Genomic DNA, 131181 nt, shown 5'->3' with positions numbered 1-131181 from the left:
AAAACTCAGCAGGTCTGGCAGCATCGGCAGAGAAGAAAAGAGTTGACGTTTCGAGTCCTCATGACCCTTCGACAGAACTTGAGTTCGAGTCCAAGAAAGAGCTGAAATATAAGCTGGTTTAAGGTGTGTGTGGGGGGGGGTGGAGAGATAGAGAGACAGAGAGGTGGAGGGGGGGGGGTGTGGTTGTAGGGACAAACAAGCTGTGATAGAAGCAGATCATCAAAAGATGTCAACGACAATAGAACACATAGGTGTTAACCCCCACCCCCTTTCTGTTTCCCCCTTCCTTTTTTTTCCAATAAATTATAAAGATTTTCCTTTTCCCACCTATTCCCATTATAAAAAAAACCCCACTAGAGCTATACCTTGAGTGCCCTACCATCCATACTTAATTAGCACATTCGTTTAGATAATATCACCAACTTTAACTTTAACACCTATGTGTTCTATTGTCGTTGACATCTTTTGATGATCTGCTTCTATCACAGCTTGTTTGTCCCTACAACCACACCCCCCCCCTCCACCTCTCTGTCTCGCTATCTCTCCGCCCCCCACACACACACCTTAAACCAGCTTATATTTCAGCTCTTTCTTGGACTCAAACTCAAGTTCTGTCGAAGGGTCATGAGGACTCGAAACGTCAACTCTTTTCTTCTCCGCCGATGCTGCCAGACCTGCTGAGTTTTTCCAGGTAATTCTGTTTTTGTTTTTCTTTTGGATTTCCAGCATCCGCAGTTTTTTTGTTTTTATCTACTGTTTAAAGGGGGTGGGACAGGTGAAGGCCTGCAATAGGTGGAGGCAAAGGAGAGATTACAAAATGTGTCATAAACAACAGGTCGAAGGGGTGTTGATGGTGGTGATACTGGCTAAAGGAGGTGCTACTGGTGACATTAAGAGTAGAAAGCAGGATGAGCAAGTGACAGATGGCCCGGGGGGGGGGGGAATGGTGTGGGAAAAAGATCAAAATAGGCTAAAAGGTGGGGATAAAACAATTAATGGAAATAAATTTTTTAAATGATAATATAAATAGATGAGAAAAAATATGTAAAAAATAAAAAAATAAGTATTGAGAAAAGGGGATCAAAAAGGGGTGAAGATGGAGGAGAGAGTTCATGATCTGAAGTTGTTGAACTCAATGTTAAGTCCAGAAGGCTGTAAAGTGCCTAATCGGAAGATGAGGTGCTGTTCCTCCAGTTTGCTTTGAGCTTCACTGGAACATTGCAGCAAGCCAAAGACAGACATGTAGGCATGAGAGCAGGGTGGTGTGTTGAAATGGCAAGCGACAGGAAGGCCTGGGTCATGCTTGTGGACAGACCAAAGGTGTTCCACAAAGCGGTCACCCAGTCTGCGTTTGGTCTCTCCAATGTAGAGGAGGCCGCATTGGGAGCAGCAAATGCAGTAGAGCAAATTGAGGGAAGTGCAAGTGAAGTGCTGCTTCATTTGAAAGGAGTGTTTGGGCCCTTGGACGGTGAGGAGAGGGGAAGTAAAGGGGCAGGTATTGCACCTTCTACAATTGCATGGTGAGGTGCCATGGGATGGAGTTGAGGTGTAGACGGTGACGGAGGAGTGGACCAGGGTGTCCCAGAGGGAATAGTCCCTACGGAATGCTGACGGGGGTGAAGGGAAGATGTGTTTGGTGGTGTCATCATGCTGGAGTTGGTGGAAATGGCGGAGGATGATCCTTTGAATGTGGAGGCTGGTGGGGTGAAAAGTGAGGACAAGGAGTTCTGGGAGGGAGAGGAAGGTGTGAGGGCATAGGCATGGGAGATGGGTCAGACATGGTTGAGGGCCCTGTCAACCACCATGGGTGGGAAACCTTGGTTAAGGAAGAAGGAAGACATGTCAGAAGCACTGTTTTGGAAAGTGGCATCATCATAACAGATGCGACGGAGGCGAAGGAACTGAGAGAATGGGATGGAGTCCTTACAGGAAGCAGGGTGTGGGGAGCTGTAATCGAGATAGCTGTGGGAGTCGGTGGGCTTGTAATGAATATTGGTGGACAGTCTATCACCAGAAATTGAGACAGAGAGGTCAAGGAAGGGAAGGGAAGTGTCAGTGATGGACCATGTGAAAATGAAATTGGAAGCAAAAGTAATAAATTTTTCCAGGTCCAGACGAAAGCATGAAGTGGCACCGAAACAGTCATCGATGTACAGGAGAAAGAGTTGTGGGAGGGGGCCTAAGTAGGACTGGAACAAGGAATGTTCCCCATACCCCATTAAGAGTCAGACATAACTGGGGCCCATGCAGATACCCATAGCCACAACTTTTGACTCTTCCTCCACCACCCTCTCAGGCTGGCATTCCTAATCATTTAAATAAAAACAAAATGCTGTGGAAGCTGGAAATCTAAAATAAAAACAAGGTACTGGAAAAACTCCGCAGGTTTGGCAGTATTGGCAGAGAGAGAAACAGATTCAACGTTTCCAGTGAAAAATGACTCCAGACTGGAAAATGATCCCGGAGAAGAGTCATATTTGACTCGAAATGTTAACTCTGTTTCTCTCTCCACAGATGATGCCAGACCTGCTGAGTTTTTCCAGCACCTTTTGTTTTTACTCCTAATCACTTGCTGCATAAAAAAGAGCTTTTCCTCATGTTGGTTTTGCTTCTTTTGCCAATCACCTTGTTCCCCGGTTCTCTACCCTTCTTTCAATGGGAACAATTTCTCTCTCTCTCTCTACTTTGTTAGACCCTTGGTGATTTTGAAACTCTTTACCAAATTTTCTCTCAACCTTCACTTCCCTAAAGTGTTAAACTTCAGCTTCTCCAATCTATCCACATATCTGATGTTCCTCATCCCCAGAACCATTTTTGTACTTTTCTGCACGCACTCTAAAGCCTTCACATCCTTCTAAAATGTGGTGCCCAGAATTGGACACGATAATCCAGTTGAGGCTGAATTAGTGTCTCCTGAAGAATTATTATAACCTCCCTGGTTTTGTGTTCCCTCTATTCATAAAAACCCAGGATCCCCTATGCCTTGCTGACTACTTTCTCAATTTATCCTGCCACATTCAATAATTTTTCATATACCCTCATGTTTCACTGTTCCCACAACCCTTTTAATTTATATTGCCTCTCCTATCAAGAAAAGCAGTGGTCACAGACATGAGACCTGGGGAACCCCACTGCATACTTTCTCTCAATCCAAAAAAGTAAACATTAAACAAAAAATTTGCCACTACTTTTTGCTTCCTGTCAATCATCTGATAGGCTTCAACTTTGCTGATAAGGCTATTATATGGCACTTTATCAAACACCTTTTGGAAGGCTCTAGAAACCACATCACCTACCCCCTTCTGTTAGCTCATCAAAAAACTCAATCAAGTTAGTTAAACATAATTTGACTTTAACAAATCCATGCTGGCTTTCCTTAATTAAACCAGACTTGTGGAAGAGAGTTCCAGAATTCCAATACCATGAGTATGCTCTGATTATACTCCTGAATAACCTAGATCTAATTTTAAGATGCTCTCTTGTTCTTGATCCTCTACCAGAGGAAAGTTTCTCTGTATCTACCCTTTTGAATCCCTTTATCATTTAAAGCACCTAGATTAGCTCATCCCCCAACAATGTGAAGTCAAGAGAATACAAGTTTATGTGGCATGCCCTCATTATTTAACCATTTAACCCCTGGTATCACGCCAGTGAAACTATACCCCTTCACAGGACAATATATCTTTCCTGAGGTTTACTGCCCAAAACTGAACATAATACTTCAGATGGGGCTGACTAAGGCTCTGCACAATTTAATCATTATTTCCTCACTTCCACATCCCAACAACCCACAGATAAAAACCAAAATTCCTGAACATTTTTGATTACATTGCACTAAAGTCAAGTCAGTAATCCAACATTAACAGGCAACAGTTTTGAAAATCCATCAATAATTCTGAAACTCCATTAGTAACCAAGCAAACTTATTAATAATACTGCAAAATCTCAACTAACATGTCGGTGCAGTAGTGAGGGAAGTGCTAAAGTATTGGCGATACCATTTTTGGACAAAACATTAAACAAAGGCCCTGCTGACTGCCTGTTTTGGTGGACATGAAAGATTCTATCACACGGTTTGAAAAAGAGCAACAAAAATTCTACATGTTCCTCAAGGATCTGTATCTCAGCTTTTCACTATTTATTTTAATGGCTTGGATAAAATAATAGAGAATTGTATATCCAAGTATTCAGATGGTATTATGTAAGGAAACACAGTAAATTGCATGGATGGGAGCAGGAAGATGCAAAGGGACGTGGACAGACCAAGAATGGGCCAAACTAATAACAAGTGGAGTTCAATGTGGAGAAACGTGAAGCTGATTTGGACCTGAGAAATATAAATGAGAATATTATCTTAATGTTGAGAGATTAGGAGCTGTGAAGGAGCAAGTAGGATTAGGTGCCTGTGTACACAAATTGCTAAAAGATTGTTCACAGGTGCAATAAGTAATCAACAAGGCTAATGGAATGTTAGCCTTTATCTTTTCTTATCTTCATAACTTCATCTAACCCTACAACTCACTGAGATATCTATGGTTCTCCAATTCTAGCCTCTTGCACATCCCTGATTTTAATCACTCCACCATTGCTGTCCATGTCTTCAGCTGCCAAGACTCTACATTCTGGAATTCTCTCCCTGATCTTCTCTGGTTCTCTACCTCTCTTTCCTTCTTTAAGATGCTCTTTAAAGCCCACCTCTTCAACTAAGCTTTTGAACATCAGCTCTAATATCTCCTTATGTGGCTTGATGTCAAATTTTGTTAGGCAACACTGCTATGAAGTACCTTGGGAAACTTTATGGCATTAAAAGTGCTATATAAATGCAAGCTGTCGTTCAAGGGACTGGAATTCAAAATTCATCAAAAATGACTAAGGGGTTCACAAGGACATGTGCTGAAAAACTATTTCCTCTGTTGGGAGAATCCAGAACAAAAAGGCATAAACTTACAATTAGTGCCTGGCCATTGAGGAGTGAAATCTGGATCCATCTTTACAGCACTGGGGAGTAGAAATCTGGAATGATGCCCCAAAAGGCTGAGGTTGTTAATTCAATTGAAATATATGTTTCCTATGCAAAATAAGGGATATCAAACAAAGATTGGGTAAAAGAAGTTGGGTGCAGATCAGCTGCAATCTAAATGAATGACAAAACAATCTTGATGGGCTGAAAGGTTGAGCCCTGTTCTTATATTCCTAGTTTTCCAATGTTCTTACCTTCTAGTAGCATGGCCAACATTTGCCTAATAACCAATACTACCAAAAAAGACTAACTGATCATTAACTTATTGCTGTTTGTGAAACAATGTTATGCATAAGTTAATTACCACATTTGCCTCCAAATCACAATTGACTATACAGCAAAAAAAATACCATTGACTCAGGGGCTCCTTACTTTCCAATTTCTAAGTTTCTATGCTTCCCTCCAGCTCCTCATTCCTATACACATGCTCAGACTGCAGAATCCAAATTCAGCTCAGAGGTGTCATAGTTCTGGGTAAAAATATCAAGTACAAGCTCAAACTTTTAAAAAAGGCTAAGGGCTTCAAGTAAAGATGCTCATTTAAGTATTAAAAGGCAGAACATTCATTTTATCATGTTATTATAAATATATATAATTTCTGAAGACTATTTTATTTAAGTTCTTAGATTGAGCTGTAGGAATTTTACCTCATGGGAAAAAATGTCCAGTCAAAATTTTTCAAATGGAAGCAATTTGAGTGATTTGCGGGAATCCAGTTGTCAGAGTACATGATCAGAGTGGCACATTTATAAAGGCAAAAGCCATTGTAAAGGTGAAGATAGGAAATTACACAAAAAGTGTGACAAAAGCATGACAACAAGGAATCAACTTTTGCAGATAGGAAACACAAAGTACTCTCTGGAGGCATTCTCCAGTACATATTCAACTCATAATGTTAACTCTGTTTCTCTCTACACAGATGCTGCGAAACCTGAGTGCAACAGTTTTTATTTCATATATCCAGCATCTGTAGTATTTTTCTTTTATATTGAAATAACTGAACCATCTGAAATATTAACAAATGTAGATCGACAAACAGTTGAATAGATTGACTGGAGTTCTATGAGTATTTCCTTACGTACCTTTATAATGGAGGTAGACAGGAGGAGAATGGCACCCCATCCACCACATTAAAATTAACTCCCTTTACCACCAACACTCAGTGGTAGCAGTGTACACCATCTACAAGGTGCATTGCAGCAACTCACCAAGGAAGTACGTTCCAAACCTGTAACTTCTGCCACCAAAAAAGACAAGGGCAACAGATGTATGGGAACACCATCCCCTACAGGTTCCCCTCCAAGTCACACACCATCCTGACTTGGAAATATATTGCCGTTCCTTCACTGTTGCTGGGTTAAAGTTTTGGAACTCCCTTCCTAAGAGCACCATGGTTGTACCTACATCACATGGATTGCAGCAGTTCAAGAAGGCAGCTCACCACCAGCTTCTGAAGGGCAATTAGGGATTGGCAATAAATGCTGGCCAGGCCAGTGATGCCCACATGCCATGAAAGAATTTTAAAAATTAACATAATTTCTCTGTTTGCTGAACCATCAAAAATAAAAAAATACTTGATGGGGATTGCTAATAATTAGTCCAGAATACCCCACTTTCCCAAATGTGTGAGCTGCTGTACTCACAGTTTTGCTTGTTAACTGAGAAGGAACAGCCGTAGCACGGAAGAAATCACACCACGTAAATCAAAGTGCAAGCTATTCATAACTTTAGCTCTGACTGGATATCTGAACATTGAGTGTCCTGCAAATGTGTACTACATAGATGCAACATCACACCATGAAATTCAAAAACAGAAGGCCATTTCATCTAAAACTCATGTCCCTTGTAACTGCATTATGATTTTTTCTAATTTATTCAGGGGATGTGGGCTTCGCTGGCTGGGCCAGCATTTATTGTAGGTACACACACAGTGCTGTTAGGAAGGGAGTTCCAGGAATTTGACCCAGCGTCAGTGAAAGAACAGTGATCTATTTCCAAGTCAGATGGTGAATGACTTGGAGGGGAACTTCCAGTTGGTGGTGTTCTCATCTATCTGCTGCCCTTGTCCTTCTAGATGGTAGTGGTCGTGGGTTTGGAAGGTGCTGTCTAAGGAGCCTTGGTGAATTCCTGCAGTACATCTTATAGATGGTACACACTGCTGCTATTGTGCATCAGTGGTGGAGGGAGTGAATGTTTGTGGTGCCAATCAAGCGGGCTGCTTTGTCCTGGGCGGTGCCAAGCCTCTTGAGTGTTGTAGGAGCCGCAAACGTCCAGGGAAGCGGGGAGTATTCCATCACACTCCTGACTTGTGCCTGGTAGGTGGTGGACAGGCTTTTGAGAGTCAGGCGGTGAGTTACTCACTGCAGAATTCCTGGCCTTTGACCTGCTCTTGTAGCCACAGTATTTATATGGCTAGTCCAATTCAGTTTCTGGTCAGTGGTAACCCCCAGGATATTGATAGTGGAGGATTCAGTATCTGAGGAGTCGTGAGTGGTATTGAAAATTGTGCAATCATCAACGAACATACCCACTTCTGACCATATGATAGAAGGAAGGTCATTGATGAAGCAGCTGGAGATTGTTGGACCTAGGACACTACCCTGAGGAACTCCTGCAATGTTGTCCTGGAGCTGAGATGATTAACTTCCAACAACCACAACCATCTTCCCTTGCTCTAGGTATGACTCCAACCAGTGGAGAGTTTTCCCCCAATCCCTGTTGACTGCAGTTTTGCTCGGGCTCCATGATGCCACACTGGCTCAAATGTAGCCTTGATGTCAAGGGCAGTCACCCCCACCTCACCTCGGGAGTTCAGCTCTTATGTCCATTTTTGAACCAAGACTGTAATGAGGCCAGGAGCTGAGTGCCCTTGGCAGAACCCAAACTGGGTGTTAGTGAGCAGGTTATTGCTAAGCAAGCGCCACTTGGTAGCACTATTGATGACCCCTTCCATTACTTTACTGATGACCGAGAGTATACTGAAGGTGCGGTGAATGGCCGGGTTGGATTTGTCCTGCTTTTTGTGTACAGGACATCCCTGGGCAATTTTCCACATAGCCAGGTAGATGCCAGTGTTGTAGCTGTAATGGAACAGTTTGGCTAGGGGTGCAGCAAGTTCTGGAGCACAAGTCTTCAGTACTATTGCTGGAATATTGTCAGAGCCCATTGTATATGCACTATCCAGTGCCTTCAGCCAATTCTTGATATCACATGGAGTGAATTGAACTGGCTGAAGACTGGTATCTGTGATGCTGGATACCTCCGAAGGAGACTGATTTGGATCATCCATTCGGCACTTCTGGCTGAAGATTGGAGCAAATGCTTTATCCTTATCTTTTATTCTGATGTGTTGGGCTCCCCCATCAGTGAGGATGGGGATATTTGTGGAGCCTCCTCCTCCAGTGAGTTGTTTAATTGTCCACCACCATTTATGACTGGATGTACCAGAACTGTAGAGCTTAGATCTAATCTGTTGGTTGTGGGATTGCTTAGCTCTGTCTAGCACTTGCTGCTTATGCTTTTTGACATGCAAGTAGTCCTGTTTTGTAGTTTCATGAGGTTGACACCTCATTTTTAGTTATGCCTGATGCTGCTCCTGGCATACCCTCCTGCACTTTTCATTGAACCAGAATAGATTCCCTGGCTGATGGTAATGGTAGAGTGGGGGATAGGCCAGGCCACGAGGTTACAGATTGTGTTTGAGCACAGTTCTGCTGCTGCTGATGGCCCACAGCTCCTCATGGATGCCCAGTCTTAAGTCGTTAGATCTGTTCGAAATCTATCTGATTTAGCATAGTGATAGTGCCACACAACATGATGGAAGGTATCCTCAATGTGAAGAAGGGACTTCAATCCTATTGATACTGTCATGGACTGATGCATCTGTGGCAGAAGTACAAATACTAATACACTCTAAAAACAACCAAACAATCAGTGAGAACACTTTAGAGTGGAATACCTAGCAATCAGCCAGGATATGTAGAGAGAAAAGGCAGGTTAACATTTCAGGCAGAACCCTCCATGAGAACTGAAAGAAAAACTAGCATGTTTATAGAATCAGTAACCAAAGACAAAATGGTCAGGGTATGACTACCAAACTTGAAGCATTTCCCCCAGTAGCTATATATCTGTCATATTAAAGATAGTCAATACAACTAGATGCATCAGTTTTCAGTTCTTGAATTACAAGAAACTCGAATCTCCAACTGTCTGTGGACAAGCCAAGGACTGCCACTTAACAAGGTTCAGCAGTGAGCCCGCCCTGATCACATTTGCCTTAGCAGGCTCTTTGCTGGAACTTGCCAGCTGGATGGCCTGCTGGTCTGCATTTGAAGACAATTGAATTCATTCAAACCTTTCACATTGCCATAGCCTACATGACAGCACCCTGGTGCAAAGGAACTAACAAATAATTGATTTAAAAGCAAAATATTGCGGATGTTGGAAATCAGAAATAAAAACAGAAAGTTTGGAAAAATCCAGCGTGTCTGGCAGCATCTGTGGAGAAACAGAGTTAACGCTTTAAATCCAATATGACCCTTCTTTGGAACTCAAGTAATTGATTTAACTGTCAGGACAGAAAAATCATGTCAGCAAGTTCCAGTATTGAGCCCATCTTGACCAAAACTAATGAGTTCAGATTGGGGGTACAACACACCTAATATTATCGGGAAGCAGTTGTTCCCAACATTTGCCAGAGAATAAATTATAAATGAAATTAGAAATTCCACAAACAGACGGGATTGAATTAGGCAGTATGTAGAAACAAGAGAGTTCTGTCATCCTATAAAGACTAGTAAATTATGGCATCAGTGGGGGTGCATCACCCTTATATGGTGAGCCTCTGGATATGATATCATGATGAATGTCATCACCCATTGGAAATTTGCTTATCTCTCATGTTTGCAACACTTCCACGAAAAGGCTCAGTTGTAAAAGGCTGACTGTCCATAAACTTATGTGTGTCATATTTAGTGTTGAATGGAGTGTTTTGATTTTTCTTGTGTAATGCTGTTGACAGAAGAGTCTGCTAGCTGCTTTGCAGTAATTAACAGCAGACAACTTTTTCCCCACTTTTGATTAACTGCGCCTTTGCTAGAGTTCTATGGGCACTCCCTTATGTATTCTTATAATGGAGACAGAAGAAGTAGAATGAAAAGGAAATGAGAGAGGCAGGCACGATAAGGTGGCACAAAAGAGAATTCCAGCTAAGAAGTACCCTTTCATCAGAGCTTACAGATCACGTTGCTCCTTTCAAATATATCAGAAGGGATCTTCTTAAAGAGGCTGTGGTTCAGTAAGGTGGGCTTTCCAATAATCCTGGGGTTGATTTTCAAATTGACGCCTAAGGCTGATGTTATGGATTGGTTGCTTGATATGAAAACCACCAGCTTGTTTTTCAAGTGTTAAAGATAAATAGGTAAAGAGATGGCCATTATACTGATGAACTTAATAGTTAATGGTGACTCAACAACTCACCTTTTCCCTTCTATTATTTGCCACTTAAAGGATCTGAATTCTCCTTTCATTTGCCTCCAAGTGTAACCCTCCAAGTACATTGAAACACAAAACCCAATCAACATACTTCTGAAAACTAAACTTGATACACCAAATGTTCTTACTGTGCACATTTATATTTACAAGTGCTTCCAGTTTCCTCATACCTCTCTGTGCTATTCTTAAATCTATCCAATGACTCCTGTTTGGGAGTGTGAGTGTGTAAATGTTGAGTGAGGACTGGATCAAGATGGGGATCCTTGTGATACCCCACACCATCTCACTCATTTGGAGTAGGACTCAAACATTTTGGTTTAAAAACATAACGTCACTCCAAAAATAAAATCTTCTTTGTGTGTTTAAGTGGATTTTTAATCAGTCTTGCTCTTGATAATAAATCAAATCAGCACTTCACCTGTACCTGTATGAATTTAACTCACTTATACAAAAGAAAACACTCCTATTTGGAAGCTAGAATGAAGCCAATATACCAAAATAAATGCAGATTCTAGAATCATGCAGTATGAATATTCAAAGCTTAAACCATAATTTATTCAGTGGTGACTTAAAGTAATTGCATGAGCCCCATGAATGTTATGGGTGAATGGAACTGTGTTGCATAGTCAAACAAACCAGAAGCTGCCACATTTGATTCCTGGTCAGTGCTGAATTAGCTTTCTCAATCATCAGGGTCTTACAATTAGTTCCAGTGTCCCAGAGAAGAACCTTGTCCATTAAAAGCATATTTTGCAAGTTGGGGAAAAATAAAGTTCCCTGGTCTAAGTCACAGAGATTGCAGTTTGATTGGTTAGGGCTATTATGTTGCTGTAGAATCGGTGGAAATCTGAAGGGAGAAAATCTACAGATAGTTGTAGGACAGATAAGCATCAATTTGGACGGTGTCAGCAGATTCAAGGACAGTGGAGAGGGAAGGGTAGAGATGGGGCAGTTATTGCAATGATAGAGGTGTTGAATGTGTACAGTACAGCGCCAGGTGTGTATGATGGCATAGGGAACCTGTTTACAGTGCAACAGGGAATGTGTGTGTAATGGAACAGGAAGGATATTTACAGAGATAAAAACAAAAAATTGCGGATGCTGGAAATCCAAAACAAAAACGGAATTACTTGGAAAATCTCAGCAGGTCTGGCAGCATCAGCGGAGAAGAAAAGAGTTGACGTTTCGAGTCCTCATGACCCTTCAACAGAACTAGGTGAATCCAGGGAAGGGGTGAAATATAAGCTGGTTTAAGGTGAGGGGGGGGTGCGGTGGGGTGGTGTTGGTGGTTGTGGTTGGGGGAGAGAAGTGGAGGGGGGTGGTGTGGTTGTAGGGACAAGCAAGCAGTGATAGAAGCAGATCATCAAAAGATGTCACAGACAAAAGAACAAAAGAACACATAGGTGTTGAAGTTGGTGATATTATCTAAACGAATGTGCTAATTAAGAATGGATGGTAGGGCACTCAAGGTATAGCTCTAATGGGGGTGGGGGGAGCATAAAAGATTTTAAAATATTTAAAAATAATGGAAATAGGTGGGAAAAGAAAAATCTATATAATTTATTGGAAAAAACAAAAGGAAGGGGGAAGAAACAGAAAGGGGGTGGGGATGGAGGAGGGAGTGCAAGACCTAAAGTTGTTGAATTCAATATTCAGTCTGGAAGGCTGTAAAGTGCTTAGTCGGAAGATGAGGTGCTGTTCCTCCAGTTTGCGTTGGGCTTCACTGGAACAATGCAGCAAGCCAAAGACAGACATGTGGGCAAGAGAGCAGGGTGGAGTGTTAAAATGGCAAGCGACAGGGACGTTTGGGTCATTCTTGCGGACAGACCACAGGTGTTCTGCAAAGTGGTCGCCCAGTTTACGCTTGGTCTCTTCAATGTAGAGGAGACCGCATTGGGAGCAACGAATACAATAGACTAAGTTGGGGGAAATGCAAGTGAAATGCTGCTTCACTTGAAAGGAGTGTTTGGGCCCTTAGACGGTGAGGAGAGAGGAAGTGAAGGGACAGGTGTTACATCTTTTGCGTGGGCATGGGGAGGTGCCATAGGTGGGGGTTGAGGAGTAGGGGGTGATGGAGGAGTGGACCAGGGTGTCCCGGAGGGAACGATCCCTATGGAATGCCGACAGGGGGGGTGAAGGGAAGATGTGTTTGGTGGTGGCATCATGCTGGAGTTGGCGGAAATGGCAGAGGATGATCCTTTGAATGAGGAGGCTGGTGGGGTGATAAGTGAAGACAAGGGGGACCCTATCATGTTTCTGGGAAGGAGGAGAAGGCGTGAGGGCTGATGTGTGGGAGATGGGCCGGACACAGTTGAGGGCCCTGTCAACGACCGTGGGTGGAAAACCTCGGTTAAGGAAGAAGGAGGACATGTCAGAGGAACTGTTCTTGAAGGTAGCATCATCGGAACAGATGCGACAGAGGCGAAGGAACTGAGAAAATGGGATGGAGTCCTTACAGGAAGTGGGGTGTGAGGAACTGTAGTCGAGGTAGCTGTGGGAGTTGGTAGGCTTGTAATGGATATTGGTGGACAGTCTATCACCAGAGATTGAGACAGAGAGGTCAAGGAAGGGAAGGGAAGTGTCAGAGATGGACCACGTGAAAATGATGGAGGGGTGGAGATTGGAAGCAAAATTAATAAATTTTTCCAAGTCCCGACGAGTGCATGAAGCAGCACTGAAGTAATCATCGATGTACCGGAGAGAGAGTTGTGGAAGGGGGCTGGAGTAGGACTGGAACAAGGAATGTTCCACATACCCCATAAAGAGACAGGCATAGCTGGGGCCCATGCGGGTACCCATAGCCATACCTTTTATTTGGAGGAAGTGAGAGGAGTTGAAGGAGAAATTGTTCAATGTGAGAACCAGTTCAGCCAGACAGAGGAGAGTAGTGGTGGATGGGGATTGTTCGGGCCTCTGTTCGAGGAATAAGCTAAGGGCCCTCAGACCATCCTGGTGGGGGATGGAGGTGTAGAGGGATTGGACGTCCATGGTGAAGAGGAAGCAGTTCGGGCCAGGGAACTGGAAATTGTTGATGTGACGTAAGGTGTCAGAGGAATCACGGATGTAGGTGGGAAGGGACTGGACAAGGGGAGAGAGAAGGGAGTCAAGATAACGAGAAATGAGTTCTGTGGGGCAGGAGCAAGCTGACACGATCGGTCTACTGGGACAGTTCTGTTTGTGGATTTTGGGTAGGAGGTAGAAGCGGGCCGTCCGAGGTTGGGCGACTATCAGGTTGGAAGCCATGGGAGGAAGATCCCCAGAGGAGATGAGGTCAGTGACAGTCCTAGAAACAATGGCTTGATGTTCAGTGGTGAGGTCATGGTCCAGGGAGAGGTAGGAGGAAGTGTCTGCGAGTTGACACTCAGCCTCCACGAGGTAGAGGTCAGTGCACCAGATAACAACAGCACCACCCTTGTCAGCAGTTTTGATGACAATGTCAGGGTTGGACCTGAGAGAACGGAGTGCAGTAAGTTCAGAGAGAGAGAGATTAGAATGGGTGAAAGGAGCAGAGAAATTGAGACGACTAATGTCGCGCCGACAGTTCTCAATGAAAAGATCAAGAGAAGGTAAGAATCCAGAGGGAGGGGTCCAGGTGGAGGGAGAATATTGGAGGTGGGTAAAAGGATCTGTTGAATGGGGAGAGGACTCCTGCCCAAAGAAGTGAGTCCGGAGACGAAGACGGCGGAAGAAGAGTTCAGCATTGTGCCGAGCCCGAAATTCACTTAGGTGAGGGCGCAAGGGTATGAAACTAAGTCCTTTGCTGAGCACTGAACGTTCAGCATCGGAGAGGGGAAGGTCAGGGGGTATAGTGAATACATGGTGGGGCTGGGGTTGGAAGATGGGGTGGGGACGGAGGGACAGGCAGGGGCGGAGGGTCCTAGATGGGTGTTGGTGTCGATGAGTTGTTGGACCAGATATTTACAGTGCAACAGGAAGTGTGTGTGGTGGAATAGGGAGGATATTTACAGTGTGACAGGAACAATATGGTGGAATAGGGAGGATATTTACAGTGTGACAGGGAGAATTTGTTGGAACAGGGAGGATACTTACAGTGCAACAGAGCAAATATGGTGGAATAGGGAGGACATTTACAGTGCAATAGGGAGTGTATGTTGGAATAGAGAGGATATTTACAGAGCAATGTGGAGTGTATGGTAGCATAGGGAGGATATTTACAGTGCATCAGAGTATGTGTGTGTGGTGGAATAGGGAGGATATTTACACTACAATCAGGAGTGTATGGTGGAATAAGGAGGATATTTACCCTGCAGCAGGGTGTGTATAGTGGAATAGGGAGGATAGTTTCAGTGCAACAGGTTGTGTGTGGTGGAATAGGGAGGATACTTACAGTGCAGTGAGGAGTGTATGGTGAGATAGGGAGGATATTTACAGTGCAACAGAGAGCCTATGGTGGAATACGGAGGATATTTACAGTGCAGTAGGGAGTTTGGTGGAATAGGAAGGATATTTATAGTGCAACAGGGAGTTTGTTTGGTGGAATAGGGATTATATTTACAATGAGGCAGGGAGTATATGGTGGAATAGGGAGGATATTTTAGTGCAAAAAGGAGTGTATTGTTCAATAGGGAGGATATTTACAGTGCAACCGGGAGAATATGGTAGAATAGGGAGGATAGTTACAGTGTGACAGGGAGTATATGGTGGAATAGGGAGGATATTTACAGTGCAATAGGTTGTGCATGGTGGAATAGGGAGGATATTTACAGTGCAGTAGGGAGTGTGGTGGAAGAGGGAGGATATTTACAGTGTATCAGGGCGTGTATGGTGGAATAGGGAGGATATTTACAGTGTAGTAGGGAGTGTATGGTGACATAGGGAGGGTGTTTACAGTGCAGTCGGGAATATATGGTGGGATAAGGAGGATATTTACAGTGCAGTAAGGAGTGTATGGTGGAATTGGGAGGATATTTACAGTGCAGTCGGGAGTGTATACTCGAATCGGGAGGATATTTACAGTTGAAAAAATGTATGGTGGAATTGGGAGGATATTTACAGTACAGTCGGGAGTGTATGGTGGAATCGGGAGGATATTTACAGTGCAGTAAGGAGTGTAGCTGCTGTACAGCCACTTCCGCATTGCTTTCCCCATACTTGGGCAAGCTGGAGTCTCGGTCGGTGATTGGCTGAGTGCGGGGTTGTCTGCGTGACCCGGATGATCACTCGGGCCCGAGGAAGGAACCGTCCGCGAGACAGCAGCCACCAACCGTTACCGCCGCCATGGTGAGTACTGGCCCGGGGCGGAAGCACCCTCTCCATTCACCACAGAGAAAACCGTCTCTTCGGCTGTCCTATACCCAGGACATCGTTTGTACTAGAAACCGCCTCTTGGCTGTGTGGAGAAGTGCGGAAACCGGGGTGGGAAAACTGGCCGGCCCGGCCTGGCCTGGTCTCCATGCCGCCGCTCTCCTCTCCTCCGGACCCCTCCCGGTAACGGCTCCTGAGCCTAGCCGCAGTTGAGAGACGCTTGTAAATGCCGTGGAACTGCCATAAACACTCCCTCTCCTCCTCCCTCTCCACATTGCGCCTCCCTGTAAAAGTGGAGGTAAACTTCCTGCCAAATACTGTTCCTCATTCACACCATATCTGAGTGAGGAGTATGTGAGCTGTGACTGCCTTTGGTCTCTGGGACTGTCACAATCTCAATCTGTGCCAGAAGCCTAGTTTTGATTGTTCAAGTATTTTGTCGCAAGTATATGGTTTGGCAGCGTGATCTTCTAACCATTCAGTGGAAGCTCACTTAAAGGCAGTTGGCTTTCTTTCTGATGTCAGGTTATTGTGTTCTCAAACTTTCCAATTGTGCATCTTAAAGGAAATGTGGTCAACATAGGACAACGCTTTTCAGCATCCTTTCAGGGGAATTGTAAGCTACTAGATGGGGTTTAGGCAGATGACACTCTACAATGGTGAAGCTTGAGTAATTAAAGAAATGATTATCTAAACCCATTAGTTTACAACCTGTGGACAATCAGATTTTGTTGCATGATGTTCACAATAAGACGCACTGTTTTGGGGGTTTATAAGCCTGGCTAAACCAGTGGATATTTGTTATTGTTGAATGAATGACACTAAAACTTTCAAACTATCAATGTTTACACCCTTGCATATAGGATGATTGGTCAGAGAGTTAGATGTGTATATCTTCTGACCGCTTAAATATTTGCATTTTGCCTATCTGTATATATTAAAAAATCTTAGCCTCCATCACCCTTCCTTCATTTCTGACTTTGGCACATCAGAGACACTTGACTGTGCAAATGAGGAAGTTATCTGGATGACAAATCGGGTTCATGTTTCTTGGATTTAGATTTACCAATGCGTACCTTTATAATGTGGGCGGTTCTTTTTGCAGGATCTGTTTTCTGAAATGTTTGAATGGGCTTGCATTGGGAAAAATCGCATTTTTGTTCATCTACTTTCATCAATAAAATTTTCAAGATATCATTTTGCGTCTGCAATTCCTGGTCTCAAAAAGATCCTTTTGTTAATCAAATGACTGGCTGCTGGTTTATAGTTGCTGATGAGTCTTTTTGTCAGGAAGTGGATGAAGTCGTAGTATCCAGGGCATAGCTCAAACTAAGCTATGGCAGCGTTTTCATCTTTGCATGACTTGAATGCATGTCAGATTATTTGATAACAGACTCCCATTCCACTTCTACCGAGATATTTGCCATACTCAAGTTCTTATTACTTGATGGTTCGAAATTAAAGGATTGCTGCAACCTTTGAGTTCAAATAGTCCCTTGCTTTTTTTTAAAACAGCTTTTGTATAGGCTGATTGAAGCTTCTACTGTTCTTGTGATGCTCTTAATATTTCTGTTATTAACAGGATTTCAGTTAAATGTAATGGGTTGTGAATTTTTATACTGTTTGCAGTTGAATTACAAAAGACAGAGCTGTGAGAATACAGATTTTGTTTTCGATAAACTTGGATTGCATTGGAAGAGTTTTGTAGATTATGACACTTGGTTGCAGTACTGTTGGTTGTAAATCTCAATTTGTGCTGGGAGCAGTTTTGCATGCTGAATGGTGACTCACAGCATTGAAGGCTAGTGTTTCCTCTATTGTAAGTAAGCCTTGTGGCAACACCTCTTCAAGATCAACTTATTGATCTTGTAGCATGTGAGCGATACTTCTTGGTGTTTTTTCATCACCTGATTGTTAATCTTCCTCTATCAAATGCTATGTATGGGTGAGCAGCTTGCTTTTTGGCCTTATAAAGTACTACCCTAAACCCCTTCGCCAGGTGTGTGTGTGGGGCCAGGAATTACTCTCACTCCAGTTGACTCAACCCTTGCTGTACAGAACCAGGGATGTTGCATCTCTTGTAGACTAAAATCAGTAACTTGGAAGATGGGGGAAGAACAGATTGGAAGAGGAACTTGCATTTAAAAGTACCTAGCGTGATTGTTGGATGTCCCAAAGTGTTTTATGGCCATTGAAGAACTTGTGAAGAGCAGTAATTGTTACAATGCAGGAAATATGACAACCAACATGCACGCAGGCCCCACAAATAGTAGTGTGATAATGACCAGATAATGTGTTAGCTGTTTAAGTGATGATTTGGTCTCGGTACCAAGTGAACTCCCTGCTTTTTGAAAATGTTGCATAGGATCTTTTACATCCATGTGAGAGAGTAAATATGGGCTTATTGGAATATTGCATGCAATTCTGGTCACCACATTACCAGAAGGATATGGAGGAGTTGGAGAGAGTGCAGAGGAGGTTTACCAGGATGCTGCCTGGTCTGGAGGTTATTAGCTATGAGAAGAGGTTGGAGAAACTCAGATTGTTCTCACTGGAGCGATGGAGATTGAGGGGCGACTTGATAGAAGTTTACAAAATTGAGTGGCATGGACAGAGTAGATAGTCAGAAGCTTTTTCCCAGGGTGGAAGAGTCAATTACTAGGGGACATAGATTTAAGGTGAGAGGAGAAAACTATAGAGGAGATGTGCGGGGCAAGTTTTTTACACATAGGGTAGTGTGTGTTTGGAATTTGCTGCCTGAGGAGGTGGTGGAAGCATATATGATGGTGGTGTTTAAGAGGCAGCTTGACAAATACATGAATATGATGGGAATAGAGGGATACGGAGCCTGGAAGTGCAAAATGTTTTAGTTGATGGGCAATATGATTGGCGCAGGCTTGGAGAGCCAAAGGGCCTGTTCCTGTGCTGTACTTCTCTTTGTTCTTTGTTCTTTTGTGTTTAACATCTCACCTGAAACTACCTGACAATGCAGCACTGCCTCAATATTGCAGTAGAGTGTCAGCCTAGATTGTGTTGTCAAATCTTTGGAAAGGGACTTGGACTCACAGCCTTCTGACTCGGACATGAGTGTTGTCACATGTGACGTTAGTCCTGTTTGTTTCTATGGTTTTTTGAAAAGAATAGGATGCATACGCTTTTTAAGGGTGCATGTCCTTCCTGCCCTCGGATTTCTCCTTGGTTTGTTCTCCCTGGCCCGCTCATTTTCTGTGTGGCTAGTAATATTTATGGTTTGGATGAGAGACTGTTCCATGTTTTTGTTGTGTGTGAGGTTGCAGTTCATCTTTCACCATTAGGAGGCTGCTCTGCAACTTCTGGCTTCACATAATCCCACACTCGTGATATTTGACCACTTGGTGTGGAGGGCGATGGGCTAGTCAGAGGATAACCTTGTGGATTTCCTCCTGGACCTAGCCATGGTGTCTATCTACATGTCCAGATTAGATGTGGCTCTTGCGGCGGGAGAGTGTTTGCTGTGGCTGCCCACTTCTTTCCTGCAGTCTTGTGTGCATGGGTGGACCTGGAGGAGTATTTGGTCTCAGCTTGAGGTCTTTGTGAGCAGTGGACATCTCGGGAATCGCAGAGTGTGGTAGATAACAGATGTATTATTTAATATTATAGGTTTCCTTTGTTTTGTCGTTTAATTCTCTATCAATTCTACCCCTCTAAAAGGGGGACACTTTTCATTCAGTTTTTTTTTGTTTCATGGCACTGGGAAAATTCGGTGTCTCCTTATCATTTTATTAATAAAAGGGGTGTGAGGTGTAAGTGCTACTTCCAATTCATTGTTGCTGCCACTATTGGCTGACTGTCAGGAGAAGCAGTAGGTTGCTGTAGACTTGTTCATTTTCTCTCCCACCTGTTTGACTCTGTTCTGAAATGTATGTTACTTATAGTTTGAAAGAAGAAGGGAGACGGTAGAATAATATACTGTTGGTGGCTGTTTCTGAGCCTCAAAGTTCCCATTGCTTTACCTTTTCTCAATGACGGAAAATAATTTCAGATGTGCCAGTAACTTTACTGCAAAGACACTGGAACCTCCATTATCTACACTCAAAAATTACTTGTTTTCTCAAATAATCTGCAGTGATTTTCATAACCAAAGCCTTGTGCAAGTTGTCTCACTTCACAGCTTGACAATGTAAACTCGCTATCTCATTTAAGACAACCTCCCAGACCAAGAAAAATGACACTCATTTTATTTTGTACTCTACTGCTCTTCAATTTTATTATCCAGCTGGATAATGGCAATTCCATTATGCTCGCAGCACTTTTATCTGGACAATTGTGACAAAGCAGACATCTTTGGATAGATGTAAGTTAAGAAATTCAATTAACCAACTCTTACATTGAAACTGCACCTTGATGCTGTGAGAATGCATTATTTCATCCTAGTCCTGGGGCAACAAAATGTTATAGTTATAGAACTCAGATTTAAATTATTACTTATTACTTTTATCTTTAATTTTATTTTGCCTATACAATGTTTTAATTCTAAATGAAACATTGAAAATTAATTACTGAAATTGGGCTCTGTAATGTCATTTTTGGCCTTATTAATGAGGCTTCCAATCATATGGGGTGGAGGGTGTGGAAATTCTGGTGGAAGCTTTGTTTTTGTCTAAATGTCAATCTCAGGTTTGAACTAATTTTCTTTGCAGCTGTAAACTTGCACCTATTGTATCTTTGCACTTTAGTTGTATTAAAAATCCCTGTTACATACCCTTGCCATAATTCAGTCAATGCTGGAAAGGTTTTAAGTGTGTAACAATAATAATTCTTTACCACACTTGGACCTCATGGAATGTAAGATTGTGTAGTTTTTCACACGCTAAGTTCCTGGTTTTGCCTGTGTCGTTGAAGGAGGCATGAGAAAGGAATGGTAGTTTGAGGGTGAGTCAGCCTAGTTAGTTGTTATAGCATACTCCAAATATGTTTGGATTATTGTTTAATGTTTGTTTAAGACCTGAATAATGCATTCGAACTTCTTACACCCCTTATCTCAGTTAAGAAATTTCGTTCTTTTTTCACAGAACATAATTATTTTTCTGAAATACTTCATTTCCTGGCTTGATCCTTAAACAGCATGTTTGCTTCGGACTGCAGACTGAATATTTGGTGTTAAAACAAATGCATTTCCTGAATTTATCTTTGGCGTAGCCAAATTTAGTCCAAAGAATTAATTATTTGCAGAACTGAGAGCATCGCTAAATGGTGCTTTTTTTTGTACTGTATTGTTCTATTGAAATTATTTTATGCATAAAAGCTTAATAGACATATAATTGTGCGGTTAATAGACATATAATTGTGCATGCTTGGGAGAAACAGGTTTGGACTAATGGTTTCCAAAGCTTTATACCACTGGAAGTTTCCTCACCTTGTATCAGGTTCTTTTGTAGACCAATTGATAGAGATTGATTCCCATGATTAGTTATTATTGTTGTTTTATTCAACCACCAGGTTGGTTAAGGACAAACTAGATGGATCTTAGTAGTCTTAGATTAGCAATTCCTATGTTCTTATTGTGTCCAGGGCTTGAGCACAAAAATCAAGGCTGACACACCAGGTGGAGTGCTGCATTGTCAGGGGTGCCATCTTTCAGATGGGACTTTAAACTCCATCTGCCTGCTTTGGATGGATGTAAAAGATCCCATGGCACCATTTCAACGACGAGCAGGGGAGTATCTCTGGTGTCGTGGCCAATAGTTATCCCTCAATCAACATCATAGAAGTAAATTATCTGGTCATCATCATAGTACTATTTGTAGGAGTTTGCTGTGCACAAACTGGCTGCTGTGTTTCCAACATTAAACAATGACTATAATTGTGAAAGTACAACATTGTCTGTAAAGCACTTTGAAATGTGAAGAGCACTGTATAAATGCAAGTCTGTCATTTCTTTTTCATTTTTTTCTGGGGGAGGAAATGGGGCACAGGAGTGTTAAGTTAACTTCTGTGCTCATACTCTTTGACTGATCTTGCTACTTAATACCATAGCAGTATTACAGTTGAGTCCATGTGTAAAGTTGTATATAACCAGCTGTTCAGACCTACTGGCATGAGGCTAATATAATTGGCCTCTCCTTGGTGAATCTGCTTATGTGGATGTAATGCTAGGAGCTAGCACTTGCTCTGGCACTGTAAGTAGAACATGCAGATCTGGAGGTAGAATATGTTCTTAAGTGTTAACTGTTTTCATCTCACTTTGCTTCCTCCTATTCAATGCTGTATATTGTTCCAGCACCATCACCAATACCATTTTAGTTTGTGGGTGGTGTTTTTGTTTTCCTTGAACTTATTACACATTAATTAATTATTCTTTGAAAACAGAGGGGATTTAGTGATTCAGTCAGGATAGTATATGTAGTAACTCAATTAAAAACTACTGTGGAATACAAAACAACTGAGGCATACAGAACAGGTAGCTATTGTATGCTGCAATGAAACCTCAGGAAAAGGCACAACGTTTGGTTTATTTCTTTTTTCTCTAATATTATGCAATCTTCAGCTGCTAGTTATCCTAGTGTACCCACATTTAACATTGAGAAAAGATTTTTCAAAAGCTTGTGACTTTTGGCAATCTACCTTGCATGAATAATAAACCCTTTTCACTGCCTACACGTAAATTTGTGTTATGCCATAAATTGAATTAGTTGGCCTGAGGCTCATCGGGAATTTGGTATTATACGTATTGTATAGATGTCAAGTACACCAAAAACAACGGTCATAATTTAAAATTGAAACCCAGCTTGATTAGCATGTTTCTTCAGATAAAATTTACAGAAATTATTAAACCAAGAACCTTTCAAGACAACTACCTCGTTGCTTTCCACCTCCCTTAAAGCCCCTGGCAACAGGATAATTTACTTTTGTGATGTTGATTTGAGGGATAAATATTGGCCAGGACACCACAGATACCCCCCAGCTCATATTGCAGATGTTGTAGGGATTTTTTTTTGTAACATTATAGGTTCCTGTGTATATTATTCAGTATGTATTTTAATCAGTTGCTGCATCTTGTTGAGATCCACACAGTTCACCTTTCGTACCACCTTCTGGCTTTGGTTGCTTAACCAATCAACTCTGGCTGCAGATAATATGTGGTAAAAGCCTACATTGCAGTAACTGGCAAAGCTCTGTAGTTGCATTAATCAACTAGCTAATGGTTGTAATGAAGGTTCCTGGCCTGTGTATTTTTGCTGGAATACAGGATCTCAAACCGATGAAAACATTTAATGCCTCATGATTCTATCTGCACTCTGTGACAATTCTAGTATAAAACTTCAGGAACATCTCCAGCAGCTAAAATTATATTACCAGAAATTTTGTAAGCATTGTGCAATTTTGAGGAAGCTGCTGTGTAAGATTTTTAAAAAGACTTGAGCACTCTACCCTCCTGAATCATAAGTATCATGGCTGACATTTCAGAACAATACCAAGGGAGTGCTGTACTCTGAGGTGGCATCTTTTGGCTGAGATGTTAAACTGAGTTCCTTACAGGTGGACATAAAAGATCATCACTCTGCTGTTTTATAGAGAACAGGGAAGTTCCCCTGGTGTCCTGGCCAGCATTTATCCCTCAACCTACATAATTAAAACAGATGTTTTATTTCATTGCTGTTTGTGAGACCCTATGCACAAATTGATGGTGCACTTCAAATTTATTACATCAGTGCTTTAATTTAAAATGAATTAATTTAGTCCCTTGGAATGTGCTGAGGGAGTGAAAGGTGCTATGTGGATGCAAGTTCTTTATTTCTATTGTCTGTAATTAAGTCTTTGAAAGACAATTGGGTTTGAATTTTGTGTTTGTCAGCCAGGAGATGCCTTGTGAAATGCAACTGAAAAACATCACCAAATGCACGCTAAACAAAAACAGAATTACCTGGAAAAACTCAGCAGGTCTGGCAACTAGAATCTAGTTCTGTCGAAGGGTCATGAGGACTCGAAACATCAACTCTTTTCTTCTCCGCCGATGCTGCCAGACCTGCTGAGTTTTTCCAGGTAATTCTGTTTTTGTTTTGGATTTCCAGCATCCGCAGTTTTTTGTTTTTACCAAATGCATGCTGTCTATTTCTTGTTCTCCATGTTAATCTGTTTGTTTCACTTTCTTTTCCTGATTTGATTTTGCTAGTGAAAAGTGTAAGCTTAGATAATGCCAATGGATCTTCAATGTTCAATGCAAGTGTTCCCAGTAAGTTTAATTGGTTGCCTGCACATGTGCAATGGAGAGGGAAGCAGGAGGACAGACAGTGGTAAATGGACAAAATTGAGAATCAACAGTGAGGGAGTACATCATATTGTTGCCAGGGGCTTTAAGGGAGGTGGAAAGCAACGAGGCAATTGCCTGGAAAGGTTTTTGGTTTAATATTTTCTGTAAAATTTTATCTGAAGAAACGTGCTAATCAAGCTGGGTTTCAATTTTAAATTATGACCGTTTTTTGTGTACTTGACATCTATTTTGTATTTACATTCTGACCTAAGTCAAACTATATAGCCCACATTTATTGGTAGGACCTGTGGTAGGGAATGAAAGCATAAATAACCTTTCGATAGGTGCTGTACAAAATCTAGAATGCATAGTCTATTCCTGATCTGTGTTGGTCCACAAATGTGTAACATTTATTAGGTATTATTGTAGTCAGAAAAGTAACTTTTCCTCACGCATGTAGTCAACACATACAAAATGATAGTGTGCCGTGAAATGGGAAAGAAAGGCTTGGCTTTTAATATTGTGGTGTGCCATGGCAGACGTGGCCTTCTTTGCACTTTGTACTGTAAAATGGGAAATTTTCAGTAAGCCTTATATGGTTAATTTTGGACTTGCCCTTTAGTCATAACAAATCATCATGTAACATACTGAAAATCTGAAATAATAATAGAAAATGCTGGAGAAACACTGTATCCAGTTCACGTTTTGATGTGCTAATCTTCAGAACACAAATACAAAAACTTGTATGTTATTTGCACAGGTGCTGACTGACCTGTGTTCCAGCATTATCTGTTTTTTTTAATGAATATTTCTATCAGGTCAGCAGTGAAAGTAAAGTCACACCAACTTATGTTTTTACTTCAGGAGAAATGATCTAATTTACTGTATAAAGATCTTGTTAGAAGTTGCACTTCAGTTTATTTTTCTTTTTGATTCTTTGTCATGGCAGTACAAATTTTAGTCTTTCAGCCCATCAATTTGCATATTGTTTTGTGTTACTGAAGCCTGGTCTTTGGGAATATTTCCCACAAGTTTACCACAGCTTTATCATTTGTTTTACTGAATTTTCAACGTAGTAAGTGTTGAACTTTCTGTTGGAGTTCATGCTTGGTAATGCAGCTGATTTTCTAAGTTGGTTGATAAGATCTTATGAATATGCGATTTCACATTGTGATCTGAGAATCCCACAGGAAGTGCTTGAGCTTCTGTGCTTTGGTTGTCAACTGCCAATATGCAATTTCCCCTTATGAGTTGAGAAGTGTAAACAAAATAGTTGCCTTTAGTGGGAGCATTTCTTAGATCCATAACTGGTTTGTTGGCATCCCCTTTCAGATAACTGGTGGGTTAGCTGGGGATTAGGTGCCTTGTTAATCAAGAAGCTGCAGCAGCAGCTAACTGAGGACCTGCCCTCATAGGTAGTCTTCAGAGAAAATGCTTCTACCTCTTGATAAGAAGAAGGGTTCTGCCAGTGGTAATATGCTGGACAAAAACAGAACAGAAATACCTGGAAAAACTCAGCAGGTCTGGTGGTGTTGGTGGTGGTTGAGGAGGAGGAGTGGAAGGCGGGGGAGAGAGAAGTGGAGGGGGGTGTTGTTGTAGGGACAAGCAAGCAGTGATAGGAGCAGATCATCAAAAGATGTCACAGACAAAAGAACAGAAGAACACAGGTGTTGAAGTTGGTGATATTATCTAAACGAAAGTGCTAATTAAGAATGGATAGTAGGGCACTCAAGGTATAGCTCTAGTGGGGGTGGGGGGGCATAAAACGTTTAAAAATAATGGAAATAGGTGGGAAAAGAAAAATCTATATAAATTATTGGAAAAAACAAAAGGAAGGGGGAAGAAACAGAAAGGAGGTGGGGATGGAGGAGGGAGCTCAAGACCTAAAGTTGTTGAATTCAATATTCAGTCCGGAAGGCTGTGAAGTGCCTGGTCGGAAGATGAGGTGCTGTTCCTCCAGTTTGCATTAGGCTTCACTGGAACAATGCAGCAGGCCATAGACAGACATGTGGGCAAGAGAGCAGGGTGGAGTGTTAAAATGGCAAGCGACAGGGAGATTTGGGTCATTCTTGCGGACAGACCGCAGGTGTTCTGCAAAGCGGTCGCCCAGTTTATGTTTGGTCTCTCCAATGTAGAGGAGACCGCATTGGGAGCAACGAATACAGTAGACTAAGTTGGGGGAAATGCAAGTGAAATGCTGCTTCACTTGAAAGGAGTGTTTGGGCCCTTGGACAGTGAGGAGAGAGGAAGTGAAGGGGCAGGTGTTACATCTTTTGCGTGGGCATGGGGAGGTGCCATAGGTGGGGGTTGAGGAGTAGGGGGTGATGGAGGAGTGGACCAGGGTGTCCCGTAGGGAACGATCCCTACGGAATGCCGACGGAGGGGTGAAGGGAAGATGTGTTTGGTGGTGGCATCATGCTGGAGTTGGCGGAAATGGCAGAGGATGATCCTTTGAATGCGGAGGCTGTTGGGGTGATAAGTGAAGACAAGGGGGACCCTATCATGTTTCTGGGAGGGAGGAGAAGGCATGAGTGCAGATGCGCGGGAGATGGGCTGGACACGGTTGAGGGCCCTGTCAACGACCGTGGGTGGAAAACCTCGGTTAAGGAAGAAGGAGGACATGTCAGAGGAACTGTTTTTGAAGGTAGCATCATTGGAACAGATGCGACGGAGGTGAAGGAACTGAGAGAATGGGATGGAGTCCTTACAGGAAGCGGGGTGTGAGTAGCTGTAGTCGAGGTAGCTGTGGGAGTCGGTAGGCTTGTAATGGATATTGGTGGGCAGTCTATCACCAGAGATTGAGACAGAGAGGTCAAGGAAGGGAAGGGAAGTGTCAGAGATGGACCACGTGAAAATGATGGAGGGGTGGAGATTGGAAGCAAAATTAATAAATTTTTCCAAGTCCCGATGTAATCATCGATGTACCGGAGAAAGAGTTGTGGAAGGGGGCTGGAGTAGGACTGGAACAAGGAATGTTCCACATACCCCATAAAGAGACAGGCATAGTTTGGGTCCATGCGGGTACCCATAGCCACACCTTTTATTTGGAGGAAGTGAGAGGAGTTAAAGGAGAAATTGTTCAGTGTGAGAACCAGTTCAGCCAGACGGAGGAGAGCAGTGGTGGATGGGGATTGTTCAGGCCTCTGTTCGAGGGCTTCCCACCAGGATGGTCTGAGGGCCCTTAGCTTCTACCTCGAACAGAGGCCTGAACAATCCCCATCCACCACTATTCTCCTCAGTCTGGCTGAACTGGTTCTCACACTGAACAATTTCTCCTTCAACTCCTCTCACTTCCTCCAAATAAAAGGTGTGGCTATGGGTACCCGCATGGGCCCCAGCTGTGCCTGTCTCTTTCTGGGGTATGTGGAACATTCCTTGTTGCAGTCCTACTCCGGCCCCCTTCCACAACTCGCTCTCCGGTACGTTGATGATTACTTCAGTGCTGCTTCATGCTCTCGTCGGGACTTAGAAAAATTTATTAATTTTGCTTCCAATCTCCACCCCTCCATTTTCATGTGGTCCATCTCTGACACTTCCCTTCCCTTCCCTTTCTTGACCCCTCTGTCTCAATCTCTGGTGATAGACTGTCCACCAATATCCATTACAAGCCTACCGACTCCCACAGCTACCTCGACTACAGCTCCTCACACCCCGCTTCCTGTAAGGACTCCATCCCATTCTCTCAGTTCCTTCACCTCTGTCGCATCTGTTCTGATGATGCTACCTTCAAAAACAGTTCCTCTGACATGTCCTCCTCCTTCCTTAATCGAGATTTTCCACCCACGGTCGTTGACAGGACCCTCAACCGTGTCCGGCCCATCTCCCGCACATCCGCCCTCATGCCTTCTCCTCCCTCCCAGAAACATGATAGGGTCCCTCTTGTCCTCACTTATCACCCCACCAGCCTCCACATTCAAAGGATCATCCTCTGCCATTTCCGCCAACTCCAGCATGATGCCACCACCAAACACATCTTCCCTTCACCCCCCCCGTCGGCATTCCATAGGGATCGTTCCCTCCGGGACACCCTGGTCCACTCCTCCATCACCCCCTACTCCTCAACCCCCATCTATGGCACCTCCCCATGCCCACGCAAAAGATGTAATACCTGCCCCTTCACTTCCTCTCTCCTCACTGTCCAAGGGCCCAAACGCTCCTTTCAAGTGAAGCAGCATTTCACTTGCATTTCCCCCAACTTAGTCTACTGTATTCGTTGCTCCCAATGCGGTCTCCTCTACATTGGAGAGACCAAGCGTAAACTGGGTGACCACTTTGCAGAACACCTGTGGTCTGTCCGCAAGAATGACCCAAACCTCCCTGTCGCTTGCCATTTTAACACTCCACTCTGCTCTCTTGCCCACTTGTCTGTCCTTGGCCTGCTGCATTGTTCCAGTGAAGCCCAATGCAAACTGGAGGAACAGCACCTCATCTTCCGACCAGGCACTTCACAGCCTTCCGGACTGAATATTGAATTCAACAACTTTAGGTCTTGAACTCCCTCCTCCATCCCCACCCCCTTTCTGTTTCTTCCCCCTTCCTTTTGTTTTTTCCAATAATTTATATAGATTTTTCTTTTCCCACCTATTTCCATTATTTTAAAATCTTTTATGCCCCCCCACCCCCACTAGAGCTATACCTTGAGTGCCGTACCATCCATTCTTAATTAGCACATTCGTTTAGATAATATCATCACCTTCAATGCCTCTGTGTTCTTTTGTTCTTTTGTCTGTGACATCTTTTGATGATCTGCTCCTATCACTGCTTGCTTGTCCCTACAACAACTCCGCGGCACCCCCCCGCCCCACAACCTTAAACCAGCTTATATTTCACCCTTCTCCTTGTAAAGAAAAATCAGTTCTTCTGAAGGGTCATGAGGACTCGAAACGTCAACTCTTTTCTTCTCCGCCGATGCTGCCAGACCTGCTGAGTTTAAAGAGGTGATGATATCTAAATTAAGAGTGGAAGACAGGACAGATAAGGTACAGATATCTCTAGTGAGGATGGGGGAATGCTGAAAGGTAGAAATAAACAATGGGTGGAAATACATTTAAAAATAATGGAAATAAGTGGGAAAAGAAAAATCAATATAAGTTATTGGAAAAAACAAAAATGAGGGGGAAGAAATGTGAAGGGGGTGGGGATGGAGGGGAGAGTTCAAGATCTAAAATTGTTGAACTCAGTATTCAGTCTGGAAGGCTGTAAAGTGCCTAGTCGGAAGATGAGGTGCTGTTCCTCCAGTTTGCGTTGAGCTTCACTGGAACAATGCAGCAAACCAAGGACAGACATGTGGGCAAGAGAGCAGGGTGGAGTGTTGAAATGAGAAATGACAGGGAGGTCTGGGTCATACTTGCGGACAGACTGAAGGTGTTCTGCAAAGCAGTCACCCAGTCTGCGTTTGGCCTCTCCAATGTAGAGGAAACCATGTTGGGAATAACGAATGCAGTAGACTAAGTTGAGGGAAGTGCAAGTGAAATGCTGCTTCACTTGAAAGGAGTGTTTGGGCCGTTGGACAGTGAGGAGAGAGGAAGTGAAAGGGCGGGTGTGGCATCTTCTGTGTTTGAATGGGGAGGTGCCGCGGGAGGGGATTGAGGAGTATGGGGTGATGAAGGAGTGGACCAGGGTGTCATGGTGGTGGCATCATGCTGGAGTTGGCGGAAATGGCGGAGGATGATCCTTTGAATGCGGAGGCTGCTGGGGTGATAAGTGAGGACAAGGGGGACCCTATCATGTTTCTGGGAGGGAGGAGAAGGCGTGGGGGCGGATGCGCGGGAGGTGGGCCGGACACGGTTGAGGGCCCTGTCAACAACCATGGGTGGAAAACCTCGATTAAGGAAGAAGGAGGACATGTCAGAGGAACTGTTTTTGAAAGTGGCATCATCAGAACAGATGCAACAGAGGTGAAGGAACTGAGAGAATGGGATGGAGTCCTTACAGGAAGCGGGGTGTGAGTAGCTGTAGTCGAGGTAGCTGTGGGAGTCGTTAGGCTTATAATGGATATTGGTGGACAGTCTATCACCAGAGATTGAGACAGAGAGGTCAAGGAAGGGAAGGGAAGTGTCAGAGATGGACCATCTGAAAATGATGGAGGGGTGGAGATTGGAAGCAAAATTAATTAAAAAATTTTCAGGTCCCGACGAGAGCATGAAGCAGCACCCAGGTAATCATCGATGTACCGGAGAAAGAGTTGTGGGAGGGGGCCGGAGTACGACTGGAACAAGGAATGTTCCACATATCCCATAAAGAGACAGGCATAGCTGGGGCCCATGGGGGTACCCATAGCTACACCTTTTATTTGGAGGAAGTGAGAGGAGTTAAAGGAGAAATTGTTCAGTGTGAGAACAAGTTCAGCCAGACGGAGGAGAGTAGTGGTGGATGGAGATTGTTAGGGCTTCTGTTCGAGGAAGAAGCAGAGAGCCCTCAGACCATCCCAGTGGGGGATGGAGGTGTCTAGGGATTGGACGTCCGATATGCTGATCTTGGGGCTGGTCATCTCCAAGACATGCATGCTGATCCCAGAGATTTGGTTTAATCAGAGGCTAAAATGGTGTGGTTTCCAGAGTTGTGCAGGCTATATACTATGTCATTGGTTCACCTGACTGCGTCCTTTATAAAACTTATGAAATGTGCCATGTGATTGCCATCTACTCTATGAAACATTTGCAAAACTTGCAAGTAATGTGAGTTCCAGCAATTCAAACTGGTAAGAAAATAAGGAAGAAAAGCTGGTTGAATGAGTTAGTTTTGTTTAGCTCTCCAAAATAAATATGGGGTAAGAATTTTTGCTTTGAGCACAATTAGCAATCCAGGCACAGATTTTGAGACTTGAGTTTCTGCTCAAACTCATTTGAATTGATTTCTTGGTAAAGTTTGATACATCTGAAAGTGGGTTTATCACAAAAATGAGTTTTAAGTAATATACAGAGCCACTTGCAGGTTATGTTGGGGTACAGTCTTCAGTTTCTTGGTAAATTAAAATAATCATATTCAAAAGTTTCTAGGCCATGCCTAAACATGTTCTGCTGCCAAGACATGTTCTTGTGCCTAAAGGAACTAGTTTAAATTCTTAGACCTTCTTCGAAGGCCTCACAAGCACAATCAGTGGAAGCTCCCAGTGGTGATAGATATGGGGTCTGGCCAGTTTTGTGGGTGGGGCCAGCTTCTAGCACAATATTTTTTAAATTAGCGCAAAAGATTGTAATGTGTGCTTAAAATTCAGCAATCTTTTGTGAGTTTTGCCGAATTTGTGAGATGTGCAGAAAGAAACAGCATAACGGAGTGGAATCTGCACCATAATTTTAAACTTAAAGCGGTCTGGCTTTGAGAGGTGTTAATGTTAGATAAAATCATGACTTGTATCTTAATTTTTTAAAGCTTTCAAGAAGGATGCTTGAATGCCTTGATTAACTGTTTTATTCATGTTTTTACTATTTAATTTAAATAATTTCTCTATTTTGCTCCACCTACATTTCCAGTCCATCCATTATTTAAACCAAGATAATAAAATGATGGAACATGCATACTGTGATTTGTATCTCTGTAACTAATGAAGAATTTTCCAGCCCCACAAATCTGGTACTTGTGTTAGTGGTGTTGTATGATTGTTAGCAGGATGTTTAATCATTCTAGCCTTTGTGATTCAAACAGCAGGAGTGAACAAAGTGGTGTTCCAGTGAGCTACTTCATAGTGTTCTACTCTGAAGTTATAAATTAATGACTATAGTATCCACCAGTGTGTTTACAAAAGAGGTGCTATTGCAGTGTGTGGTTTTATATTTTAATTACTGAGTACTAGTTTGGAATAAGATTTCCAAACATAGCAGCTGGAAACTGTTCCCAAAAGTTGTTCAGCAAAATTGTTAGATTAATTGAACACCTTCAGACAATGCTCACAGCAATTAAGGAATATAGAAGTTAAATCAAGGAAGATCATATTTTCCTTGTGATTGGGTGAATTTTCTTCCCTTCACCTTGTGTCCCTTTACTCTGCTGCAAGGGATATCTGTGGAACAGGTTTTTTTTTCATATTTAGATTTAAGGGTATCCTATTAATGGTTTTTTTTAATTGACGTGGGTTCATAATTGTATGCTACCAACATATAAGCATCAAAACTAAAGTAAAATTGTGCAAAATATTTAAATGAGCTAATGACAGAAAACCCTGTTTGTGTTTCACATCTTTGTGCTTATGTGAGGTTTGATTGAGATACAGTGGAAAGCTTGTCTAATGCAGGCCTAGAAAAGTTGAAGTATATACGAAACAGAATTGTAATTATTTGCCTCTTGTATAAATTGCTTTTCCTCTGGATTTAAAATATACATATGTCTTTATACATTTTATCATTTGGTACACATGGGCAGTCAAGAAATACATGCACTCGTTCTGTGCTGGAACCTTGCTCTGTATCTTTACGTAAGCCGCCACCTTCAAGAAAGACAGGATAATATTTGTAAAAAAAAAACAGAAAATGCTGGTAAAACTTAGGTCTGATGGCATCTGTGGAGAGAGAAAAACAAAGTTAACGTTTTGAGTCTGTAATATTTGTAATGTCTGCTGCTGCGAATCTGACCCTTATTTCATTTAATGATCCTTTAAGATATTGTTTCACCTTAAAACAGGTGGGGCTATAGATCGTTAAGCCAGGAATTATAAAGTCCAGAACAAGAGAAACCATTCAACTTAAGTCCATTCAGTGCCGGTCGATGATTATTCTACCTTGGACTATCTCTTTCTCTGCCCTTCTTTGCAACAACTTTTGATCCCTACTTGAGAGTAAGGACTGGATTCTCCATGAAAGACACAGAATTTATATCCATAGATATTTTCCCCCTCTGATTAGCATGATACACAATAATTAAGCCTCATATTTCTGTTTACAGACACTGCTGTCTGTATAAGTTCAACTGAGAACATAAGAACTAGGAGCAGGAGTAGGCAATTCAGCCCCTCGAGCCTGCCCTGCCATTCAATACGATCATGGCTGATCTCATTTCAGCCTTTCAACCCATTGCTAATTAAAAATCTGCCTATCTCCTCAGATTTATTCAGCGTCCCAGCATCCACTGCAATTCCACAGATTCATGACCCTTTGAGAAAAGTAATTCCTCCTCATCTCTGATTTAAATCTACCACCCCTTAGCCTAAAACTATGGGGGAAATCTTTATGCAGTGAAAAAGTTCAGAAATCATTTAATATGTGATTACAACGTTGGATTTCAGAACGAAAAATAAGGGAAACAAAGTTGATTGGATTAAAAGTGTACTCTTGCCTTTCTCCTTCCCCACGGTAGCCTCTCACCAATGGCCACCTTCTATGCCCTATGATTCTTTGCTTATGTTGCACTTAATCTATCCTCCATAAACTTGAGCTCATCCAAAGCTCTGCTGCCCATATCCTAACTCACACCAAGTCCCATTCGCCTATTATTCCAATTTGTAAAGCCTCAGTTTTAAAATTTTCAATTTTTTCAAATTCTTCCATGGCCTCGCCCCTCCCTATATCTGTAATCTCTTCCAGCCTTATGATCCTTTGGGCACTCTTGTGCTCCTCAAATTCTGGACTCTGAAGCATCATCAATTTTAATTTTTACCATTGGTGGCTGTGCTTTCATCTGCCTAATCCCTAAATTTTTGGAATTCCCTCCCTAAACCCTCTACCTCTCACTTCTCATTTATGATGCTGCTGAAAACTCATCTCTTTGACTAGGCTTTTGGACATCTGTCCTAATATCCCCTTATGTGACTCGGTTTGACGAGGTCCTTGTGGCCCTTGGGGCATTTTACTGCATTAAAGGTGCTATATAAACGCAGGTTGTTGTTCATAGTGCACCCATTCCTTGGCGATAGTGACTAAATCTTGTGAACATGGTTTTGGTTCTTTATCTGGAATGTTATGCTCTGAGATTTGAGGCATGCAGAATCAGCAGATCAATTAAATTAAATATTTTAATATCCAACTGTTTTCAAAACATCTTGCAAATAATATGAACATACTTTTTGCCATAAGTTGTGCTGATGATCTCATCTGAGGAAGTGCTGCTGAGTATACAGTAGAAACTTGAGCATCATGGATCATTGATTTTTATCAAGGCTATTTTGTTTTTAATCATTACTGTGCTCCATAGGAACACCAGTTTGGTGCAACTGAGATTATCAGCAGTTCCTGTTCAAACATTACCAAGGAAAGAATGTACTTTTTCTGAATGTTATAATGATGAAGATAGCAGTTCCCTTGGGGTAGAACTTGATGAAACATCTCTAAAATAGATGACTGCATCTATGTCTTAAATGTTCAGTATTTGGGCTCCTTCCTTTATATTGAGTTAGAAGCAGTCTCTAATAATTTCAGACAGTGTATCTGATAGATTTCAATTGAAGTGAATTTGATCTTTGACCAGTTAGAATTTTGGCTGACATGGGTTCTGGAGCTCCAACTGGAATTTGGGATGTTTTCACTCAATATTTTTGAAATATAAAATCACCTAAGTGCAGAATAATTCGAAGATCAAAGTTTAGAGCACTTAAAAAAGATCCATTTGCCATTGCCTTCCCTTAGAGGATAGGTATATTTGCGTGATTTGATACAAAGCTTTATAGATAAGGATGGTGTAAATTCAAGTCTTTGTTTGCACTGGAGGAATGGTGTTAGGCAGGAGTAAAGACAATTTCTGTATTTGTGTACTCATTATGTCACAAAGACTGTCATGTGCTGTTTTTTCCCCCTGTGGTGAAGTCAATCTGTTGGTGTGATGTCAGTATTTCACTTCAGGCTAAAAAATATTACTATGCTGCATTTGTGGGACAGGTGCTCTGGAATCAAACACCAGTTAAGTGTATGTTCCAAGGATCTTTGCATGATGACTTCTGATTTCGTAGAATTTGTGTTTGAGCAGGGGAGTTGTGACAATTTGATTTAATTAAAAAATTGTAGGCTGGCTAAGAAAACACACCAGTCAATTGGAACATTTCATAGTTTTACTGCTGAGAAGTTAGTGTAATTACTTGTTTAATAAAGATTTGTAATTTCTGCCAACTTCATAAATTCTGTAAAGGTGCAGTGTTTGCATGAAAGATAGTAGTTTGTGAAATCTTAGGATTGAGGCAAAAAATTACAAGTGTTATCAATCTTTTTCATAGATTTGGCTTCATTACTGGTAGGAAATATGGCTGTAACCTTTTCTGCTCCCTTCCCCAGACCTTCTAAAAGGGATGCCAATCTCAGTAAGAAGTAAGCAAAACACTTCACTACTCAAGTTTCACATTTATTATTATTCCTGCACTGACAATTTGGTTATTAAATGCAAATATGCTGTGTGACAAAAGTATGGATTTAGCCACAAGTCTGTTACAATTTATGGTGGAAATTTGCAGCCCTATTCCAGGATACCCAGCAACCCAAGAAGCTGTTAAAACACTGCTCGGATCTTTCAGTGGGTAATTAGACTGTCAGAACAGGGTGGGTCTCAACTTGCATTTATATAGCTTCAATTTAGTAGAAAATTTTGAGGCTCTTACCAGGAGCATTCAATTTGACATAGGGCTGCATGAGGAAGCATTAGCAGGTGACCAACTGCTTGGTCAGAGGTTTTTAGGAGCCAAAGAAGGAGAGCAATTTGGAGAGGCGGTGTTGTTTATGGAGGGAATTCCAGAGCTTGGGGCCTAGGCATCTAAAAGTATGGTCACAATGTTGGGGCGAAGGAAATGTTAGAGAACCACACAAGAGGTTGGAGGAATGCAGTGTTCTTTGATGATTGTAGAGCTAGAGGAAGTTATACAGATAGGGAAGGGGTGAGGCCAAAGAGCCATTTGGGCATAAGGATGAAAATTTTAAATTTGAGCATAGGTGGATTGGCAGCCAACGTTTGTTGCCAATCACATGGATAATGGCTGAGCAGGAATTTGTTACGAATTAGGATACGTCAGCAAAGTTGGATGAGCTCAATTTTTATGGAGGGTAGAAGCTGGGGGGCTAGCAAGGAACACATTGGAGAATAACAAAAGCATGGATGAAGGTTTCAGCAGCAGATGGACTAAAGGAAGGTTGAAAATGGATGCTTCGATATTATGGTAAACTTGTTCAATAAGTGCATGCTTTGGGTTGTTCCTTCTCAGTTTACTTTGTTCCCTCTCCAGGTCATGCCCGCTTAGGTTGGGATACAGTTTCTTAACTGATAGTGACCCTTGCTATTTTACCCAAGTTGTCTATCTTTGTCTGTTCTTAAGTGTTATGATAAGTTCTGGAGTGATTGTGATATTGCAGTTGAAGTACATGAAGTGTTCATCATTTTGTGTGTACTTTCCAGCATGTTCAGTGGTGAACCCACTCTTGATAAAGAACCTTTTTGGTCAAGAATCCCAACAGGTGTAAATCTTTGCCTTTGAAGGGAGCGGTGCAATGTTTTAGAGGTAATGTTTCCATATCTGAGCCATACAAACAAGGAAGATCCAGTTTCAATATAGTCTTGCAAAATTAGTGAGTCTCAGTTTGGGTAGAAGCAGAAGTGATATAGTTGTCACCAGCAATTTTTCTTATGTCTGTCTGTTCATTATATGTATTTTTATATTGTAATAAATGTGTACAGATGTGATGTCACTGGGATTGTGGCAGTTTATCTAGATTTGCTAGGTTTTGGCACAGTACAATGTCTGGTCTCAGATAATGGGAATATCGGGTCTCAATCTATTTACTAAAATGCTTTATTAACATATAAGGAGTTTGAAGCTGACAATTTTTAATTGTAACATGTATTTACATCCTTTGAAGAATTTCAGATTACAGCGAGGAGTGTTACCAGGTCAATTTCTTTCTGGATGAAACATCCTTCATTCCAGTATTGATTGCAGATGTCTTGCAGTCCATGTCTCTAATTCTGGATTTAGTACTTCTGCATTTTGCTAATCTATCAATTCCAACAGCTTTATTCACAACTCTTTCTGCTGGTTCTATGCATCTAAATAGGCCTCTGGATTACTTGTCTAATAACATAATTGCCATGTTACCACTTGCTTGTAAAGACGGTAATGAACATACAGATAGGTTCAGATTCTTGGCTTGTGCTGAGCTACTTGCTCTCAGCCTTGGCAGCAATTAGAATGTTAGAACTTACTGCAGTAACCCTGGGTTAGGGCTTAGCTCCACTTGGGTGGGGTATGGCACAGAACTCTCAAGAGTAGCTGACCTACAGGAAAAAGAGGGGGAGAAGAGAACTTCCAAGAAAGAAAAGAAAGAAAAAGTGAGTGACCAGTAGTTTGTTTTAGGGTAGGACAGAAAGTAATTTTGTAATCTGAAAGTAAACAGGAAGGCAGCTTTGCTTCTATTGTTTTCGCTAAGGAGAATTATGAAAATCCTGCTATAGGGCAGCAAATGTTAAACTGTGCTCGATGAATATCAAGAAATTAAAAGTTCATTATTGATCACCTTGGCCTTAAGGTGCAGCTAAATACCATTCAAAAACTACACCTGGACTTTTCAAATAACGCAGTAAAAACAATGCAGGAGGTATATGAGAATCTGGACATGAAAAAGAGATTTTGGTGATGGCAGATGAAACTGCATGTGAGATATTGAGCTCTGCAATGTGAACAATGCCACCTAAGCTGAGAGCCGTTGGCAATGTTCCCTTTAGAATGTGCAGCTGTGTAACAACCCAAAAGTTCCTGAGTAGGTCATGTAAAGATGGGCCTCTTTAAGTTACCACCATGCGCAGCCACACAGAAGAATTTGATGGAGCTGCACATTTAAACAAATTGCCCACGTACTCCAAGAAAAGATTAGAGGGTATGTTGGCCATTGGCGCTTGTACATGGTTTATTCAGCTGGCATAGACATGATGGGTTGACTGGCCTCCTCCTGTGCCATATATTTTCAGTTTCTATGTTAACTGGACCCCCAAAATACTATGGCTACAAGAGCAGGCCAGAGGCTAGGTATTTTGCAGTGAGCAACTTGCCTCCTGACTCCCCAGAGCCTTTCTACCATTTACAAGACATAAGTCAGCAGTGTGGTGGAATGCTCCCCTTGCCTGGCTTTGTGCAGCTCTGACAAGATGCTCAATGCCATCTGGGACAAGGCAGCCCGCGTGATTGGCACCCCACATTCACTCCCTCCACCACTGACACACCCTGGCTGCATTGTATGCCATCTATAAGATGCACTGCAGCAACTTGCAAGGCTTCTTTGACAGCACCATCAAAACCCATGACCTTTACAATCTAGAAGGAAAAGGTCAGCAGGCACATGGTAACACCACCACTTGGAAGTTGCCCTCCGAGTCAAACATCATCCTGACTTGAAAGTATGTTGTCGTTCATTCTTTGTTGCTGGATCAAAATCCTAGAACTCCCTCCCGAATAGCATTGTGAGAGTACATTCACTCTGGTTCAAGAAGGTGGCTCACCACCACCAACACCTCAAGGGAATTAGGGATGCACAATAGCGACGCCCACATCCTGTGCATGAATAAAAGATTTTATATTTTCATTTGTATGCACTCCATTATGTCTTGAAGCACTTAATTTTTCCTCGTCTCCCTGCTTAATACAACAAATGGCTTCATTGTCCCTTCATGAAGCTTCCCCATAATTTCCACCTGCAGAAAGTCAATAGGTGAATCACTTTGTCTGCTTTAGTGCTGTTATGTTAGGATTTGTACTTGTACTGATGCAGTCCTCCCAATTCCCACATTATTGCTAGTTTTACTGAGTTTTATCAAAACTGCCCTGCTAGAGTTAAAATTTTTAATAATTTTCATGGTTGCATTTTGCTACAGCTAAATTGTGCTGGCTAAAATTCAACTGGAAAAATGTTTTTAATTCAGCTACTATATGTTGACTCAAATGTATGTAGTTTGCTATTAAATTCTTATGGTAACACTTTACCTGAAGTGCGTATTTGGTTTCTGAGAAGGTAGTAAGGATTTAAAGGTGGAGGCTGAGATGTTGCTGATACAATTATAGATTTCATGGCTGTGTGGCATTGTGCTGTGATCTTTTCAGAAGAGCAGATTAATGAATGCATTTTATTCCTTGGTTGGCTGGGGATCATGCTTCAATTGTTTTGTTGGTTTGTTTAAAATGCTCTTTATGCTTTGTTCAAGCTTGGCTAATATGGTTTTCTGCAGGCCTACTTAAATCATACTAGAAGTTTGATCTGGCATTGTGATTGGCTTTATGACAAACACTAGTTAGCAATCAAAACTTGGTTGCTTTTACAATCCACACATTATCTGAATCTCTAGAAAAGTAGCAAATGTCTACATATTTAAAATCTAGGTTATAACTTTCAGACCTAATAATGGAATGAGTGATTGTTCCAATGCTGTTTTTGCTTGTGCTCATTTAGATTTGTTCTGTAGAAAATACCACCTGCTACAAATTGTGAAGAGGATGTGACTGCTACTTGTGACGCACAACAGGTCGTTCAGCAAGTCAAAGTCTCTAAATTGTTTTGCAAATTTGTGAAAATAGTTTTCAGCAAAATTTAATTGGTAGTGCTGTGATACAGCTAGTGAGTCCTGCATATAAAATAGGGTAAGGAAAATTAACAGAATTAAACTTGAGAAGCTGCACATTGTTTTGCATGTGTAAGCAAGTCTTGACTATATTTTTTTGCCTTGGGCACAAATCTAGGTTTAGGATTTCCTTTCAGATGTCTTGTGGTTGATGCTGCTTTTTAGCTGCAACAATGGCAACAGTCGTGTAGGCTATTGTAGTTTCTGGAGTCGGATCTTAAATAGTTTATTTAAATTGACTATTTCAGAGTTTGTACGTGGCGGTTTAGTACTTGTAGACAAAGCAGTTTCACACAAGGTTTCCTGATGTTAGTATTCACAACGATGTCACAATACACTCAGATTTTATTCTGTGATGACCAATTCCACTGATTTATAATGTTTGTTGTGAGCTGATACTGCAGCTGGAATTTGTATGTTTAATTGGGAGACAGGCTAATAATTTTGCTTTTGGTTAACTACATTTATCTCCTCAGGTATCCAGCAGTGACTTCCTCCTGCTCCCACCTAGCTCTCATGTAGAAGAGCTGCCGGAAATGTTTGCTTCCTACTTTGCCATTCTGATGTTAAAAAAATCAGATTATTGGGAAGCATATTGTTTGGATTTTGATTCATCCTCAGTCCATGGGCATGGTTTAGTCAGCATTGGCACTTTTACTGATGAAGGATTCTTCTGAAGTTTGTTTGTAAAGAGAATATAATGGGATTTATGGATGAAATTACTTTGTAGGACAGGAAATGAATTAGATAACTACAGCTATGCCTCAGGACAGTTATTATCCATTACATTTTTCAATTTGGTTCAATCCAGGGCTCAACTTAAAGAGCACAGAATGTCCTAAATAATTATGTTTATCTAAATGATCCACTTTTTCTGTTGGGATCAAGGTTCAGTTGCACACCTGGAACAGATCATGTGTGCGTCATGCTGTAGTACAGGCCTTGGCACGTTAGCATTCCAGAGATTGTGTTCACTGCTCAATCGGTTTTTAAGTTTGTTTTGAGGCCTCAAATGCAAAGGTTTTTGACAGACACCTTATTGCCACTTATTGCCACTTAATGTAGTCTGAACCATTAGATGCATAACTCCATGATGTTCCAGCCCATTCTTGTGGCGCCCTGTTAGCCAATTGTTTTATGGCAGGCACTGGGAGCAGGAGTAGCCATTCTGTGGCGAATGTGCATAGAATATACCATATTCTTATAAATTGCAGTGAAATAATAGTTATTTCAGGTCATGTGATTCTGTACAAGAATCTTGTATCATTGCCTATTTCCTCAGTCTCCTACCATAGTAAAAATAATTGAAAATTAAATAACTTCTCATAAAAGAACTCTGTTTGTTTTCCTTCCAAAATGCATTACATGACAATTCTTTGTTTTAAATTGGATTTGTAATCCATCTGCCCATTCTGCTAACCTGTTCTTAGCCTCCTGAAGTCTTTACAGTCCTCTTCAGTTTCCCAGATATTTTCTGTCTTTATTATCAACATATTCTGATATTGTGCTTCCTATGTCCAATGCCAAATCATCTATTTATATTTTAAACAAAATGGACCCAGCACTTATTCCAAAGGTATACCATTTCAGACTCTTCAATTGAAGCAACACCCAGTAATAGTAACTTTGTTTTCCATAAGTTAATCAACTTTATCCATGCTGTTGCAGTTTTTATAGACTTCCTGTATGATATTACAATCCTTGTAGAGACCGAGAGCTTTTAAAAAGAGATATGAATTTCCAGTGGCCAATTTGAAGGATCACATAAATCACATTTTAAGACTTTTACAATGACAAACTCGCTAAAATCAACACAGACTAAACATTATTTAGTTGACCACTGATGCACTAAACTACAGAAAAGGTATTTCCTAGTAACTTCCTAACACAACCGAAACCCCCCACAGTGTTTATATATTATACCGTACTCTCTGCAGAGATGTAGTCCTGTGATTAAGGTCCAAAACTTGACTTGCCTCTAACTGGAACTCTTCTCCAGGTTTCACCAGGGTGTATCTTCCAATGTCCTTTTAAACAGAGTCCTTTTCATTCAACCCTATGAGCATAATCAAATGGATTTCCCTTTGCATGGTACGCTCTGATGATTCAGTGGTCTTTAACTCTTCACAATCCTTGTTTCCTCAAACAGGGGTTCTGTCCTCATCAGCCTTTTGTATTTTGGTTAACCAAAAAGCAGTCCTTCTGCCTGACAGAACAGCTCCTGTTGTGGGTCATCTTCCACAAAACTCATAGTCTGACAGCCTCTCAGAGTCAGGGCAGCAATAAGGCCACTGCTGCCTCCTTTGTGCCCAGGTATTAAAACTTGTACCTTGCTTTCAATAGGTTTCGACCTGGGCCCTGTCCCCATGGGTTTGTCTCTGGGCAGACTCAGTACGAGATCACATGGACTTGTTCGGGGCAGATCCCTGGGAGGTCCTATCCCCACCAACAGCTCTATTTTATCTTAAGTTAGAGAAGAGAGTTTAAAACATAACTGTCTTATAAAGTCCAGCATTTGTAACAATGACATCTTATTGAGCTCCCTCTGAAAATATATGCACATGTTTTAAAATTCATTCTTGAGATATAGGAGTGGCTAGCAAGGCCAGCATTTATTGCCCTTCCCTAGTTGCCTTTTGAGTAGGTGGTGGTGAGCTGCATTCTGGAGTCCCTGTGATGAAGGTACTCGTGCAGTTATATTGGGTAGGGGGTTCTAGGATTTTGACCTGGCATTGATATAGGGAGCAGTAACATATGTCCAAGCCTGGATGCCTTTTCCAAGAAATCACCTGACCAGCATGTAACTCTTTCAAGTACAAACCCGTTTCCATCTGTTTCAGATGAAGTTACATTGTTTCATAGTTTGCCATTGTGAGATTTGAACTCTTGATCTTGGGGTTACAAACCCAGTACCATAACCACTTGGCTATTTAGGCGAAGCCTTCCAAGCCTGGATGGTGTGTGATTTGGAGGGAGACTTGTGCATGCACCTGTTGCCCTTGTCCTTCTAGGCAGTAGAGGCTGTAAGTTTGGGAGGTGCTGTGGAAGAAGATTTGGTGAACTGTTCCAGTATATGCTGTATGAAGTACCCACTGCAGCCATGGTGCACCGTTGGTGGAGAAGGTGGGCTTGGACCTTTATGTTGTACACGGGTTATCGATTAAGTGGACTGTTTTGTTGTTGATGCTGTTAACATTCTTGTGTTCAGCCAGTGCACCCATCCAGGCAAATAAGTGGAAGATGTTCCACTGCACTCTGGATTGTGCCTTGTAGTTCGTGGAGTGGCTTTGGGAGCCAGAAAGTGGGTCACTCATCCATAGTATTTAGTATATTGAATTTCCTTTATCTGTATAACATACTGACTCCTTTTTAAAAAAAAACATGTCTGGCAAACACTTTGCCTAAGACAAATTCATGGGGACTGACTTTGATCATCATATGCACCTGTAAATGCTCATTTGATATCGAATTATACGTTTGAAGAGCTTGGTCATGTCTAACATTCTAGTCTATAGTCAGCTAATTTAATCTTGTCCCCCTACTTTTCTTTTACATTAGAGTCACCACATAATTCTTGATAAGCAAGGGAGTGAAAGGTTATAGGGGCTAGATGGGAAGCAAGATGAAGTTACAATCAGATCAGCCATAATCTTATTAAATGGCAGAGTGGGGTCGAGTGGCCTACTCCTCCTAATTTGTGTGTTCGTAATTGCAGGTTGCCTACTTTTCTATGACCATGGCCATGGATGTGATAAAGGTGAAATAAAGCATTTATGATCCCTTCTGCCCTCAAAGTATTGAATTCATATTTAATATTAGTTATTAACGTTGAAGCAGTATCAATGCAGTAGTATTTTTGTGATTTTATTTTCTGTTATTCATTGGGCTGTGAGCTGGCCAGCATTTGTTCCCATCTCTATTTGCCCATGAAAAGATGGTGGTGAGTTGTTGCTTTGAACTGCTGCAGTCCATGCTGGGTGGTTACACCCACAGTGCCACTAGAGGGGAAGTTCCAGCTATTTTACCCAGTGACAGTGAAGGAGCAATTAGTTATATAGGAATAATTATAAACATTTGAGTTAAAAGGATAGGCATAGAAGATTAAAAATTTATGGATTGTAATCTTGTGCTGCTGGGACAATGGGTGATCTATCTGTGGAATAGTTCAGAATGTTCAGAATTTACGGTTTAATTTGGAAAAGCAGAATAATATCCTGAAATTTTACCTTTTGAGGTTCATGGAGGAATTTTGATCCTCCATCTTAGAGTCTTGCTTATGGTTAGTTGTCCCTCTCAGGAGATTGAGCAGGCCTGGACAGTATAAACTTGATGGGCAAATAATTGTGTTTCTTTTGTTCCATATTTATATTTGCAGTAAAAATGCGGACTTCATTGTCATTAATATTATCTCATCTTTACCCTAGACTGAACAACAGCTGGATTGTGCCTTGGATTTGATGAGGCGCCTCCCTCCGCAGCAAATTGAGAAGAACCTCAGTGATCTGATTGACTTGGTAAGTACAGTTTGAAAATATCAACTATTTGATTTGAGTATTGCGGTTCTCTGCCAGTTCTTAACACATGGGTCATATATAACCAGAAGCCCTGGTGTCATTCATTGTAACTTTAGAACAATCCTGCTTTCTCCTGCCTAATTGCCACCACAATGTCCAACTGCTTGATTTCCAACTATGATATGGAGTCAAGAGTTCTGTTTTCATGCTTGAAAGGATCAGAAACCAATTGCAGCAGTGGAGCTGGATGCCATAATTAATTGCTCAGTGATGCAGAAGCAACCTTTTCCTGTTTTGAGTCCTCAGCACTTTTAATTTCATTTTATTCTGCAATGGTTTTTGTTAGTTTTAATATTCAATTCAATTTTATTTTAAGGTGTCTTTTGTTTGCTCTCCTTTGGATTGAATGGTGGCTATTGTAAAATCCTTTTATTCTTTGATCATATTGTACACATACCAACTTTCCAAAAGTTCGATTTCATTTTTAAATATACTTGACTTTACAAGTACAGGTGTGAAAACCCTTCATCTGTTTTTCATCAAATTCTAACTCCACAATGAAATAACCAAAATAATTTTGATTTTCCATATTTAGGATAATTGACACCTTCATGCACATTATTTCAAAAGTAATTTCACCCTTGAAAAATGACTCTCCTCCATTTGGCTCTATGCCAGATCTTTGCTTTTGTTGCAATCTCAATACTTTTTCTCCTGTTATCAGTAACTGTATGACTATTGTAGTACTGTTACAATATTACTATGGCTAATGATAAAATAGCTAATGGAATATTTCCCTTTATCACAAGTGGATTGGAATTCAAGAATGAGAAAGTGATATTTTGCAGAGATTCAGTCAGACACCATCTGGTGTACTGTGTTCAGTTTGGGCAGCGAACTTCAGGAATGGTATGTTGGTTTCAGAAGGTCTATATTACAAATGCAACAATATGATACCATTGCTTAAAGGGTTAAGTTTGAGGACAGGTTGGATAAAACTGTTTCACAGGGTGGAATTACACACCGGCAGAGTATTACTATCCTACTGAAGTCAGTGGACTTTTGAATGGCTCGCCACGTTTTATGGCCCTGTCCTGGCTGCATCGGGCCAGTAAAATTCCTTGAATTTGAAAGGTTGAAAGTTGATGTAATGGACATGTCAAAATGATAAAGGGAGGGAGAGGTATAAGTATAGAGAAATTGTTTCCCCTATTAGAAGAATCCAGAACATGACGCATAACCTTAAGGTTTGAACTTAATGATCTAGGAGTGAATCAGGAAACAGATTTTCACACAACACAATAGGTAGCAGAATTCTAGATCGTGATCTTCCAAAAGGCTGTGAAGCTGAGTCAGTTCAAATTTGCAAGACTTGTGATTGATAGGAATCTATCAGAGGATTTGGAACAAAGGCAGGTAAATGGGTTTGATGTATAGATTACCTTCATAAAGACAGATGAAAGAAATTTCATTTATATAACACCTTTCATGATCTTAGGATGTCCCAAAGTGCTTAATGGGAAAGACTTGAGAGGCTGAATAGCCTGTGTTCAAATGATGGAACTTGTTGCTTGGATTTGAAAAGTTTTTTTCTTGCAGACAATTTTTCTTGATGTTGGTTAACTGAGTTTTTTTTAGTTTTCTTTTATTTATTCTTTCATGGGATGTTAGCGTTGCCCCTTCCCTGATTACTCTTGAACCTAGTGGTATGCCATTTGAGGGCAGTTAAGATATAGCCACATCACTGTGGGGATCTGGAATCACATGTAGAATCTGGAGTCACATGTAGGCCAGAATAGGTAAGGATGGCAGATTTCCTTTCCTAAAGGACATTAGTGAGCCAGATGGTTTTTACAACAATTGGTGAGAGTCACCACTAATGAGACTAGCTTTCAATTCCAGATTTTATTAATTAAATTTAAATTCCACCAGCTGCTGTGGTGGGATTTGAATCCCTGTCCCCAGCTTGGGCCTCTGGATTACTAGTCAAGTGACAATAGCATGATGCCACCATCTTCCCTGAGATAGTTGTGGTTGATCTATCCATGGTCAATGCTAACTTAGGTAAGATCTGAATTAAAATGAGGATTTAATGTGGTTGAAAGGTGTCTTTTCCACTGGTTGCAGAACCAGTGGGAACCCCTCATTGCTTCCGTGGGGGAGGTCCGACGAAACTGATGGACCTTGGACCTTCCCTGGGATTTAGGCTCGCCACTCTCCATTTTTGGCAGTACCTCCGGGAACAGTGGCTGGTGCTGGTAATGCTCCTAGAACTTCACCAGGGATTGTCGCTGGATCACTGGACACAGGTCAATGGGGCAAGTTGGGGTTGCTGAACGGGATGAATAAGGCCAGAGGCAAGGGCAGTGGGGTGGCTTTCAGCACTCCTTCCCTCCCCTCCCATTGCCCGGCCCCTCGGTTAGGCACTGTGCCTGTGAATGAGGGCACCCGTCCTCCTGCCCTACACACCCACCCACTGCCGCCAAAATCCCCCACACCACACCACACCACATGAAGCCGCAGGCTGCTGGGCGGCTTTTGGGAGGCATGGGAAAGCTTTACAACTCCCATTTAGTCACTGAACCATTATTAAACTCTGGTGGGCTTGGATGATTGGTGTCAAGTGGCTTGTCAATGAGCCTAGTTGACATCCCGGCCCAAGCGTGTGAGTTGCACACATCAGCCCCTAACTGCCACCAACTTAATCATGAGTGGCTTTCCTGCCACTGGCAACTAATGTGCAGCCTCCTGCTTGATTTAGTGGGTCCGGCTGTCATGTTTCCCGCTGCGACAGGTGGATTAAATTTCAACCTAAATGTCTGGATCCTTTGTGGTGGCATGTCCACAGCAAGGCTATTTGCATGACTGAAGAGTTTTGAAGCTTATTCTGCCTTTAGGTTCTAAATAATCAATTTGAGGCCCTGGAAGGTTAAGCTTACTACAAAGGCATGGGTTTGTTATAGCACCTTCAACATGAATCTCCCAAGGTACTTTACAACAGGGTTAGATATGGGAATGGACATTGAGACACCAGGGGAGAGATTGAGTGGTGACTGATAAAAGGTAGATTTAGAAAGGATTTTAAAGTTGGATGAAGACGTAGGTAGGTTTAGAGAGGTTGTTTCAGAAAACATGCCCTTGACAGCTTAAAGCTTTCTTATCAATCATTAGATAAAGGAGGAAGAAGCATATGCAAGACCAGAGTATGAACACCAGGTGGGACAGGTTGGGGCTGAGAGATTTGTAGATTAGGATAGGAGTCTAATTTCAATGTGCTGGACACAGGGTTTCTAACCTTGATTATAGAAAGAGATGAAGTTCCAATCCCAAAAATAAACATTATTCTAACCCAGGCCAAGGTACACATTCTACTTGAAGGAGCAAATGCTTGCACATTGATGCATTAAGAATCCCTGGCTGCAGAAATTGAAGTTGTGACAGCTTGGTGGAGTAGGATCATTTAATATGCATTTTGCAAAGTTTTTAAAGGAGCAATATTTCCCGATACTTCTTACTTGCCCATGAAGCTGGCTGATTATACTGTTTGCATTCAAAGTAAAAAAGGAACCATTCCTATAGTAGGTAATTAAGCATTTGTTGGTGCTTTGTGCAATACATACCAGCAAGATTGAAAGAATTCATCATCACAAACACCAGCTGAAGCAGATCTCTCCTTTTACTGTGAATTCCAGATGGTGTTTTGAGTAACTAATTTAGTTACAAAGCATAGCTCAGTACCTGTCCATTAATAGTCCAAACACTGACTACTTTGGTTTATAAGAGATAATCTGAAGCTTTTGTTTAATTAAATATGTAATCAGAAAAGTCATTTAATATTCATTTACATGCCAATGACAATTCAGTAAACCATGTAACTAAACAATCCATCTAATTGTGTAGTTCACTTCTATTCAAATAAGGTCTGCTTTTAGCTACATGGCTGCATGTGTGCATTATCCTTTGGGTAAAATTTGGGGCCATTTCTCAAATGTTACTTTTGTTAGTTTTTTTAAAGAAGGTGGCAAGGTGGAGAGGGTAATACAAGGAGTTCCAAAGTTGTGTCTAGGCTACATTCGTGCTTTATCTAAGAAATTCATAGCAGAACTCAAAGCTTTATTGAAAGGGAATGACTATAGAGTTTGGCACCCAACAGTGGTGGATGTTTGTGAAGTAAATTTACGTGTCAGGTAGGATTTATCTGTACTGAGTTTATGCAAGGTGTTTTCTGCTTAAAACTAGAGTATGTGACAAAAACAATGTTGCTGTAATCATGCCTGTGACAGGTCCACGATTTCCATTGGACAGGATGGGGTTAATAGAACCAGTATAGGAAGAGGAGAAGGTAAGAAATGGCTGAGAGGGTGGGGTTTAGGAAATAGGGTATTTAAGATGAAGGAAGAGGGATGAAGAGGTATAAACATTTATCTTCCTTTTCTTTCTCCCACTTCTCTAAATTAATATTTGGTGACATTCTCCAGATTGCGGATGTGGCTCCTCTGCAATTATGTTAGACTCGGGCTAACTAAACAGGTCACAGTGATAGTTTTAACTTGAATTTCAGCAACGCTTACACTCCAATAACAAGTTTGTTCTCAACATTGATACTGTTGATTCATTTCTTCCATATAAACAGAAATTTAAATTCTGAAACATCAATCCTGAGTGGTGACATTGAAAGTACTTACCCTGTCATTAGTCTTTATGATGTAGATTTGCTAGTTTTCACAATCGGTTTTATTTCATTCTAGTACATGTATTATTTATGGCAGGTCTTGTGGTGCAGTGGGTAGGTAGCGTTCCTGCCTCTGAATCAGAAATTCTGGGTTTTAGTTCTACCACAGGTCATGATGCCCAAGGAAGCTGCATTCATAACATGGCCAAATGAGCTGATTATCAACTGCAAACCCTTTCAACACGCACCAGTGGCAGGCAGTAAGAGCAGGAGATTCTCTGGTCAGCCATGTGATGCAGAGAAATTTGAAGCCACTACCATCATTATCCATAGCTCCAGACTACAACCTATGTGTAAAAATGCATGTTGTACAGCAGTTCAGACTCCATGAGTGGTGATCTGCAACACACCATCACAACATGGATCAGTTACAAAAACAGAATTACCTGGCAAAACTCAGCAGGTCTGGCAGCATCGGCGGAGAAGAGAGGAGTTGATGTTTCGAGTCCTCATGACCCTTCGACAGAACTGGATCAGTTAGACAGGCATGAATTAACTGGAAGGCAAGAGAGAAATAAGACAATTCAGATTCTTCAAAATCCACTATAGAAAATCCTTATTTCATTGCACTTAACCATTATAATAACATCCCAGCAGTTTATGGTGGGTAATAATGAAATTTGACACCACAGCTATGATTTAATGAGGTGATAATTGCTTGCATGTAGCTGTTGATTTTTTTTGTTTTTAGAAAATCAACCACAGAATTACAACAAATCATATTGGCTTCATAGAAGGCACATATATGGATAATCTATCTTGGTTTACCAGTATTTTTGTACACCACTGCAATAGACACTTGGCAGACTGCAGTACCTCTGACCCACACAAACTAGGGCACCACATGCCTTGCACCAGAAGTCTAGCTAGGAAAGGAACAGCTGTGAACAGTCTCAATCACCCATAAAGGCACAAGGAGCTCAGCCATACTAGATTATTAGAAATGTCAAGCAGTTGCTATTAGATCAAAAATGCTGTGAGTACCTTAGCAGCAGTGGCTATGATATTCTGTTGCAGATTGATGTCTCTAAAACTGATTAAAAACTCTTAAATGTTTGGATCTGCAAACTTCCATTGCCATCAGAGGTGCAGCCAGATGGCTAGCAAATTTAGGTAAATATCTTGCTCCTTCAAGGCTGTTCAGAGCAAATAGGGATGTGCTGTCAGCTAATATATGTTCAGCTCATTGGAGCCAGAATCGCTGCAGCCGAGGGCAATTCAAAAGGGCTTGAATCTGAGTTATGGGACCTATTGTGCATGTCTTATAATTACTGAGTTTCAACAGTGTTTGTAAGGTGTTTTTTTGTTAAATTCTAATTATTGTAAACTGAATAAGCCTAGATTTAGAGACTAGAACCAGGGGATGCAGTTTAAGAATAAGAGATCTCTCTTTTAAGACAGATGAGAATAAATGTTTGCTTTCGGGGTTGTTAGTGTGTGGAATTCCCTTCCCCAGAAAATGGAGGCTGGATTACTGAATTTATTCAAGGCAGTTAGACAGATTTTTGATAGATGGTCAAGGGTTATGGGGGGTAGACAGGAAAGCGCAGTTGAGACCACGACCAGGTCAGCCATGATCTTATTGAAAGACGGAGCAGACTTGAAGGGACGAATGGCCTACTCCTGCTCCTAAATCCTATGTTCACAGGAAGCCAGTGAATTATCCTCTTGCACCTAGAGGGTAAACAACCAAGTTAACTTTTAGCACAAACTTTTCTGGAGGCTTGGATTGCTTTTTTTACATAATTCATGGCTGTCCTTTGTCTAATGCTGCTTTTAAAAGTATCCTACTATGAGGAAACATTGTAAGCATTTCACAAGTGTAGAGGTTTCCAATGACAGTGAATTGTTTTCTGCCTGAGAAACATTTCCAACTTGCTACCTTCCAAATCTGGTTAAAGCACAATAGATGCTTATGTTATCAAATTGAATCTCATCTGTGTTTGGTTAGCTGTATACCCACCTGGTGTTTCAGGGAAACCATTTTGGTGATTTTGAAAACACAGTCCCTGTGCCATTGCTTTAAACACCCTCAGTATTGCTATATTGATCCTTGGCTGTTCATTCCATGCCCAAATCTAAATCCTCCAACACGAATGATATGAATAAGTTGAATATCTCATTGGATATTGAGGCCTACAATTAGCAACATTCCAAAATTCATGAATTGGTGGGATTATTTCCTCTGATTTGTGCCCAGTCCACACTAAGTTATGTAATAATGTCAAGAACCATCTGCTTATGAACCATTTCTTGTAATCCAGTGTTTCTGCCTCCAAGTGAATTGCATCCATATGAATCTTGAAGTTGTGGATGGCTGGTCAGTCAGAAATGGTGAGGATTTAACTCTTCTGATTTCTTGCAGTACTTTTGCTTGTGTATTCTCATAATCAGGAGCAGCTGCTGTTTGCACACAGTGAACAAGTTTCCTGTGGCTGTCCAATGCCTTTCGATTCCCCAGGTAATTTTGGGAGCTTTCATGATCTTCCTGGGCAATTCCTGTGAAGCCATGGATTATTTCTATTCAGACTTCTGTGGAAAACTTAAAGGACTTGGCTATAGTTTCAGCCTGTTTTCTACAACTTCTGCTTGTGCTTTGTAGGTGCTGATTCATTAAGTGATCATCTTCCATTCATGCAACATCTGGCCACTTGGAGCCATTTTGTCAAGTTAAAATTAGTGGCACATTACAATACATACTAGATGCATTGTTGGGCTCAGATTAGTCACTATTGTGAATGTGACTGTTGAAATATTTAATTAAGAATTAAAAATTGGCAATTGTTTTCCCACAAATGGTAAATAGTGTGTACATTTTTTTTTATCCATGTCATAGTCCTTCACAAACACTCACTGTTTTCATTAAGAAGTTGATTTACAATCCAGGCTTTGGCACATCTGTTGCTGTTTTTCTATGACTGCAGAACTAGCAATTATAGCTCATTAAAAATGTCAGTCCTATTGGGGTAAAATATACTTGAGAATGCTTTCTAATTATTGAAGCATTGGCCTACAAATATTGTGCAGTGCATAATGTGCACATATACATGTGCTTTGCTTTTAATTTCAATATGGATGTGGAAAGTAGAAATTGTATCTTGCACAATATCTTTTGAAATTGCTCTGAAGCATTCTGACCTCTAGGACTAAAGTGTGACTTGTCAACTTGAAATGGATGCCTGTGTGCATGAAAAAAATATTTGGTGCCTGTTTATGATTGCATACGTATGAAGTAATTAAGGTATTTTTTGACAGCTCACGAGATGAAGGCATTATAACTTCTGTAACATTTAAAGCAGTAAACGAATTAGAGCATTGGTTTTCAAACTGAGGTCTCTGGATCCCAAGACACCCATGAAAGATAGGTTTTGTATGTTCCAAATTATATACTGACTATTCTTTGTGTGTAACATAATAAAAATCTTAAATTTGCATGGTTCCTGTCACCTTTTTTCACCATAAACTCCTGTGCCCATGTTTGTAATGGAAACTGCCAGTGTAAACTAGTCACATTGTATTTGCACCCTCCCATTAGCAGTGGTGCTGTGGTTTATTGGAGGATACAGCACAGCTATAATATCACCTAGTAGCTGTAGTGTCACTGGGATCAGTTTACATCCAAAATTCCTATTATAACTCATCCTGTGCTCGCTCTTACTTCTCTCCAAACCTTACCTCCTGCCATTTTGCAGTTTCTCATTCTTGTCACCCCCTTGAAGAAATCGAAGTTATCTTGTCCATGAAGCCTTCCCACATTACACCAATTCCTCAGATCCCAGCTGCTGACCTCTAATTTCCTTTCCTCTGACATAATCTTTATTTCCTTCAGAATTGTTGTTATCTTGAATCCTCCTACCTCAAAAAAAAATCTCAAACCCTCTTCTCTCCAATTAAAGCCCATCTCTAGCCTTCCCTTTCAGTTTAAAGTCCAGGAAAGTCATCATTACCATTATGATCACACCATAACATGTTAAAAGTCCTTAAATTAACACCCTACCCTTCTCATGATGCCAAGACTTTATTAGTCACTAACACTGTGCTACATTGTGTTACCGCAATTACAATTTGCCTCTATTCTTCATCTTTCTCAACCTCTCTGGAGCCCTCAACGCAAACAACCATTCCATCCTCTTTCACGTTCTCACCTCCACAAGCACTGTTTGCTCATGGTTCTCTTCCTACCTGTAGTTTAGTAGGTACTTTATTGTCATTAGTGGCTTCTTCACCCACTCCTGCATGGCCTCCACTATTGTAGCACAGGCATCCACCTTTAGGCACTTTCTTTTCATTAGTTACATATTACAGTTAACATTTTTTGCTTCAGTTCAACTCTTAGCCTAGATTGTTTCATCTCTTGTAACTCACATCATTCTTGGGCAAGTTCTTCAGAAGTGCTGTCTTAGTCTTTAGATCTAGTTAAGCAGTCGGCAACATTTCTCTAAATCTAGTCACAGTATTTAATTTAAAGCCAGCTGTGGGGTGGTGAGTTGTTTGGGGTTGGGAGAGGGGGCGGAGGGAGCAAGCCATATTTCAGTTGAATTCAGTAAAATCGGTTTGAACTGATTTTCCAATTGTAGGATTGAAGGAGAAGAATGAAGCTACTTTTGAACAAGTACAGGCCAAGTGACTTATTGAAGAAAATGAATGATGCTTTATTATTTTTCAACGCAAATGTCAGTTATGAAAATCCAAACAAGCTACAGCAACTGCACACCAGATTTTAGGAAGGATGTGAAGGCATTAGAGATGGTGCAGAAAAGATTCACAAGAATGGTTCCAGGGATGGGGAACTTCAGTTATGTGGAGAGATTGGGAAAAGCTGGGTCTTGTTCTCCTCTGAGAAGAGAAGATTGAGATGTAATTGGATAGAGGTGTTTAAAATCATGAGTCCAGAGAGAGTAGATTAGGAGAAACTGTTCCTGCTGACAGAAGGATAAAGAACCGTAGGGTGCTGATTTAAGATGATTAGCAAAAGAAGCAATAGCAGTACGAGAATTATGGAATGAGTGATTAAAATCTGGAATGCACTGCCTGAGACTGTGATGGAGGTTGATTCACTCGTGGCTTTCCAAAGGGAATTGGACAACTATCTGAAGAGAGAAAAGTTGCAGATCTTCGGGGAAAAGGCAGGGGAGTGGGACCAAGTGAGTTACTCTTGCAGAGGGCCGGCACAGACAAGAAGGGCCGAATAGCATCTTTCTTTGTCTAATCATTCTATGATTCCATTTTATAACTTGTCCAGGGGTATATAAAGTTGCTGAGATGGGTAACAACTAAACCAATTGGAATCTTCATACTTAGCTAAGATAAGATAGACCAGTTAACTCTTGTAGTCCAAGAATCAAAAGGAAGAAAAGGTCTACAATCATAAACGTTATTTTTTAAAAAGCTTAGTGTTAGACTTGGACTCTCATGGCATTTCCTATCCAAGAAGTTTGATCTTAGATTTTCCAAGTTAAGATATAATGCATTATATCCTTATTGGATTACTTCCTTGTTAATATATTCACTTCAATATTAATTTTTAAAATTAGATATGATTTGATGCTCCACACTTTTTTTGAAGACCATTGTAAGATCTTTAGATATTGGATAAATTTGAGTAAATTAAAAATAACTAAGAAAGGGTTACTGTTTGTTTCCGTGAATGCAGATTTCAAGGCTAGGGGAAAAATACTCGAAGGCATGGTGAGTTGGAACTCAACAGTGAGATCTAATTGTGACTACTGAAATAATCCAGAATATGGGCAGAAAAGACCTAAAAGTGTAACAACACTTTCCTTTTGCTTTCGCATTTTTAATTTTGCTTTTTTTAGTGCAAGCTTTCTTTTTAATGAGATTTAGTTTTCAGAATCGATTTAGTTATCAGGTTAAATATTTGTAGCATGTCAATCAGAGATAGGTACTGAATCAAACAGGGTACTTAGTCTGGAACTGTTTACATTTGAAAACTATTGCTAAAATAAAATATAGGAAAGAAAGTTGTGTATCACAGGTACCAGGTGCTACCTATTAAAGACAACAATCCATTTCTATGTCTGGAACTAAATGTAATCAAAAATTTCTTTGCACACCAATTACTTCTGTGGGCAGGGGAGGACAAGTATTGTCTCTATAGAGAAGGTGAAGAGGTGTTATCAATGTAATGTGATTCCCAGCTCCTGGGAGTGAAGTTCCTAATGCATCTCCTGTGTGCTGCTTAGTTGTTTCTTTCGAATTTTGGAAGAAACTGAGTGGTTTACATACCACGTAGCTGTGATCTAATTTATTCTTGTCACTACTCCCTGCTTATCCTCATCTGGAAGTATACCCCCACATATGCTTCACTGTCTCGATGAATATTGTATTTCCATTCACTTGATTTCCCAGCCTGTTTTATACACTTAATTTGGTTTTGAGGCATTCAACATATTCCCCCATGCTTGGCACGGTCTCTGAGGATTTTGAAGCAGATTCCTTTGCTCTTAATAAAGATGTTGTAAAACGTTTATGAAAAGTACAAGAACCTCCAGGAACAAAAATATCTTAAACTTAAATGTAATTTTATTAAAAGGTTCTGAAGTCACTGGTACTAAACTGGATTAATTTACCATACAGTACTGCACCTTTTAAGTATTGAACAATTCTTCTTCAATGTCACTCATGTCAGATCATAGCGGAAATGTAAATTTGGAAGGGAGTTGAAACCCTTGGGCTGAATGGTATGTCTTAAAGATTCTGGTTAGCCTTGTTGGGATATGCCAAGATCTACTTTCTGATTTATGATTTTCTTAAGGCTATCTAATCCCCCAAGTCTCCCAGAGTATAAACACCTGCATCTTGTAGAATCTGTTGGAAAGGGCAGAGTGATTTTGAATGCAGAGACTTTTCATGGTCTAATGGCTTTGAAAATCCAATCAACCTGCTGTTAATAAGAGCCTAACTAGTTTCTTCTCTTATTAGCAGAAGTTCTTAGGTGAGTTGCACATGACCTCTTGTGGCTCTGGAAATTAACCCAAGCCTTTTGTTTTGGATTGACTGCTGTGAGTAGCCTGCAGAGCTGATGTGTCCAAACAGCTTCTGAAGAATTAATTCAGACTAAAAGTGTAATAGCTGCATTCTTCTGACATGAATAAAGATTTCAATGTGAAATTTTTGTATCACATACTTTTATTTCAATGACACGTTGAGCGTTCCTTCCCTTCCTCCAGTTCCTGAAGAAGTTCAAAGCAAAATTTGGATAGAGGTAGTTTCTTTAAACTTGGACATGAATGCTACTTAATCCGTAAATTCATTGAAGAAGTGTAGCCTCCTTAATTATACTCACTGGTACAGTGGTACCGTAAGTAATGAGCACCTTAATGTTATTTGTGCCCTCTCCCCCTTCTGAAGGGTTGCCTATTTTGCCTGTTGCCAATTACACTGCTTTTTTTAAAAAAAAAAGCACATTTGTTGAGAGCGCTGATAAGTGTTTATAATAAAGGATCAACCTGAGTAACAGTAGTTTGTTTTCTGTTGCTGGTATAGTTAGGCAAATAACAGGAAAAATAATCTAATACATATTGTGCTAAGCAAGGATGGCAGCCTAATGAACATGCTAAATATAAGCAATTTGTAGTGAATATATAAGTAACTTTCATAATGAAAGTTTTGTTCTGAAACACCGGGTGCTACTTTGAGCTTAGCTGTTTTACATCAAGATTTTTAAACATTTTTACAATAAGTGAATTATAGCCTGTTTGAAATTATACATCAACCACTTCATGCCATTCATCTAAATAAAGATTGGAGATGTAAAAGGAGAAAACAAAATGCATTTTGCTCCATAAAAACTTCTGTAGTTTGGTGTTTTATATTCTTGGTCTCTTTTCAGCTACCTTCAGAGGATCTAAGATCTAGATTGGTTGTAAGGCAACCAGGTCCAAAATGTTAGGCAAGTAGGTTTTCATCCAATGCTGACATAATTACATCATCCTACATGTTTTACTGGAACTTTTTGTTTGCTCTCTCTTTCTAACTGTCTTCTAAGTATACTAAGAAAAGTGCTCAGAATTATTTTAAGAGAATATTTTAATTTTATGAATTTAATGGCCTGAAGTTTGCTATCAATAAAGAAGTAATGGTGCCTGTCATTCACCCCTCTGACAGCGGCCCACAGACTCTTCTTGGGTTTTGAGTTACTTGCTGTTATCTGTTGTATGATGCAGGGTGTTGCCCTCTACAGAGGGATCTGTGAGCAGAGAGATAGAAACAGCAAGGTTCTTCAAATAATCAGATTGAAGGATCTCCACTGAGTCACAGAGTCTAACCAGGAAGTATGAAGCAGAAAATATAAATTAGCATAAATCAATTTCCAAAAGCAAAATAGGTGGGTAAAAACAGATGTGATTAACAGAGAGATAAAAGCAACTGCCAGAAAATGTAAAAAAAAAGTTTTAAAAAAACTCCAATACTAATTAACTTCTGAGGGAATGAGAACCCACACTTGTAAAATTAAACTTTCAGGGCCAGAGTGTGTTTGACAGAGGTTGTTAGACATGGGTCAGTTGGTAGAATTCTTACCCTAGTCAGAAGGTTCTGGGTTCAAGTCCCACTCCAGAACTTGAGCACACAAAATGAAGCTGACACTCCAATGCAGTACTGTGAGAGTGTTGCACTATTGGAGGGGTCATCTTTCTGATTGCACGGGAGCCTTGTCTGCCTGTCAAGTGAACCAAAAGATCCTGTGGCACTATTTCAAAGGAGAGCAAGAGAGTTATCCCCAGTGTCCTGGCCAATATTTATCCTTCCATTGACATCACAAAAACAGATTGTATGGTAATTTTTACATTGCTATTTGTGGAAGTTTACTGTGAGCAGATTAGCTGTTGCATTTCCTCCTTTACTAAAGTGGCTACACTTCAGATGTACTTCATTGGCTGTAAAACTTTTGGCACATCCGGAGGTCATGAAGGACATTATATAAATGTGGGTTTTTATTTTCTTTTTACCACTTTTCACTTTTTTAGACATTCATGTATTTGTGAATGCACCAGCCCTAATTTTTTTTCCTGCTGTCTTTAGTGAGCAATTACCTCACATTCAAGCCTTTGGATTTGGCACTAAAATCAGTGCATTGGTGAGGATTGTTGCAGCATACCGTGTGGAGGGACAAGGTTTCTTTGATTTCTGTGTTTAGCTGTGCCTGTATGTATTCTGGAAATCATTGTTCAGTTTCCTTATTAATAATAGTGAGCACTGATATCTTTGCCGTTTATCGTCGCAAAATCCGGACCAATGAATCTTGTTGCCTTTTTAAAAATACAGCTCTCTATGTTTATTATGTAAATTATTATTATATGGCCAGGTTTTGCAAGTTTTCTGGAAGATGATTCAGGACAGGAAAATTTTCACTGTGTTTAGTTCTGTTCAACAGAAAAAAGGATGCAGTGCAGAGTTTTATTAGCAATCAGTAAACATTTATCTTGGTTTGCTTCTCAATTTACAAAACCTCTGAGCAAGTCTTTTGATATATTGCATTACTACTTCTGCATTCTTTAAAAAAAACCCTGCAGGACCAGTTGATTGTAAGATGTTGAATCATTGCATCCTGTTGCCGTTCATTTTTGGTATTGGCTTTTGCCCTGAAAATGCCTCCTAATTATGTTTGATCAGTGCAGATGGAAAGCATACTTAGGCTGTTTGGATATTGGGGCCATAAAAGTATTATGAATATTATTCCAGTTTAAATGTGCACAAAGTTGTAGCTTGTTGAGTGGCAAATATATCATTTTTAATGTGTGTATGTTATGGTAAATACTTTAAAGAGCGCAGGGATTTTTTGTACATGTGTATTGGGAAGGGGCAAGGCAAAGGAGGAACAATGCACCCTGCCAAGTAAAGGGGTAATTATGTGTAGCCAGTTTTTCAGGACGTGAGAGCCATAGGGAAACAAAGACTTGCAAATATTCCAATCCTTTTATGCTGCAGCTTAAGTTCTGCAACTGCCATTAGCTCTGCAGAAGTTAGGTCATTCGTCTTAAGCAACAGCACTCCCAGCATAAAAAGCATATGATAACTTAAGACTTAAAATTTGCAACTTGTTGTACACTTTTGTTGAGTAAAGTTGTGGCAACAAAGGTTCCAACATCAATCTTTAATTTGAAGCTTTTGATTTCAAGTACTGCAAAAAAAATTAAAATGCCACATTTGATAAATAGTGAAAACATTAGCAATACTAGTAACTAATGACATGACTAATTACAAAAGAACTACACTGGCATTGTACAAAACATAGTCAGTGGGACTTCAAATATTCCAATATATATATAAAAACAAAAAAACTGCGGATGCTGGAAATCCAAAAGAAAAACAAAAACAGAATTACCTGGAAAAACTCAGCAGGTCTGGCAGCATCGGCGGAGAAGAAAAGAGTTGACGTTTCGAGTCCTCATGACCCTTCGACAGAACTTGTTCATGAACAAGAACAGGGTCATGAGGACTCGAAACGTCAACTCTTTTCTTCTCCGCCGATGCTGCCAGACCTGCTGAGTTTTTCCAGGTAATTCTGTTTTTGTTTTTCTTTCAAATATTCCAATATGTTTTGCAATTTAAGCTGTGACAAAAATTCAAACCATAACATTTCTGGAACAGAGGTCTTCACTTTCCAAAAGTTACAACACTAAGAATTAACAAAGCAAAATCCAATCATTTCTGTGTAATTAATATGCAGAATAAATCTGTTTGTTTCTGACAGCCATTAATTGTAAAAATGGCCACCTATATCTTACCAATTTGTAATGTGCCTTTGGTTTGGCCAAGTAAAGCTGCAGTTCTTAGGTGTCATGGTTCTACAAGTACCAGTTCCCACCATTTATTTCTTTTGTGTCCAGCTCTGCTTTAGCCGGAAACCTGCATGTAGTACACACTGCCTTCCAAACTGAGACTCTAATGAAGAGTCACACCTGAAGAGTTGGCTTTCATTTATTTTGGAATGCTCACTGTTTTTCTTTCCAATATCTGGCATTCATGTGTTCTTAATTCTAAGATAGGCAATCTGACTTTTTGATGGTTTGTCTTAATGACACATGATATCCCTAATTTGTGGACTGACATTTTAAAGTTCTGAATTGAGCTGTGAACACTTTAAGCACATTTTATGCCCAGTTAAACTTTTACATCGTATGACAAACTTCAAGAAATTCTGAATTTAAGTCTTTTGTTCCAGCTGGAAACCATGTAATACAAAAAGAGGTTCCAGTACTTTAATAGTTTTTGTTTCCACCAGATACAAGGCAAATTGCACAAACTGTATGTTGATGGAAGTTTGGTATTGATAGCTTTAGAAAAACAACAAATATTGCTAGATTGAAGCTTTTAAAGTTTTTGAGTCTGTGATGAAGATTTGATGAAAAGTGGAAAGGAAATTTGTATAACCTACTTGCCTACGGAGGTGAAATAAATCTGAGTGGAACATCCTGAGGTAGACTGTGTATCCAGCTGGTAGACAAGGCTGAAAGAATGGAGCTTTTGTTGGCTGACTCTTATTAACTGAACAAAGTTTTGTATTTCTGTTGCTTCTTTGTAATCACGTTAACTATGAATGCAATTTGCTTTTCCTTTGCGTGACAGAGGAGCTACAGTAAGACATCCTTTTGGGGAAGCTTGCGTCGTGTGTGTGGAACAGCCAGCCTCGCAAAGCTTTCATTATTCACTCCTGGGACCAGATTACACAATGATAAAAATTTATTTGCTGCAGCATCCAATTTCCCTCTGATTTTTAACACTATTCAGTTGGACAAATGAAGCAGAGCTTGAAATGAATACAGCAAGTTCTGTAACCGACAGAAATAATTTGTTACTGAACATATTAGAAATGATCAAAGTTAGAAGTTCTGTAGTATACTTTAAATGGGTGTGCATTAGAACTGATTAACCATCAACAGAAGTTGTTTCCTCTCTGACTGTACAAAATGGAAACACCCCTCTAGTATTTTTAACACAAATCTAAGCAGGCAAAGTGTTCTTTGGGCACATTGAATCGAATGCATCTCCCTGTCCAATGCCCTCTCCTAATTTAATCACTTGTCTAATTGAAACATCTTTCCTCTCACTTGTACGTTTAATTTCTTTTTAATGGAAGAAGTTTACATGATTTCATGCAGAGTACATGCATTAATAAACATCTTGCAATACTTGCAGATTTATGCAGTGAAGGGATAAAGCATAATTTATACAATTCTATACAGTGTGATAAGCTGCTTGATGACAAGGCTGGGATCATCTGTGCTCCAAAGATCCTGGAAACTTGCGAAAGTTGGATAAAGTGCTGAAATGGGCTATAGCAGTAACAGGTTAACACATTATGGAGATTGTGGAGGGCAATCTCCTTTGGTAGCCCTGGGCTGGTCTTGGTTGCAGGAATTTCACTGGGTCATAGACATGCCTCATCAAGGGGTCCACGTTCCCTGGTTTTTCTCCAGTCCCGTTCATAAGCTGTACATACTTGCTCTGATAGATGACACACATGCTATACCATATATTTGTTGCAGATGCATCATCATGTCTGCAAGATCTATATGAGCTTTCAAGTGGGATCGGTTACTTAGCCTGCTAGTAATGGACTTAGTTAAGCATGGCTAGGGTCAGAAGAATGGTTGTTTCAGTGTCTTCCTGCATTTCTGTCTAGAACAACTGGAGGGTGGGACAAAATCAGAACATGTGTCTTTGCGACCCTTGTTCTGCAACAGTAATCTGCCTAGGCTTGTTAAAATTTTCTAATTTTCTGAGGGGTGAGGTATGTGCAGTGGAGAATTAGGTTAACCTCTGTCACCTGTTATAGATAGAACTTGTGAATGCTGATCTCAGGGACCCTTAAGGCTGCTTCCTGAGAGTAGAAGGCCTAAGTTGCTCTCACAAGAGCCACATAGGTTTTGCATTCATTATGTTTGATATTGAATAAAAAGCTAAAATGTGTCTGTGTGACACCTCTGTTTTAAAGGGCCAGATCTAATGGAATTGGTTTAGGTTAGATTTTAAAGAGCAAAATAGTATCTTGTATGTAGCAGTAGTAGTCATGTGGATGACATAAAATTTGGCAGCTATATGCTGGAAGAATGTAATCCAACTCTGGTGGTGAAGTATGTCAAACTAGTGATGCCATCCTCTTACCATATGTTGAATCTGCTAGCAGAGAAGTCCTCATTGCAGACTACTATTGAGAGTTCTCTTCTTTGCAGAAAGATAGGTTTTAAGCCTATTGATTATGCCCAAACTCAGCCTTTCCCAGGTAAAACCCCTTCTTCGCATACACTGCCTGCCCTTTTCTATCATATAATTAACCTGCAGCCTGTCCACTCACCTTCCTGCCAGACAGACATGCATACAGGCAAATTACAGGATTTCTTTTGGCAGGAAGCGAGGCAAGAATATTGATGAGATGGCTCCTATTCCTCATTATAGCTGGTGGCTGTGTCTCCCAAACTTTAAGCAGTACTGTGCAGTCCAATTCCAGGACGCAATTGCTTAGATCAGGCTTCCCCTCACCCTACCCAAAACCTTTGCCTCAGCATGAAAGTGTTTCACTTTACCAATTCTTAAGAACCCACTCACATAAACCCCTCCTCCTTTATATGCCTTATTTTGTAGTGACAAATGGAAGAAACTGAGATTGACCCTTTTTTTAATGTGGTATGTGCAGACTAAATTTAGTGTTTGGAATAAATCCATCTTTCTTGGTGAGTGGGTTTGTTCATAATTTTGTGAAGTTTATAAGAATACATGCTTTTGGGTTTTACACTGAATAAATATTGCTGCCATCAGACACCAGCAAGCTGGTCTGTACTGTTCTCATCCTAGATGTTGATTCTGTTGGTTTAGTTAATCAGTTAAATCCTTCTTGTTTTAGACCATGATTGCAGGGAGAGAATATATTTGCATGTTTCATGGAAGTAAGGGGGGAAATTATAAAAAACTTGCATTTATATAGCGCCTTTCACAGTTTTAGGATGTCCCAAAGTATTTTACAACCAATGAATTTATTTTGAAGTGTAATCATTTTTGTAATATAGGAAACAGTAGTTGATTTATGTTCTGCAAGCTCCCACAAACAGCAATGTGATAATTACCAGATTATCTGTTTTTGTGATTGCGGGAATAAATATTGGCCAGGGCACCAGGGATATCTCCCCTGTTCTTCATGGTAATGTCAGGGGATCTTTTACATCCACCTGAGAGAGCAGACGGAGCCTCCGTTTAACAGATTCAACTGTACAGTACACCCTCAGTACTGCACTGGAGTGTCAATCTTGACTTTTGTGCTCAAGTCTTGGAGTGGGACTTACTCTCACCTCTGAGTCAGAAGGAGTTTGTGACCAACTGAGCCATGCTGACCATACAAAGACTGGCCGTGGTAATTTTGTGAATCAAGCTTGAATGCATTATAGAGCCAACAATCTGATGTGAAGCTTTGTGAACATTAAATGCTGGATACTCCACAACACAATTAATGAAATCTATAAAATCATTTACAGCTAGAAGATGCATTGCTAAACTTGTCTTTAGATGGACACTGAAATAAAGCATCCTTTGAATGTGTTTAATTTTTAAAAATTGCTGAATGCAATTTGCACAAGTATTGCACAAGTAACAACCTTCTGATATTTCAAAATATAATTCAGCTTGCAGTTGTTATCTAATTTAAGCATTGCAGAAACTGAAACTTCCTGGGACAAATCACTGGGTTACTAGCTGGAGTTATTAGCTGGAGTTCCTCCGATCATTGAGAGGCTCAGTTAAAGAATCACGTGTAGATTGTTAAAGGGCTATAGCGCAACAGATGTGGAAATGTACACGATCCTTACTGAGGGAAATAGTGTCAGTGAGGAGCAGTCAGTCAGCAGTCTTTACCACCTGTTGGTGAAATAGTTGGGCTTTTAATTCTGATGTGCTATTTGTGAACTTACGTCCTTTATAAACAAGATGTTATTTGTTCATCTTCACAAATCTGAAATACTTTGGTATAATGAAGAACTGCTAGCTACAGCAACTCATCAGTTATTAAAAGGGTAAGTTTAAGTCTTAGTCTGCAAAGTATTCCAAAATTTGAAACTGCTTCTTTATTAATCTTCAGCCACTGGCTGACATAAACTAGATTGTGAGCAACCAGAAGAGGCAAAAATAGTCTGGCTTTGTTGTGCCTTTAGCCAAAAAGAGTTGCTTTTTCCTGGATCTTAACCCCTGTTGGCGATCTATTGGTGCCTTGTAAAAATATTGCACTAGCAATGGGTAATTTAGACAGGTCCTCTGACATCACCAAGTATAAGCCCTCTCTCACCTAAGTTTTACATGTTGTTACCAGTTCATGACAGTTAACTTGCATATGTATTTTGAACAAATTGTCACAGCCAGTTAGTTATGCCATGGTTTCCCTTTGTCAATTGTTCACAGAAACTGTCAACATAATTTTAAAACAAATGCAGGGAATTGGCATTCTTGTCCCACTAAACTCAACCAAAAAGGTCAAAAGGAGATGGTAGTGCAGTGACAATGTCATCTGAACTAGTAATCCAGAGACACAGGCTCATGCTGTGGGGACATGGCTTCAAATCCCGCCTTGGAAGCTGGTAGAATTTAAATACAATTAAATAAATTTGGTGTATGAAGCTCGTCTCAGTAAGGCGACCATGAGAACTACGATCAATGATTGTAAAAGCTCATCTGGTTCACTAATGCCCTTTAGGGAAGTCTGCCGTTCTTACCTGGTCTGGCCGACATGTGACTCCAGATCCACAGTAATGTGGCTCTCACCTGTTCTCTCAAATGACCAAGCAAACCACTCAGTTCAAGGACAGTTAGACAACAAATGCTGGCCTTGCCAGCGATGCCCACAGCCCATGAAAGAATAAGTTTAGAAAAAAATAATGGCCAAAGAAGAGAGAGATTGCAAAATTTGGTTGACATTTTTAGAAACAGCGTCAATCTTTCTCCAGTATATAGAAGGGTGCTTTTATTAAAAAGCAACCTCCTAGACTTGCCTTTCTTTTTATATTTGGTTACACAGAGATTACACAGCAATCAGGTGGTTAATATTAATTAAAGTGGTATTATTAGGGTAACTAGCTGCACTGAAGTGCTCTCTTACAGAGCGAATAATGGAAGCATTGTTCAGAAAGCTTTTTAAGAGGATGGCTGCTTTCTTTCCTTTTGGTTTTCTTTATGTTTCTTATGTCATGTTGCTTTTTGCTTGATGAATACAGCATTACCTTTCCCAGCTGCACACTTTGCAGCACTATTGAATTTGTACCACACAATTTGAACAGCTGAAACTTGCCCTGGAGAACCCTGGTTTGTTTTTTGTTGCAGTGTGGTCCGGATATAAAACTACAGAGCAGGTCATCCTGTATTTCTGCTGACTTTCAGCAACAGAGATAGTCAGGTGAACAGCTAAGGAAAATATCCAAATACTTGACAAATGCAAATAAGTTGTGCCAGATGTTTGCACATCTTTGTTACTTTTGCTTATCCAAAATGGAATTTGATACTTGAAACTGACTTGTTCTTTCGTCAAGACAATGCTGTTTTATCAAATTAAACTGTCTGCATGACCATTTGCTAAAATCTGCTGGATTGAATAGATTTAAGTTTCTTCTTGACATTTATTATTACACTTGGGTACTTCGGAGCAGGTTTTAGCTCCCCGTTCCCCCAGCTCAATGATTGAACTTGTAGATTTCTTATACAACACTTCCTGTGCGTTTTGGCTTGTCAAATATAGGCACCCAGCATTGGGGTGGGGGGGAATGGTGTGGTTCGTCTCATTGGGTCAGGGGTGTGGTTTAGAGTGTGGTTGGCAGGTACGTGTTGGTGGTAGTGGGTTGAATTACACTGTTAATCACGGAGTTGCACCAGAGATTAAACAGTGTATCCGGGTATGTAGCGTGTACTTAGCCCACATCTCCAATACTGAGATCAGTGTAAGAGACATTCATGGAATGTCCCAAGCAGTGCAAATCAACCTGTTGGAAGTTTAAACTTTCCAGCAAATGACAGTGCTTGTGCTTCTGATTTTTGCCGCTGTTGGCTTTGGAAGATCTGACCCGTTAATTCTGTTTCTCTCACCACAGATGCTGCCTGACCTCATAAATATTTCCAGCATTTTCTGTTTTTATGCTAATACTATCTAATTTTTCCATAAATCCAATTGTAAATTTTTCAGTTTCATAAGTATTGAACCAGAGTGCTATTATGCTGTGCTGGAAATGACTGCCCAGAAACTGCTTGAAAGACATAAGCATTGGGAACCCATTTGGAAGGTTTCTGATCTTTTATTTCCTAAATTAGGGTAGCATCGTCATTTTTGTTTAATTTGTTTATGGGATGTGGGCATTGCTGGCTAGGCCAGCATTTATTGCCCATTCCTAATTGCCCTTAAGGTGGCGGTGACCTGCCTTCTTGAACCCCTGCAGTCCATGTTGTGTAGGTACACCCACAGTGCTCTTAGGGAAGTAGTTCCAGGATTTTGACCCAGCAACAGCGAAGGAATGGCAATATACTTCCCAGTCAGGATGGTGAGTGTCTTAGAGGAGAACTTCCAGGTGGTGGTGTTCCCATGTATCTGCTGTCCTTGTCCTTCTGGATGGCAGCGGTCGTGGGTTTGGAAGGTGCTATCTAAGGAGCTTTAGTGAGTTTTCGCAGTACATCTTGTAGAAGGTACACATTGCTGCCACTGTTCGTCGGTGATGGAGGCAGTGAATGTTTGTGGATGGGGCGTCAATCAAGTGGGCTGCTTTGTCCTCATCAATATATTAATGTATTTTTTATCTGAGTCAACTGGAGCAGCACTTGCCTCAGAGTCCTAACCCTTTTATTTGACTATTTGGGACCTATCTAATGAACATAATCTCCTGGTATGGTAAAAGTAATTGAGGTAGTGCACTTGTAAAATCAACATTTTATTTTAAGGCTCCAATTTGTTGCAGTCTTCCTGTGTTCAAAATACTATGGATGAATGCAGGCTCTGCTAATCTACTTCATGTTTTGTGCCTGTGCCCCATTTTTTTTGGAAAGGCCACATTGCAAAATGCTGAAGGTTCCCGGGATGGTAGTAAGGTTAATGTTAATTTGGTGAAAGGGATTTTAGGTCGAGCCATAAATGCTGGCCTTGTCAGTGATGCCCATATCACATGAATGAATAAAGACATTTTTCAAACCAGTTTAAATAAAGTTGGAAATTTCATCATGATTTTCTCAGCAAGGGATTTTAGTGCAAACAAATATTAAAGAAGGACTTCAGGCAGCAATATTGCAGAGCCAACCCACATTTCATAATAAATTGCTACAGTCGTTGAAGAAAATTGCGTTCAGAATAAACCCTGTGATCCTAAATATCTTTTGATGCATACAGTAAAATCTGATCCTAAATCTGTACAGATTTTTTACAATATGAACCCTGTAATTTTAAATGCATTGCATCCAGTGCAAATTCTGATTCTAAGTACTTAGCTTTGGTAACATTCCTTCTCAGCTTGACCCTAGCTTTATGACTCCATTCAGAAATCTGGAATACATACTCTAAATCCCCTAGGTGTATATTAAATTGCTTTTCAAACAGCTCTGTATACTGTAGCAGCACACGATGAGACCATTCAAGAGTACAATAAAAAATATAGTGGGATAAATCTATAAAACACTTGTCTGAATGTCCGGTTCTACTTATATCAGATATTAAAACTCCATGCAGCTGTTGTAGGTCCACATTGAATCTGAAGTTTGCTGGCGTGTTGCTAGGTGTAGTTTTTCACACACAATCTTTTATATGTTATCTCAATGTCAGCCATATTGTTGTGCAAAGATGACTGATATGTGACAGGTAGGTTTGCTGGCAGCAGGTCATTACCCCTCTCTGTTGGAGATGATGTGTGCTGTGGAAAGTGATGAGGAAGTAGGCAGTGTGTGAAATATAATACAATAGAATTATGTGAAAGAAACTACTATAAAACTTTGTACCAACTCTTACTCAGTCTTTTCCCTTTAATTTCTAGTTTTTTTTCCAAATATCTTGCACGACACAAAGCAAGGTGGGGATGTAAGCTGTGAGGAGGACACAAAGAGGCTGCAAAGAGATGTAGACAGGTTAAGTGGAAACAAGGTGGCGAATTGAGTAGAATTTGGAGAAGTGTGAGGTTATTAATTTTGGTAGTAATAAATAAATTTGGTAGTAAGAACAGAAAAGCAGAATATTTTTAAAAGGTATGAAAATTCAAAATGTTGAAGTTCAGAGAGAAAAGAGTGTATTTATACAAGGAACACAAAGTTGGCATTGCAGGTACAGCAAGCAATTATGAAAGCAAATGGCATATTGGCCTTTATTACAAAGCGGTTGGAGTACAAGAATAAGGAAGTCTTGCTATAATGGTACAAGGCTTTGTTGACACCACACCTGGAGTACTGTGTGCAGTTTTGGTCTCCGCATTTAAGGAATGATATACTTGCATTGGAGGCGATACATCAGACGTTCACTAGACTGGTTCCTGGGAAGAGAGGGCTGTCCTATGATGAGAGGCTGATGATAGTTACCCTTTTGTTTTGCAGTTTAACCTTATTATTTTCAGTTACTATAATTGTACATTCCATGTACAGAAGTGTTTCCACTTAATGCATCTTCAGTAAATTTACAAGCAAAATACTGCGGATGCTGGAAATCTGAAACAAAAACAAAAATAGCTGGAAAAATTCAGCCGGTCTGACAGTATCTGCGGAGAGGAACACAGTTGACCTTTCAAGTCTGTATGACTCTTCATTGGAACTAAGGAAATATAGAAATGATGTGAAATATAAGCTGGTAGAGGGGGGTGGGACAGGTAGAGCTGGATAGAGGGCCAGTGGAGGCAAAAAAGAGATTGCCAAAGATGTCATAGACAAAAGGACAAAGGGGTGTTGACGGTGGTGATATTATCTAAGGAATGTGATAATGGGGACATTAAGGGTAGCAAGCAGGACAAGCAAGTGGCAAATGGCCCTAGTGGGGATGGGGTGGGGGAAAGGAAGGAATCGAAATGGGCTAGAAGGTGGAGATAAAATAATAGATCGAAATAAATTTAAAAATACGTGGGAAAAGAAAAATGTTTTTAAAAAATTATAAATGATTGGAAAAGGGAGGATCGGAAAGGGGATGGAGATGGAGGAGAGAGTTCATGGATCTGAAGTTGTTGAACTCAATATTAAGTCCGGAAGGCTGTAAAGTGCCTAGTTGGAAGATGAGGTGCTGTTCCTCCAGTTTGTGTTGAGCGTCGCTGGAACATTGCAGCAGGCCAAGGATAGACATGTGGGCATGAGAGCAGGGTGGTGTGTTGAAATGGCAAGCGACAGGGAGGTCTGGGTCTTGCTTGCAGACAGACTGGAGGTGTTCCGCAAAGCGGTCACCCAGTCTGCGTTTGGCCTCTCCAATGTAGAGGAGACTGCATTGGGAACAGCGAATGCAGTAGGCTAAATTGAGGGAAGTGCAAGTGAAATGCTGCTTCACTTGAAAGGAGTGTTTGGGCCCTTGGACGGTGAGGAGGGGGGGAAGTAAAGGGGCAGGTGTTGCACCTTCTGTGGTTGCATGGGAAGGTGCTGTGGGAGGGGGTTGAGGTGTAGGGGATGATGGATGAGTGGACCAGGGTGTCCTGGAGGGAACGATCCCTGTGGAAAGCTGCCGGGGTGGGGGGGGGTGAAGGGAAGATGTGTTTGGTGGTGGCATCATGCTGGAGTTGGCGGAAATGGCAGAGGATGATCCTTTGAACGTGGAGGCTGGTGGGGTGATAATTGAGGACAGGGGGGACCCTATCATGTTTCTGGGAGGGAGAGGAAGGAGTGAGGGCAGATGCTCGGGAGATGGGCCAGGCATGGTTGAGAGCCCTGTCAACCACCGTGGGTGGAAAACCTTGGTTAAGGAAGAAGGAAGAAATGTCAGAGGAACTGTTTTTGAAAGTGGCATCATCAGAACAGATGTGACGTTGGTGAAGGAACTGAGATAATGGGAAGGAGTCCTTACAAGAAGCGGGGTGTGAGGATCTGTAGTCGAGGTAGCTGTGGGAATTGGTAGGCTTGTAATGAATTTTGGTGGACAGTCTATCACCAGAAATTGAGACAGAGGTGTCAAGGAAGGGAAGGGAAGTATCAGTGATGGACCACGTGAAAATGATGGAGGGGTGGAAATTGGACCAAAATGACTAAATTTTTCCAGGTCCAGACAAGAGCATGAAGCGGCACCAAAGCAGTCATCGATGTACCGGAGAAAGAGTTGTGGGAGGGGTTCTGAGTAGGACTGGAACAAGGAATGTTCCACATACCCCATAAAGAGATAGGCATAATTGGGGCCATGCGGGCACCCATAGCCATACCTTTTATTTGGAGGAAGTGAGAGGAGTTAAAGGAGAAATTGTTCAGTGAGAGAACAAGTTCAGCTAGACGGAGGAGAGTAGTGGTGGATGGGGATTGTTCGGGCCTCTGTTCGAGGAAGAAGCGGAGAGCCCTCAGACCATCCCAGTGGGGGATGGAGGTGTAGAGTGATTGGACGCCCATGGTGAAGAGGAGTCAGTTGGGGCCAGGGAACTGGAAATTATTGATATGATGTAGGGTGTGAGAGGAATTGTGGATGTAGGTGGGAAGAGACTGGACAAGGGGAGAGAGAATGGAGTCAAGAAAGCAAGAAATGAGTTCCGTAGGGCAGGAACAGGCTGACACAATCAGTCTGCTGGGACAGTCCTGTTTGTGGATTTTGGGTAAGAGGTAGAAGTGGACCGACTGAGGTTGGAAGCTGTAGAGGGAAGATCTCCAGAGGAGGTGAAGTCAGTGACAGTCCTGGAAACAATGGCTTAATGTTCAATGGTGGGGTCATGGTCCGGGGGATTTACAGTTGGCAGAAAAGCAGGCACAATCTGATAATTGAGTAGGGAGACATCTGTTGAAGAGTGTGTGCAACTACAAGAATGAAATCCTTTGCAGTAATGCTTTGATATTTCACAAGATTTATTTGCAATATTTGCAAAACTAGAAATGTGACAAAATCTAATTGAAATTTAAATGATTTTGACTGGATTTCAGTATAATGAATATTAAGGGTGTGATTATTGTGAAAACTGCTTTGGCATTGCAGAGGTTCTTGGCTGTTGCCTTTTGCTATTGACTTTAATCTTCTATCTACTAATTGCATAATGTGTACAGACACACAAAAAAAACTATTCTACAACACAATTTCTGTCCCACCCTTGATCCTTTTATCCCAGAGCAGCTGGAGCTTTGAAACATTTTTGGTGTTTATTAAGAGCGATGAATGCAAAATTGAAAAATAACTATTGATCTTGCAATTTTCTTCAAGATTTGAAATCTTTTCTTTACAAAGCTGGAGCTTAATTTTTTTTTGTTAATCACCACTTCAAGTATTTCCTATTTAAAATAATATGTTGCACTTTTCTTTTTCCCCATTCCGGCCTGCTTCATGTTGCTGTCTGTCATTCCACAGCTTCATCAAATTCTCACCAGTAAATTGAGCCAAAAAGTTGGCAAGTTATTTTAAATTGAATCCTGAAATGTGTGTGCTCAAATCGAATACATGCTTGGAGCTGGTGATTTACTGAGCATAAATCACTTGTATTGTGTTTGCTGCAACTTGATAGTGTGGCTGGTAGTCTTTCAGGTTGATTTTCCACAGGGTGCCCACAAAGGCTGCTGTAATATTTGGGAGTTTGGGTATAAGGTAAATAATTAATATAGTAGGATTTCAAGTAGCTGTAGTTTGGGCAAGTGCAGGACTCATGTCAACCTCGAGTTCAGATCAAATTAATTTCGTATAGCAAATGAAGTTAGAATTTCATTTACAGGATTATTGGCAATTTGCATGTAATGGTGTTCTTTCTGAAGCAGAAAATAATTTTATTTTTAAAAGTCCCCACGGATATTATGATTTTGGGGTGTTGTGTACATACTAGTTCTGACACATCCCTGGTCCTGGAAACTGAGTGAACCCATAGCTGTTACAACAGAAGTACCACATTCTGTTGAGTAGTGAAGGCATAGACAACACATTACAGCAGAGACTGAAAACATGAACTTGAGTCACAGGTTGTTATTCTCAACCAACAAAACACAAATCTAATTTCAAACTTGTGTGTAATCTTTACCTCCATGTATAAAAATAAATACAACAAAAAGTAGGCCGAAACAAAGTTTCAGGCAGAGTTCCATGCAACAAAGATTAGAACTTTGTGGAGCAGTGCAGTCTTGAGTAATGAATTGAAAGGACAGATTGAAACTAACCTCAGAAAAGAAAAAGAACTTGGGTAGCACTTTATCATGTCCTGAAGATGTTCAGAAGTACTTCACAGCCAGTTAGTTCCTCCTTGCATATTATCACTGTTAATATAGGTAAATAAGGCAGGCAGGTAATATAGTGCAAAGTCTCTCAAACAGAAAATGTGATGAATGACCAGCTAAACCTTTTAATATTGATTGAGGGACTCTGATTGTGCTGCACTCCTTTTGTACCGCATTGAAATGCCAGCTTAGATAAAAGCCCCATTTCCTGGTCCAACTCAAGCACGTTTCAAGTTCAGATAAGGTGACTTCAATAGCCATTAATATCTGCTGACTGCCAATCTAAATACATTCCTGAGGATTATCCATAAAACTAGTCATGTATTACAGCCTGCAACGACAAATAATGTAACATGTAGACCTTATGCAATATAATGGTAAATATATTATGTGCTAGCAAGAAATTGCAACAGAGAAAAGCTTCCATTTCCCTGAATAGTGCAAATGGAGCTCTTGGTGCATTATTGTGATTTGTATTTGGGCTAGAGGATGGGAAAGAGATGTATATTTTCAGCAGTCAGCTTTGAAACATTTTTGGTGTTTATTAAGAGTGATGAATGCAAAATTGAAAAATAACTATTGAACATGCAATTTTTTTCAAGATTTGAAATCTTTTCATTACAAATGATGTGATTTTGTTGATGTTCACTGCAAGGTGGTCCTTAGCTGTTTTAACTTTTGCAAAATATAATGTATTGAATAATTTGAAGAATGCTAAACAGAAAATGGTGCCTAATACGTGATTTTAAATAAAGTTTTGGAGTCCTTTTTTTAATATGTTGGTCTCGATATAAAGGAGGAAAATGTTTCAGGAAAATGGAGTGTCTGCACAACCCTGAAAGTGTGATGTCTTAATTTGTGGGGTTGCTGCAATTTTTGGAGCACAGCTTGAGATCCTGCTGTGAAGTTTATTGAAGCACATGAACAGGATCTTTGTCTAAATTGTTGTGTTTCTGATGTGATTCTGAAAGTAGGAGTATATGTATTCTTATTTTGTATTTGTATTTATTTGTCTTTTCTGAAACAATTGTGTATCTCATGACTTGTGATGGTTTTAAAAGATGAAGTGTTTTTTGATGAAGCTGTTTTTTAAACTGTCATCAATCCTAATAAGATTATGAAATTTAAAATGGAAAGTTCCAAATTAAAATTGTTTCTAATGTGTTATGCTTGATCTTTTTGCAAACAGGTTCCAACTCTCTGTGAAGACCTGTTATCATCAGTAGATCAGCCACTGAAGATCGCCAGGGATAAAGTAGTAGGAAAGGATTACTTACTTTGTGATTATAATAGAGATGGTGACTCGTACAGGTGAGATAACAGAAAAGGAAAAAATCTTGTAGACTTCTTTTTAAATATCAAAATACTTAACTCAGATGTAGAACTTGCATTTGCTTCACCCCTAGCTAGAGCCCAGAAAACCCAGCCCTGGAAGCCCTGAACTCAGCTGCCAATTGCATTTGCATTCCATGCTCAATAATTTATCCTGTTTGAATTTGAATCTGGAAGTTTGGAAAGAAATTGCTTTAGCACCGTTGTGTTAGAAATTTGAAAAGAATGTTGTGTCATTGGTAGGTGAATCCTAAATCAAAATACCAGGTATTTTAATGTTAGCAGCTTGAGACATGAGTGAATTAATGGCAGCATTGATTTAAACTTCATTTGTGGCCCTGAGCCTCCATGACATGTAAGAAGATGAAAGTTTGAACACCCTTAGCCGTAACCACCTAATTATGTTGTTCCATTTTGAAACCATTTGGAACTGTTCATATCTCAATGTAATCATTCTCTTGAGGAAGCCTTATTTTATTTTTGGTGGTGCTGGTGGTACCATCAAAAAGTCTCATCAGCAGTGCCTTTGCAAGATTCTCCAAATCCGATGGCAAAAAAGGCAGCCAATATGCCCAGCATTGAGGTACAGTCCACTGGGCGGGCCATATCATTCGTGTACCTGACACCAGACTCCCAAAACGGCACCTCTACTTGGAACGTCGCTAGCAGATTCCCAGGTTTAAGAAACACTTTAAGGATGTCCTCAAAGCACTCCTGACAAGGTCAAACATTCCTGCCGGTTCATGCGACTCCCAGATTTGTGACTAACCAAAATGGAGAAGGTTCATCCAGAAAGGCACCGAACACAGTTGGGAACCTGCAGAGGTGAAGCCGAGGCACCGTAGAGAGTGCACAAACCTGGCAACAACTCATTCAGCCAACCATCCAGGCACCACCTGTCCTGCATGTGGCAGAGTTTGCAGATTGCACATTGGAATTAATCAGCCACCTCATAACCCATTTAACCAGAGCAAGTCGTCCTCTATCCCAAAGGACTGCCTAAGAAGGTTTTTTAGTTTTACTTGTTGCTGATTGCACTGTGATGGCTTACATGCAGATTTAAGTGAAGAAAGTGTGTGTGCTACCACTGAGCTAAGGCAGAGACTGAGTTAAGGAGTGTTGCTCATCCAGGCAAAAATACTTTGGAAATCAGTGCCTTGGGAGGGGGATATATATTAGCCCTACACATGATGAAATTTGTAGCTTGTCATGTACACTGGATAAATTAATCCATTGGCAAGTCTTTTGGGATGACTCCCTTACCTGAATGGGCAACCTCGTGTTCACTAAAAAGCTTTGATCAGCAATTGTTACTCTTGATACAGGGAAATGGTTCACTCCAAGATATTGCCATTACTTTAGCTCGTGAACTTGGTGACTAATTGACTAACAAATAAGTAAGGTTAGACAATGGCAGGGCTGGTGATTTGCCATGACTGCTACATGTGGGAATCTGTGGAATGTACTGCAGTCCTGGACAACTGTATCTATGTTAAGTGACTCCAGCTTGAACAACTTCACAGAATTGTTATGGTGCAGAAGGAGGGCATTTGGCCCATTGTGTCTGCACCGGCTCTTTGAATGAGCGTTATGACTCTCTGCCATTTTCCTGTTTTTTCCCTGTAACCCTGCACATTGTTTCTGTTTAAGTAATCATCTAATGCCTTCTTGAGTGCCTCAATTGAACCTGCCTCCACCACACTTCCAAGCACTGCATTCCAGGCATGAACCATTCGTTATGTGAAAAAGTTTTTTCTCTCATCATGCTTGCTTCTTTTGCAAATCACTTTAAACCTGTGCCCTCTCGTTTTCGATCCTTTTCATTTGGGAACAGTTTCTCCCTATCTATTCTGTCCAGCCCCTTCATGATTTTGAACGCCTCTATCAAATCTCCTCTTGGCCTTCTGCTCTCCATGGAGAATGGTCCCGACTTCTCTAATCAATCTTTGTAACTGAAGTTTCTCATCCCTGGATCCATTTTTGTAAACCTCTTCTGCACTGTCTCCAATGCATTCACATCTTTCCTAAAGTGTGACGACCAGAACTGTACGCAATATTCCAGCTGAGGTCTAACGAATGTCCAGTACAAGTTCAGCATAATCTCCTTCCTCTTGTAATCTATGCCCCTATTAATAAAGCCCAGGATATTGTATGCTTTATTAACTATTCTCTCCACCTGTCCTGCCACTTTTAATGACTTACACATATACACCCAGGTCCCTCTATTCCTGCACACCCTTTAGAGTTGTACCCCTTATTTTATATTGGCTGTCCATGTTCTTCCTACCAGAAGGAATCATCTGACACTTCTCTGTATTGAACTTCATCTGCCACCTATCTGCCCACTCCACCAAATTGTCTGTGTCATTTTGAAGTTTTACACTGTCCTCCTCACAGTATACAATGCTTCCAAGTTTTGTATTATCCGCAAACTTTGGAATTGGCCCCTGTAAACTAAGGTCTAGATCATTAACATATATCAGGAAAAGCAAGGGTCCCAATATTGACCCCTGGGGAACTCCATGACAAACCTTCCTCCAGCCCGAAAAATATCCATTAACCATTACTCACTGTTTCCTATTACTCGGACAATTTTGTATCGATGTTGCTACTGTCCCTTTTATTCCATGACCTATAACTTTTCTTACAAGTCTGTGTGGCATCAAATGCCTTTTGGAAATCCATGTACACTACATCAACAGCATTACCCTCATCAACCCTCTGTTACCTCTTCAAAAAACTCCAATACGATTTTCCCTTAAGAAATCCATGCTAGCTCTTCCTAATCAACCCATATTTTTACATGTGACTATTAATTCCAGCCCAGATAATTGTTTCTAGAAGCTTCCCCACTACTGAATTTAAAGTGGCTGGTCTGTAATTGCTGGGTTTATCCTTACAATGTTTTTGAACAAGGGCATAATGTTTGCAATTCTCCAGACCTCTGGCATTTCCCCTGAGTCTAGGAAAGACTGAAAGATTATGGCTAGTGCCCCTGCAATTTCCATTCTCTTTTCCTTCAATACCCTTGGGTGCATCTCATCCGGTCTCGGTGCCTTGCCAACTTTAACCAATACCACCTCCTTATCAATTTTGAACACTTCTAGACTTGTCATTATGGCCTGGGTAGCATCCGCTTCCTTGGTAAAGACAAATGCAAAGTATTCATTTAACACCTCAGTCATGTCCCCTGCCTCCATGTGTAAATCCCCTTTTTTGTCCCTTATCAGCCCTTTCACCACCCTTTTACTATTTATGTGTCTGTAGAAGACTTTGGGATTCCCCTTTATGTTGGCTGCCAGTCTTTTCTCATAATCCCCCTCTGCCTCTCTTATTTGCTTCCACCTCTGCCCTCTGAACCTTCTGTATTCAGCTTGGTTCTCAATTGTATTTTCCACTTCACAGCTATCATAAACACACTTTTTCTTCTTTATATTAATTTCTATCTCCTTTTTAACCCAGGGAGCTCTGGATTTGTTTCCCCTACCTTTCCCTTTTGAGAGAATATACTTTGACTGTACCCGAACCATTTCTTCTTTGAAAGTAGCCCATTGTTCAGCCACAGTTTTTCCTGCCAACCTATGGTTCCAGTCTATCCAGCCCAGTTCTTGCCCTATTTAAGTTGACTCTCCCCCAGGTAATTATTCTTACTCTGGATTGGCCATTGTCCTTTTATACCGTCATCCTAAATCTTATGATTCAATGATCACGGTCTCCTAAATGTTTCCCCACTGACACTTGATCTACTTGGCCCACCTCATTTCCAAAAACTAGGTCTAGCAGTGCTTCCTTTCTTGTTGGACTGGACACATACTGCTGTAGAAAATTCTCCTGAACATGCTCTAGGAACTCTTGCCCCTCTCTGCCCTTTACACTACCACTATCCCAGTCTATATTTGGGTAACTGAAGTCCCTCATTATGATGAAAATGTTTGCACCTCTCTGTAATTTCCCTGCAGATTTGTTCCTCTGCATCCTTCCCACAGGTGGCCTATAGACTACACCGAACAATGTAATTGCACTCTTTTGTTCCATAGCTCTAACCAAATTGATTGTGTCCTTGAATGTCCTCTTTTTTCCAGTGCTACAATGCTGTCCTTAACCAATACAGCCACCCTTCCTTTTCTTCCTGCCCTATCTTTCCTGAACACTTTGTACCCAGGAATATTCAACACCCAGTCCTGCCCTTGCTTGAATCAGGTGTCTATTATCACCACAACAACATAATTCCACAAGGCAATCTGTGCCTGTAGCTCATCAATCTTATTTACTATACTCAGTGTATTCACACACATGCAGTATAGCCTTGATTTGGACTTCATTACTTTCTCCTTTACTCCGACTCTGACTACTAACTTAATATTCTGGTGCTCTCTGTCTCTCCCAGTATTTTGTGCACTTTGGTATTACACTCTAATGTTCTCTCCTGTTTCCCACACCCTTGCCGAGTTAATTTAAAGACCCCCCCCACCAAAAGCACTAGCAAAACACCCCGCAAGGAACCCAGTCCTAGCTCTGTTCAGGTGCAACCTATCTGGCTTGTACAGGTGCCATCCTCCGCAGAGCCATTCCCAGTATCCCTGGAATCTAAAGCCCTCCCTCCTGCACCAACTTTCCAGCGATGCATTCTTCTGTCTTATCCCCCAATTCTGTACTCACTTGCATGTGGCACTGGGAATAATCCAGGGGTTACTATTTTTGAGGTCCTGCTATTTTTTTTTTATCTAGCTTCCTAAATTCTGATTGCAGGAGCACATGCCCCTTCCTACCTAAGTCATTGGTACCAATGTGGACCACAATCTGTGGCTGTTCACCCTCCCCCAGAAGAATGTCCTGCAGCTGTTCAGTGACATCCTTGACCCTGGCACCAGGGAAGCAATATGCCATCCTGGAGTCATGTTTACGGCCACAGAAACATCTGTCTGTTTTCCTGACTAATGAATCTCCTATCACCATTGCTCTTCCTTTCTTCTTCCTCGCTTCCTGTATAGCTGAGCTGCTCGTGATGCTACAAACTTGACTCTGACTGCACTCTGAGGAACCAATGGCATCACCAGTATCCAAAATGGAAAACCGATTAGTGAGCAGGACCCCAGGTGACTCCTGCATTACCTGCCTGGTTCTCTTGGACTCCCTGACGCCCACCCATTCCCTTTCTGTCTCCATGCTCCTAACCTGCAGTGTGACCACTGTGTTACCGGCTTTGACTTCCCCTTATTCCTAGTGCTTCTTACTCAATTCCAAGTAGCTACTTCTTTAAAAATAATATTATTTTCTAATTTACAGCTATTTAAGACACTCCCAACAACGGTTTCTTACCGACCAATGAACTTAGGTTTTCCTGTGATGTCACTGTTCAATTTCTTTTTCCCAAACTCAGTTCTGAAGGTGAGGTTTACACCCAGGACCATTTCTGCTCAGCTGTTCCTGACTTAGATTCCTATGTATACCATACCTCTTTCCCCGCCCCGTGCACTGAATACCAACAAGCCTAATTCACTACTCACTCGGTCTCTGTCCCACTCCAGCATAGTCACTTCTCTCCTCGTGTACCCCTTACTGACTGACTTTGGCTCAGAGCTGCTGAGCTGGAGTTGGAGTTGCAGACAATGTGAGACATCAGGTAGGGGGAGAGTTATCTGGCCATACAAAATGTATTGCGGTAAATCAACAGTGGAAACATTTAAAAAAAAGCAATTCAAAATGTTCAACAAAAATCCATTCCATTAAAAAACAAAAAACTCAGCACAAAAGACCCATTGGCAGCTTATTAAGTGCTATGGCATGGCAGATGATGTGTGCCAGGTGGACCAAATCCACAAGAGAAACTTGGCCACGCTATCACAATGGTTTTGCAATTTGTATTTATTATGAGAATATTTGTGCACTGAATTCAGAGGTAATGAGTCCACTAACACCTTTAGAGATTCTGAAAATGAAATTAAAACATTTATTAGCAAAGGAAAAAATTTCAAGCTCATACATAAGATTCCAATTACTAAATACTATAAAAAAATTCCAAAATTCCTAACTAACCTGACTCCCAACTACATACCCTCTTTAAGGCAACAGTCCAAAATAGATTTTAAATTTAAATAATCAAGCCAGCCAGTTTATCACAGAACTCATTCGACACTGGAATTCCAAAAGCTTTCCCTCCACCTTTGGTTACTAGACATAGCAGACTTCTGAAAAAATGGCTGGAGGCTTCCTTGTGGCTGTTTTACACGGTCCCTTTAGATCTTGGCCCCACAACATAGCCTTCCATTCCCCTTTATATATGTTTCTCTCTTTAATTTGTAAATTCTATTCTTCCATATGCCTTTGGAAATGTACTTTTCCCATTAATATAAAAATCTTTCATGATGCCAATATGGTCAGTACCTTTGGGAAAAATAAGCACACTGTTTGGCCTTGCTTATCTTGTTAATTGTAAGCATCCTATCATTCCTTTGAAACCTAAACGACACCTTCACTTATCTAAAAATGCAGGTTCCCTTCACACCCTATATGCCAAGCCCTTGTCCATGTTTACTCATTAGCATTTCAAATGCCTTTTACCCCTGACTTATTTTGATAATTTCAAACTTGCAGTCTATCTGACTCTAATTCAACTAAACCACACACAGCTATCTACACTTCACACCCATAAGCCTACTTTACAATAAACCACAATAATATAATGAAAAAAATGTTAGTTTCAGGACATAAAGTTAAGAGTAGTGCTAGATTAAAAGAAGAGGCTTTTAATGTTGCAAAGAATCGCAGTAAGTCTATGGGTTGGGAATTAAGAAACCAAAGGGCTGCCAAAAAGTTGATAAGGGGAAAATAGGGTATGAGTAAACTAGCCAAGAATACAAAAACAGACTGTAAAAGCTTTTACAAGTATACAAAAAGAAGCTAAAATAAATGCTCATCCCACAGAGACAACAGAAATTATCCTGAGGAATGAGGGAATGACAAAGACCTTGAGCAAATAGTTTGTCTGTTTTCGCAGTAGAGGACACAAGTTAAGAACCAGAAATAGAGAGTAATCTAGGGGATAGTAAGAGTGAGGAAGTTTACATCATTAATATTAACAAAAAAGTTCAGGAAAAATTTACAAGACCAAAATTCAATAAATCCCCAGGACCTGATAGCCTATTAATTACCTTAATTTCCTCCCTCTTATCAGCCCCTAGGTTGCTCGCTCTTTCTGGTATGTAACATGTCTTCTACTGTGAAAACAGACACAAACCTGATGGGTTCTAAAGAGATAACTGCAGAGATAATGGTTACGCTGGTTATGATTTTTATAAATTCCCTAGATTCTAGAACAGTGCTAAGTGTTTGGAAGTTAGCAAATGTAACACCACTATTCAGGAAAGAAGGGAGAGAGAAAAAAGGGAATTACAGGCCAGTTAGCCTGACATCAGTTGGGAAAGTGTGGGAAGTTCTTAAGGAAGTCTTAATATTGCACTTAGAAAATCATAGTATGATCAAAGTCAACATTGTTTTGCGAAAAGGAAATCATGTTTGACAGTTTTATTAGTGTCTTTTGTTGACTAGAGTCATAAAGGTCTACAGCACAGAAAAAGGCCCTTTGGCCCATTGAGACTAGTAAGGTAGATAAAGGGGAACCAGTAAATATAGTATATTTGGATTTCCAAAAGGCATTCGGTAAGAAGCCACACAAAAGGTTAATCAACAGGACAAGGATTCGTGGAATTGAGGATAATATATTAGCACGGATAGAGGATTAGTTAATGGACCGAAAGCAAAGGTTGGGGCGAAATAGGGCACTTCAAGTTGGGAAGCTAACTAGTGGAGCGCTGCAAGGATCAATGCTGGGGCCTCGGTTATTCACAATCTATATATATGACTTAAACAAAGTTTGGTGGGAATGCAATCTGTGGGGAGGACGCAGAAGCTGCAAAGAAACATAGATTGTTTTTCACTCTCAAAGTGGCAGATGTAGTATAATGTAGAGAAGTGTTCGGTTACCCAGATAGTAAGAATAAAAAAGCAAAATATTTTTTAAAAATGTGTCAAACTTGTAAGTGTTGAATTTTGAAGGGACTTGGGTGCACTCATACAAGGAACACAAAGTTAGCATGCAGGTAAGGTAAGCAATTAGGAAGGCAAATGGCATGTTGGCCTTTATTGCAAAGGGGTTGCAGTTCAAGGATAAGGAAGTCTTCCTACAATTGTACAGGGCTTTGGTGAGACCACACACTGGAGTATTGTGTGCAGTTCTGGCCTCCACAAGGAAGGATATACCTGCATTGGAGACAGTACAGTGAAGGTTCACTAGATTGGTCCCTGGGATGAGAGGGTTGTCCTTTGATGAGAGGCTGAGTAAAATTGGGAATACACTGTCTCGAGTTTAGAAGAATGAGAGGTGATCTCATTGAAACATACAAGTTTCTGAAAGGGTTTGATCGGATTGATATAAGAGGTTGTTCCCTCTAGCTGGGGAATCTAGAACATGAGGGCACAGTCTCAGGATAAGGGGCTATCATTTAGGAGTAAGATGAGAAATTTCTCCACTCAAAGGAACATAGGAAATAGGAACAGGAATAGGTCTTTCGGCCCTTCGAGCCTGCTCTGCTATTCAATTAGAATGGATCATGGCTGATCTTGTACCTCAGCACCATTTTCCCTGCACTATCCCCATATCCCTTGATGTCTTTACTATCTAGAAATCTAGTGACCTCTATCTTGAATATACTCAATGACTGAGCCTCCGCAGCTCTCTAGGGTAGACAATTCCAAAGATTCACCACCCCCTGACTGAAGAAATTCTTCCTCATTTTGGCACTAAATGGCCTACACCTTATCCTGAGACCGTGTCCCCAGGTTCTAGATCCCCCAATCAGGGGAAACATCCTTCCTGCATCTACCTGGTTGAGTCCCGTAAGAATTCTATATGTTTCAATGGGATCGCTTTTCATTCTTCTAAACTCTAGAGAATACAGGCCCAGTTTGCTTAATCTTTCCTCACAGAACAATCCTGCCATCCCAGGAATCAGTCTGGTGGACCTTTGTTGCGCTCCCTCTATGGCAAGTATATCCTCCTTTTGACATTTGACCAACTGTATACAATACTCCAGGTGTGATCTCACCAAGGCTCTATACAATTGTAGCAAGCCATCTTTACTCCTATACTCAAATCCTCTTGCAATAAAAGCCAACATACCATTTGCCTTCCTAATTGCTTGCTGTATCTGCATGTTAGCTTTCAATGACTAATGAACAAAGACACCCAGGTTCCTTTGGACGTCAGCACTTGCCAGTCTCTCATTATTTAAGAAATACTCTGCATTTCTATTTTTCTCACCAAAGTGGATAATTTCACATTTTTTCACATTGTATTCCATCTGCCTTGTTCTTGCCCACTCACTTAGCCTGTCTAAATCCCCTTGAAGCCTCTTTGCATCCTCCTCACAACTCACATTCCCACCTGGTTTTGTGTCATCAGCAAACTTAGAAATATTACATTTGGTCCACACATTTAAATAGTTGATCTAGATTGTGGACAGCTGGGGCCCAAGTACTGATCCTTATGGTACCCCACTAGTCACAGCCTGCCAACCTGAGAATTACCTGTTTATTCCTACTCTCCGTTTTCTGTCCTTTAACCAATTTTCAATCCATACCAGTATATTACCCCCAACCACGTACTCTAATTTTGTTTACTAATCTCTTGTGTGGGACCTTATCAAAAGCCTTCCGAAAATCCAAATACAGCACATTCGCTATTCTGCTAGCTACACCCTCAACAAATTCTTAACATGTTTGTCAAACATGATTTCCCTTTGATAATACCATGTTGACTCTGATCAATCCTTCCATTATTTTCTAAGTGTCCAGTTATCACATCCTTTATAATAGATTCTAGCATTTTCCCTACCAATATCAGACCAGTAGAACTGGGGTTCTCCGTTTTTTCTCTCCCTCCTTTCTTAAATAGTGGGGTTACATTTGTCACCTTCCAATCTGCAGGAATCATCCCAAAATCTATAGAATTTTGGAAGATGACCACCAATGCACCTACAATCTCTATAGCCACCTATTTCAATACTCTAGGATGTAGATCATCAAGTCGAGGGGATTTATCAACTTTCAGACCCATTAATTTCTCCAATACTACTTTTTTTTTACTAATTTCTTTCAGTTCCTCGTTCCTGCTAGTCCTTTGATTCTTATTTCTGGGAGGTTCTTTGTATCTTCCTGTGTAAAGACAGACACAAAGTATTTCTTTAGTCTTTCTGCCATTTCCTTATTCCTCATTATAAATTCTCCTGTCTCTGCCTGTAGTGGGCCCACATTTATCTTTGCTAATCTTTTTCTTTTTACATACCTATAGAAGTTTTTACAGTTTGTTTTTGTTTCTTACTAGTTTATCTCATTCTACTTTCTTTTTCTTTATCAGTTTCTTGATCCTCCTTTGCTGAATTCTACAAAGCTCCCAAACCTCAGGCTTACTTTTTTCTGTCAACATTATAAGTCTCTTCCTTTGATTTAATAAAATCTTTAATTTCTCTTGTTAGTCATGGTTGGATCACTTTTCTGTTGTGCCTCAAAGGACTGTGTATTTGTTGTTATAAGCCATGTATTAATTCTTTAAATGCTAGTTGTTGCCTATCTATTATTGCACAATTTAATGTAGTTTCCCAATCTACCACAGCCAACTTGCCCTCCATACCTTCGTAGTTTCCTTTGTTTAGATTTAAGACCCTAGTTTGGGATTGAACTACATCCCTTTCAAACTTGATGTAAAATTCTATCATATTATGGTCACTCTTCCTAAAGGCTCCTTTACAACGAGATTATTAATTAGTTCTTTCTCATTGCACAATAAGCACTGAATTATCAGCCAAAATTACATGTTCAAGCACTGGAGTATGGTTGCCTTGTCCAACACTGCACATCACCAAAACATAACTGAATGTATTATGGATGGGTAAAATTGCCTTTCCAGTCAATTTAGTCACTTGAGTCTGAATCATCTCCGACTCAGTGAACTTACCGCTGACCTCAGCCACTCAAATTGCTGTTCCTTCACAAAAAAAATATAACAGCAAACATAAAAGCAGCCTTGGCTCCCAGTTTGGAGTTGAAAAAAACAGTAAGCCCTTCCTCATTGCGCAATAGGGTTGTGACTCTTTGGAATTCTCTACCCCAACGAGCTGTGGATGCTCCATCGTTGAATATATTTAAGGCTGAGGTAGACAGATTTTTGGTGTCTCAGGGAGCCAAGAGAAATGGAGTGAGTGGAAAAGTGGCACTGAAGCCAAAGATCAACCATGATATTGAATGGCGGAGCAGGCTCGATGGACCATATGGTCTACTCCTATTTAGTAAGTTCTTATGCATCTTACTCTGTAGGCACATCCAGTTTTAAATTTCTGGGCTTCCACTAGGTTTGTAGGTAACTTGAAGATCCACTTTACAGAGATATTTTTGCCATTGTTGATTATATATGATCAGGCTTGTGGTTAGGTATCTATGACCCAGTAGATGGCAAGATTCTTTGTGATAGGAGGGAAGGCTTAACATTTGGGTTAAAGAAAGCTGCTTTTATTGTTTTTCTGATTGAAGGATACTGGTCCTGCTGGTAATGGCAGAAATCAATCATGCACAAGGTTCTTGCTTGTTCTGCATAAAACTCAAGTAACAGGTGGTTTAATTTACACATTTAATGGAACAGGCGTACACTCTTTTTAGTTTTCTGATAGCCTGGTGAGCTTTATGATGTGTAGATGAAACTAAAAATGTGAAGGTATCTTGCTTATTTCACTTCTTTAAAAGCTTAAACTAGTTTCAATGGCTTTTGAAAATGTTGCAGTTTTAATCTTGGCTTTCATTTTTTTTTAACTTTAATAAATCTTGTCAATTTTTGAATTGATATGGATTGTCCCATAATGTGACACAAGCTGATTAAATCAGGAATTCTGGAATTAATCCATACTTTTTCGTTTAGGAAGCAATGGATATTTGACTCTTTACACATGAACTATTATATTCCCATATATTCCTTACTGAAAGGGACATCTCTGAATATTAAAACAATCCTTTCTAAAGTTCTGATATTTATATTCAGTACTGATGCATCTAACACAATATCTGGGATGAGATCTAGCTTCAGAAAAAAATTTGCTTTGGGCTTTAGATTGCTCATGTTTTTTTGAGTTTTACACAAGCTTTCTTTCCTAAATTTCTCTTAAATGAAATCCTTATGAGGAAACTGGTGCCAGCTACACAGTTTGAAATCGTTAGCTTCAACAAAAAACATTCTCTGAAAATAATATATTTTCCTTACAGTCACAGTGACTAGGGCCATGTGGCTTTCTGCTGTGCACATAAAATGCACTTAACTTGTTAACCTAGTTTTTAATCCCTTACTAGTTCTTTATATATAAAATGTTTGTAGAGGGTTTTCTTGAAGTTGAATGGCTCCAGATTAGCTCTCCGGCTGAAGTTGTATTCCCTGTTAAAATGTATGGGCACATTCCAGGATGCAGGCAGCTCTTCCCTGTTGGCAGCATCCCTGGAGTGATGGAGACCTGAAATGGTGGGGTCTCTGCACTGCCAATTAAATACCCTTTTTGAAAAGTCTGTTTGTGCTACAGAAAACCATATGGTCTAAGCCACAGTATTTTGGGGAGGAAAGCAGAATTTAGTCAGTCAGGAATTAATTTTTCCTGCACAAAGATGGAAGGGTATTGAATTAAAAGAACTCCCCCTCAATTTTCCATCTCCTTCTAGTTAAAACCTGCACACAATCTGATTTGCATTTGTAACTTCTGTTTTTAAACTGTGTTGAGATCAAGGCAAATAGGCATCATTTGTGACCTGACTCCAGTGTAGCTTTCTCTTGAGTTGATTTAATTCTAATTATTGAATACAGAATGTTTGGCATCTATTGTTACCATGGCAATTACAGCTCTTGATGTATTTTGTAAATTAAAATGTGCACCATATGCTTACATAATATGCCGGGACTCTGAAGATTGCATGCTCAATCTAAAAGAGCATTTGCCAGAATTTAGTGTCTATAAATTTTAATGCTCACTGCAATTTGTGGAAGCACTAATGTTTACCAAATGGTTTCAGCTGGAGTCACAATTTTCAAAGGAAAAATGTGTATTTGTTTGGAAATTCTAAAATGTAAAACTTGAATTTAATTGAAAGCAATTTTACTTCCGTTTTAAAATTTTTTATGTCTACTGTACTGCAGAGCATTCTCCAGAGAGAGGGCAGCTGGCGTATGTTCTACTCTTCTAGCAGTGTTGTTCCATAGACACCTGCTCAGTGTGAATCTGAGCCTAGACTCTGTTGCCATTTCTCCCCTCTGCTCCAAACAAGCCTCTCTCAGAGCTGTACCTTCAGTAGAAACTTAACGGAAATATATTTTAAAGTGCTTTTGATAAGCATCTACTTCCTAAGAAATCACAGCCCACATTTGTCACCACATAGACTGATTTGCTTGGTCGCACATGTCTCGATGGTTTAAAGTGCACACCCCAACCCCAAAAAAAGTTATCATCCCCTTGGCAAGTTTAAAATATTTTGTACCAGTATTATGTCAGCCATTTCATTACAATATCTATTCAATGGATGTTGGGAAAGAAACATAAGAATTCAAAATTAATAAGGACATTTTCAAAACTTAGTGGTTCGGAGACTAGATTTGTTTTCTGAGTAATACTAACTAGCCATGTTAGACACTAGATTTGTTTTCTGCATAACACTAACTAGCCATGTTAGACACTAGATTTGTTTTCTGCGTAACACTAACTAGCCATGTTAGACACTAGATACATTTAAAGCCTGCAGTTTGGGTTTGGGCCTTTCAAAAACTTCTTGCAGTTCATAAACAATGAATTACTTTGAAGTGCACTACTGTCATGTAGACAGATAGCAGCAGTCCTCTAATGGCGATGAAATGAATGACCAGTTAATGTTTTAATGTTTGTTGAGGGAAAAATGTTGTCCAGGACTTCAGGAAAACTTCCACTGCTCTTCAGACAGTGGCATATGGGCTTTAAGGTTCACCAAAAATAGGTACCTCAGATTTAATCTGCCATCCTATGGACAGCAATTGTGACAACGTAGTACTTCCATGGTCATGGACTGGAATTCCAGCTTAAACCTTGGAGTGGAGTCTGAACCTGGAATTTCCTACATAGAGGTAAGAGTGCTATTAACTGAGGTAGCTGAGGTCTTTTTGGAAAAGGGAAATGAGCCTGAAGTTGTACATCTTTAAGCATATTGATATCTTGTTTTATTTCTGATTGGTCAAATGCAATAATAGACCCCGACTTGTTCCAGAGTAAGTTTGTAATAGTCGAGTTTAAAACATTGGTAGCCTGAGGGTAAAAGGAAAAGATTTTCAGCACTCTTGCATTTATGCAGTATGTTGCAAACTTGAAAATGGATGGGACTGTTTGGATACATTATTGAGGAACCTGGTAATGGATAAATCAAAAGCAAATTGATTGAACTTATGACAAGGAAATTTCCAGTTTCAGAGCATATGGCAGGTGCCTACCTTACTGCAAGCCTGTCCATGCTCATGGTGTTGTCATTTTTCAAACAAATTTGAATATTTAAAAAGACGTAGGTAGTGACTTTTCATTCCAGTCTTAGCCCCTGAAACATTTCATTTCTTCAATTTGAACTTCGCTTTGTATCTTTTGCCGAAGTCAAAACAAAAAAAATGATAGCCAGCAGTATTCCTATTCATGGAGTCTAATGTGTTAAGTTTACCAGGGTCTTCAACTATGTTTGTGTGCTTTTGCTTGCTGTGCAAACCTTTCAGTCACTGCAGTTGGTAACATCTGTGTTTAATATTTTGTGTTCTTTTTCTTGTTCTTTATAGTATGACCATATAAATAAACAAGCTTTATCCACATAAATATGGATGAAGTCTGCCAATTGTTTTTACAACACAACTTTTTAATCATTTGTGTTTTTAAATCCGTCTACAATAATTCTTTAGAAATAAAACCTCCTTATACATGTTTTAAATGAATACTAATTAAGTATTATCTGAAAATGGAAGGTTTGCTGCAACAGAATTTTGGTGGGGGAAATATTATAGTAATGTATCTTTCTTTTGTTACGTTATACAGTGCGCCCTCATCCTGTTAGTATTAATGCCCTTGCATTTTCATTTCTCAAAAATGAAAACATCTTTCACATCTAAAGTTTCAAGATTGAAAAACACTAGCAACTAGAGGTCAGATGTGTCTTAAAACTATGACAGTAGTTGGAAAAGCAAATAATAAAATGTTGGGATGTGCAACCAGGTCCATGGAATATTTAAGTCCAAGGAAATGAAGCTAGCATTTTATTAAGTAAGACCACCCATGGTGTATTGTCAGGCTTAAGGGAAGTCGGTGGAACCATTTGGAGTACTACAACAAAGATGATTCCCTACTTAAAACTTTCAAGTTATGTTGCGGATCAAGGTAATTAATTTCAGGAAAAAAGGCTAAGGGACATGATTCAAATTAAGATGAAGACTTTTAATAGACTAATTGTAGATTGATGTATTGTGTAAGATGAGGACAGAACATGCAAAAATCTTAAAACCATTTGCTAGGCTTATTGTAAGAAAGAATTTATTGCTGCAATCATGGTAAATTACTTATTGTAAAATAGCATCTTCCATCAGAAAGCTGAAAATATTCACAATACCAAATTACTTCGTATAGGCCCAGTTAAGTGATAAATAGATGTAAAGCCATAGGTGGAATACTATATATCACCATTGCAATACATGGAACATTCATTTTCAGATCACATTGATATATTTGTTTAAAATCCTTGTTATGTGACTTTACTTCTGAATTGCTGGTGTGGACTAACTTTAAAACATAAAATGGTTTAAAAAAATCCATTTGCCTTGGCATTTGTGGCAATTCTTGGAAAGATTGTGGCAACCGCAAATTGCTACTCTCAACTCTATACATCTCCAACCATAACAGTTTGATGAATAGTGACTGAGCATTGGACAATTGTTGGTTTTATAAGGATATTTTCCTCTTGGAGGTTCAAGCAATTTATTTAGATAAGTCACGCTAACAAAATTCTAATACTTTTAATGCCCAATGAGATAATGGTTTGTAGTAGTCTGTTTACTTTAGCGTTAACTGTTATTGGAAAGTGCATTTTTACCTGCTTCCTTATACTCACCAAGGCTCCTTCGATAGCACCTTCCAAACCCGCGACCTCTTCCACCTAAATGGACAAGGGCAGTAGTTATGTGGTTACATCACCACCTGAAAGTTCCCCTCCAAGCCACACACCTGCCTGACTTGGAACTATATTCCTTCACTGTCACTAGGTCAATATCCTGGAGCTCCCTTCCCAGCAACACTGTGGGTGATCTTACACCACATGGACTGCAGTGGTTCAAGAAGGCAGCTCACCACCACCTTCTCAAGGGCAATTAGGGATGGGCAAAAAAATGCTGGCCCAGCCAGTGATGCCCACATCCCTTGAAAGAATTTTTAAAAACTTGGGGATTTGGGGGTTGTAATTAAAAATCCCTAGATTGAACAATCCGTTTGGAATAAGGCGAGCTGTTTTTGAGCAGGTGTTTTAATTTTCAAGAAAGCACTTGCTTCCATTTTGAAGACGTGAGATATACACAACCTAACAAGAAAGGAAGTTGTATTTCTGTCACATAACATCCTAGAAAACCAAATTAGAGGAACATTACTCAATAGATAAGGAAAAAATAAAATCTTTTCCGGTAAAGTGTAGCATGGGTGAACTTTTTTATGAAAGAAACAAATACAAACTAGCCTAAGATGTGAAATTCCAATTTGTGTTTTTCAAAAAGCAGTCTGCTGGTGATCTGTCACTTCAGATCCCCTAGGTTCGGGCGACTCATTGGGTCAATCTCAAGGTATCTCTATTAACATGAGGAGGAAACTGGTCCTAATTGCAAATCACTGTGCAAAAGCACTTGTATAGGTTTGATTCTGATCACACCACCCCTGGTGTGGGAACTAGTCAGTTGTGCTTGCAATTACAGATGACATATCATCTCTTGGGGATATGTAAATGCAATCGTTAGTCAAGCTTCCGTCCATCCCCTTCTGTCCTAGCAGATAGCTATGCAACTATACAGCCTGCTCTAAAACTTACTTTATGCAAGCAAACAATTGTATTTGCAGGTTTTTTGGATAGCACACAGCTTTTTTCTCCTGAAGTAAACAAAGTCTCATAAGAGCCTTTGTAATCCCCTGTTTCTAATTGTTGTGCTTCTTTCTTTCTTAGGTCGCCTTGGAGTAATAAATATGATCCTCCTCTGGAAGACGGTGCCATGCCATCAGCTCGCTTGCGAAAACTGGAAGTTGAAGCCAATAAAGCATTTGATCAGTACCGAGACCTGTAAGTCTGAAATGCAGTTAAGTTTTAAAATGTTTTCGGCACTACATTTAATCCAGTAGCTCTGAATTTAACCATCGACATTTTGTCCATTGCAAACTTTGTTTCAAATCTTAAGGTGTTGAATAAAGCATCATTTGGCCCACCTATTTAAATGTTGAACTTATCCTCAGATTAGTGCATGTTACCTTCAAATGATCACCTGGAATTAGGCTAACTTCAGATTGTGGCTGCCTAATGGTGGATTTTTAAAAAACGGTATCTCGAGTTTCTACTAAATTCTACAGTGGAATGCCAAGTTGCATGTACCTGTGACAAGTTGTGTCCCCACAAGGTCCAAGTGAGTCCCTGATATCAGGTGAACAACGATCAGGCCTCCCTGTTTTTGCAAACAGTATGTATGATGTTAGAAACTGTCCAAATGTTACTTCAGATGATTGACTTGGCTGGAATAGAAGAATGCCAATTATGATCTCAGCAGTGAAGCAAAAAACATGAAAATATGGTTTGTTTATTGTTCCACTAATCTTTTGGGAATTTAGTTGTTCCCATCATCCTTCATTTGTTTTGAAATAAAAGTTGAAATCATGTTTTCTTTATTTGTTCTTGGAATATGGACCACCTTCAATCCTTGAACCGCTGCAATCCTTGTGGTGATAGGATTTCTACAATATTGCTCGGTAGGGAAATGCAGGATTTTGATCCAATGTTGAAGAGCTGACAGTATACTTTCAACATGAGATAGGGTATGACTTAGTTAGAAATGCTGGTGTTTCAGTAATATTGCTACCCTTCTCTTTCTTGGTGGTAGAAATCAAAGGACTCTGAAATGCTGCTGAAGGAAGATTGGTAACTTTCTGCATTGTATCCAGTGGGTAGTATATATTGAACCACAGTGCACTGGTGATAAAGATATACAGCTCATTGGGATAGGGAATGTTGCCATAACTGCTTTGTCATGGATGATGTGAAGCTTTTGAATGTTGTAGCCACATTCTCGTAGCTAAATGATGAACATCCCAATTACTCTTGATTTGAGACATGTGAATGGTAGATGTGCTTTGAGAGATAATCCATTCATTGCAAAGTACCTAGCCTCTGTCCTGTTCTTGTAACAAATATGTTGATATGGCTGGCCTAGAGAGATTTCTGGACAGTAGTAACTCCCGTGTTGGTGGGGGTTTTGTGATGATGCTGCCTTTGAAGGTTAGAGGGGAGGTGGCAGGACTTTTTCTCATTGGAGCTGGTAATTCTCTGGCATTTATGGCAAAAATGTTAACCTGTTATTGGACACTCAAGATTCTGCTGTAGGCTTCCATGTACCACCACATTATCAGATGAGTTGTGACTGGAGCTGAACATTGAATTATGAGCAAACAGACAAGGTCCTTGATTTAAAACGTCATCCAAAAAACAAGACCTCAGGACAATACAACATTCCCTCAGTTCTGTAGTCATGTTCTCATGTCCTGGAGTGGGGCATGAATGTGCAACTTCCATATTCAGGCAAATGTGCTATGAACTGAGTCAGGTTAACACTGCTATCTTCAAAAAATCAGCAGTTGAAGCGTAGATTGCTACCCAAGGGGTATTTGATTCAAACCTAAACTGATTTGTCAGCAAAAGGGCTTGCAAAGTAAGTAAGAACAGACTTTGTGTTGTCTAAGATATAGTTTGCATATTTTACAAGGAAAAAGCCTTGTCTATAAAAACTGAAAATTGCTCTGCCCTCGGGGAAATATTTCGTATTCAAGTTAATTTTTTTGGGAGGGGATTTCTGCAAAATCTGGAGTTTGATGAAGCACCTCTATTATATTATAGAATATTATACATTTAAGATGTGCTGCATCCTGCCAGTATTCTCCCTAGAGTAATGCATAACAGATTTTTCCATTTCTCTGCGATGCAGCATTCATTCCATGGCTTATTCACCAAGCAGTAGTTGTATAAAATTAAACATTTAAAAAAAACCTTAATTAATTTTTAAGCAGGCTAATTAGTTTATTAATCTTGGAATGGACTCATGTTGAAGCATCGTGAACCAGACTACACCAATAATCATATATGAAAATGCTAGTATTTTCTAGCTGATATGCAGCAATTTGGGTGTACCTGTAAGAGAGGCAAATGTATATAATTCATTTTTTCTTGGGTTATGGGAATTATTGGTGAAGCCAGCATTCGTTGCTAATTGCCCATCCCTAGTTGCCCTTGCGGAGTCACTGGTGAGCAGCCTTCTTGAAGCTCTGCAGTCTGTGGTGACGGTACCCCCACTGTGCTTTTGGGGAAGGAGTTCCAGGATTTTGACCAAGCAACAATGAAGGGAAAGTGATATGTATCCAGGTCATGATGGTGTGTGACATGGAGGTGAAACTGGAGTTCCCATGCTTCTATATGCATGTCTCTCAGATCATTGCAATGATTCCTTAGGCTAGAGATGCTAAGATGAATTCCATTGCCTCAGGATGCAAAGCCAAACATAAGATCTTAAGGTGATCTTGAGAGTCAAAGCGTTTAAAATGCATTGTGTTTATCAGCGGCCTTATAGACTGAGCAAATCAGTTCCAGACTTTCACATTGTTCAACGGAGCCCTGTTTTCCGTGGTCCCTCCGCGCTGTCTTGTTCTGTATTATGAGATCTAAAAATACACAGTAACCTAAAGCTCCTTTTCAAGAACTTGCTAGGTTTTTTTTTTCAAAGGCAGAAACCATGCATTTGTAGGTATTCATGTTAAGAAATTCACAAATTAAAAAAAGATATATCACACTTACCACAGAAAGCTGTTTCACATTTAGTGGATTTGTTTTCTATTGTTTACTTTCTGAGCACCTTGAATTTGCATTCAAAGAGCCATATTGGTCAATTGCTGTTTTTGGTCCCATATTATTCAGAGCCTGCGGTTGATCTTCATTTACTCACTTCCACCATCATTTTGATGCACATTAACTTAACATTCTGAAGCTGCCATTGCTTCTCATTTAATGGCATTTACACCATATTTGGTGTCTATTATATTAGATACCTTATGAAAATTGAGTGATCTCATCAGATGTCCAGAGCACATTACTTGAAGTGTACACCATTACTGATAAGTAAAGTTAAAATTGTGGACATTTCTAATAATCGGTTAAATATTTGGGATTTACAATGGAGTACATTAATCCTTTGGATTAGTGTACTCCCATAAACAGAATTCACATTTCCTTTAAACTAGTGTGTTCTTTTTCCTGCCCAATATCTAGATAAATCACGGAGACTTGGAATTGAACCAAGAACCCTGGCCACTTGCTGGAATATACCTATCCTGCATAAGATGCAGAGCATGCACTCAATCCGAGTGCAAGATCTGTATACAAAGTAACAGATACATTTGCGTAACATTACGCAGGGAAATGCACAATGCTCAGTATAAACAGTACGCTCACACAAATTACAAATTTTTCTGTTCTCTTCAAAATAGCAAAGATGTTTCTATTGCACTAACTCTCAACATAAAATTGACCCTTGAAAAGCAGTCAGTCCTCTGATTAGTTTCATACCCTTGACAGCCTTTGATTGACTGCCTTCTGGTTGCATGATCACCAAGATATATTTCCAAATTTCTTTGAAAATCTCCTGGAGAAATGGGAACTAAAAGCAAGTATTGCTCATAAATACTCTTTGATGGTTGGGTATGCATAGGATTTAAAACAGCATCTATTTAAATGCAGCCGTTAAACACAAGTCTAAATAGCCCAACAGGATACAAGTAACGGAATAGAATGGCTTGACCCACTGAGCTCTTCCAAATGCTTGGAATGATCTGTGAGACATGTTCCCATTCAAGACCAAAGGCCATCTCGTAGTTACAGCATGATCCAAATGATGTTTATTAGACCACAGTGAACACAGAAATACAATGACATCCATATACCAGTGCCTATGGAATGGCCAATTTTTGTTCTCCGTAACCCTCAGAAAAAGCTAGCACTACCTGATTTTATTCTTAATCGTACAGAAGCCCAAAAGAAAATTCACTAATTCATCAGAGCCAAAAATATTTTTGTCACATTCTGCATCACTTAAAAAATCAAATTTGAAAACTTGATTCTCAGAAGCATTTTCATTCAGTAAGATTATTGGAAATTATCACAATGTTTCAAATGTGAAGGGTACCACTTAAAAAGTAACATTGTCTTTTCTATCAGATGTTCTGTTGATAGCATTTACTTGTTTTATTTCAGAAATGTTATTGAATTTCAAAAAACTGCCAGTGAAATTTCTCAATATGAAAACTTACAAAAAGATTTTTCCTGGAAATGACTGTCATTAGATTATGGGAAGCACACTTGTGATACAGTTCAGGAAATATAACATAGGAGTCTTCTGTTTATGTAGTTGGGTGCTTTATGTGTATGAAGCTTATGCTTAGAATAATAAGTATCCAGAATTTAATGAAGCCTTTTGTTCTTGAAGCAGTCCTATTCTATTAACTTACATTTTCCTGTGAATGGCAGATACTTTGAAGGAGGGGTCTCTTCTGTCTACCTCTGGGACTTAGACCACGGTTTTGCCGGTGTGATACTCATCAAGAAAGCTGGTGATGGATCAAAAAAGATCAAAGGCTGCTGGGACTCCATACATGTGGTGGAAGTTCAGGTACATCCTTGAGGAAAGTTAGTAAATGCTGGATAGAACTAGCTAAGTTTAAAAAGTTTTTAAAAATTAATTCTTAGGATGAGCATCCCTGCCAAGACCAGCATTTATTGCTCATCTGTAATTGCCCTTGAGCATGTGGTGGTGAACTGAGTGGAATCACATTTTGGCCAGACTGGATAAGGATGGCAGATTTCTTCCCCTTAGGGAATGAACCAAATGGATTTTTCCAACAATCCAGTAGATTCATGATTGTTTCATTCCAGATTTTTGTTTATTAATTGAATTTAAATTCCTTCAGCTGTTGTGGTGGAATTTGATCTCTTGTCTCCAGAGCATTAGTTCAGGCCTGCTTTACTAGGCCAATAAAATTGCCACTATGCTATAGTATGCTATAGTCCCCCTTGAAGATAATTCATTGTATGCTGAGAGCTCAAGGATTGCTACGCAGTTCAAAGTTTTGATTTTAAGATTGTATTGACCAGTAACTGTTATCTAAATCTAACTTCTGTACCATGATGCACTTTCACAGTGCATGTGTTCCACTGATAGCATGGTGCAGTACCCCTGCCACTGCGCATTGTAATACAAAGTGGGTGAACCAACACATCTTGTGTCCTGATAGCAGGCCTGGAGTGCCTTTCTATTGGCTTTTCAACAGGAGACAGGAAGCACATAGACAATGTAAAATGCAGAATGAAAGTTGCTATTCCCTGAGTGTCACTCTTCCAGAGCTATCTAAGTTGACATATTTTTCAAAAACTTGCAAAGATATTGCAGGTCAGCCTCTTTGCCAGACAAGATATTGTGAAGTGGTCTATTTTGCCAACTAAAAACGTAGAATTTACCAGAAGCACCGTAACCAAGCTCATAATCCACTATAGATTTGTCATTTTGGCACACCATCACAGCCTACTGTACACAATATAAAATTAATATCCCAACACTATGGAGTTCCCTTAAGCATGCCTGAGCTGCAAAGTCACTACTTTCTGTTTACAGCTTTGCGTTAATCTACAGAAAGTGTACAGACCAAAACCTCAAACAATGGAGAAACAAAACCTTTAATGGATGTAGGTACTAACACATTCCTGTGAAATTTTTTGAGTTACATATGAACAGAAGTGGCTATTTAGCCTGTTAAACCCATTAGAATCATAGAATGATTACAACACAGAAGGCCATTCTGCCTGTTGTGTATGTGCTGGCTGTCTGAATGGAGCAATTCACCGAGTGCCACTCCCCTGCCTTCTCTCCTTGTAGCCCTTTCTTCCTTTTCAGATAATAATCCAATTACCTTAAATCTGAGCTCCCTGTTTCTCCATTCTTCCACCAATGAGAAGTTCCTTTCTCTCTATTGTGTCTAGACCTGTCATGATTTTGAGTGCCTTTATCAAATCCCCCTCAACCTTCTCTCCTCGAAGGAGAACAATCCCAATCTTTCCAATCTATCTACGTAACTGAAATTCCTGATCCCCATAACCATTGTACTATGCTTTATTAGCTGCTTTCTCAACCTGTCTGCTACCTTCAGTGATTTATGCAAATATACACTCGAGACTTCAGCCCAAATTGTTGCCGATAGCCTAATTGTCCATGTCATTCTGTCAGTCAGGTAGATCATAGCTGATTTGTACCTCGGCTCCATTTTCCCCCTGTTGACCCATATTTCTTGATACCCTTACTTAACAATTTATCAATCTCAATCTTGAAAATTTCAATTAACTCTGGCATCCATAGCCCTTATGGGTGGGGGGAGGGGAAGAGAGAGTGTTCCAGATTTCCACTATCTTTTGTGTGGAAAAGGTGCTCTGTGATTTCACTACTAAATGGCTTAGCTCCAATTTAAGATTCCTCATCCTTGCCTGGTTTCCCGTCCAGAGGAAATAGTTTCTCTGTCTATCATATTGAATTCTTCTGTCATTTTCTCTACTTTGATTAGGTCACTACTCAACTGTTTATACTCTAGGGAATACAACCCTAGTTTATGCCGCCTGAGCTCATAATTTAATCCTTTGAGCCCCTGCATCATTCTGGGGAATTACCAATATGCCCTTTCCAGGGCCAGCATATCTTTCCTGAGGCTTGGTGTCCAAAACTGAATATGTACTTGGATGGTTTCTGACCAAGGCTCCCTATAACTTGGGGTATCACTTTTTCTACTTATATAGCAAGACCCTTGAGCTAAAGACCAATATTCTGTTCCTTTTCATTATTTTTGTACCTATGCACCATCTTTTCTGATCAGTGTATAGGGATACTTAAATCTTTTGCTCCTCCTTAGTTCCTAATTTCTCCATAAGAAATTACTGCAATTTGTCTTTCTTTGATTCAAAATGGATGGATTAATGCTTCCCCACATTGAACTCCATTCACCCAATCACTTTGTAACACCTTGCTCTCATTTACATAATTTACAGTATATTTCAACTAACTGTCATTTGCAAACTTGAATGTACAACACTTCATCCAAGCTGGTTGTAAGGTATACATTTTTCTACATTCAGAGAAAGTGCAAACATTTCTGTCATTGAAGTAAACATTTTTGTGGTCTTAGCATTGTCATCAACTGTTATATATGTAAATATAATTACATTATACCTGGTGCATTCCTGTATGTGATATTATAGAGTCATAGACATTTACAGCACAGAAAGAGGCCACTGGACCACTTGCATCAGAATTAGCTCTTTGTTAGAACAATCCAAAAATAACCCCACTGCCTTGCTCTCTGCCATAACCTGTATTTTTCTCTGTTTAAAATGCTTATTCATTCTTTTCCTTATACAGTTGTCTGCATCTCAATTACTCCCTGCAGCCAAGCATTCCACGCTTAATTCTCAAAAAGAAGTGCAGTCTATATATTTTAAAAGCTGTTGGATTTGTGATGGATAATTCTTATTTAACTCAATTTTTAGGAGAAATCAAGTGGACGTACTGCTCACTACAAGCTGACCTCCACAGTTATGCTTTGGCTACAGACAAACAAGACCGCCTCTGGCACAATGAACCTCGGTGGCAGTCTGACCAGACAGGTATTATTGTCGTGTGCTTCTGCCTCAAGGGTCAATGGTTTTCAAGATTAAGAGCCTTTGCTTTTAATTTTCCCCTCCCTTCTCCACAGATAAAAGTTACTCTAACCTTTTATCAAGAGGGGGTTAGTCAACTGAAATAAGATACAGGAGCTATTGCCTCTAGCTATTTTCTATCTTCTGACAGAAAATTAGCAACGCGGAACATTTCTGTTCATGAGTTGGTTTGGTGAAGAATTGCTCAGGTAGGCTTGAGTTAAAGCGGGGGTGGGGGGGGAGAGTTTTTTTACATAAAACTTAAATTATATGCTGTTCTGTTCAGTTAGCCGTGACTGCAGGGACTGTTTAAACGGTTGGCTTAGGTCCCTTGTCTACCATTGACAGTATGCTTATTGGGAGAGATGTTTGGCACCTAATGTACCTCTAGAGACTGGCTGAAGGAATAACATCTGTTAACATAATGTTTGAACACGTTCTGTTATGCCCATAAATGGAATGAAAACAGTTCAGCCAAAGTTGCGTCTTCTGGGCTTAATACTGCATCATGTGGTATTAACGTATACTGAGGCAAACTGATGTAGATAAACATGTACAGGCAGATTATTTCAGTGATCACTATATTGTAGCTAAACCCCACCTCACTGATTTGAAGTTATGCAGCCATATTTTTAGAGAGATCCAAGTAGATTTGTTGTGAAACTATGTTGGTTCATGTGTACGAACAATAATATGTATGATGTCGACGCATATTAAATTGGACTGAAATGCATGTCTGTAGGTACTGTATAGTCTGAAATTTCCTCTGACAATTTGCAAACACACTTTTCAATTGTAGAGTCAATTTTTTAACTGTACATGAAAAGCTGCCTCCACTGATTCCTTGAAATAATTGGTGATTGTGCATTAGTATTGGCAAACTGATAGCACAATGCACTTTATTTTTTTACGCATACTGCGCTAAATGGTTTGTACACACTAGGCAGCGTATAAGGGTTATAACCCTAGGGAATCAAAGCCAAGTTTGTGGTTCTGAGACTTCAAATAGAGTGAATACGCTTAGTAGAATTGTAGCTTGTGATGGTAGTTAATAACAGCTTTATTATTCAAGTTAAATGATCAATTGTCCATTACTGTAAATAGTTACTTGTATTGACTTTTCATACCCATGTAATCAGCCATTTTCACCCTCTGGCTCCTTTTGTAGCCGCCTTGAGAAAGGTGGTGGAGAATTTTACATGGAGGTAGGTAATGGAAAGCAGCACATCCAAGTATTATACTTAATTATTTACCATGCTGTCGTGAAGTGGTGCTGGTGGTTGCAGGCCTGTGATTTTTCTACAAGGTCCTAACTTTGTGTGTTATTGGGGATAGTATCGAGGAGAAAGCAATGCTTACTTGGAAGAGGTGGAATTGCCAGGCATCAATCACCCCAGGCTGCACTTGTATATCTTCTAGTGGCCAGCTAAGTGGCAAAAACTAAAAATGCAAAGGCAGGATGAAAGGAAAAATGTTAATATACATTATGTTCTCATTCGTGTTTCAGTTTACATTTAGAAATACTTTAAGATCATAATAAACAGGTGCTTTTAAGGGTGAACCCAACAAACAGTTAGATCCATGAATTCATTCAGTTCAAAAACTTGAATCCTTTGCCGTTTATCCTCATACAGCAATTTGGCCCATTGTATTTGTTCCAGCTCTTTGAAAGAGCTATCCAGTTAATCCCATTCCTTTTTCCCCATTGCTCTGCAATATTTTCCTTTTCAAGTAAATATCCCTGTTGAAAGTTTCAGGCAGTGCATTCCAAATCATAACTCACTGGGGGGAAAAAAAATCTAATTTTCTCCCCCAAGTTCTTATGCCAAATATCTTAAATTTGTGTCCTTTAGTTACCCACTTTCCTGCCAGTGGAAGCATTTTCTCCCTATCTATCCTATCAAGGGCCTTCATAATTTTTTGAATGCCTCTATGAAATCTCCTGTTCACCTCTGTTCTTAGGAGAATGTTCCCAGCTATTCTTGTCTTCCCACAAAGCTGAAGTCCTTCATCTCTGGTACCATTCTAGTAAATCTCTTTGACATCCTTCCTGAAGTATGCTGCCCAGAATTAGACAGTCTGAGGTCAAACCAGTAATTTTATGAAGTTTTGACAAAATTGCTTTGCTTTTCTATTGTATTTATAAAGCCAAGGATGCAGATTTTTTTAAACAGCCTTATCAGCTTGTCCTTCTATCTTCAAAGGTTTGTTCCTGCACTCCTTTAAAATAGTTTTTACTTTTTTGATGCAAACATTTTTGTAGCTAAACATTTGATATGTGTGTTCAGATTCAGTATAATTGTTAGTAACCTGTGTAATTTGTAACTGTTTTTAAGCTTATCTATGTCTTTAGGTGGCCTGTGAGTTTTGGGGATCAAAATTCATCCTTGCCTATCTTAAGTATTGAAAAATCTGGATGAGAGTGAATCTTCAGTAGAGCTATTCTATTGAAAGGTCTTTGTTTTGAAGTCTGAAAAGTAAAACATGAAGTGATAAACATTTTCTGAAACTGTTCTCAAAAGGCTGAACGTGTATCATCTAGATTTATGGTAATGTAGCAATTGCATGGTGCAGAGTAGGTTACGTTGCAAAAGGCTGCCTTCACCTACATAGTTCAAGTAATGTGGGCCTGCTCAATTAACTTTTTCAATTTGTCAGTAACAGTGGATATTAAATGCTGGGTGACATCAAGGAACATGCAAAGGAATGTGATACTGCATAAAGACAAGATTGAGCACCAAAAGTTTATGAATGTGTTGCAGAGCAGATTAAAAAGGAGTTAATACAAACTTGTTGAGGGACCTTGAGGAACTAAAGTGGTGTAGCTTTCAGAGCAAGTGATTTGAAAGGTTAATCAAAAGACTTACAATAAACCTATGATTTATCGGATGGTTGGCTGCATTTAGGAAAAAAAATAGATGATGCAAATCCAGTTTGGTTAAGTGATTTACATGAACAGTAAATATAATGAACAATAAACAGAGTCTATTTTTGGTAGTTTATAATGCATCCTGATTGGAATCAGAAAAATAGAAAGGTAGTTACTGTCCATTGTATTGGAAAATGGGATCTTAATGTTCAATAACTTCCATCTTAAAGATGTAAAAATGTCCGTATTTTCTGTTCAACTTCTGGAAAATAACATTTCTAAAGTATAAAAGTACATTAAATATTTCTGAATCCTGAAGAGTTAAATTATAAAGTTTTTAAAATGTCAGTGAAACCCTGTGTGATGTAAATATTTGATTGAAGTGAAACATAAACACTTTTACATTTCTCAAAGAATAAAGCCAAGAATCATAATTACTGCTGAGCTGCAGGTCTTGCCAATAAAAACACTGTTCAGGGAAAATAGATGTTTTTGTACTGCTTGCTGTCAACTGTGTAAGGATTAACATTAACATATTGTCCATTTAGACACCTTAACTTCTGCTTTCAATTCACTGCACATGATACTATATAATTGATATGTAAAATGTTTTAAGATTGCCTTTCAGTATATCTGTAGAAGCTGTGAAAGATACTCATGTAATGATGTTAAGGAGGATAGCATTGTGACTCAGCTTTTCATCCTGCACCAATATCCCTTATTTAAGATTTTATCCCAGGGAGACTGGAGTTACCCTTTCTTGGGAAAGGTCTCTTTAGTTGAGTAGTAGATGACATGAGGCGTTAGTAAAATGATTGAGCCTGTCAGAAAATGACTGTCTAGCCCAATCTGACAGACATCAGCATCTGCTGAAGAGCATACATGACAAACTTTTGTTTTGACCCAAAACCAGTGTGTAAGGAGCATGGATTTAGAAACAATAGGCCATACATCACAAGTCTACTGGAATTCAGTGAGGTGTAACTGAAGTGGTAGGTAACAGCTACCTGATCCATTGGATATTATTTACATTTTAAGAGTTATTGATGAAGTTCCATAGGTTGGAGATGTGTGAAAAAGCTTAAAAATCATGCAGTTAATTACAAATTTCGTAGTTAAATTGAAAACTGGCTTGGTAATAGGGATCAGGTAATGAATGGAAAAACAAGTGACCTGGATACCAACTAGCAATCTGCTCTGTGTCCCTCCTGCTCCCACAATAATGTGGAGGAGAGTTCTGTTTGTGACATTAGGTTATACAGCCAGCTAACAAGTCTGAATTAGAAATGATTGTAACTATAGTTTTGTCTATATGTGAATGTAAGTGAATGGATTTATAGGAGTTATTCAGAGCAGTCCTTGTTCTTCTTCGAATCTGAAAAATTTGCCTGAACTTGCCTAATCCAAAAACTGTGACATCTGCATCCATCACGTCAGAAATTACAATCTATCTAATGAAGGAGCTGGAAGTGAATAGATTTAGGGGTGTGTTGCAGAAGACTACAATGAAAGCTTTGCATGCAATGTTTAAACCATTCAGATTTATGTCAGTGATGGCTTAAGAATCTTCAGTTATATAAACAAACCAGCGTGATTTTCCAGTCTGAATAAGCTTTGTTTTCTATCCAGCTTTGTAGAGAAATTAGGGGTATTTAATTTCTGTTTGACAGTGAGCAGGCTGGAGCAAGGGTAAATGATGACTGGTTTCAAAATACATTTTGACAACTGATGACTTGAGTTGCAATCTCATTATCCAAATTAATATTTTATTAATTACTTGTCTAGTTCTTTCATGATGGTGCATACTTAGCACAAAGGAAGATAGTTGTGGTTGTTGCAATCCAATTATCTCAGCCCCAGGGCATCATTGCAGGAGTTCCTCAGAGTAGTGTCCTAGACACAGCTGCCTTTAGCTGCTTCAACAATGGCCTTCCTTCCATCATAAGATCAGAAGTGGGGGATGTTGCTGTTGATTGCACAGTTTTCAGTACCGTATGTGACTCCTCAGATACTGAAGCAGTCCCTGTCCATATACAGCAAGATCTGGGCAACATTGAGGCATGGGCTGATAAGTAACAAGTAATATTTGTGCTGCAAGTGCCAGACAATGACCATCTTCAATAGGAGTCTCCCCATGACATTCACTGGCATCACCCTTGCTGAATCCTACACCATCAACAACCTGGGGGTTACCATTGACCAAAAAGTAACTGAACCGGCTATATAAATACTTTGACTACAGGAACAGGTCAGAGGCTGGGAATTTTGCAGTGAGTAACTCAGCTCCTGACCCCCCAAAGCCTGTCCACCATCTACAAGGCACGTCAGGAGTGTGATGAAATGCTCGCCATTTGCCTGGATGAATGCAGCTACACAACACTGAAGGAGCTTGACACCATCCAGGATGCTTCTTTGGCACTCCAACTATCACCTTAAATGTTCGCTCCCTCCACTACCAGCACACAGCAGCACTACGTACCATCCACAAGACGCACTACAACTCACCAAGGCTCCTTTGACAGCATCTTCCAAACACATGATCTTTACCACCTAGAGGGACAAGGGCAGCAGATACTTGGCAACACCACAAACTGCGAGTTTCCATCCAGGTCACACATTGTCCTGGCTTAGAAATACATTGCCGTTCCTTCAGTGTTGCCGGGTCAAAATCCAAAAACTGCTTTCATAATAGCATTGTGGGTCTAGCTATGCCACAGGTTTGCAGCAGTTCAAGACCACTGCCTTTTCCAGGGCAATTAAAGGAGGGCTATAAATGCTGGCTTTGCCAGTCACGCTCACCTGAATAAATAATCAAGAAAAATTTAATGGTTCCTCATGTATTCAATTTCTATGTGCATTTGGCTGTCCCAGAAAGGAAAATCACCTGGAACAGACTCATTTTTCTTTGGATATTTGTGCAGTTTATGAAGAAATTTATGGTAGTTTTTTTTTAAGAATATATATTTTTTTCCTTTTAATCCTTCATGGGATGTAGGCATCACTAACAGGGCCAGCATTTGTTGCCCATCCCTAATTGAACTGAGTGCCTTGCGAGGTCATTTCAGAGGGCAGTTAAGAGCCAACCAGTGTATGGGTATGGAGTCACATGTAGGCCAGACCAGTTAAGTCACTGTTGTCTCCTGCCAATCACTTTAAATGCCCTCTAGTTCTTGACCCTTCTGCCAATGGGAAAGATTCTCACTCTCTATTCTGTCCTGACCCTTCATGATTTTGAACACTTCTCTAATCAATCCATGTAACTCCAACTTTCCAACCATCGCCTCTTGATGTTCAATGGCATTACCATCATTGAATCCCCCACTATCAACATCCTGGGGGTTACCATTGACTGGAAACTGAACTGGACTAGCCATATAAATTCTGTGGCTACAAGAGCAGATCAGAGGCTAGGAATCACGCAATGAGTAACCCACCTCCTGACTCCCCAAAGCCTGTCCACCATCTACAAGGCACAAATCAGGAGTGTGTTGGAATACTCCCACTTGTCTGGATGAGTGCAACTCCCACAACACTGTAGAAGCTTGGCACCATCCAGGACACAGCAGCCCGCTTGATTGGCACCCCATCCACAAACACTCACTCCCTCCACCACTGACACGCAGCAACAGCAATGTGTACCATCTACAAGATGCACTGCAGAAACTCACCAAGGCTCCTTTGACAGCACCTTCCAAACCCACAACCACTACCACCTAGAAGGACAAGGGCAGCAGATAGATGGGAACACCACCACCTGGAAGTTCCCCTCCAAGCCACTCACCATCCTGACTTGGAAATATATCGCTGTTCCTTCACTGTTGCTGGGTCAAAATCCTGGAACTCCCTTCCTAACACACTTTGGGTGTACCTATACCACGTGAACTGTAGCGGTTCAAGAAAGAAGCTCACCACCATCTTCTCAAGGACAACTTAGGGATGGGCAATAAATGCTGTCCCAGCCAGCGATGCCCACATCTCATGAATGAATTTTTTTTAAAAAAAGTTCCTCATCCCTGGAACCATCCTCGTGAATCTTTTCTACACTGTAACATCTTCTCATCCTTCCTAAAGTGTGGTGCCCAGAACTGGGCACACTACTCCAGTTGAGACCAATGTTTTATAAATATTTACAATATAGTTCTTGATTTTGGACTCTGTGCCCCTATTTATAAAGCCCAATATCTTGTCTGCTTTGTTAACCACTTCCTCAGCCTGTCCTGCCACCTTCAGTGATTTGTCCATATATAATACCTCAGATACCTTAGCCCCTGCAGTCCTCTTAGAATTGTACCTTTTCATTTATATTGCCTTTCCCCATTCTTCTACCAAAATGAATCACTTCACACTTCTCTGTATTAAATTTCATCTGCCGTTTGTCTGCAAATTCCACCAGTCTATCTATAACTTCTTGAAGTTTAACACTAGCCTCCACACAGTTCATGATAATTCCAAGTTTTGTATCATCTGCAAATTTTGAAATTGTGCTTTGTATGCATAAGTCTCAGCCATTAATATTTATCAAGGAAAGCAGTGGTCCTTACACGAGCCTTGGGGAACCCACTGTATACCTTCCTCCAGTCTGAAAAACAACTGTTCATTTCTCCCCTGTTCCCTATGACTTGGCCAATTCATATCCATGCTGCTACTGTCCCTTTTCTTCCATGGGCTCTAACATTGCTGATAAGCCACAGTAAAAGGCACTTCATTGGCTGTGAAGTATTTTGGGACAACTTTGGGTCTGAAAGGCGCAATATGAAAATTATTTTGCTATCGTTATCATTCAGGTCTGAATGTTGCCTCCTCTGATCATAAATAAAAAGGATTGATTCAGGATGTGACCACAATGTAAAAATAATTAAGGCACAACTAAAGCAGAGAAAACCTTTATGAAAAGATGTGTAGATGGAAGCAGGTAGTTACTAAGGGACATAAACAGCCTTTAGTGAGTGGGCAAAACTATGGCAGGAAATAATTCATTCTGGGAAATGTGAAGCCCACTCTGGATCCAGGAAAGACAAATCAGTATGTTTTCTTAATGGGAGATTAGAAGCTGTGAAGGAGCAAAGAGAATTTGGTGTCAACGTGCACAGATCACTGAAAGCTTATGTAATGGTACAAAATGTAATTAAAAAGGTTCAGTAAAATGTTGTTTGTTTGGATGCAGAAGTGAGGAAATTTTAAGTTCCGCAGAGCCTCCCTTGGTTGACCCATTCTGATGCATTGCCTTGAGTTTTGGGCATTGAACCTTAGGAAAGATACATTGCCCTTTGAAGGGTCCAATTTCACCAGCATGATATCAGCCGTTAAGTTATGAGGGCATGCCATATAAACTTCGCTTGTATTCCTTTGTGTTTAAACTGTTGAGCAATGCTCTAATCAAAATGCTTTAAATGATAGAGAATTCAAAAGGGTAAATGCAGAGAGACCTTCTTCTAAAGGAAGAATCCAGAACAAGAAGGAAGAAACTTAATTAGATCTAGGTCATTTAGGAGTGAAATCAGGACATACCCATCATAGTGGAAATCTGGAAATCTCTTCCTTGAATCTAGATTAATTAAGGAAAGACAGCAGGCATTTGTTCAAGGCATTTGATTGAGTTTTTTGATTAGGCTAATGTGGTTGAGGTGGCCTGGATGCACATTCAAAAGACGTTTGATTAAAAATTCCACACAATGGGCTTGCTAGCAAAGTTGAAGCCCATGGAATAAAAAGGACAGCGACCACATGGATATGAAGTTAGATGAATGACAGGAAACAGAAGTTATTAATGTTTTTTCCAGAATAGAGGAAGGTATGCAATGGGGTTTCCCAAGGGTTGGTACTAGGATCACTGCTTTTTTTGATCCATATTAATGAATTTGTTGATGACACAAAATTTGGGAGTATTGTGAATTGTGAGGAGGATGGTGATAGCCTTCATGAGGATATAAACTGGTGGAATGGGCAGATACATGGAAGATGAAATTTAATATAGAGAAGTGTGATATATTTTAGTAGGAAGAATGAAGAGAGGCAGTACAAAATCAAGAGTACAATTCTGAAGGAGATACGGGAACAAAGATACTTGGGAGTGTATGTGCACAAATCATTGAAGGTGGCACAACAGGTTGAGATAGTTTTTATGCACAGGAGGGGTTTAATTTAAACTGCCCTGATTTCTTCCCTCACTACCCGTCTGTAAACAGAAAGGCGTTTTAATTTTAGTTTCTCCCTTTATAAGCAGTGGCGTATTTCCCAATCCCTCAGTTTTGGTGTGATCCAGTTTTTATTAATAACCCCATAGCAAACTCGAGTTAGGGTAAACTCAGAGGATTAGTTTATTCGCACACACTCAAAAAAAAAAACCATGGGAGGGGAGATCACTCCATAGCCCGTAGTGCATTCATGTAATAAATGAGGGATAGGGAAAGAAAGATTTACAGGACAAAGACCACAGAACAAAGAATTATTGTTTCAAGTGAGTCCAGAATCAAAGTTCAGTGGGGTATTCCTTCACTGAGATCGGCAGACTGAAAACCGATGCTAGATCATTTACTTTTCCAGTAGCAATGACTTCCATGATGAGATAGAAATTCAGAGATGAATTAGCCTTGTAAGCAATGGCATAGAAGTTCAGAAGTTCTATCAGATGGGGGCAAGCATTCAAATCTGGACAGAGCCTTTTTTTCTGAGCTACTGCTTGCTAGATGGAAGATAGGCTGAGCTTTTCAGCTCCACAAGGCAATATTATACATTCCTCCAGCTAGGGGGTCATGTCACATGACTCCCATCTCTCCACTTTGGCTGTTACAAAGGGTGTATATTCCTTTGTCTGGGTTCCTGTGATTGTTAATGTTCCAAGCATTAAGAATTACAAAGGGAGGATTGCAGGGTTCTTTATCCTAGCAGACTAGTATAATCCAGTGGTCAGATCTAGTTTATGAAATGTAGATGGCCTTTGTATAATTCCCGTTGAATTTTGTCTCTGCAGTCCACAGGGTCGCTCGCGCCTCTTCAGAGAAAAAGAGGTGCAAATATCTTCGATACTGTTAGATTAGCTCCTATTGTTTGAAGATCACAGCCAGACATGGCTTCAGTCATTTGAAAATATGATTGTCCAGTTTTAAAATTTTAGGAAGAAGCCAGGATTATATATATTTCATAAAAGTATAGTGTGAGGTCTTAGCTCTGTTACATTGTGTTTAAAAAGGTATATGGGATCCTGGGCTTTATAAATAGAGGCATAGAATACAATAACAACAATGTTATATGAACCTTTATAAAGCACTGGCTCAGCCTCAACTGGAATGTTGAATCCAATTCTGGGCACCACACTTTAGGAAGGATTTGGAGGCTTTAGAGAGGGTGCAGAAAAGACTTAGGAAAATGGTTCCAGGGATAAAGGACTTTAGTTATGTGGCTAGACTGGAGAAATTGTGGTTCTCCTTGGAAAAGAGATTGTTGAGGGGTGATTTGATAGATGTGTTCAAAATTGGGGTGCCTAGACAGAGTAGAGAGAAAAATCGTTCCTATTGGCAGGAGGGCCAAGAACCAGAGGACACAGGTTTAAGTTGATTGGCAAAAAAAAAACAAAAGTGGCATGATTTTTATTTTTGCAGCCAATGGCTAGGATCTGCAATACACTGCCTGAGAGGGGTGGTGGAGGCAGTGTCAATCGTGGCTTTAAAAGGGGAATTGGATAAGCACCTGGAGAGAATTTGTAGGGCTACGGGGAAAGGACAGGGCAGTGGGACTAGTTCAGTTGCTCTTGCAAAGAGCTTACATAGACTCAATGGGCCAAATGATCTTTTTCTGTGTTGTAACCATTCTATGATTCTATGAAAAGGCTGTGAGTGCTGGATGAATTTAAATTTCAAGACTGATTGATAAGTTGTTGATAAGTAAGGGGTATCAAAAGTAGATAAATTGAGTTGAGATGCAGATCTGCCATGCAGTTAGATCATGGTTGAAGAGGCTCAAGCCTTTCTCTTTTTCCTATGTTCTGAACTTGCTGGTACTTAGTGTACAGTTTCTAGGATGCTGGTAGCAATAAGGAACAGGATCCTTAGCTGGTGGCCTCTACACCCCAGGTGCAATGAGGCATTTGTATCTTTTATTGCCACCATGGGTCAGATCAGCACAAAACGGGAATTAAAGCCAGGACCTTAGTTGAATGAAGCCTTATTGTTCTAAATTTAAGTTGTTGTTTACTGACTCTATCAAAATCTGGAAAAAAAATTCAGTATCAGTAATGATGACCATGAAGCTACTGAAATATCAGAAGCCCACTTGGTTCGCTTTAGGGATGTGCTTTAGGGATGAAATCATTACCCAGTCCAGCCCATATCTAACTCCAGATCCACAGCAATGACGTTGACTTTTAACTACCCTCTGAAATGAATGAGCAAGCTGCTCAGTTATATTCAAGAAGGCAGCTCATCATTGCCTTTTTGAGGATAATTAGGGATGGACAACGAATGCTAGCCGTGCAGCATTGAAAACATCTGGAAATTAATAAGAAAAACGGCTTTGCACAGTTCCCCTGTTGGATTGCTGTCGTTATTTGAGCTATCTTTCACAATGTTTCTCCCTTTGTTTGTAGTGCAGTTCAGCCATGGGGTGTTATCTAAGTGGTGCATTAATGGGATGCTGCATGAGGCAGTATATCAGCGGGATGCTTTACTTGGCTGTGTCTGCTCATAAAGATAGTTATCCTAGAGAGATTTATGATGTTAGCTGTGTATATTTGCTTAAATAAATATTTCATTACTTTGTTTTTAAAAAGTTTGGGATGGGAAGTATTTTATATTCTCATACTACCATTGTGAAGAAATCTCCTGTTGTGCATTGTCCTGTTGTGCGTCGTTAGAATACGATAGCCTGAATGTGTAGACATTGTCCTCAGCAGACCACCCATCTAATGTAGCATAATGAGCTATGTTAATCCATTTGTATCTTTGTCTTTTTTTTTGTTAGTAATTGTATGAATCATGGAAAATGTTTAGACACCAGCTATCGAGTTGCTTGCAGCTGCGGAATTGGGTCTTTTGAAAAATCCCATGACCTGATCAATACCTCCATTGTCCATCAGCCTGCAGGGCCCGAAGGCGTCTAGTTTCATGAACTTTTACAACTGTCCGCCACCAAGTTACATCTATAATGTGCAAACAGATGGCCAAAGAAATGATGCAGCAGTTGCTTTGGCAGTAGACTATGGTACTTGAAACCATTTGTTTAGAGGGAATGACTGAGAAACTGCATATGGGCCTTGGCAATGTTTTTTTAAAAAGTCTACAAGCAGAGATCATCTGTGGACACAAGGTTGAGAATAGTTTGTTGAGTTTATTCACTGTCTTGAGTGCAATTGTAAGCTAAAACCTCACTTGTGGAAGATTTCCTCCTTTAATCCAACTCACCCATGCTGAATTTGTATTTTTACAGATGGAGAAAGATGAGAACGTGAGTGAATCGTCACCTCACATTGCTAATATTGGGAAGCTAGTAGAGGTAGGTGGAGCAATTATCAAAATGTAAATGGCACAGAAACATTCGTAGCCCCATTTGGAGTTTCACAATCATCAGATGGGCAGGTTTGAGTCTGACTAAGTATAAATCGGTGTACTGTGAAACAATGTGACATAAACGCTGTCTCAAATGTGATCATGGATCTTTTGATCCTTGTAAATATTTTTTAGCGTAGGTTCAGGATGCCTCCACTCTGCCAAAGAGTTTAGGGGGTTCTTACATGGTTTTCCCTGCAATGCAACACATACAATCATAACCCTTTCTATTCCTGAGAAATATATTTTTACTTTCATTACTTGTAGCACTCGAGATATTTTCAGAAATTTAGGTTACACATTTAGGCTGATCAGTTAAATGGGAATGCATGTCTATGAAGTGCACTTTTTATTGTATGTGCTCCTTGTTCTATCTCTTCATTATTATCTTTAATAATTAAACTTTCACCAGAGCCTGTGCAACTGCTAAGAGCATCTCCACAGTATGCAATGGGCATCAAGTATTTACAATAGCCTGAGAGAAAGGAATATTACAGCATTATTGCAGAATGCCCAGCTAATTTCTGGGTATTGGGCAGCTCCACATAGACACTCGGGTTGTTCCAAAGTTATCATTCTTGCATTTCCATTGCATTCGATGGAACCACCCCACATATCTTCCTGAAAGAAAAGGCATGGAGCTCTTCTAGGCCGAACATTTTATTGACAATTGGAATGTTTCTATTTTTAAGGTGTGCTGTGGTACATGTACAATGCACCGTTGGGAAGTAAGCATTATGGTTTTCCGAGGTGAGAACTTATAATTCTGAAAATGGACTAGCTAAAGCCAACCAATATCTACAAATGTCCAAGTAGCAGATTAGAGTCCACCATTGGCTAGTGTCTATATTGATTGACTTTGGTCAGCTTAAGTAGGAAGCTACATTGGAGTGAACAAGTTAAACCAATTTTGGTTTATTTGTAGCCTGTTTTGAGCATTGATAGAATGATAGAAAATTTGCAAGGCCAGAAGGAAGCTATTTGGCTTGCTGAGCCCCTGTTGGCTATCTGTAAAAGCAATATAGATAGTCCCACTCCCTTGCTCTTTCCTGTAACCTTGTTTTTTTTTCCCTTCAGATGTATATCCAATTCCCTTTTGAAAGTCCCGATTGAACCTGCCTCCTCCACCCTTTCAGGAGTGCATTTCAGATTGCAACCGCACATCATGTTTTAAAAAAAAAGCATTTTCTTATATCCCCTTCAGTTCTTTTGCCAGTAACTTGAAATCTGTGTCCTCTGATATTTGACCCTTTCTCCTTATCCGTAGCAGTTATTTTCAAAATGTCACTTTTGATTAATCTATAACTTGAATACATTTTTAAAACTGTAAATACATTTGATTTGTAGATTTACATGGTTAGGTGACAACTGTCCTGAAGTGTTGTTTAAAGCTTCTACCAAATGTGATATCAAAATTTCAGTTGCAACAAAAATCAGCATTCCACCCATCCATCTGCCAGCACATGCTAAATGCTATAGTTTCAACTTCAGTGCTGACAGAACCACGATTTAATATACTGACAGAGCAAAACTTACTCAGCCGCAAAAGTTGTTTGGTAAATACTTCAAGGCTCTATATCAAGACTACAATTAATAAAATGTTTTTTTTTTTACTGGTTCTACCGAAGGGAGGAATGTTTCCAGGAGATACAGAGGCCAGGGATCCTAGTTCATCAAAGTAGCAAGATCACTGAAGCCTTGTGCTGCATGAGACTTGAATCCATTTCTAAACAAGTTAACAATATCAAGCCATCTGAACCTGTAGATTTGATGTGAGAATGTTTTGTAAAAGAATGTTTCAGTTGCATTAGTGGTGGGTCCAGGTTCTCATTATTTTGCAGGTAGCTAAAACATTTCCCATAACCCATCTGTCATTTTGGCTCTCTCCTCTTCAATTTGGCAGGCAATAATTATTTTTGCAAAAGTTGAGCTATACTTCAAAACAAGATTGCCTAATGTCTTTGTGTCATTTGGTGAGATGTCTAGCAACACTGAATCCATGCATAAAATTCTGGTTTATGTACTATAGCCATGGCAATATAATGAAGTCAAATTAATTTCTTATTTATGCCAAGAAGCAAGGTACTCTGGTATCTTGGTTTTTTAATCCAGCTAAGGCAGATGGCTCCAAAACTTTTCATCTGTTGCATCTGTTGAAGAAAACCTACCATTTCCAAGACTTGCATGTTTCAGAGCAGCTCGTTGTTTCTGATACATTGCAACAGCACAGTAAGCTGCAGGTTTAGGCTGATGATTTTTAACACAAGCTTCTGATCTGTGCTGGGCTGTTCGCAAAACAAGCAGTAGCTCATTGTCAGAATGAAAGGATGCCGACACAACCTCAGCCTATTTGCAAGAGGCTTGGAGGCTAGTTAGCTGCCTAGTCAATGACGCAGAATGGATGGGGAGAAAAGGAGAGATGCTAGTTGATTATTGGAAGGAGCATGATTGATAGTTGACCGAGCCACCTTAAAAATAATAAATTTCTCCCCCGGGCTGAGTCACGTTTTTCTGCAGAGTTAAAGAATCCAGCTTGTAGCATTACAATTTTTTTGCTCTACCAGGAGAATAATTTTGTTTGCCTTCATGGAGTGCAGCCTGGGATGGAAGACGTCACTGTGGCTTGCCTGTGTTCTGTAGCTGTGCTATAAAATTTTCCACAGAATTCTGGCTCATACACAAAACAGATATTTATTATTTTAAGAGCCAAAATTCTTTGGAAAGTTCAATAGCACAGCTACAGAAGGCAAGCTGCCTACAATTAAATTGACCCAGCAAGAATGCTTTGCATGCACAGAGGGCCAATTGTGGCTCCTGGTGGTAAAAAGAAGTCACAGCATGCCTGACTGAAAGTGGTACAAGCCAAGTGAAAACCTGTTTGTTCCATTATCATGATTCCTTTGGGAAGGTTGCAAATAAAAGTAGGTTGTGGAACTCCTGGTACTATGTAGGCTTTGGAGGTTCAGGAAGCCTTTGAAAAGGTGTCTCACAAAGTCTAATAAAACTAAAATGCAAGGGAATCACATTTAGAACATGGATTAGATTTAAAAAAATATAAGTAACAAAGGGATGGATAAAGGTTTCAGCTGCAGATGGGCTGAAGCAGGGCAGAATCGGGTTGGAATAGGCAGTTTTAGTAGTGGCACAGGTGTGGTCAAAAGTTCACCTTGAGGCCATGTTTGGCACCAAGGTTGTGAATAGTCTGGTTCAACCTCAGGCAGTTGCCGACAAGAGGGATGGAATTGGTGGCTATGAAGTGAAGTTTGTGGCAGGAACTGAAAGCTGGCTTTGGTCTTTCCGGTATTTGGAGGAAATTTTCGCTCATCAATGCTAGATGTTGGATAAGCAGTCTGACAATATAGAGACAGTGGGGTGGTCGAGGGAGATGGTGGTGAAGTAGAGCTGGCTGTCATCAGCATACTGACTTTGTTTTCGGATGCTATTGCTGAGAGGCAGCATGTAGATTTGAAATGGGAAGGAGCCAATGCTGAGATCCTTTCAGGAACACCAAAGATAATAGTGTGGGAGTGGGAAGAGAAGCCATTTTAAATGCTTCTACTGCTGTAATTTAGATAAGAATGGACTCAGGCGTGTATAGTCCCACCCATCAGGATGATGGTGGAGAAACATTGGTGGAGGATGGTGTGGTCAACAAGGTGAAAGACTGCAGAAAGTGTAAGGAGGGCTAGCCCAAAGTAGTAGAGCCAGAGAGGTGGATCTCTAATCACTACAAGTTTGCACCAGTTTCTTTATTCTTTTTCAATTACTGAATTGTGAAAATTCAAAAATGGAGTCAAATCATCTTCACTTCCCGTCGTCACAAGTAATGAAGTATCCTCGAATTACTCATCAATTGAAAAGCGGAGTAGTTGAGGTATTTTCTTATTACCTCCCTTTGTGTATGTAGGCCCTACTGGAGCATGTATGTGCAGCAGAGAGGCTGGGTGTCCAGAGGATAATGACAGACATGAAGGCCAACTGGTGTGTTCTGCTGAATGTCATTCACTGAATATCAGACAGACATTCTGACATGCAGGAAACACTAGACACTGGGTCATGACTCTAGAGTAGCCCCAATTGTGCTAAAACCTCAATGAAGACTTTGCTGCCTTTTTGATTTGAATTGATCCATTTTAACATTTCTCTTTCATAGGATATGGAAAACAAGATCAGAAGTACATTGAATGATATCTACTTTGGGAAAACAAAGGATATTGTGAACGGACTAAGGTAATGCATGAAATTCTATTCCTGTCTAACTTTGTGTATAGTTTTAACTTTATATAGCAGTTTTGATATAGAAAAACTGTCCCTAAGTGCTTCAAAGGTGTAATCATAAAATGGATGTTGAGCCAAAGAAGATTTTAGCACAGGTGACCAAAAGCTTGGTCTAGAGATAGATTTTAAGGAGAGTCTTAAAGAATGAGAGGTTTAAGGAAGAAACTTCAGGATGCGGGCTGAGGTGGCTCAAAAAACAGACAGCATTGGTGGGGCAAAGGAAGGGCCCAAAGGAGCGCAGAATTGGCATTTGTGGGTTATAAAGGCGGTGGGGAAATTAGGATAGGGAAGGCCATCGATGGATTTTAACATGAAAAATATATTTTTCAATTTGAAATGTTGGGGAACCAGGACATATAATGAAGATCAGTAAGGACAGGTGACCAGCAAGTGGTATTTGATGTGGGACAGGTGGCAAAGGTACAGAGTTTTGTGATGGGGGCCAAAGACAATGACTTGTTTGTCTTCCCAAAGTTCAACTGGAAGAAATTATGGTTAATATAAGACTGGCTGTTGGAAAAACAGCCTGACAACACAAGCAGTGGAGAGTTGAGAGAGGTAGTGCAGGAAGACAAGCCATTGCAGGAGATGTGGCAACTATAATTGTAGAGACAAATGGAACCATGTGAGGGCAGTCCCACAGGGCTAGACAATGAAGAAGCAGAGTTGGAGAGGTCAAGGGCTGTAGAGATGTCAAGAAATAATGTACAACAGACACCATCATGTATGTTCCAACTTAACATAAAAGCAGACTTTATGACTATTCCCAGTGTGGAACCTTGCCCACCAAGCACACTATTTAGGAATTTAGGCAAACAATGCCACCTTCAAGCATTTAAAAGAATCAACAAATCATGGCCAATGCACTTCTGAACTTCTGATCAATGGTCTCAGCCAGCAAGGCTCCCCACCTGAGAGTGCACCATCGAAAAAATTATCCCAGGATCATCATCTTTCTGCATGTGGCTTTAAATTTCTAGTTAATTATGACAAACTTTTAATACTAATAATGCTTAGTTTGAATCTCCATAAATCATTAATAGTGCGTGCAGTGTACACTTTAAATTTAAAAGCTTCAGGATTAATGAATTGATTTGCTTTGGGATTATACATAATATGTAGTTAAAACGTGTATCTAAATGTTCAATGATGTCACAGGCTTCATGGTAAGGGCACTTCACTAATGACTATCTCCTTCATGAGTGATTTGGGGAAGCAGTACTGAGAGGTGTAGATACTAGACTGATTTCATAGTGCCGAGAAAGCTAGGAAAGAGCTATAGTGTTTTCTCTCAAATGGAGTGAGAGGAGAATCTATAATCAGAATGTGATTATCACTTTTCCAAATTGAACCCCAATGTTCAGAAATCGGCTCCTATTGTTGTATATGCGACGACATGCAGCTGCAACCAAGAGATTATGTTTGAACAAATGTGATTCATTGGGAACATACTTCAAAATAGACAGTAGTATTCACTAATTTCTTGAGTGTATTTTTACTTTTGCCACTCCCTTTTCTTGGACCCACTATATTACCCCTTCTTTCAATTCCTGACCTGATGCTGTTTGGACCTACTTTATTTTCTTGCTGTACTTTGTCAGTGGAGAAAGCTGAATTTGTGGCCTAGACCAAGGCCCTTATGAACATGGAGCGGCTATAGCCTTGTGTGGGATCAGAGGGAATATCCCCTTGTTTATAATGCTGTCCATGGCATGGGTTTCTTAAAGTTGCAGCCCCTGGGTGATTTTTACATTGCCCTCAGTGGTTCTGAGATTCCTGTTTGTGTAAGGCTTTGTTTATGGAATTTATTTAGGGGATGACGAAGATGATAGCTACCATGGGTAATTTTTTTTCTGGAATTTCTATCCATGACATGGTGGTAGCCTTGTGATTCCAGTGAGATATTTGTGGAAACTGTCACATGAAAAATAAATCAGCGATTGAATAGTGCTATTCAAAATAATTAGACACACTTGGACAAAGTTCAATTCAAGAGCTTTACCTTCTCATTTTTGAGAATGAGTTATCCAAAAGTAAAATGTGATTTTGTTAAAATGGATTTGCCGTATGAAAAGTAACAGCATTCTGGAAGTTTGTGTGTGGCTATCTTCACTTCTTGGTCTTATTAGTTTTATTGTTCAATTTCTGGATTTCATCTCTCCTTTTCTCCTTGTTGTTCACGCAAAACTAAAAACTTTTTATAGATCAGTTGATGATTTACCAGACACCCAAAAGCTTAAGCAGTTACAGAGGGAACTGTCTCAAGTACTGACCCAGCGCCAGATCTTCATCCAGCCTGATAATTAAATGCCCAGGTATCTGCCTGTGAGGCTTACGATGTGATTAACCACAACTTAACTAGGCTGAGGTGATCAGCCTTTCTCCTTGCATGAACTTTTACTGGTAAATCTAACCCTTAACCCACCTCACCCAGAGCAACTGCTGCTTTCTACTGCGGAGTGAACACAACACTTGCAAAATATGGTGTGTAAAAATGCTTCAATAACTTTAGATCTTGATGTACATTAGTTGTGTTGAACAATTATATGTAATGTTTTATGGTACCAACAAAAACATTTATATGGACAAGTTCTAAGTTTTGAAGGATCTTCCATTTGAAACATGTTCATATTTTTAAACTAATGAATTCCATGAGGGACATTAATTTTCATGGACTGTTCTACCAATTTGTATAACTTTTTATTTGGGCTTTTGAAATGTGGATACTGTCAGCCTGACATTCCCAGCAAAATTGGTTTTCCTCTACTATTGCCCCTATTGGTAAATCCATTGCCCTGGATGCAGTAGAAATTTGTGTTTATAAAGGATGTTAATATAGCAAAGCATCCCAATGTCCCTCACAGTTCAAAGTCAAATCCAAGCAGAAGAAAAATACTATAATTGAATCATATATAATAGAGGACTACAACAAGCTACAACACAGGACTACTTGCATGCCAAACAGTGGAAGCAGTGTGTGATAGACAGAGCTATCTAATTCCACATCCAACAGATCAGATGAAAGCTCTGTAGTCCTGCCACATCCATTCTTGAGTGGTGGACAATTCTAAACAACTAACAGGAAGAGCAGTCTTCACAACTAACCCCAACCTCAGTGGTAGGGGAGGCCAACATGTTAATGCAAAAGTCAAAGCTGAAGCATTTGCAACCATCTTCAGCCAGAAGTGCCAAGTGAAATTATTTATCTCGGCCTCCTCCTGAGATTCCCAGCCCACAGATGCCAATCTTCAGCCAATTCAGTTCACTCCATGTGATATCAAGAAATGGCTGAAGGCACTGGATACTGCAACAACTATGGGCCCTGACAACATCCTAGCAATAATACTGTAGACTTATGCTCCAGTACAAGCCACACCCCTAGCCAAGCTGTTCCAGTACAGCAAAAATAAAAAATACCTGGAAAAATTCAGCATTCTGGCAGCATCGGCGGAGAAGAGTACAGTTGATGTCAATGGCACTCTTCTCCACCGATGCTGCCAGACCTGCTGAGTTTTTCCAGGTATTTTTTATTTTTTGTTTTGGATTTCCAGCATCCGCAGTTTTTTGTTTTTATCCCAGTACATCAACAACACTGGCATCTCCTGGAAATTTGAAAAATTGCCCAGGTATTTCCTGTCCACAAAAAAGCCAGGACAAATCCCATCCGGCCAATTACTACCCTATCAGCCTCCTCTTGGTCATCAGCAAAGTAATAGAAGGTGATGTTGACAGTGTTGTGAAGAATTACTTACACAGGAATAAGGTGCTCACTGATGCTTAGTTTGGGTTCCACTAGGGCCACTCAACTCCTGACCTCATTGCAGCATTGGCCCAAAAACAGATAAAGGAGCTGAACTCAAGGGGTCATAAGAGTGACTGCCCTTGATATCAAGAGAACATTTGACCAAGTGTGACATCAAGGAGCTCTGGCAAAATTGAAGTCGATGAAAATGGGCGGGGGGGGGGAACCCTCCACTGTTTGGAGTCAAAACTAGCACAAAGGGCAAAGGACAGTGGTTGTGGTTATTGGAGGCCAATCATCTCAGTCCCAGGACATCGCTGCAGGAATTCCTCTGGGTAGTGTCCTAGGCCCAACTATCTGTACCTTAATCAATGACCTTTCCTCCATAATAAAGTCAGAAGTGGGGATGTTCACTGATAATTCCACAATTTTCAGTGCCATTTGCAACTCCTCACACTGAAGCAATGTGTGTCCATTTGCAGCAGGACCTGGACAACATTCAAGCTTGGGCTGATAAGTGGCAAGATAATACTCCTGCCACTCAAGTGCCAGGCAATGACCATCTCCAACAAGAGACAACCTAGTCATCTCCACTTGACATTCAATGGCATTATCATCACTGAAACCCCCACTGTCAACATCCCACTGGGGGTTACCATTGACCAGAAAGTGAACTGGACCAGCCACACACACTGTGGCTAGCAGAGCAGGTCAGAAACTGGGAATTCTGAGATGACTGACTTACCTCGTGACTACCCAAAGCCTGTCCACCACCTACAAGACACAAGTCAGGAGTGTGATAGAATACTCTCCACTTGTCTAAATGGGAGCAACTACAACAACAATCAAGCTCAACACCATCCAGGACAAAGCAGTCCACTTGATCGGCACCCTTGGCAATGCTTTTAAGAGAAAAGTGGAGGGGAAAGAAATAATTTGCTTTCTCCAACTGTGCCTGCCCTTCTAACCAGCAGCTGATACATTTAAAAATGTTTCAACTGAATGCCCCTCACTGTTGGGTAAAAAGGTTTCAGTCTCACGCTGCTCATTACTGTTCGGCTTTTAGTGCAATATCCCTCCCTGTTTTGTGCAGTTCTGTGTACAAGTTGCATGGGAATTGGCATTGCCATTTGAGGGCACAGGTAACACACATTATAGCAGGGTGGCTGAGAATGGGTATCCACCTTTGTGTCTTTGACTTGTATTTAGTAGAGAAGTGGGGTTACGTTTCACTATATATGGCTGCTAGGGGTTTTAAGTGAAATGAGTTTAGAAAATTTTGATTCATGATTGAATTATTGAGTCACATTGTATTCATTCTGAAACTGCTATATAATTCCTTGATAAGGAATGCAGGAAATGCTGTTCACAATTTGCAAAAAAAGAAATGTTACGTTAAGAGATAAGTAAGGTTACAATGCGAGGTAAAAGCCCTTTCTATACGTAACAGAAGAATGACCTTGAATAGTTGCTTGCTGTTGCATGGCAAAAGTGAAAAGGCTGTTTTGTTGGAATCAATGTTACCAAATAAATGAGTCAGATTGAAAGAGATGAAATCTTTACACGTGAGCTTATCAGTTTGGGAGTTCCCAGCATGGTTTGTTGTGCATGTAGTGTAATTTGTGCACATTCTGTTTGGATTTGAAAGATACAGCATAATCAGTATGTGATTATCCTTCACAATTGGCAACTTTCAAGTTTTTGAAACCAGTTTTTTGTATTCCAGAGTAAATGATATTTGAGTGACTGAGCCTTTCCCAGACCCTAAACTGATCATATTCCAAAAGCCGCCGCAATAAAAATGTTTTGACTTTTGAATACTTGCGCACATAAACCCCATGCAATTGAAACCATTATACTGATGCATGTTACTGCTGCACATACACTGATCTAGTCAGCATTCAGTTATTCTCATGTTGGAATTCATACATTTGATCAATATACATCATAATCTTTAAACTCCCATCTGTTTGTGGGCCTTATGTTAACATTTACTCCAATCTTCCATTTTTTTTTCGGTTTCATTGTCTTAAGCTGCTGTAATTTTTGGTCTAAATGTGTCTAAGTTGTTGAAAGAACTGTAGTAATTATGTTAATACCAGGTCATTCTTGTCAGCTGCAGATGTGCACAGCTGATGTGTTTAGTGTTCAGAATATAGGGGGGTTTTTTATATCACTTGAGTCTCCTCTAGTGAAACAGGGAATTCCAGCCACTCTGGGTGTCTGCTCAGTATTAATCTTTGAATGCCAAAGGGATACTATTAGATGCCAAGCTGAAGAGGAAATTCCCTAGCATGAGTCAAGGTTGCTGTACAGTAGAACTTCTTAAAGGGATGATGATTGGAAAAGTACAAGGGAATCCTGTCCCCTCTTTTGAAAAGAAGTATTGTTCTTCAAACTGTTAAACCTGTATTGCCTGTTAAACCTGTATTGCCTGGACCAATACTAACAAGAGTGTTCCAGAATGTGTTCCCATACTACACTTGGTCAAAGGCCCTTGGTTTACTAGGGACCTTCAATGAAAGCACAAGATCACTGATATTCAGGGGCTGTCACTTTATTTGGGGCAGAGTTCTGTGACTGGAATTTGGCAGAACAAAACATCACAACGTAACGAAACAAACTTTTTAAAAGATGCAAATAATTAATTTGCCCATTTAAGGTTCATTTTTAAAATTAAAGTTGAAAGTTTAGTGAAAAGTTTAAATCTTGGAAATTTCAATATATCCACTGAAGAGGGAACAGGATGTATGATTACTGTCTGGTTTCAGATCAACAAATCCAAGTGTTTGGACTGATTCTGCAAAAACTGAGCAAATAGACTGAATAAGAAATTTGACCAAACTCTCTGTAAAGGGAGTAAGCTACCATTCTCACATCATGATGAAATCAATTAACTTTCCGATCAATTTTCTACAAAATCTCATGTTGCTCATAAACAGACCACATGTTACCTACAACTATTCTTCTGTGGGCGTACTGGACATCCCAGCCAGAGGTCGTTTTGTTTTGCATGTTACGTGAGCAGACAGATGATGACCCAGTGGAATCTAATATAATTACTACAGCTGAGTTATTAATTCTAATTAATCAATTTTCATCTCTTATCTTAACCTTCCCTTTACGGTAAGTTGTCAAATTTCTTATTCAGACTATTTGCCTAGTTTTTGATTAATCAGTCTAAACTCTTGGATTTGCTGACCTGAAACCAGACAGTAATCATACATCCTGCTTTCCAGTTCCCACTTCAGTAGGCATGCTGGAATTTCCAAGAATTAAACTTCTCCCCTAATTTAATTTAACAAAGGACCTTATGTGGACAAATGAATGATTTATCTTCTAAAGTGATATTTAAACACCAGCTCAGTTTCATGTGATACTTTAAGCATATACCATATGTTATGATGAACACAGTACAATGGGCCCATCCTACAATGTAACGGTGGGATACTTATTCTGAAAGGGGAAGGAATGCATGCTTCAGGAATCTTCAGGACTTGCAGCAATGACAGTAATAAAAAGGAGTTTGGAATTCAGGGAGAATGAAGAAGTTAAGCTGGTGGCTACAGTCAGCCTATAATTGCACCATGCATCTGTGGTGGCATCACCATTAGTCGCCCATATTGTTGTATCTTTAAAACCACCAAGTTATTCTACAGATTTGATTTCCACAGCAGGCTATTGTGCAGTCTTTTGCCAAGCTAACTATTCCTTTGTTTCACAGGTCTGTGGCGTCACTTGCAGACAGATCAAGCCAGGAAGCTCTGCTAACTAATCTGGCTGAAGCTTTGAAGAAAAGACAGCAACCTTATTGATTCTTCGAGCTAACTGGCAAAAGCAAGGCACTGTCAGTTCTGGTTGCATTATTTTCTTATTTCTTTGGTTCAGTTTAATTTGTCCCATTAAAATTTGCCTAAACTACTCTACACCTTTAAAAGCCATTCTAACCCTGTCGAAATTGTATAAATGCTGTTTTAGCTTGTAAACCTAGTTCATTCTACACACAGGCTTATTTCACAATCAAACACGAGGAACATTTACTAAAAGGCATCTTTATACTTTCATTTTTATTGGTCACAATGGTTAAACACAACCCCAACCTGGCAATTTTTTTGCTCACGCACTGGTTACTTTTCTGTAAAGCAAGGAACTGAAATTGACCTGCAGACAACAATGGCGAAATGACTCACTACCGCAAAATGTTATACCAGTTGATAAATTTCCAAGGAACAAGGGTTGTATGTTCAGTATTGTACTATAGAAAAGATGTGATATAAACTGTCCTAAAATTTTACAAGCTCTAACATATTTGCCTTTAAGGTTCTCCCGTGTCAATATTTTGAGGAATGCAAAGGTTTTTTTTGTAAAGCTTAAAATTGAAATGTACATCTTGTACTTGAGCCTCCAAGCTAAAAAAATAAATAGAACTAGTAACTCGTAACAAGCAGCAGTTGTGTGTGAATTCTATTTCTTTTCAGAAATACAGTTAAGTAGCTTTTAAAAAAGAAACACATGAACTCGAATAGACCATTCAACCCATTCAATCAGATCATACCTGGAGTATTGTGTACAGTTTTGGTCTCCTTACCTGCTCCATAGAAGGAGTGCAAAAGAGATTTACTAGACTGATCTCTGGGATGGCAGGATTGTCCTATGAGGAAAGATTGAGGAGACTAGGCCTTGTATTATTGCGTTTAAAAGAATGATAGATGATTCATTGAAGCATACAAAATTCTTAAGGCTCAACAGGGTAAATGCAGGATGGATGTTTCCCCTGGTTGACGCTATAAAACCAGGGGAGACAGTCTCAGAATAAGGGGTAGGCTATTTAGAACTGAGAAGAGGAGGAATTTCCTCACTCAAGAGGGTGATGATTCTATGGAATTCTCTGTCCCAGAGGGCAGTGGAGGCTCATCCATTGAGTATATTCAAGACCGAGATCGATAGATTTCCTGGATATTAAAGATAAAGAGTTATAGTGCTAGCATGGGAAAAAGGGTGTTGAGGTACAAGATCAACCACGATTTAGTTGAATGGCAGAGCAGTCTTGAGGGATCAAATAGCCTCCTCTTGCTCCTATTTCCTATGTTCCTGACTGTTATGACACAGCAGTTGGTAAAATTTGAATTATTAAAATCACAGAGGGAAACTTGAACAACTGTCATAACCTATATTTTCAATTGGTACGTTTGGGCTGCAGCTCTGAACTCAGGAATAAAACCATCAAGCCTCAAGAGGATTTTTATATAAAACTAAATTAAACATTTATTAATCTAACAACAAATTAACCACATACACATCTACAAATTACCACCATAATAATTTCTAAACAAATCCCCAAATTAATCACTCCCAGGTAAACCTTCACCAAGGCAACAATAACCCATAGACTTTAAACAGACACCAGACAAAGCACATTTGACTTTATGAATTCAAAATGAGGTCCATTGCAATTTTGTTCCTTTGCAGCCACAGTTGTAGGGCTTACAGGCTGGTTAGATCTTAAATGCCTCTGACTCTCTCACAAACTCCTTTTGGCTTATACTTAGCTTCCCCTTTGAATGTAAATTTTTCATTGTATTACTAGGTTTTTTAAATTTTACCTCTAACAATCCTTTCATTCCATTAATTTTATTAGTAATGTAAACACATTGCTTGGTGTCTCCCAGCTAGGTGCTGGATTTTACCCATTTTTTGAATGGTTTATTCAACATTTAGAAATTGCACTTTTTACCTTCTATTCTTACGTTTATCTAATTAATATCTCAAACCACTATATATCAAAGCACCCAGACTAGCTAGCTTTAATCCAATTAAGACACACACATCCTACTACAATTCCAATTTAAAAATAATTTCCAATAAGATCATACATAGTATCTCATGACATCCCCCTCCCTATCAAAAAATGAACCGTCAATTTTAAAATAGCTTCATTTTTTAATAACCCATCACACACTATCTTTTATACTTATTACACTATTACATTACCTAATGTATGTATTAACATAATATACACAAGTCCTTGATATCAACAGAAGTCATTCCAGTTTAGTGTCCAGGTTTTTAAAAAAATGTCTGATCTTCCCTTTAAGCTTCAAACTCTTGATAACGCATCTGCAAACAGATCTTCCCTACCAGCAACATGTCTAATCTGTAGATAATGTATAATGGTTGTAATAATAGACTCCACCTGAAAAGTCTTGCACTTTTGTCTCAATTTGTCTAAAAACTTGAGAGGATTGTGGTCTGTATAAACAGTTGTGTCTGATGAATTGTTTGCAATATAAATTTCAAAATGCTGCAACGCTAACACCTAACACGGTCTCTTTTTCGATTGTTGAATATCTTCTCTGTTGTACATTCAGTTCTGTGAAAAATGCCCTATCGGTTTTTCAATTCCAGTGTCGCCATCTTGGAACAGTATGGCCCCAGTGTCTATATCGTTCTCATCAATAGCCAACCTAAATTGCTTGGCATAATTGAATACTGCCAAAATTGGTGTCATAGTTATTACCGTTTTCCAACTATCAAATGACTTCTGACACTCCAATGTCCATTGAAACTTCTTGCTCTTTTTTAATTATTCAGTCAGTGGAGCAACCACACTGCTAAAATTTGGTACACATTTCTGGTAAAACACACTCAAGCCCAGAAATCTCAAAACTTCTTGTTTTGCTGTAGGCACTGGGAAACCCGCAATAGCCTTGACTTTCACGTCTCTTACCATGTCCAATGGTATGGCCTAGATATGTAACATGCACTTTTGCAAATTCACTTTTAGCCAAGTTCATCACCAAATTCTTGAAATTGAGAAAATACTTCTTCCAGATGCTGTAAATGCTCCTCCCACATCTGACTGAAAACTACCAGATCATCAATATAAACAGCACAATTGCTTAGACCTGCAATTACTTTGTCAGCCTTTGAAATGTCACAGGTGCATTCTACATATCAAATGGCATGACTTTAAACTGATATAGTTCATTTGGCGTCACAAAAGCCAATATCTCCTTTGCTCTCTCCGATAACGGTACTTGCCAATATCCTTTTAGCAAGTCAATATTTGTGATAAATTTCAATTGTCCCACTTTCTCAATGCAATCTTCCAACCGTGGTATAGAATAGTCTTCCGTTTTTGTCACCACATTCACCTTTCAGTAGTCCACACAATCTTAGTGTTCCATCCGATTTCAGTACCAGTACAGTTACTGTAACTAGACTCAAAGACATCATTTTGAAACATGAAATCAATTTTTGTACTTGTAATAATTTTGCTGGATTTATTCTATAAGGATGTTGCCTTATTGAAGATGAAACTTATACAGACACATCATGTATAGCTAAATCTGTCGTTCCCAAAAGATTCCCACAAAAAGGCTTGTGTGACTGCAATAACCTTTCCAAATCACCAACACTTGTTTGGAAGATAATTCAATATTTCACTTCAGCTTTCAAGTACCCCCTCCTTATCCAATTTGATTAGAGGAAAATCAATTTCAGAGTCCTTCTACCTCTTTCTCATCCACCACTAATACATCTTTTTGTTCCTCTTCCCTGTCAAAGTACTTTTTAACCATATTTACATGACACACCCCTGCTTTCTTCTATCTGAAGTAATTGTTAAATAATTTACTTCACTCAATTTCTTTTCAATCCTGTAAGGTCCACTAAACCTTTCATTTAATGAATTACCTAGTACTGGTAATGGAACTAGTACTTTCTCTCCAGAAACAAAATTGCGAACCTTAGCTTTCTTATCTGCCTTCATTTTCATCACTTGTTGTGATATCTTTAAATGTTCCCTAGCCAACTCACGTGGTCTGTTCAATTTTTCCCTGAAATTTGATATGTATTCCAGGAGAATGGTTTCTGAATTTTGACCCACCAAGTTCTCAATCAATTTCAGTGGTCCCTTTACCTCATGACCATAAACTAGTTCAAAAGTACTAAAACCTGTCGATGCATTAGGGGTGCCTCTAATAGCAATCAACAAGAATGGAATTCCTATATCCCAATCCTGTGGATAATCTTGACAGTACACTCTCATTATGTTTTTTAAAGTTTGATGCCACCTTTCCAAAGCTCCTTGCGACTCCAGATGATAAGCTGTTGACTTAAACTGTTTTATCCCTAAACTGTTCATTACTTCCTTAAACAGCTGTGACATAAAATTTGACTCCTGATCTGATTGTATTTCTTTAGGTAAACCATTTCTTTAAAATTAATGTAGTTAACTCCTCTACAGTGATCTTAGTTGTAATGTTTCTTAAAGGTATCGCTTCAGGAAACCTGTTGTAGACATCCATTATTGTCAGTAAGCACTGATTTTCACTTTTAGTCCTAGGGAGGGGTCCTACACAATCAATCATGACCCTAGTTAAAGGTTCTTCAAATGTTGGTATTAGGATTAAAGGCAGAGATAAAAAACCTAATACCAACATTTGAAGAACATTTTACTAGGGAAGAATAAGCTCTTTCAATAGAAAAAGAAAATTGGAAAGAAAAAGGAGTATTGGATGCTGTGCTTTACATCCTTCACTGCATTGGCTTTGCCCTTTTCCCTGTTTTGACTATGAGATCATTTTAATTGAAGTTTCTTACTTCCTGAAATATTTTTCACTTTTCTACTGGCGTACCCTAAATGTTTAGTCAACTCCCCTTCAATTCCTTTTACATTCTTTCTAATTCTGCTCCTTTTAAAGGGCTTAGGTCCATTTACCCTCTTCCCCTCCACCCCAGTTTTCTCTTCTGAAGATCCTTGACTCTTTACAGGGGCCATTCATACTCTAGTGTTTTAGGCAGGTGGCAGCTAATCCATGTGAATGTGTTGACAGGTAATTTCTAATTATCTGAAACCAATTCAATGTTTTGAATTCTGAGTGCTCATTGCATGAACATCAGCTGCTTTCTGTACACTTGAGTCCTAATGATGTGTATCAGTTTGTTATAATGAATTGTATCTAAAAAGGTCAAGGGGCAGCTCTAGAAAGCTTGCCTTTGCCCTGGTAACGGCATGGTTGCTGCGTGAACAATTATTAACAAATCTAGCAATAAGCATGGCACGCTTTCAACATCCATAGGACACTTGTCCTTGTGATTTGAAACAATCCCACATATTCTCATTTCCTGCTTCAAAATAGAATTCCTGTCCTTTCAGTTGCAGATTCAAGGTGGTCTAAGAGGTATTTTTCATTAAAGTTCTTGAAAAAAATTGAATTAACCAGTCAATGTAAATAAATCATTATTTGCATATTTGTTATCCTGCAACTGGTAATAGCCTTTCATGGGCTTATTTGCAATGCTACAGATTGTATGCAACAGTGAGTTAAGAATTTAAACCTTACTTACTGTCTCCTATTACTTAGTGTCACAGAGTAATTATGGCACAGGAGAAGGCCATTCGGCCCAGAGTACTTGCCCTATTTTTCTGCTAAAACATAAATCTTACTGCAATATATTAGCACTTGATTAATGACTTTAAGAGAATTTCAACTCTTACATTTCAATGTTTTACTTGCTTTTTGCCTACATAAATACAAATCTGAAACAAACCAGTGAAACAGGAGTCAGACTATGTATTATTGGAAACTGCTGGTGTGACACTGATCATCTCAATTTTTCTATTCTGCTCACTTGCTCTAATCTACCTCCCTCAGAACATGACATGAAGCATTCTGTTTTCTCAAGTCCAACTCTAATATTAAACCTACTGATAAGTAGCACTGTTGTTGAAATGCTCTCTACTTCACGTTGAACACAAACTGTGACACCTCCTCCCACCTCTCCTCATCCATGATTCCACCACCACCAAACAACCAAGTCATTGTTTCCCAGACTGTCACTTATCTCCATTGGAAACCTCCAACCTCATTGTCCCCATAACCCCACATCATTAGCTGTCATATTGGTCCTGTTCTGATAACTCAGTCAGCTGCTTAAGTTTGGAATTTGGGTTAATGTTTCAGGTGGAGCTTTAAAACATTGCTCAATCCTTGTATGTTCCAACATTTCTTTTTATCTCTTTTCTGAAATTTCCAGCATAAACCGTTTCTACCTCCATCCCACAGTCCAAACAGAACGGCCCAGGCAGACACACTGTTTTAGACTGTTCTTGCGTCACAGAACTGTTGCTTTCCTACCTCCTATTCTATTTTTCTCCCTTTGTCCAGTCTCTCCTCACCTACATTGTGACTTCCAATGCTCTTTGCCACTTTGACAGTTACCAGTTTTCTGGTCCTAACCATCTCTTTTTCACCATTGATGGCCCATCCCTTTACACCTCCATCACCCACAAGAACACTCTGAGGGAATTCCTGTTTCTTCATTGAATGGAAACCCAAACATTCCCCATTCTCCACCTGGCTGAACCTGTTCTTACATTAAACAACTTTTCTTTGAATCCACTCACTTGCTCCAATTAAGAGGTGTTGCTATGAGAATGGTTCGCACTGCCTTTTTGTGGGGTATGTAAAATATTTTTTGTTCTGGCCCTACTCAGGTCTTTACCATTTTTCCTGGTATGTTGATGACCATTTGAACAGACCCTTTATTCCTCCATCCCCAACTAAGATTACCTGTGTAAAAATAAAAATAAAAATACCTGGAAAAACTCAGCAGGTCTGACAGCATCTGCTGAGAGGAACACAGTTAACGTTTCGAGTCCGAATGACTGTAAAGAAAAATAGAAGAGAGGTGAAATATAAGCCGGTTTAAGGGGGGTGGGATAGGTAGAGCTGGATATAGGTGATAGGTGGAGATGACCAAAAGATGTCATAGACAAAAGGACAAAGAGGTGTTGACGGTGGTGATATTAGCTAAGAAATGTGCTAATAGGTGACATTAGGAGTAGGAAGCAGGACAAGCTAGGTACAGATAGCCCAAGTGGGGTTGGGGGAAAGGATCGAAATAGGCTAAAAGGTAGAGATAAAACAATGGATGGAAATACATTTAAAAATAGTGGAAATAGGTGGGAAAAGAAAAATCTATATAAATTATTGGAAAAAAGGGGGATTGGAAAGTGGGTGGGGATGCAGTAGAGAGTTCATGATCTAAAGTTGTTGAACTCAATATTCAGTCCGGAAGGCTGTAAAGTGCCTGGTCGGAAGATGAGGTGTTGTTCCTCCAGTTTGTGTTGGGCTTCACTAGAACAATGCAGCAGGCCAAGGACAGACATGTGGGCATGAGAGCATGGTGGAGTGTTGAAATGGCAAGCAACAGGGAGGTCTGGGTAATGCTTGCGGACAGACCAAAGGTGTTCCACAAAGCAGTCACCTAGTCTGCATTTGGTCTCTCCACATTGGGAGCAATGAATGCAGTAGACTAAATTGAGGCAAGTGCAAGAGAAATGCTGCTTCACTTGAAAGGAGTGTTTGGGCCCTTGGAGAGTGAGGAGGGGGGAAGTAAAGGGGCAGGTGTTGCACCTTCTGCGGTTGCATGGGAAGGTGCCGTGAGAGGGCGTGAGGTCTAGGCGGTGATGGAGGAGTGGACCAGGGTGTCCCGGAGGGAACGGTCCCTTCGGAATGCCGCCAGGGGGTGAAGGGAAGATGGGTTTGGTGGTGGCATCATGCTGGAGTTGGCGGAAATGGTGGAGGATGATCCTTTGAATGCTGAGGCTGGTGGGGTGATAAGTGAGGACAAGGGGGAACATATCATGGTTCTGGGAGGGATAGGAAGGTGTGAGGGCGGATGCGCAGGAGATGGGCCAGACACGGTTGAGGGCCCTGTCAACCATTGTGTTTGGCAATCTCCACCTATCACTGGCCCTCTATCCAGCTCTACTTGTCCCACCCGCCCTTAAACCAGCTTATATTTCACCTCTCTTCTATTTTTCCTTAGTTCTGTTGAAGAGTCATACGGACTTGAAATGTTAACTGTGTTCCTCTCTGCAGATGCTGTCAGACCTGCTGAGTTTTTCCAGGTATTTTTATATTTGTTATTTTGTTTTGGATTTCCAGTATCCGCAGTTTTTTTGCTTTTATCTAAGATGACCAGTGGTCTGTCAGACTGACAACACCTCTGACAATAGAGTACTCCCTCAATACTTATCAGCTTAGAATATGTGTTTAATTCCTGTCAGGATCTGAATTTCCGACAATAGATTACTAATATAAACAGCTGGAAACAGGAAAACCCCTTTTAAACTACTTTATTTGTCCCATTATTTAGATCCTGCATCATAACCCATGCAGATTATAGTTCTGACAGAGCTATAAATCAAAAATTAGCCATCATCCTTTGGTGCTTTTCATATAACTC

At 40.1% G+C, this 131181-nt stretch overlaps 1 protein-coding gene across 3 annotated transcripts; it reads left to right on the top strand.

Moving 5' to 3' along the window:
* Positions 1-15625: 15625 nt before the first annotated feature.
* On the top strand, positions 15626-123370 carry capzb (capping actin protein of muscle Z-line subunit beta). 3 transcript variants are annotated; one of them, XM_041206446.1, is made up of 11 exons: positions 15737-15754; positions 43231-43272; positions 43940-44029; positions 73261-73382; positions 90681-90794; positions 95289-95430; positions 98346-98462; positions 110785-110850; positions 115057-115133; positions 117386-117496; positions 122648-123370. In XM_041206446.1, the coding sequence occupies exons 1-10, from the start codon at positions 15752-15754 to the stop codon at positions 117486-117488; spliced, it is 876 nt and encodes a 291-aa protein (XP_041062380.1). In that variant the 5' UTR covers positions 15737-15751; the 3' UTR covers positions 117489-117496; positions 122648-123370. The 3 variants fall into 3 exon arrangements, with proteins under 3 accessions (XP_041062382.1, XP_041062380.1, XP_041062381.1); XM_041206448.1 differs by lacking the exon at positions 43231-43272 and having other exon boundaries at positions 15626-15754; XM_041206447.1 differs by lacking the exon at positions 117386-117496.
* Positions 123371-131181: the final 7811 nt, after the last annotated feature.

This window comes from Carcharodon carcharias, chromosome 15 (genome assembly GCF_017639515.1).
Source record: "Carcharodon carcharias isolate sCarCar2 chromosome 15, sCarCar2.pri, whole genome shotgun sequence".
In the NCBI taxonomy this organism is placed as follows: domain Eukaryota; kingdom Metazoa; phylum Chordata; class Chondrichthyes; order Lamniformes; family Lamnidae; genus Carcharodon; species Carcharodon carcharias.
Note: the sequence above shows the minus strand (reverse complement) of the source record. Positions and strands in the feature narration are given on the sequence as shown.

Excerpts from the sequence above, each read along its gene's own strand:
- capzb (XM_041206446.1), top strand. Across the intron at positions 98,463-110,784 it reads GTGGCAGTCTGACCAGACAG|ATGGAGAAAGATGAGAACGT; the intron begins GTATTATTGTCG and ends GTATTTTTACAG. Across the intron at positions 115,134-117,385 it reads GATATTGTGAACGGACTAAG|ATCAGTTGATGATTTACCAG; the intron begins GTAATGCATGAA and ends AACTTTTTATAG.